The following is a 141,481-nucleotide window of genomic DNA, read 5'->3' as shown; positions in this document are numbered from 1 at the left end:
AGGCAAATTGTATGCAAAATAAATCCATTTGGAATAACACTGTACGCTTGCATTACAGCCATAAATTCAAAGTATGGGCAAAGGCCTGGCTGTACAAGACTAACAATGTGGCAATATAGTGTATTCAAAGAACTGGGAGTGTTCTGGTCTGGAGAGCTCATATTTAGTGTGAATGAATACTCTGTTTCCTTTCCTCCATTGCCCAGTTCGTTTCTTCCTCTGCCTTACTATCTCTGAATGTTGAATTAATTAATGAATGTCATGACACTACATTTTGGATTGTGGTATTTTCCCCTTTGCACTATTTGTTGTCTTAATCAGAGATATTGAATGATTAACACGTAAAAGCTGTAGCTTTTCGTCTTGGGAACAGTGATAAGAGGTGAGTCAACCTTTACTGCGTGCCTGTGTGAGCCTTGCAGCATAAACACCCCACACATTTTTGACACTGCACTGACCTGCCCTAGTTTATGAGAACTGGAAAGTGGATGAATCAAATCTTAAAGCAGTAATGATTTCAGACTGAGGAAACTTCTACAACTGCATAATCAAATAATGTAAAGGAGATGTCTTTTTAAAATGGAACAATCTTTGGCATACTGCCCATACCTCTCATTATTAACAGACTATGGGCTTAATGCGGTCTGATGATTCTTCAGAATTAATTAACTGAACTTAATTGCACTCAAATGTCCTATAATCTGAGGCTTTTTCACACCGCTGTTGGATCATGTAATTGTATAAGACCTGGTTTGGTGTTGAAGGTGCGATCTAGTAGACAAACCTTCTAATTATTGGGAATGATTTGACTGATCCACTGAAGGGTTCATACAGTGCAGTGCTGCATTCCTTACAGTATTACTCATTTCTAGAGAGATAGTGTTGGTCAGTAATGAAGAACACTTCCTACATCCTCCCTAAAATAGGCTATGCTTACCTGGAAGAGGAGGGAACCAAGTGTTGATTAACTACTGCAAGACAGAGTTTGCGAGAATAGGGTGAGGGACACAGTGCCACCCAGTGTTTTATGCGATGTTCTTACAAAATGGACAGAAAAAAAATCATGCAAATTCAACAAACCTGTTTTCTCTTGAACGCTGCATTTTCCCAGTTTAGACTCTGAACCACATTCACATAAAGATTCAAGGACAGAAACTGTTTCACTGAAATGAGATTCGACCCTATAACTCACAAACCCCTGCAACTCTACCGGTTGAGCCACCGGGGTGACACGTGTGGATTTCATCACTAAGTAAATTCTGATGTTAAGCAAGAGGATATTGTGAGATCGGGGTGTGTGAGATTAATTTACTAAACAGCAGGACAACATCCTGCTCTGGACTCAGTTGTTTATAAAGGGGATAGTTACTATTGAAACTTACAGTACATTGAAATCAGACATGGGGAACACTTCTATTTCCTACTGGAGGCATCTCTACTCTGTTTTGGTGCTGGCACTGATGGGTAAAAAGACCAAATATTTTTCCAGTATACAGTTGACCTATGCAAATGCCATATCCCATGTACAAAAGCCAGGATAAACTCATATCTTGGTAGTTGGTTTGTTGGCTAAGGTGTTGCAATATTTATAAACAGTTCAGCTAGAATAAGACCTTATAGGGGGATAAACTATTAGCTGGTAAATTGTGTCCATGTAAACACTTTCACTGATACTGTAGTCAAAGCATTTTGATTAGATATACTTTGCATGCCATTTACATATATACTTATATTTATACTTTGGTGCTGAACATGAATTTCATGGTGTTGTAAGTTTTAATAAAGTCTCTCTCAACAGGATACAACAGTCAATCCACTGTTTTAGCAGCAAGTGAGTATCCATCACTGGTCAAATAAATACCACTGACTAATCCTGCTTATCCCAAACCAAAGCACTAAATACCTCCGTTGTATCCATGATAAGAAAACAGAGGTCATTGCAAAATGCTAAATCGCACGTAGAGATATCTTGTCTGTGTGGCAGGGTGGCGATATAAGCAAACAGAATATAACTAACCCAACAACGCCACCTGGGGAATTTCACCTCAGGAAGTATGTTGAGGAACCTGGACTAATACCTCGGTCATACACAAGCTACACAAGTTCGATAACTGAAGGAAGACAGAGAGACGTGATTCCAAAAGAAATACAAATTTATTGAATAATTAATGACTGGAAGGGTCTGTGGAGAGGATGGGTTAAACACAAATGAAAAATGAATCAAACCTATGTGAAAGGAAGTAACAAAATGTTTATTACAGTAATTTAATCAATATCTAACAAATGCAATTATTTTACTAAAACACTTCCAGTACTTACAAAGGGGAGCGTGGGCTGAGGCCAGCAATGGAGAGGCAGACTAACTGAGGGCGTGTCCAGGGGTGCAACCACTTACCTACCACACGTGTATTCACTGCAAAACAGCAATCACGGCAAACAGGTGAAAAACAGTGTCCCAGTGCTCTTTTACCATTACAAGCTTGTGAAGGGAACCGCACCAGGGTGTCTAGCCTCCCCAACCAGCCAGCACTCTGCTCCACTACAGGGAGATAACAGAAATATTAAATTACTCGAGCAAAATATGAAAAGGTCATTAGTAACAAACCAGTTGGCTCACACTAAAAGTACCAGACACAACTGGCAACAAGATAAAACAAGCAAGTCAACACACATACACAGTAAATACAAAACTATCTATAGAGGCAAAACAGCAGCTGATAGAGACCTTGACAAAATGTCCGTTGGCTAAGCAGACTCAGGGTGGTAAGAATCCACGGCACCCAAGGGCAGGCAGGAACTTAAGTCACAAATCTCAGCCAGCAGACACCAGTACGACCAGGTAGACAGGAGACTCAGAGTCACAAAGAGGGGCCAATATGGCAACCAACAGGCAGAGAAAAGGAAAAGCAGCCATGATGCCACAGCTGCCTTAAATACCCTGACAAGCTAATTGGAGGGCTGGACCAGGGAGGAGTCAATCTAATGCTGTGGGGGTGTGTCGAGAACTAAGAGGGAGTACTGCATTAATATTGAAACAAGTGTTCCCACTACATCTGTTACAGCCACACTGACACATCCTCTTTCCCAGGTGGACCAGATCATTTTGGAATCATCTCGGGGGAACCGGTGATAGCTGGTTTCAGCACCACTTTTGAATGTTCTGCTTCTTGCATCCCACAATGCACCTACACCTGGTCTCTGATGGGTTTCAGTGTCAATGGGAGCAGTCTAACCTGGACCCCAGATGGACTGAACAGTTTTGAGGAACTACAGTGCACTGCCCTTAATCCAGAAACTGGGGCATCCTTGAGTTACAATTTCATTGTGAAGATTGAGCGTATGTACTGCGAAGGAGCTGCCCATTTGTTTGCTGGTTAAATGCCATGCTATCTCCATCAGAAATTAATTTAATGACTGCATTAGGATTCAAGTTCAACATAATTAAGATGTCTCAGGGTCTTAACAGCTTAACAGCAATTTAGTTATCCTCTCTATCTTGGGTCCTGTGTTGCAGATGAAGTGTCTGTGCGAACCAGTCCGCAGCTCTCTCTCCCATCTCTCAACCAGTCACAGAGTCTGGTCTGCCAGGGTGCCGCTCCTGGTCTGCCAGTGGTCTGGTACAAAGATGGACAGAAGATGAGCCCACATGAAAGAATAAGCCTGCTGAAATTCAACACCACGCTTCACTTTGACTCGCTGCTGCCCTCTGATGCTGGATTCTACCAGTGTAAGGCTACGATGCCCACGTTTCAAAAGAATACTGTCTTCAGCCTGGGCTATCTGCTGATCTGTAAGTATCTAGAGATGGACGGATGGATGGATGGATGGATGAAGAAAGAAAGAAAGAAAGAAAGAAAGCAAGAAAGCAAGAAAGAAAGAAAGAAAGAAAGAAAGTTGTTTTGTTGTCTATCTGCTAAGCTGTAAGTATCTAGAGATGGACAGATGGATGGATGTTTTAAGAAAGAAAGAAAGAAAGAAAGAAAGAAAGAGAGAAAGATGTTTTGTTGCTGTCTATCTGCTACACTGTAAGTATCTAGAGATGGACAGATGGATGGATGGTTTAAGAAAGAAAGAAAGAAAGAAAGACAGAAAGAAAGAAAGAAAGAAAGAAAGAAAGAAAGAAAGAGAGAAAGATGTTTTGTTGCTGTCTATCTGCTACACTGTAAGTATCTAGAGATGGACAGATGGATGGATGGTTTAAGAAAGAAAGAAAGAAAGAAAGAAAGAAAGAAAGAAAGCAAGAAAGAAAGAAAGAAAGAAAGATGTTTTGTTGTCTATCTGCTAAGCTGTAAGTATCTAGAGATGGACAGATGGATGGATGTTTTAAGAAAGAAAGAAAGAAAGAAAGAGAGAAAGAGAGAAAGATGTTTTGTTGTTGTCTATCTGCTACACTGTAAGTATCTAGAGATGGACAGATGGATGGATGGTTTAAGAAAGAAAGAAAGAAAGAAAGACAGAAAGAAAGAAAGAAAGAAAGAAAGAAAGAAAGAAAGAGAGAAAGATGTTTTGTTGCTGTCTATCTGCTACACTGTAAGTATCTAGAGATGGACAGATGGATGGATGGTTTAAGAAAGAAAGAAAGAAAGAAAGAAAGAAAGAAAGAAAGCAAGAAAGAAAGAAAGAAAGAAAGATGTTTTGTTGTCTATCTGCTAAGCTGTAAGTATCTAGAGATGGACAGATGGATGGATGTTTTAAGAAAGAAAGAAAGAAAGAAAGAGAGAAAGAGAGAAAGATGTTTTGTTGTTGTCTATCTGCTACACTGTAAGTATCTAGAGATGGACAGATGAATGGCTGGTTTAAGAAAGAAAGAAAGAAAGAAAGAAAGAAAGAAAGAAAGAAAGAAAGCAAGAAAGAAAGAAAGAAAGAAAGAAAGCAAGAAAGAAAGATGTTTTGTTGTCTATCTGCTACACTGTAAGTATCTAGAGATGGACAGATGAATGGCTGGTTTAAGAAAGAAAGAAAGAAAGAAAGAAAGAAAGAAAGAAAGAAAGAAAGAAAGAAAGAAAGAAAGAAAGCAAGAAAGAAAGATGTTTTGTTGTCTATCTGCTAAGCTGTAAGTATCTAGAGATAGACAGATGGATGGATGGTTTAAGAAAGAAAGAAAGAAAGAAAGAAAGAAAGAAAGAAAGAAAGAAAGAAAGCAAGAAAGAAAGAAAGAAAGATGTTTTGTTGTCTATCTGCTAAGCTGTAAGTATCTAGAGATGGACAGATGGATGGATGTTTTAAGAAAGAAAGAAAGAAAGAAAGAGAGAAAGAGAGAAAGATGTTTTGTTGTTGTCTATCTGCTACACTGTAAGTATCTAGAGATGGACAGATGAATGGCTGGTTTAAGAAAGAAAGAAAGAAAGAAAGAAAGAAAGAAAGAAAGAAAGAAAGAAAGAAAGAAAGAAAGCAAGAAAGAAAGATGTTTTGTTGTCTATCTGCTAAGCTGTAAGTATCTAGAGATAGACAGATGGATGGATGGATGGATGGTGAAAGAAAGAAAGAAAGAAAGAAAGAAAGAAAGCAAGAAAGAAAGAAAGAAAGAAAGATGTTTTGTTGTCTATCTGCTAAGCTGTAAGTATCTAGAGATAGACAGATGGATGGATGGATGGATGGTGAAAGAAAGAAAGAAAGAAAGAAAGAAAGAAAGAAAGAAAGAAAGAAAGATGTTTTGTTGTTGTCTATCTATTTAGACATACTGTAGAGAACTTGTGCATCTTTTCTAGTTGGTCCATGGAACGTCAGCATCAGTGGGCCTGACACTGTGCATCCAGGAAGGCTGAGCAAGTTCACCTGCTTGACGAGCTGTACCAGAAACATGGGCTGTACCATCAAATGGCAGTTCAGGGCGGGTTTCCCCACTGGACACTATTACTCTACAAATGACGATGTGCTCAGATGGTTCCCTTCCACGTCTGGCACCTCCCATAACCTCACCTGTGTTGTAGAAAATGCAGCCGCTCGACTCTCCGCTGAGGCCACCAAGACGGTGGCAGTAGGTAGGGACAGCAGCCACCCTCCTTGAAGAGCTGTAAAGTACAAATTGTTTGATCTCATCACATCTATCACACTATCACGTCATATTCAAAATCCAGGCTAATGATCTGTTCTGTTCTGTTCTTCTTTTTCCTCTTTATCTTTGACGTTGTACAGACTCTGGATCGGAGACGGTGCAGCTCAGTGGAATATTTACAATGATCCTGAGCCTGGGACTGCTGTTCCTCTTTGATTCTTAGTGCTGTTGTTTTTTTTGTTTTTGTTTTTTTGTCTTTTTGATTCTGTGAGCCTCCATGAGTGTATTTGCTCTGTATCTTTTGTACTGTGTTATCTCTCTGTCTAATCTATAAAACTTATCTGTGAAATAAAATTTTGTTGTGTCAAAATTAACTTGAACAAGAGGGTATTATCTTGTTCTGTCCTCATCAATGGGATTATTTGTTGTGTATAAAAGACACACAAATACAATTAATAAACACGTGCAGTACAACTGAGCTTAGTCCCATTTGACCATGAGGGCTAGCTAATGCATGAAGGTACGTGTGTGTGTGTGTGTGTGTGTGTGAGAGAGAGAGAGAGAGAGAGTACAAAACACCTGAATCCCAAATCCCTGCCAAAACCACTTTATAGTTTTCCTGTTTAACATTATCTATTTTATTGTTATGATCCCATTACTGCCATTACATTACAATTATTTACTATGTGGTTATTGTTATTAATCGTACTGTTTATTCATATTATCACACAAAAGCCACACCACATAAGGCAATGCAGAGCTACAGTACTTCTACTACAGTGGAATTAGTCCATTTTCAAATCTTCATCTTCGTATCAGAATAAATCACAAAATGCTGGAATGAATGAAATATATTTTAAAAAATATATATCGCTTATGATTAACAGACAATGTTCCTCGTTAATTCTACTGAGCTGTATGTCAATCCTGTATATTCTTGGTATTTTCTCCTCACAACTGTGGATTCAGCATCATTAGATTTTGTTTGATTTGTTGTGTTACTGATTCACTTGAATAGAGGTCACAATGAAGTGAACCTCCTTCTGGAAAATGAAATGAGTGCACCACTGATTCATTTATATGGATGTTTCTTTATCTTTGAAATGCCTGTGGTGAATAATGTACTCCAATATCTCTTACTACTTACTGAAACTGAACAGGGAAGAAAGATAACAGAATGATAGAGAGCAAAATGACAAGGAAGAGCCCTCTGGTTTATTATGCTTTTACAATTACTTTGTGTAACACAGCAATAAAACCTGTCTTCTTTATCATTTCAGTTTCTATTTTCTGTACTCTCACCTATATAATTTCATTTTTAGACCTTTGGTTTCATCATTTGGTTTAGTTGAAGCGGAGAACCAAATATTCAATACTGGCAAACTGATTAAAATGACTTCCCATTCCATATCAGACCAGAGTGACTTATATCACATATTGATCACATGTTGGAGTGATTGCGGCAAATCAGGGTGGTGGTGTTAAGTTTTAAAAAAAAAACAATAAGGGCAGTAGGCTAACAACCTGCTATGCTGTTTGAAGAACTGTGTGTGTGGCTCTGATGGGGATTCTCAGAAACTGTGCAATAAGAGTAAAAGAAGGCTTGCAGTAGGAAGACTCTATGTACAGGCACAGACAGGTAAGAAGAGCATACAATAGCTACTAAACTCCATAACTGTTTATATGCATGTGACCCGGCCCAGTAGGAATAGGAGATTGTCCTGTACCACCCATGGCGTAACACTCAAGGAGCCAACCAAATACTTGGGCCTTCAATGTTAAATTTCAAAGGTTACACACAGAGCGGGAGACATGCATTCAGTTCACACAAAATGTTTATTTGATTTACTGCAAAGAAACCAGATGGAAAATAGATTAGTCCAAACAATACTCTTTTTATTATAAATAATAAATACAGATGAAATGTTGACTGTAGCCTGATACAGATTGTAGCAGCAAATACAGCGGTAATTTAAGGGAACCACCACTAGGTGGCAGAGTGAGGGTAGGGTGCGTACTGCAGGGAGATACTACAACCCCAATAAAGACACACCATGTGTGCACAATACACCAATACAAACTAGTACACTGCAGATCCAATGAACGCTATGTGAAGAGTAACTGCAAAGTTTAAAGCTTAAACCACACCGCATGCAGAGAAGACAAACTAGGACCCAGTCTACTCCCCACAGCGCTGTTTCTCTGCTCATGGGAAAGAAAGGGATAGAAATGAAGCCTCTAGCATGAGGTTATGAACAACACAGTTAGTTCATAGGCAAACATATTTGTTTACAATGCATACAGTCACAGTATTCAACCATATAAATATATGGTTGAATAATATAATATCAAGCACTTAAGCAGGAATTGGTTTACAAAATAGTCAATGGCACAGCCTGGCACTGGATCCTGCACAAAGCGTAGGCTATGCTTTGTGTGAGACAGAAGAAAAGGGTGACTGGCATATCCCTGCACTGCCTGGAACATCCATCATAGGCCTACAGCACAGGACCAAGCCTGGATCCTCAGTCACCGTAGCAGCACACCTCATAACCACTGGGCTACAGCACAGACCACACAGGACTCACCAAGGGAAAAGCCACAGAGGAATCTGCATCAATTGTACTGCAGGAACAAGGCGAGGTAGATGCCAAACTTTTGTCAGGCTCAAACAAAGGAAGACTGACTGACACACACACACCTGTCTTTATAAAGGGGAGTGGACTGCTCATCAGTTCCAATGACCCTCCAACTAAAGGCGGTGCCCTCTACCCAGAGTAACAGCCATCACATGTAGTCACACCTAAAATTCTGTTTCTATAAATAAATAATCATTACAGCAGGTCTTCCTCAGCAGAATGCACGGGTCCCTCTAGTTTCAGCAGCAAATAGTCAGTATTCATCCTCAACCCTAAACCAGGACTGAGACCATTATCCTACTAATCACATCAACTGTAGGCTATCTGTTATAATTGCTGCTGCACTGATTGAATTGTATTTGCAGGATCAGTGAACTATTGCTGCTTGCCTTCAGTGTGGGTGTGCTGTTCTTTGTTTGTCCTAAAGGAGGTGCCGTGCTCTCGGTTAAGAAGCAAACAAAATCAACGCCTTCATTGCACCACTTATTTTACTGTACTGTATGTGTTTTAGAGTATCTGCCTCATGATGTGAGTCATGAAATATCTGAGGAAAAGAATGCTGTGACTGCTGTAAGAAGTATGAATATAAAGATTAGATTAGGGTCATTGTCACTTTCATGTTATTGGCTTCACCGCTGCAGGGCCAAGTATGATGTTGAAGATGTTAGGAATAGTACACACACACACACACACACACACACATACAAACACACACACACACACACACACACACACACACACACACACACAAACAAACTAGATTCATATTCATATACACAACCAGTCAAAAGTTTGGACACACCTGATTGAATGTACTATGTTTTTCATTATCTTAAAGCCATTTTGATCTAAAGGCTTTTGCTTAAATGCTTGAAATTTGTTTCTTAGACAAATATAAATAGTGAAGTTGATGCCTATGTATGAATTTCTTTCCAAAGCCTTTGCCTTTTCATCAAGTCAAAGGGTGGCTACTTTAAAGAATCTACAGTATAAGATAGTTTTGATTTGTTTAAGACTATTTGGTCACTGCATAATTCTATTTGTTTCTTTACTATTATTCTAAAATGTGACAAATATGAACATGTTGTGTTGTTGAATTGGTATTACTGTTTATGCCTCAGATTGTCTGGTGTAATGAAAGCAACCATGCTGCCCTTAAACTCAAAATTAAACTAGTATTCTGCAAGCATGTGTGTTACAGCAGTTAACGTCTTCAAATACCATTTAAAATACAGTTTCGCTCAGATCTTGCCAGGACAAACTAAAGCGACACATCAAACAGGTGCATTTCAACCTCAGGCTCACTGCCAAACATACCAGCGTGCTGATTCTGCTCTCTTATAGGGAAATGTGGTGCCACTAGTTCCTCTGGTCAGGGTGTTGTATTTCAGGCTGATAGAGAAATGACTTTTGTCATGATGAGTCATCATAATGAGCTGGAGAACAGCCTGAGGGCCTCAAGCAGGGCTCAGCCTCACAGCCAGTCTGGACCAGAGGAGACTGGGACCTTGGTTGACAAATCTGTGTCATCTTTTATTGTATTTGCCTGTTTCATTCTTATGTAGCCCAGCTTTATGTCTGACATTTTAATCTAATCTTTACATCATTATCTTTTATTTATTATTTTTAAAACACATTTTGAATCACTAACTTGAAAGTGAACTTTGAACTTAAATTAAGTTTCTTCTTATTATTATTATTATTATTATGATTATTATTATTATTATTATTATAACAGAAGCCACTTTCAATTTAATTTAAAACATCGCACTCTGGTGCCCAGAACACCTTGGATCAATTCCAAGTGTGATGAGGTTTCATCTGCCACCTCTCCAATTTGCCTACACTGTAGTTTGTTTATATGAAGAATGAGAGTGAGAGTGAGTTTGCATAATACGTGACACATGCATTCAAAACAGTACACAATACACTTATGACAGGCTTCCATTAGGCCACATAATATAACAATGGAAAGACTGACTACTTGAGGTTACAGACCTCAGACCTCATGCACACCAGCTAATATAGTCTATATGACCAAACAGCTGCCATTGGCACTGGTTTTACCTAATAACATAACATATTGCCATTTGTTACTAACATAACAATGCCATTTGGTGGACACTTTCATACAAAGTGCCTTAAAGTCGAGATGAAACTGTCACGGTTGTGACTTTCAGTCCCTTTGTTCTTTGTCTAGGTTTTGTATTTCTTTGTGTCTTGTTTCCCTGTCTGGTTCTTTTAGTTCTATGTGTACCTGCCTGCCCCAGCTGTGTCTGATTTGTAATCACCTCCCCATGTGTATATTAGTCTTGTTCCCCACTCAGTCTTTGTCGGTTCATTATTTTCTGTTAGGTGTCTGTTAAGTGCTCCCGTCTCTGTTTACCTGGTGTTTCCGGCACCCGTTATATTAAACACCCAGTCTTGGGGTTTGATCACTACCTGCCTCGCTGTCCTGCATTTGGGTCCTCACCACACCTCACCGTGACAGAAACGGCATTTCGAGAGTATGTAACTTCTGTATCGTGACGTATTTCCGAGTGAAACAGGAAAGACAGGCGGGACATAACGTTGGGAGGAATTTGATTTGAACGTTGAAAAGTGGGTGTGTCATAACACCCGAAGACACACCGAAGTACCGTGCTGTTGCTAGCTAGCTAACTAATGAATCTTAGCCTCTTAGCTCTGTGAGCTAAAAGTTGAAGATTGATTGATGGGTGGCTGTCATGATATTATTGGTTGAAATTAGTTACAGGCATGCTTACGCAAGCACACGGCATATTTTGTTTTACAGGAAGAAAACATGATTGAATTTTGATATAAGAATACAATGAAATTGATTTTTGGTATTTTTTTTTTGCATATATTGTTAAATAGGTGCACAGTATGACCGGGGATGTGATCTAAAAGGGTTAAAAAGGCATTTTTCATTTCATCTCGTCTTTAAATGCTAACGTGATCTATGAATGTCGGTCGACGTGAAAAGCATTATTCAAACTATATCCGTTCGGTAGTGTGAAGTTTTCAAACAGGCAGACACTCTGCAGGTGCATGAGATCCATGACTGCCCTATCAGGTGGACTAAGTCAGACTTCATCTGATAAAAACTGCAAAACAAACTAAATCGAATATCCCAGCGCAAATGCAAGGGTACCGTTTTCTGAAAAAGTAATACATGAATAAATATGTGTGTGTGTGTGTGTACAATGTGAGGTTTTAGCTCAAACCAGTCTGAATTCAAAAGTCAAGAACATCTGGCCTGTAATGCTATGAGTAATCTGTGTGCTATGCTGCATACAGATACTCAACACTTCAGAGGTGAGGTGGTACAAGCCCTCTTACTCATATACACATGCTCTACAAATAACCCAGCCTGGTCATCAATCTCAGCCAATGTGTCAGGGACATACATAGGTGCACTGATAAGAACTTTGCTCCATAACTCAGACAATGCCTCAGGTGTTAACTTGGGAGAATTGTGAAAGGTGTATGGTTGGTCTACACAGATGTACTGCCAGGAAAGACGGCACATTTCCCAATACTTGAAACAGTAGATCGGAGGTGTAAAATGTGTTTCATGCATTGGTTGAAGTACGAAAATACCAATATAATGTGCTGACCCAGCATATAATGACAGCATATCTTGTCTTCTCTGTCTCATGAGTGCCAGTGTGTGCAGTACATTAAACAAGAAGGTTGTCAATGGTCACAATATTGCCATTTGCAGGATTAAGTACACTGAAATTAACTTGCATTGAAGACATGCTCAGTCAATATTTACAACATACAGTCACAGGTATGGAAGTCTTCAAGAGTAAAGTTCACTTGTAACCACTGAAAACATACAGAGCATTACGTTAAATCTTTGTGTTTGTAAGATGCTGGAAAGAAAGGAGGAAATTTGTCCCTCAGACGTGCCACACATACCTCATGTCATAATTTGTCATTTTGCAGGACTTCACCCAGGGCAGTAAATGATAAACGTAATACACCCATTGTACCTCAAATAATAACCAGGGACACCCACAGATAAGAAATTATGTTGTTGTCTGACATTTATGGGTAGGGGGCTGGACGTTCAAAATAGGTATAATAGAGCAAAAACAGCAAGAAAGTTGTCAGACAACCAATACGACATGGACAGGACAAGTGAAGGAACCTCAGTGAATCTACTGTTGGCTTTGATTCTGTTGGCTTTGACACAAGGTAGGCTCTACTGCTTGTAAATTTGGTATCCAATTGTACTAGAAAAGTGTTAAAAATCAGCCGAGAATGTGATGAAACATCACATTTATGAAACATCAACATTTCAAACCTACTCATAAATAACCAACCTGATTGCGAGATAACAGTTAAAATTGATGTATGATATGTCATGCTCCAAAATGACGCGTCATCACAGTCTTCATAATGATCACTTTTGTATTTTTTATTTTTTTTATTGAACCTTTATTTAACCAGGAAGTCCCATTGAGATTAAAAACCTATTTTTCAAGGGAGACCTGTCCAAGATCGGCAGCAGCAGCACAGATTAAAAACAAATGGTTTCAGACAGACTACAATAAAAACAAATATATAATTATGCTTAAATCCAGCACTGGTGGCCTCCTCAGTCCGTATGCCTGTTCTCCTCCTCAGGTGTTCTGGCCTCCAGTGCGGTGGAGGTCCTTCCCTCCATCAACCCAGCCAAGGTGGGAGACACGGTGACCCTGGACCTGTCTCCTGTGTCGACCCTGAAGAGCGGGAGCTGGGCAGTGGGCGACTCCCTCATCCTCACCTGGCTGGGGGACCAGCAGGCCGTCTTCCCCAGCCACAGCGGCAGGGTGTCGGTCAACCTCACCACCGGCTCCCTCACTCTGAGCTCAGTCACCGTGGCCGACTCAGGGCGCTACGTCGTGCAGAGCAGTGACCCCCTGCTCAAGGCCAACGCCACCATCACTGTTCAGGGTGAGACGAGACAGATCACTGCCTGTATTCAAGGGTGCAAGTGACTAATTACAATGGATCTTGTTTCTGTAATTGAGTAGCTTTTTTGTGTAATTTTACTTTTTTGAGTATTTTTTTTAAATCAGGTAGTTTTTAGTTCAGGTAACTTTTTACATTAATTTAGTAGATTTTTATACCAGTAATCTTACCGCTACTTATGTAAATATTTCAGGAAAGTAACAATACTTTTTCCACCCTTGCCTACATTATTATTATTATCATTAGTAGTGGCTGGTAGGGATTCAGTGTCTTTCTCAATGACACTTCAGCAGGATGGGTGCTTTCTGTCACGGAGGCTTGAATCGCAGCCTTCCGGGACAGTCTCTCCATTCACATCCTGCAGCCCATTTGTTTTTAGTCCTGAAGGCTTCGAAGAAACTGGGCATTGTTGAGTAAATATGACATGAGATTAGCTGTATGTGGGTTTTCCTGCGTTTTGTGGGGATGTTAGGAAATGAAAATGAAATGAAAAAACAAAAAGGAAATGAGACAAAGTTTGAGCAAACCTAAAAGAGTAAAGTAAAAGTAAACTAGCCTAAGTAAAAGAGTAAAAGAAAGGTCTGCTTTCAGTGTCCATATTACTTCTCATGTTGTCCAACAGAATTCTAGGGTTTATTTATTTAGGGTTTATTTCATTTAACCAGGCAGGTCAATTAAGGACAAATTCTCATTTACAATGACAGAAAGAGAGAGAGAGAGAGAGAGAGAGAGAGAGAGAGAGAGAGAGAAAGAGAAATTTGTTTATGTTTTTGCATTTTACAAGAACAGGTATCTGATTAACTGGCAACCAACATCTGATAAAAAGCAGACGTCATAAAAAATATTTATACAAAACTAATATCTAAAGGTAGTGGCCAAACAGATCGTGATGTTCAAGGAGGATCACAGAGCATCAACCAATAAGGACTGAACTGAATTGGGATTTTGGATTGACAGCCAACCAAACCTGCCAAGAAAACCTGCATGTGTTGTGGTTTTGCTGCCCTTTTCCTCGCACGACGTGCCCTTTGGATAGTTTCTGTCACTCTCTGTCTCTGTGTTAACCCCCTCCTCTCCTGCCCTTTTCAATGTGTTCACACTCTTCTGTTCCTTATCTATTGCAAAGAGCCTGTTTCTGCTGTGTCAACACCTCCCAACGCCCCTCTGGCTCCTCCCCTCCTCTGTTGCTTACCCACTACAGGGACTCATGTGTCAGATCAGGCAACAGCTTGATTTACAGCAGTATTCCACTTCGTTTTAACATGGGGGTTATTCAGCACTTGACCACCATAATATAAACTAATCACCAAGATCGGATGCAGCTGGGACGAGTTTGTAGCGTTCAGACTTTTACTTCCCAGGGTTAGGGTTTTTGAATGGGTCATTTAGGGTCATTTGAATGAGTCCACGAAAATACCTTACATTTAACACCTTCGTGAACATATTCAACAACAGATCCCCCTACTGTGATTTTCAATTGACTGTGGGTCCAACATTTTAGAACATAATTTCGCCATATAGCATTTCCATTGATAAGAAGATGGTGGAGGGGATACCATATAGGAGAGATAGTTCCTGCATGTTTGGGAGACCGGATCTACTTCTATTTTTAAATACTAATTTTAGTGTAAACCAAGAATAGAAATGCAAAATGACGATGGACTAATGACTGCCTTGTTGTCTTAAAAGCGGGATCTGTTGTTGAATCTGTTCACAAACGTGTTAAATGTAAATTTTCAGGCTATTTTCATGGCCTCATTCAAACGCTACAAACTCGTCCCAGTTGCATCCGATCTTGGTGGAGTTTATATTCGGATTTTCATGGCTTTAAAGTACCAAATAACCCCCATGTTAAAACTAAGTGGATTATTGCTTTAAACACAGTGATAAATGTCTTACTCTCTGTCATCCACAGAGCTGTTGGTGCTTTTCAAGACACCTTTACAAAGAATAGAGCAGGGTGTGAGTCTATACGATCACCTTTTGTTGTTAATCAGTCACACAAACAACTTGATAAATGTCTTATTCTCTCTTCATCCACAGAGCCTGTTTCAAACGTGACCCTGAGGGCCGATGGCACCAACCTGATGGAGTTAAATGATTCAGCAGTTCTTACCTGCTCTGTCTCCTCTGGCTCCTCCCTCTCTTTCCTCTGGTTGAATAGCAGCTCCGAGGTTTCAGCCAGTGAGCGAGTTCAGCTCAGTGACGGAGGCTCCACTCTCACTATAGTCAATGTGACCCGCTATGACCAGGGACCGTTCACATGCAATGTGTCCAATGGTGTCAGTGATGGAATCAGCCAGTCTGTAAACCTTACCATCATCTGTGAGTTGGATTATATCAACTTAATCATCATTCGCTATAATAACTCACCTGTAATCGGTTAATTAAGAAGCGAACCAACCACTGTACACTGCAAAAAAAGTCCATCTTAACAAGTCATTTAGTCTCACACTCAACCTTCAAATCTTATTTTTGTTAAACCAAGAGAAAAATTCTGCCAATGTGGTGACATAATTCCTCTTGTTTCTAATGCATTTTCACTACAGGAATTTTCTAGAAATGAGTGTCGATATCTTGCAAACAAGTCAGAATAAGGCAGATTAGTGCACTAACTATCAACAAAATGACAACAACAAGTTGATTTGCATTGGAAACTAGTGAAATTCTTTAACCCCAGTGGCAGATTTTAAGAAAATTAAAATTTTAGGACTCAATAATAGACTAAATGACTTGTTAAAATGCTGATTTTTTGCAGTGTAGCTCTCCAGTGTAGCACCAAAGCAGCTCTTCATGGAAAACCACAGATCCTTCTCTTGTTCAGGTCAAGCTTTTAGTAAGTTTGTTTAACTTTCTGTCTGCCTCCACTCTTCTCTCTCTCTCTCCCTCCCTCTCTCAGACGGCCCAGATAGTCTGTCCCTTACAGTGAATGGGCAGAACTCTACTTCCTTCATTACTGGATCCAATCTGACCATGTTCTGTTCAGCCCAGTCCAGTCCTCCAGCTCAGCTTCAGTGGGCTTTCAGAGGGGAGGTTCTGAATGGGACGGGTCCGGAGTTGGAGCTGTACAATGTCAGCAAGGAGCAAAGTGGTCCATACTCCTGCCTGGCCTTCAACAACAGGACCAACATGAACAGCAACATCACCAAACACATCACCGTAGCCAGTGAGTTTCTTAGTAACCTCCCTGTTTCTCCATCCACGCATCCACAAGCTCATCCTTCCTTTGTTTTGTCTCTACAGAGTCTCCACTCTCAGGAGCAGAACAACAGGCAGTCAATGTGTGGCTCCTTCCCTTCCTGTCATTGGTTGGATTCTTCCTCTCCTTTACAGGTAAGTCCTACAGTGACTTTGTTGAGATCTTTTCTGAACATGATATAATAAGTGAGACAGCTCATGTGTGACAGGGTGACACCCATATGGTGAAAAGCTGCTTCCAGTTGAGATTTAACGTATATTTGTCCAGTAACCTTTGCTATGTTTGAAAGCCAATAGCAGTGCAGCCGACATGGTGCATCAAAAAGGAATGTATGGAAGAATAACACTGCAACATTCAACCACAGTTAAATATTAACAGAAGGAGAGTGGGAAAATGGAGAAATATGTTTGACCACTATGGTATCATACAGTACACTATGGTGTAAAGATTAGCACATTGTGACTAATGACTTTATTTCACTGCTTTTCCTTCACAGACTTTGGTGGCCCGTGGATGACTCCGACGCATTAGTCAGATGTGATGAAGCTGTAAACAGTGTACCATATTCAAAACCACATTTCTTAGCTTGGTAGAAAAGAGGAAAAGAAAATACCACATTGCTTACTATCAAACATTGCACGCTATTCTAGGTTTTGGTTCTAGGTTTCCTGTACAAAACACATGTAAAAATAACTTTTACAGCTTAGACCTAAACTCCATAATCAGGTTGTTTTTTGTTTGTTTGTTTATCTGTTGTTATTTGTAATAAAGGGGAATCCTATTACTTAATAAAATGCATTCATTTCATACAGATTCATAGACATACTGCAGAATTCAGTGATGAATAGTAAACTGTTATTGCAAGCAAATTTTGATTAATATTAAGTATTTCTGTCCTTGAAAAATTTTTCCCTTATCAAACAATGACTTTTGGTAGATAAACAGTACTTAAAGTGGGCAGAAACTACTAAACTACAAACATCAAACACAGAAAGTAAGTGTGGGCATATCAAGTGTAAAATAAACACCTCCCTGACAGAAAAAAAATGGTTTCTTTTCATTCTCAATTGAAAATCTCAATGTATTTCACAAAGTACAAAGTACAGTTAAGGGGTTGTATGCCTTGAGTAGCGCTCATAATATTTTCCCTGAATTATGTCATTATTTAAATAAGATAAGGACATATTCAATGGAAAGGTGATAAAAAAAGTCCCTTGATGTTGTAATACTGTAGCTGGTCTGTATGTTAACCTTAAAGTGCGGCTGTAACGATGATGAAATGTCCTTTTTGTTGTGGTGCAACACACAGTAGATGTATCAAAATCCTCAATCAGTGCCCAATGTGTGTCCGCTGACTTTGGACTGAATCCCGCCAGAGCTTTCTCTCCTGTATCTCCCCCACTGTCTCACTCACACCTCTCCTGCTGTTTATTCATTCATTTGTGCTGTCTAAATTAAGTATAAAAATAGTAAAGCAGAGTCACTTTCCTATAATAATATTAGATTAAACAGAAAAGACTTCACTGAAAATTCATACAACCTCATAAAAGACACCTTTAGTATACCCTTTAGCTATTTGGTACCAATTAACTTTTCTAAGGCCAGTCTTAGATCTTTGTGATCTCCTTTGTTCTTGGACAGATAAAATATTCACTCTGTCTTGGCCTTAATGTTTAACCGGCAGCAAACAATCGGCATCACAGACATGTACAAAGTGTTTGTGTGTGTGTGTGTGTGTGTGTGAGAGAGAGAGAGATAGATAGAGAAAGAGAGAGAGAGAGAGAGAGAGAGAGAGAGAGAGAGAGAGAGAGAGAGAGAGAGAGAGAGAGAGAGATGTCCAGTGGAAACAAAGATACAGAATCTTGTCAATACTGTTGGTGGGGAAGCACCCCATTAGCAAATACAGTGAGACAAAGCTCTGCTGATAGACAGAGACTCTGTGATTGGTATGGATGTAGAAGTGATAACACACACATTTAAAAAAAAAAAAAAAAAAAAGTTTCGTTCCAAAATGTGCTAAATAAACCTAGAAGACCTCAATATATAGGTCTCTTTTCATACTATCAGTCTTTTCCTGAGTAGGTGTATCAATTTTCCAGTGTTGGATATCAATGTTTACAGCAACTGTATTCGTTTTGGGAAGTCGTGTCAAGTGAGCCTACATTTTGCATCAAAGAACACTGTTGCACATAGAGTTGTACATAGAGTATTATTCCACAGCTCTTGCGTTACACTTCCCAGTCATATTCCTGGCAGTAAATGGCAGAAAGATGCAGGTTTACAGTAAATCCTCATGGACACTCCCTGTTGTGTGTACAAGTAACATATCGAAGTGGGCCATGGCAAAACAAGGTGTGGCCAGGAGGACCGAGAGGCATATGGCAGACTGGGTGTAAGCATTTACATCATGAGAACAGAAAGCCATGGTATGATGCAGAACAAATATTTGCTGATCGGAAGGCGACTGTGACCATACAACATCTACAGATCTGAACTTATCAAAGGCAGAGTGAAGTCCTTTTAGCTGACAGGAAAGTCCAGCTCATTTCTGATCAAAAGGGCTCCAACTGAAGCAGTATGGAGCCTCCACTGGTGTCTGTCCTAATCCTGGCAATTATAACCTTTGCAACAGGTAAGGCTGAATTAGTCACAGTTTTTTGTTTTTTTTTTTCTGAAAAATGTTATTAATTCAGTTGTATTAATTCAGACAATGTTCACTTTAATTTGTCAGTTTATTAAACTGAATTGTAAAATCAAGCAGTTTCAAAATTGCGGTGCGGATATATTTCAGTGTATTCTAAAACATTTCAGCTAATATATCAGCAATGTTTGTGTGGGGATAATAATTACGCTTGTGGGTAAAATTGAACTGATCTTGACTCAGTGTATTCTCCTGTCTTTCCAGATTATGTTTGCAGCCAGGAGATATATGCCTCTGAGAACCCCTTACCTGTAGGCAGCACCGTCACGCTTTCCAGCCAAACCAGAGTCACTTTGGGGACATGGCAGCACGATACAGATATCATTGTATTGATAATACCAGGAAGGATTACTCTAAATAATGCTTGGAGGGACAGGATCACATTCAATTCTACCTCCTCAGAATTGTCCATAAGGTCACTACAGCTGTCAGACTCTGGACTCTGGAAATTAGAGGAATTTAATTCTTTTAGTGCTGATTTAACACTGTCAGTCCAAGGTAAGCGACCCAAGACCACCTCGCTCTCACTTTTTATACTCCAACTTGCTCACTCACTCATATACTTCCTTGCATTCTACATGTACATGCCAAGTACTGTACATACTCACACACACACACACACACACACATACACACACACTCACAGACCCACGCAACCTCTCTCTCTGTCTCTGTTTCTCTGTTTCTCTCTATATTCCTGCACTGTTATTGTGAAGTTTGCCAACATTCATTACACCACAATGAAAAGCTAACATGAACTTATGCCAGTGTTTACTGACATCTTTACAAAGTTGACCTTTTGTGCTTTTCAAGACACCTTTGCAAAGAATAGCGTAGGGTGTGAGTCTACAAAACTGTAGCATTACGATCACCTTTTTGTTGACTGTTGTTGATCAGTCACACAAACAAACTTGATAAATATTCTCTCTTCATCCACAGAGCCTGTTTCAAACGTGACCCTGAGGGCAAATGCAACCAACCTGGTGGAGTTCAATGATACAGCAGTTCTCATCTGCTCTGTGTCCAATGGCTCCTCCCTCTCTTACGTCTGGGTGAATGGCAGCTCCGAGGTTTCAGCCAGTGAGGGGGTTCAGCTCAGTGACGGAGGCTCCACTCTCACTATAGTCAGCGTGACCCGCTATGACCAGGGACCGTTCACATGCAACGTGTCCAATGGTGTCAGCGATGAAATCAGTCAGCCTGTACATCTGAACATTAGCTGTAAGTTTGCACTGAAAAAGTATAGACAAGGATATATAACATCTCCCCTATCCTAACATCAATCCCTAAATCAACTTTCCTCCTGTTCCTTGCCAGATGGCCCCAGTGACCCGACCATGACGATCATGCCCATGAAGGGGGCCTACAAAACGGGATCGAACATCACACTGTCATGCTCGGCGGAGTCCAACCCTCCAGCGAAGATCCAGTGGCTCTTTGACGGGATGTACCTCGACCAGTTTGACTCACAGCTTCAACTGGAGAAGGTCAAAGCAAACCAAACAGGGAGTTACAAATGCCTAGTTCACAACACCGTCACATCCAGGTTCAGCAGTGTGAGTGCAATGGTCAGGATTGTAGGTAAGGGTCTGATGTATTTTAGACGGTGAATCTATAATGTGTACATTGTTAGTTGGAAGGTTTTTAAGTTTAGTAGGATATACCATATTCATTCAATTAAAAGTATTAAGTGTGTTTGAAATTAAATCACTCCTCCATTTCCTCCCATAGAGCCAATATCAGCAGTTGTGGTGAATCGTATTGGCGGCCCACCAATACTGAATGAGTCTTTCACTCTGCACTGTGAAGTGACTGGACCTGCAGACTATATTCATTGGTGGATGAATGGTCAAGTCGTTTCCACTAACAACGCAATAGTCCTTGATATGGACAACAAGACCTTGACTCTCAACTCGGTCCAGCATTCAGATAATGGATATTATCTATGTCAGGCTTTAAATGCTGTGAGCAACAAGACAAGCAGTCCATACAGAGTTCATGTAAACTGTAAGTATCCTTAACTATCTATCTATCGATCTATCAATCTATCGATATATTTATCCTTTATAACCATATGCATATACATACAAAGGGTTGGGTAGGTTACTTTATAAATGTAGCCTATCCCATTACAGCGACTAGCTACCTCATCAAAACTATAATCACTAACATAATCCGGAGATAAGGGATAATGTATTCACATTAGTTTTAGTCAGATTATATTGTCATATTCAAGTTCAGGAAATTTACTTCAGGTTTGCATACACACACAAATTTTCTTCTCTGCTACATTTTATGAAGACGTAGAACACCTGACACTATTTAATTAAATGGCTTTCTGAGTTTCCCAGAACAAATTTTTCGCAAGTATTTGTAATCAGAATACATTATTTTTTAGGTAACGTAATGGATTTTTTTTTTGCATTTAGTTTACGTAATGCCATGCAAAGTATTCCATTAGACAAACATTTACAAAAACATAACCTATTTACTCAACTGTTTGTTAAAAGATGGACCAGGGAAACCAATGATCATGGGACCGTCCATGTCCCTGACAGGACAACATGTGACCTTCAACTGTTCAGCATCATCATATCCTCCCAGCCACTTCAGCTGGTTTCTCAATGGCTCCCTGGTGGCTAACACCTGGGAGTTTGTGATCGGACCTCTGACCTTAAACATGAGTGGGAAGTACGTCTGCAAGGCCTACAACAACATCACCGGCCAAAACAGCACTGCATACAAGATGCTCACTGTTCTCGGTAACTCATAGTGCATTTGCCATTAAACGAAGAATCATTGCAATATAATTAATGGAGTTGCTCTGCTTAATTGCCGCAATCCTCTTATTCTGAATCATTCCACAGCTCCAGTGACCATGGCGTCGGTAAAAATGCTTGGTGCTCAGCCAATACTGAACCACACTTTCACTCTGACGTGTGAGACTGCTGGAGGGGTTGAGTCTATCTACTGGATGAGGGATGGCTGGCCTCTGCATGCTGACAGCCGACAAAACTTCTCAATGGACAACGCCACTCTCACCTTTGACCCTGTCCTGCTCTATGACAATGGATACTACCAGTGTGTGGCTTACAACCCGCTCAGCAAGTTGGCCAGTAGAAACTTCACAGTGCACGTTATACGTAAGTACCAACCTTGAGCCCTTATGCTATTGGTATCAACATGGAAGACTTTTTAAAACTTGCTTATGAAAGAGAAAAGTTTGGAATTTGACCAAATACCATTAAAGGAAAAAAACACCCTCAAACACTTTAACACTGTTAAAAAAAAATACAGCTATTGGAGATGTACCTTGCAATTCAGGTCCATTTTGTTTTTGGTGGTGCTAGTGGTGGAGTTTAATAGCAGAAAAAATTGCAACTATCTAAAACAGCAATTAATTATTGATTTGCATTGGAAACAAGTGAAATTTTCTAACACCATTGGCAGATTTTTTTTAGCTGATTTTTTTTCACTTATTTTAAGAAAATTATGATTTTAGGACTCAATAATACGACTTGTTAAGATGGAGATTTTTTGCAGTGCAGTATCAAAGACAAAGGGCTTCTTTCCAAATCCACTATTTTGCATCAACATTCAACAATCATACAGGGAGAAATCCGTCAATAGAAAAGGGTAGAGATACCAATTTCTCCACCGACAGTAGCCTCAACAGACCGCAATGCAATGCAGCCACAAGATGTTGCGTTTTGAGTAAGCAGCGTAACTCTTGCTTTTTCTGGACCGCTATCACTATCGCTATCGCTCTCTCCACCTACGCATATAGCCCACAGCTGAAAGCAACAAGTTCACGCCCATTCTCTCAGGGATTTCAAAAGTTATTCTGGCAAGCGTAGGAAATCACTAACTGAAGAACAAGTAGACAAGGCAGGTTGTGCAAGTGGGCACACCCAAAAAGTAAATTACAAAATCACAAAAACTCCTGGAATGCATTGAACATCACAGATTGATGATATATAACAGTGTAAGAATATCCGAGGGTGGAATTTTCCTTTAATGCTCAGTATTGCACTATAAAAATGGCTTGACAGTTGTGTGAGCAAGTTTTCTGTGATGGTTATCTTAACATTTATGTGTTTAGATGGACCGGAGAAGCCGAATATTGCAGGACCAGAATTAGCGATGGCAGGACACAGTGTCACTTTCAGCTGTTCAGCATCATCATATCCTCCCAGCCACTTCTACTGGTTCTACAACGGTTCAATGGTGGCCAATACTTCTGAGTATATGACCAGTCCTCTTACCTTAAACATGAGTGGGAAGTACATCTGCATGGCCTACAACGTTATCACTGGCAAAAACAGCACTGCCTACCACATGCTCACTGTAATCGGTGAGTATTGGATGACCTTTGTTATGTTTCTGTATAAATGCTTTTTTTTTTTTTCATTTTCAACCAGGAAAAATAGCTCAGCAAACAGCCAATTAACTATTTCTGTTGTCTTACAGCACAAATAACAGATGTACAAATAGAGACACCTTTGAGGCTCGCCATAAACGGTTACTCATACATGCTAAGCTGCAATGTGACTGGACCTACTGAGCACGTTTATTGGATGAAGAATGGTGAGCCGCTGTATGCAGAATACAACAGAACTGTCCTCTCTATGGATAACAAGACAGTCACATTCAACCCAGTGGAACGTAATGACACTGGATACTACAGCTGTATGGCTGTCAATGCTGTGGGCAACATGACCAGCCCTCCATATAAACTCCTTGTGAACTGTGAGTATTAAAATTCATGGATTTATGCTAGGTGGCAAATTTTCAATTGACGGGATAGTTTTATAGTGCATTGTCCTGAGCTATTTAAAGGTGATGATTTTGTATGTAGGAGCCTGTGCCCATAATCTCCTTTGTTATCACAGTCGGACCGGAAAAACCCATAATTTATGGACCAGCTGTTGCTGAGACAGGACATCATGTGGTCCTCAGCTGTCACGCCTCCTCAGTGCCTCCCAGCCAATTCAGCTGGTTCTTCAATGGTTCCCTGGTGGCTAATACTTCCATGTTTAAAACTGGCCCTCTGTATTCAAACATGAGTGGAGAATACACCTGCATGGCCTACAACAATGTGACTGAGAAAAACAGCACAAACTCCATGATGCTCACAGTCATTGGTAAGACAACCCTTGTTTGCTTGACTGTATGCTTTCGGTGATGTTTTGAGATTATTCCACATAGCTATGTAAAACAAATATAGTGATCTAATTAATTGATAAATCGTTTACCTTCCTAAGTAACTGTGCTTTGTGTCTACAGAGGGCATTAAGTCAGTGATGGTCAAGCCCAACACAATTCCAATAGATACCAAAAACCTAACTCTGACCTGTGAGGTTACTGGGCCCTTTGACTCTATCTATTGGATGAAGGACAACATGCACCTCAACATGACCAATTCCACCATCAACTCAAACATGTCCTATTACATTAAAAACAACTCACTGCACTTCAGTCCAGTGACAGTGTACAATGACGGGACCTATCAGTGTGTCGCTACCAATGTCGTCGGTCCGCATAAAAGCCCTGAATACGAGCTACTGGTGAACTGTGAGTATTTCAGATCTGCTATGTCGATGCAGAGAATAAATGCTGATGAGAATAAATTAGATTTTAGACTTTTCTTAAAAACGTTTTTCACCAGTTTTGCACCAAAACACAGTAACATTCATCATTTTACTGTACATTTTACTGACTGAACGTGTCTCTGCAGATGGCCCTCTGAGAGTGGATATCAGTGGCCCAGACTCAGTACAACTGGGTTCAGTCCTCACTGTGTCACTGAAGTGCTATGCCGACTCTCGGCCAATCAGTGAGTACCAGTGGTTCTTCAACTACCAAACATCAGTGCTTCAGACTGGCTCTGTCATCACTATATGGGCCACAGAACGAAACGAGGGGAACTACACGTGCAAGGCCAAGAACCCTGTGACCAATATCACAATGTACCACACTAAAGCCTTTACCATCACCGGTGAGTCTTTGTTTTGATGTAGTTACTGCAGTATCCCCCTAATTAGTTCAGTATTGGTTTGTACAGTTTGGACAGTCATATTGTAATATCTGATGGGCTCGAGAACGAAACATGAAATACAGATGAAAACATTTGATGGTGATGATCATTCTAAAATGTAATATTTGTAAAATCTTAAGCTAACTCAAAACTTCAATAATATTCAACAGTGAGTTTTACATTTTATGCTAGCAATCATTTTTTCATAGTAGGTTCCACATAATGGTGAATATCCCCTAATGAAACTTCTCTTCACTTTCTTCTCCTCCATTCCCTACCACATGTCCTCTGTCCCCGTCCCTCCCAGGCCACGCAGCCGCCCTCCCACTCCAGTCCCAAGGTGGTTTGATGCTGCTGGCTCTGTTTGCCTTGTCTCTCCCTGCCGTCAGCGACTGGCTGTCCCACTGAGACTTCCACAGCGAGAGATCCAGTAGGACGGAAAGGCCTCTTGCTCCCTCTACAGTCCTTTTAAGAAACTTAAAAAAGAACGGGTAGGCATAGTCAATGTTGTTAGATCTGATGTTTTTGTCGAGGGAGGCCATATTGCCAGTTCTTGTAAATTTTGCTGGAAAAACAATCTATCTTTTTTTTTCAATGAAACTACGTTGTTACTATTGACATTCTCATGACAATCATGTTCGCTTTCATCAGATTAAACATTATCGTTCTCATTGACAGTGAAAGGGCAAAACCTACTTCTTACTATTGCACTGCCTAAGTCTGTTTTTATCCTTTTTGTTCTATAAATATTTATTATTATTGATGCCCTGGAGTCAGTTTGATAAAGTCTTTAATTTGTTTGCATAATTTTACAGACTGGACAGAAAGTACAGATGAATTCTTCTAAAATACCTTCATACCTCAACAGTTTTGGTACTTGCTGAAAACCTTTTAACTTAACACCTGCAGCTTATGTGTGTGATGCCTAATAATCTTGAAAATGTAAAAGGCCGTGATGATATTATGTTTTAATTCCCTACAATTATTTTCATTAATTAAACATGAACGCACTCATTTTCTTTGTGACTTTATTGAGGAGTACAACTCTTTGTGGTGATTCAACAAGTTTATGACATGCAATCTTGAGTCTTTTGGTGATAAAGAAAAAATATAAAGTGAATACAGCAATGAAATATGGTTATAGTGATGATTGCAAAATGGTGGTTACAGAACAAAGGATTTGGTGCACTATTCAGATTGGGACACTAGGGGACTTTCTAACTCCCTTGTTTAATCCAGGAGGCTTGCAGGATGTCCTCTGATTCCCTGGTTTCCTCCTCAGGCACTTTTTTGCCACTTCCGGATTGAGTAAATTCCAGACATGCAGCAGTGGGATTAGAAAAAAAAACACAGATTAAGTAGACTGGCTCAACTATGATTAAAATTATAAATAACTCTTTAGAAGAAACTTTAAGTTTCTAATCACATTTCAGGTTGTCAAGCCAAGAAACAACTAAATACTATACTAATACTAAATATGTAGTTATACTTAGGCTGTTTTAATTTTCAAGTAAATTAGCATTTCACTTGATTATTGCTTTAATCTCTAAATCTATGCATAACTCACATTTTCCAGGCCTGCGGTAGCGTTTGGCAGAGTTCTGACAAACGAAGCTTGCATTCATCCCCTCTCTTCTTCTCCCTGAGTCACACAAAGATTTCAAGTCACAAGGATAAAAGGGCAAGACTGGCAAGCCATGCAGTAAAAGGTTCTGTCTAGTTACTTGTTTTTTTTAACTGCCCCTCAAGATAATGCGATGCACACTGCTAATACTGAGACATATGCTAAAAAGAAGCTACAAGCTAGATGTATTGTCTTTACTATACGCCCTGGATAGCATTGCTTTCACCTTTAGAGTCACACAGTCTCTCATGCTGTCTGGGGCTGCTGATCGAATCCTCAGTTGTCAATGACTCTCCATTGGCAGAGGCTGCAACAGAAACAACCTTATTAAACTTATTGACAAAAATCAAAACAGATAACTAGTACAATCATAAAAACTCAGCAATTATTAATGCATCAGTCCTGTGCAAAATTTGTTATCCCCACTCCTCAGATAATGTAATCACATACCATTAGTGACTGTGCTGACACTCAAAGGCTGTTCATCTGTCTCAGGAATACCTTTGAAAAATTACAATAAAAAAAATTATATGTATATAAAGTTACTTTTAAAACCTTAAGTATTGTCTCATTCTGAGGAAGTACACAATACCTTGGCTTTGGTCAATGAATGCTACCAGTACCAGAATGTACAGCGAAAACATCTTTGATCCCATGCTGTGGTAAGATCAGTACAGTAGCCTATATCCAGGTAAATATCCGTGTAAATGTGCGCTAACTTCAGGTCCCTCTGAAGGAATGAAATGGTTGCTATTGTGGCACCTTATAAAGTTTGGGGGCTCACAGTGCAGCAATGAGCTGTTCATTGATTGCCACAATTCTATGAAGCATGTCTTTCCCTTCCCGCACCTTTCCAGTGGTTTGCTGTGAATAAGATTCAGCGGAAAGATGTACCTTTGCCAAAACAACGGCTCACACTGTTGAGTAATGGCTTGTAGGCATGACAGTGTGAGAGTGTGGGACCCACATGATACTGACCTACAGTATGAAAGAATAAAATGAGCATTCAAATACCAAATGTGCCCTTGTTCTCTGACTCTCAAGAGAAACTTTTCATCGCAAACCCTCAGTACCCGTTAATATGAACTTCATGTGAAAAGAGTGTCAAGTATACATTTACGCTTAAGTATTTTCAAAGTGATTAACAATAACACTCGTCTTTCACCACTCCAGGCTGAAGAGATTCTGTCAACAGGACACAGCTGTCCTACTCTTTACTCAACAAGTTACGAAAGAAGTCAAAAGGAGCGTTTATCTGCCCATCTAATTTGAGGTTCTGTTTGTTCTGAGTTGCAGTGTACAACCCATATCATGGATCATTTACATTCTTTCATGGCATAACCATTTCGTGCTGCGTGGATATTCTTATTATCAGTCACAGTTGGGTACTTCAGTTGTCAGCATTGTCAACACCGCTGCCCTGGAAACATCAGCGGCGTATTTCACAAAGCAGGATTAGAAAGTTAGCCAGATATCTGTGAAAAATATTATGCCATAACCCGGTGATACTGATTTGAATCTGTAAAACAAAACTTGTGACCTGTTCACCCTGATATAAAGTTTCAGAATGAGACAGCTCTTGATTTGTATTTCTCTGCTTTGAGCTTAAATCAACACTCACAGATTCCTACAAACTGCTCACACTATTGTATGTTTTAGGAATAAAACCAGTCAACCAAAAGCAATAAATCTTTAGTTAACCTACTCTGAGTATGTGCACTCTTGATGAACCTGGTGGTTAGTGAGCAATGTTGAAACCTGACGATATAGCATTGCATTAGTGACAATGAATGCATCTCACTCAGTAGTGTCACAATAATTAGACTTAATATTAGCAAGCAATAAGCGATACCAAAACCATCTTAATTTCATGTTTAATGCATTCTTACATCACAGAATCAGCCATCCCTGAAGCATAATTCAAGTTCAGTAACACAATCCTTATCCAAGAGGCTCATAAGCTATTTAGTGTGAAGTAAAGCCTTTTAAAGGGTCTAATAGGCTATCAGGGCTTAGAAGAGATTGAACTTGAAGCACAAGCTATAGATACACCCATACAACAGCTTAACAACCTACTCAAATACATATAATATCTTGGCAGCAAAACAAAGCTTCTCACATCAAAATCCGTACTCCAATCATAAGCATGTGTGATAACTGAAATAGGGAGCCAAAGGTAAAAGGACAATAATAAGATAACATGTGACATAATCAAAAAGTGGAGAATAATGGTCAATTGACTACCATGTTTGGACAGACAAAATCAAAACATTTGGTCGTTTGAATGCACATAAACAAATGAGTCCACATCAGAGTAAATAAAACTGATGCCAAATAAATGTAACTCATGGAACCGAATGGAACTGAGAAGGCAAAACTGTTGATTATAGCAATTTCCTTACTATAGTGAGGGCAGTTCTCATATCTTTTCTTTTCTTTTACCAGACATATCCCGGCATATAGTGCAGCACATTTAACTTGTGGTTGCAGCATAAACACAAAATAGTCTATGGTCCCATTAATAGCAACAGTGGTCACAAACCCTGGCCATGGAGAGGACTTGCACGAATAATTCTTGCAGCCCCTAACACTTAATCTTTGATTCCCTCCATCATTCAAGGTTTTAATAAGCTAATAACACAGTGTGACGCTCTCCAGAAACAGGGACAAGGACCACTGCAGTAGTGTTAGTCTGTGCCCTGGACAGTCTGTGGATGGTTAGTTGTTCCTCAGTTCTCAGCAGGCTTCTCTAGCATGGACTTGAGATGGGCATGCAGGGGTTGGCACACAGCCTGGTAGGCCTGAGGGGTCAGGTGGAGGTAGTCATACATGTCCTGGTGGGAGATGCTACCATCGGAGTGGACAAAGCCAGGGTCCACATTCAGGAAAGAGGCATGGGGCAGAGAGGACACCGCCTCCTGGACCAGATTGTTGACCTGGGCATTGCGCTCCCGCAGAGGGTTGGGCATCTTTCCCCTGGGCAAAACCCCCTGGGAAACAGATGCACAGATACAGCAAAGTCTACTGTTAAGGTTGTCAACAACTGTAACACTCCCTGTTCAATTTTCATTTATAATTATTTTAGGATTATGTGCAGCAATGTAAAAACTGTTGAATTAAGGAATAGATCACCCCAAAATGAAAATTCAGCCTTTATCTACTTGCCCCCATGTCAGCTGAAACTGCACTGAAGTTCGTAGGATCATCAAACACACAGTAATTTAGTCCCCATAATTCCACCTCATCTTTTGACAGCTCCAAAAAAATTAAAATGTCCATCAAATTTCTCCAAACGGCTTGTATAGCATAATGTTTTGTAGCCAGAATATTACACTGTTAGTCCAATATTTACCTCAGACTGAGCTGGAACTAAATTGCTGTGTGTTCGGTGATCCTACAAACTTCGACTGACATGGGGGTGAGTAGATAATGACTGAATTTTCATTTTGCAGTTAACTACTCCTTTAAGGAATGCATCAGGAAAACCTACGAGTACAAGGGTGTGAGCATGGGGCAGCTTGTTCTTGATGACTTGGACAATGGCTATGATGCCTCCGCAGACCTGTTCAGCAGTGTGACCATGATTGTTGGTGCCTACCCACAGCACTACAACCTGGACAAAGGAGAAAGGAACACATAAATAAATAAGTTCACTTCATTGATCATTTTGGTTCAGCATGGTTCAGTCTATGGTGTAACTTTTGCTAAAACAGGCATAGCTATTTTCTCTTGTTTTGGCAGCGATTTTGACCTTTGGGCTGATGTTATCCAATTCCCCGTTGCTCATTCTCCATAGTACGTGTTGTGTGGCATCACCTCCCACCCCAAAGTTGAGGGCATGGAGAGGAGAGAACAGCTCCCGCCATACCTGCAGACAAAGCATGACAACAACGAGCCTACAGTATGTCCACATGTTGTTAATGAATACTGAATAAACAGTCACAATCAACTAACTCAGAGTGTTATTACGTCCAGATTTGTATGACTACATGGCAAATTCCCTACTACTGTATATATATAACACTAGACACACAAAAGTATTGTTACCCCAAACTGGTGCAAGAGCTGAACAAGAGAGTCTCCAACAAACACCACATCAGGCTCCTTGTCTTTGCTGTCAGACACAAAACGGTTGTGCTATACAGAGTAAAAGAGTAAAAAGACAACAAATATATAGATTTATTTTCAATACCAAGTAGTTACAAGGTACAGTATCTACTTCAATCATCAAGCATGCTATGAAGTCACTCCCAACACGATAGCGACAATACAGACTGGTGAATTCTGACATTCAATATGACTGCAGTTTAGTTGTGGGTATGCATTGTAATATCTAAAACACTAGTGGAGCAAGTCAGAAATACGTTACACACACCAAAGACATCCATCGTCCATCTCCCTGTGTGTCTTCACAAGGAGTGGGTGTGGCGGCTGGGTTTGGGTCTCCTGCACTCATCACTTCGCTATTTTTGTGGGGAAAACAGTCACGTTAGCATCTTTGCTACCATGCGATGGAATCAAACCAATAAATCAATACGCTAATACGCCACCAGATATATAAACAGTGAGATAACTGTCACGCAGTAACAAAGTAAGTAATTTGATCATGTAAGAGCGTATTATGCACATTAAAAGGCCAAAGTTTCATATAGCGGTTAAATTCAATAGCATAATAGTGAATATACCATAATAAAAACGCCAACAAAATACCGTAATTTTATGGTTGGTCTCCCAATTCAGTTCCTGGAAGTAAAATTTCACTACAGCTGAATGTACCATCGACCACCATGGGTGAGTACAAGTATATGTTTTATATGTATTTCAAATTGTGTCCATTATATTATCATTATTTCACGTTTTCTTAAAATAAACTCTTTAAAAGAATGATATGAGATAAATAAATAATAAGTAGACCATTCTTCAAACGTTTAAAAATGTAAGAGATAAGACAGGTTTACCTCCTCGTCGATGCAAGTGGAGTCGCCCGATACTTGGTGTTCGTGGGAGTTCTTGCTGCGCGGAGAATCCCCATCGGCGGCATGTTGCCGAGCAACGTGAGATTTAAATATAGCAACAAACGACTATGTGACATTTGGGTAAGCAACGTTTTTATTTACTAATGATACTGGATAATACAAAAATCGTTTGCTGACCGCTTTACTTTTCCCCTTTTTTGCCACATTTTGTAAGTTAACGTTGGGTATTTGTAGGCAGCTTCAATTGCATACTTTTTTCCACGTGTGCTTCAAGTTAAAGTGCACCTGTTGGCTAACGTTATCGTTATTTATTTGCTAACCACCTAACGCTAACTGTTAGCTAGCGTTAAATCAGTTGTCATTAATGCTCAAGTGGCTTGGTGAATGATCTAACGTTAGTTAGTTAACCTCACCGAGGTGCAACATCCTAGATATCCTGTGTCATCCTGTATGTCTGCATTTCCCTTTAAGTTAACGTTAGCTCCAGCAACTCTTTTACCAGCTGCCACGTTACTAAACCTAATTGCTTATATTTATCTGTTTCTAGCCATCCAGGTCAGCATGAGTTATTGTTCTGACAGAGCCTTGTCAGACAAACAAAATGTTTTCCAACAAGCAATTGAAGACAACAGATAAAAATTGTAGCCCAGTCAACACATCCACCTCATACCATTATAATAAGACAGATGGACAGCACAGCTGCAAGCACAAAATGAAAAGACTGAAGTCAAGCAAGGAGAGGAGTCAGGTGAGAGGCAGTGGAGAAAGGGCATCAAAGAGCAAATCACATCACCATTGCCAAAGCAGTAAGGACGAGGCACATCTCCATTACTGCTGCCAAAGTAACTCTCATTGTCCTCCAAGGAGAGATGCACAGTTTGCGAAGATTGTTGCTGCTGCACAGGAGCCCAGTATCATCACAGACAGCCGCCTCATAGGGCACCATGGCCTGTTCAACCATGAGGTGAAGTCTATTGACATTGAACGCTTGCTAAGCGAGCAGAGGAAGGTGGAAAAATTTGGACAGCATGGAGTACAGGAAAAGAACATGGCTGCTTCACGTCCTTTTCTAACATCTTACCTTCCTTCTCCTTGCTGCAGTAGTGATGTGGTGGTTGCTGATATGAATGAGGGTGCACTAACTGAAAAGAAAGCAGACCCGGCTACAAAGGCCCTTAAAGTTTGCCCGGAGAGAGAGAAAACAACCTTTCAATCTAATAGTCAGCGATCAGATATCACACCAGGGCAGAGACCACAACACCAACTCGATCTTTCATTTGAAAGTGATAATGGCACCTTCTCCTCTACAAACAGCCCCCCTGATGTATCGACAGCCAGCAAAGACAAAGAAAATGCGAGGCCACTGAACAAGAAGGTAAAGAGCCAGTTGAATCCCCAAACTCTGGAGCACACCCCTAAGAACCAGGAGCCTCCTCACCACCAAATACAGAGTTGTGGTTTCAGCCCAAACCCACTTCAGTTCTCCAGCTCACCCATAGCCGGAACCAGTGACAGCTTTGACACCCAGCACCGGGGTGGTGGTCTGGATCACATATCTAACTCTGTCAGCGCAGTGGCAGCGAATTTGTGTCACTGTCTACAGCTCCCGCTTCTGAGAAGGAGAGACTTGGTGGCAGAAAGCAGGGAGGTGCTGGTGCAGACCCTGCGGGAGCGGCATGGGCCCCTGCTACAGGAGAACCTCGTCAAGGTGCAGCGACGCCTCAGCTTTGGCACTGGACCCATAAGGGCAGTCCAGCTTCAGGATAAGGGACCATCCATGATAGGTACAGATGGGTTCTGGCCTACAGGTGAGGACTGTAGTGCTCAGTGGCCTTGAGATTCTCATATTCAGAATGAAATATGGTGATTTACTAAATGTTATTAAATTATATTATGGTAACTTAAAGTGACCATTGTAGATAGATGAATGAATAGGCTATGTGTGATTTACTGTAATGGGGCATCACAATATACAATAAACAATACAATAAACAAGTATCACAATATTTTAGATCAAATGCCTCAATATCGATAATGTGATGATATTTTGGGAAACGAGTATCCATGCTTTCATAAGATATTTACACACAAGAAAAGTTTGAAAATTAGTAATGATCATTAGTAATCAGTAATGTGTAGCCTAATCAGTAATATGTAATATGGATATGATGAGCAGGTAAAGCCAATCATTGTTCATTTTACTCAGCCAGAACAGGATAATAAATTCAGAAAATTGTATCGCTTTACTGTAATGCAGCCTTTAAGACCAGGAAGAAATTACATTTAAGTTATTTCACAATATTACGATAACCAAAATCCCGGACGATATCTAGTCTCATATCACAATGTCGATATTATACGATATATCGCCCTAATTTCACCCTTCCTATGAGATTTTAAATAGGTGAACAGTATTGATTGATATTAATATGCTTTTTGTATTTTTGTTGCATTAAATGGCTGCTGTAGTGAGCACTGTACACATTATAGTTTGTTCATGGGCAATTTTTTCTCTCCTACTTTCAGATGTATTCAATACAGCGTTTCAAGGTGGCAATGGAGATCAGTCACATTTCGACGCCCAGAGAACAGGATCTTTCAAAAGGAGGAGGAAACAAAAACATTCCAGCGGGATGTCGCCCCGCCTGAGCCTGGACCAGGTGAGAGCTTAGGGTTTAGACCAGTTAAGCTATATTGACACCTTCCCTTATTAATGTTGCCACTATGATCAGATAATTTCAAGGTTCTCATACTTAACATTTTATTTCAATAAATTGTTTTCTAATGTCTCTTGTGAAGACTGCGGAATGGATGACAGGCCCCAGTGTGGAGAAGGTTAGCGATCTGTTGTATGAGATTCTCAGACCTTGTTCCTCCTCTCGATTCTGCAAGGACTTTCAGCTTTCCTCTCGGGCTTCATCACCCAATCAGTTGTTTACTCCCTCTCCCACCTCACGTTGGGGAGTTAAAGCCTCACCACCTCAGCACTGGGATGATGGATTCAATAGGGCAACGAGGAGAGAGTCAGCTGGGTTGGACTGTTATGAAAACGGCTTTTTGAACCAGACCAGAGCAGTGAGAGAAAGGAGCAGTGGGCCTGGATACAGTGAGAGCAGCAGGCAGCCGTTCCTTCATTACCCAGCAGGTCTGCCAGAAGGACATCCAGCAGAGCCAAGGCACTTCCCCCAGGAGCAAGATCCATTTGAAATTGACAGCCATTCTTTTGTTCCTTCTTCCTATGCTCAAGTTCGCTATCCTCAGGAGAGAAACCAGCTCCACCCTTTCTACCATTTCAATCAGCCTGCGACCAGGCCTTCCCTCCTGTCCCACCACACTGACATGATGCATTACCCCCCATCTCACATGCTCGAGAGAGGCCCTTCACCTCCCCGTCCTTCCTTCCCTAGCCCCGAGCACTGGTCCTTCCCTCCTATGAGACTTTACTAATATATGATGAGGCTTTGCATAGAGACATGCCTATGCACACTGCTTAGACAATCCTTTGTCAGAATAAATACTCTATGACTTCATACCATCAAGACTTTTTTTTCGCAGTCAATGGAATATTCTGTTATGGTTATGTGTTGAGAAATACCCAAGCTTTATTAACAAACACAGAGTGTTAAATGTAATGGCTAACATCCCTTACCTCTTTTATTTTTTGCTTACATTCAAGCTGGGACAAAGAAACACACAATTATGTATTGTTTGAATCATTAGAGCACTTTTTAATATACATAACTAACAAACACAACTGTATGTAAACACATATATGTCTTTATAACAGTGCTACTATAATGGGAAATTCATTGCACAGCAAAAGTTCTAGCCAAAAATATGCTACTGTGAGAGCCCTCTGATATTATTTTGTGTCTGGACCACATTGCAGGAAAAATGCAGGAAACATTTCTGCAGCTTTGCTTTGTAAGCTTATATAGTGAAATGCCATGTTAAGCAAATGCTCAATGTAGAATTAAACTGAGTACAGGATATTTGATTGAGATTGCTGTTTCATGCTTGGATAATTGATATTTTTGTTGATCTTGGGATGTCATTTTGAAAGTCTTTTCCTGCCATCACACCATATTTCTATTATGACCACTTCACTCCATACTATAAGCCCCTGTTTTCTTTAAGAAAAAAATGAATGCAAAAAAGACATGTCATAAATATTCACTACAGTATAACAAACACACACAGAGAAATTGGAATTATTCATTTAACATACTGGAGGGGTTACCACAACTAAAATTACAATTGAATGTTCAAGTCTCATGTTTTTTGTTAAGGTAACAAGTAATAATTTTCATCTGATGTTTGATTCACAAAATATTCTGTGTCTGCCCTGTCGGCAATCGCACAACCTTCGTTTCTGTAATTTTCTTCTTCATTGTCGAGTCTGCTTGCCTTCCTCAGTGCCCTCCGCAGCTGATTCCAAAACAGGTCCTGGGCCTGGGCAGGGTCAGTGCAGTCTGAGCCAGGCCACTGCAGATAAGTCTTCTTTAACATGATCTTCCTCATGCGGTGGTAGGATGATAGCTGCCTCTCAGGGATGGGCTCCAGAAACACAAGCAGGAGAACGTCCCGGTGCTCATCGAAGAGTCTGTAGCTGGCCAACTGGATTTCCAGAGAACACCACTCACTTCGTAGAAAATTCCTGCTCACCACGCAAATGGTTTTGCGGCTGCCATATACAGCAGAGACGATGTTGCTCACAATATCGCGGCCCAGCTCAAAGTCCCTGTGATGCAGGCAAAGTTTAAAAGAAGATCCATTTCCCTCCAGGTTGGGCAGCAACTGGTCCAGGATCCAGTGTTCATCAGAGGAGTTATAGGAGACAAATGCATCATATTTGCAGTTTTCCTCCTCTTCCCTTAGTCTACGCCACTGCTCACTAAACCAGGCGCGGAACACGTAATAGCTGTACTTCATTTTCCAGTAGAGTTTGACATAAAGCAAAGGAATGACTGTGAACAGAAAGATCACAGCAGCTGTGGTGAAAAACAGGTACTCTCCTAGGTCTATGTAGCAAACTTTAGTATCGAAGTTGTGGAATTTGAATTTTTTGTTGTCTTGGCATGGCAGATTGTAGAGCTGTATTAACTGGACTTTCTGGTTGTTTACTGTCCAGTTCTGCAGTATACTGTTCTGGCAGGTGCAGCTTAGAGGAATATTACGTATGTCAAGGTACCGGAGATTAGAGAGCATCTCTAGGACATCTACATCAATGCTCTGCATCACATTGTGGTTGAGCTGCAAGATGTGTAACTTTGTAAGATTCCCAAAAACTTCCTTTGAGAAGTTCTGAATGCCCATGTTTTCCACAATCAATTTAGTCAAGTTCCTCAGATTTTTAAAGACTCCTGGCTGTAGCTGTACCACCCCAGCACAGGAGTTGTCCAATGTGAGGAAACGTAACTGACTCAGGTCATCAAAGGCGTCAGGTGCAAGATGAGTGATGCGATTGTTAGTGAGGTACAGAGATTTCAGTGAGCGGAGGCCACGGAAGAAAGCCCGAGGTAAAAGGGTGATCCCATAGGGCATTTGCCCATCCAATTTTAGATCACGGAGTTTGCTGAGATTCATAAATGGAGAACCAGAGATATTTTCAGAGAGGAAGCGAATCTGATTCCTTTGTAGATCCAGCACTTGAAGTGTATCTTGGAATACACGATAGTGTTCACTGTCGATCTGTTTGAGATAGTTTCCATCTAGATAGAGTTTGGACAGATTTTTCAGTCCATCAAGGCCTGACGGCTGAAAATAAGTGATCTTATTCCCTCCCAGGTCCAAGGTAGTCAGGCTGCTGAGACTGAGGAACGTCCCATTGAAAATAACAGAGATACGGTTGTTACGTAGGTTAAGGATTTGCAGGTTATATAGATCTTCAAAGCTGACATTGAACAAATCTGTTAAGAGGTTATTGTCCAAACGGAGTGTTTCAAGACTTTTTAGCCCTTTGAGAGCTTTACGATGGAGAAAAGCAATTGTGTTTATGTTGAGTTTTAGAGTCTTGATATTTGGCGTATGTTGGAAAGCAAAAGAGCTGACTGAGAGGATGCGGTTGTAACGAAAGCTCAGCTCTTCCATATATTGGAAAGAAAGCATATTTTCTTTTTTACAAGACTGGAGGGAGGTGAGGTGGTTGTGCTCTGCAGTAAAGCTTTGTATGTGTTTCTGTCCTTTGAGGAAGTCAAGACAACTTATGTTTTTCAGTTGGTTCCGGGAGAGATCCAAGGCTCCTTTGATGTGAGGACAACCGGACAGTGTGTAGTTCTTTAGATCCTCAATCCCATTACTTCCCAGTCTCAAATCTTTAATACAATTCACCCTTCCCCTCAACAATTTGCACAGCTCTATGAGCAGACTGTCATTTTTTAGACCCATGCCAGAGAAATCTACATGACCAACTTTGACATTGCTTACATTAAAAAGCTCAGATACCCTGACATTGGTTGCACGCAAATGCAGATAATTTATTTGACTCAAATCCACTCCTTTAAAAGCTATCGAGGGGAGTTGATAATTGTATGATAAATCAAGCAGCTCGATCCGCCTGAGAAAGGAAGGCTCGCAAGCTAATGTGGTCAGATAATTTCTACATAGAAATAATATGGTGAGGGATTTGGGTAATGAAACATTTGAGTGACTGAGGGACTTAAATTGGTTAAAGCAAAGATCTAGTTTGCTCAGATTCATTAGCTGTGACACAGATTCGGCCACCCCTGAGAAATTAGTCAGAGAGTTTTGCCGTAAGAATAAAGTGTCTAGATTGAAGACACGGGAGAAAATGTTCACAGGGAGCTGCTTTAATTTGTTACCTGTCAGCGAGAGAAAGGTGAGCTTGTTAAGGTCCTTAAACAGAGAAGGGTTGAGTTCTGATATGTAGTTAAAGGACAAATTTAGACTCTTAAGCTGATGCAAGTTTTGGAAAGCCAGTTCATCAATGGTCGTCAAGATGTTATGATCCATTTTAAGGTATTCAAGGTTTGGAAGGTGAACAAAGCTCTTGTTGGGTATGTACGAGATAGGATTAATTGAGATGGTGAGATTGATGGCAGAGGGTGGAAGGTCATGTATGATGGCATACATGCTCCTTTCTTTTCGACGGATGCAATTGAATTTTGTATGCATGTCTGTTTTGCTTGTATTCCAGTATGGGTCTTCAATGCAGTTTTTAAAGCTGTAGCCATCAATACATTGGACAACACTAAGCACAGTTGCCACTGACACCAACAGCTGATGAGTTAGACTTGCCATTTTGTCTTCTTATTGTAGCAAAAATTTGAAAAGGTCTCCCCAGAGAAAAAAAATCCTTTAAATTTCTTTCAGCAATGCTAATCTTTGTCCTTGTTTTGTTGGTTTGGATGTGTGTTGGATACGTCTGTATACAAGGCTTGTGGAGTGTTCATCAGTTGAGCTTAGTTGTGGCACAGGAACCTGAGGTTAGAAGAACATATTAAGACATATTACATGAGTGTAACATGGTCAGTACTGCATAACAAAGTCTTGGTCATGTGCTGGTGAGTTGAAGGTACCATTTCAAATCAGGCCAAGGGAAATTCTAAATGTGAAATTCTTGTCGGTTACCATTAGTTGCATAATGCATCATTTGCATGTAGGACAATACACATTACATCTGCACTCTGAGACAGAACTACTTTATCAATCATTCATACATGAGAGACCTGTTTTCTTACCTTTACAGGAGATATACAGTAAATTGGAAAAAAAAAATGATAACTGATATGAGGTATCTCTCCTCAAATGTTTAGATCTTTGGTGTTAATTTGTGCATATTTATCACTGTATACCTCTCCAGTGTATCTGAAAATGTACCTTAGATATTGTGGAAGCCCATGACAATCAATTTATCAAAATGGCGTCTCAGGTCTCACTCTCCTGAAAAGATTTTCCATTGTGCCTTTTAGAGATTCTGAAAAGGAGAAAGAGGAGGATATTCCTCAAAACCTGTATTATGGCATACAAGGTAACAATACTGGAGAGAAAAAAGTGACACTTTACAGCACTGCATTTTTTATTAAAAGTGGTCATGTTTTGAGAATAACAGGTATGACGTTCTAATTAAATTCTTTCAAGGTAAGACTGACATAGAGCCCTAAAGTAAAAAAAAAAAATGCTTTAACTTTTATAGTGGTGTTGTAATAGCAGCATATATCCACACACTAAAATCCATACATTTTTGCTGATGGTTATTTGCTACTTCCCAAAGAACCAAATTCCAGTTTCACCATTATACTTCAGGTCAAAAAAAACCATCTGATCCTAATCTATAAAATTATCCTTTATGTACAGGTATGTAAAATAGCATCTACAGTATATAAGAAGGCACGTGTTTAGTTGTTATCCAAGGAATGTGAACTTTGCCATGATGAGGATCACTCTGTTCCTCTTTGTGATGTTTTCAGATCCCTTTTCAATCTGCTGCTATTTTCCTCTTCTGCTTCCATTTGTTTCACTTCATTGTAACACTACTTGATACTGTAAAAATGCACCATGTAAGGGTTGACAGAGTCAGCTGTCCAGGAGCTAAATCTTTTGGGTGCCACTGAGTCTAAGTTTACCATCTAATCATTCCTCTCTTCATAGGTCCCTCAAAAGGTGCTGGTGGTGCTATTAACATGATAGAAATTGCTTATATAAACCTAATTTACAGAAATATACTGAGATAAGTGTGAGACATTGTGACTTAGTTACCTCATGGGACCTTATCCTTATCCATATTATCCTTATCCTTATCTGAGTTATGGTAGCAGTAATCCAGATGGGGAGACCTATGAAATACTGTTAAATCCTCCTTAAATTCTTTTTAAATAAAATCCCCCATTACTCATCTTATTTAAATTTGAGTTTCAACTTCTTGAAAGAGGACATTTTTTAATATAAAAAAACGGCTAAGAATACTTTCAAATCCTCTTGCGTTTTACATCACTTGCAAATAAGAATAAAGATAACATGAATACTCAAATATGCTAGCACATTTGAATTAAATTTTGGTCACTGTTTAGTTTCCATGGCAGCCTTACCTGTTCGAGTAGTTCACTTCATCCTGCCCCGTCAGAAAGCTTCTCCTTCTACCATGGCTATCTTAAATATACAGTGGAATACAGAAAGAGGAAGATAGGTGGAGAACTGCAATTCACACTATTAGTGAAGTGGCTCCTATAAATCATGAAACCACAACATGATTATACCAAAACAGGTTTTATTGAAATAGCTTTGTTTAAATGACTATAGTTCAGGTAATTAAAAGTATATATATAAGTATATATATAAAAAAAAACTAAGCTTTTTTTTTTTACACAATTTTATAAAGAAAATAACATGAATACATGATCACATACATTATTGAATAAAAGTATATTGTATGCATGAAAAACAGTATTCTTTAAGTATAATTACAGTCCAAAATAAATAACGTTCTTAAATGCACTAACAACTTGAAGTAAGGGCAAAGAAGAAAGGGTTAAGTTAGTTATAATATCTAAATCGCAATTAGCATTTCCTTCTCCACGTCTCCGCTGATTTGCTGCTCAAATACAATTTTATCACAGTGAGTCACTGGTTATCTACATCACATAAAAGATATTAGGGTTATTTCTTAGAAAACAGAAATGGGGACTGAGGAATGTAACCACAAGTGCTTTCGATTTGTAACTAAATATAAGATTCAACATCATCCTCTCATCTTCTGCTCTCGTGCCATCTGACACAGTCCGCAGAGAGGCAGGCAGGCCATGACTACCCAGTCGTCACACACAGAGCCCTGGGGAGAAGCAGAGGCATGCTTACTAGTGACAAACCACCATGCACAAATCACAATCTCATCAAAATCAGTTTTCAAAGATTAGAGAAAGGAGGTTGGGTTTTCTTGAGAACAGTATCAGTGACTGCAACTGTTATCTTTTTATATACACCCATGTAGAGTGACCGGACCTGCTTGTTTCAACACTCAGGTCCATTGTATTGGTGTAATTTCATGGCCCAATCAGCTGTTAGACAACTTGAGCTCACTCACATTGATGCGGTATCTGCTGCGGATGCTTGTCCTCAGAGCGATCATGGCCCCAGGGAGGAAGGGCAAGCAGCAGCTGTCACCGCTGTCCTGAGACACTTTGCAGGCCAGGATACAGGGGACGAATGTTGCACAAAGACCTGACGGGGACAGATGAAGCCATATATTACATTGGAATTAATTTTGCTGTGTTGTTTTATTTCTGCTTGCTGTAGACCAGAGGTGGAAAGTAACTGAGTACATTTACTCAAAGTACAATTTTGAGGTACTGGATCCTTACTTGAGTATTTCCATTTTGTGAGACTTTATACTTTTACTCCACTACATTTCAGAGGGAGATATTGTACTTTTTACTCCACTACATTTATCTGACAGCTGTAGTTACTAGTTACTTTGCAGAATAAGGTTTTACATGCAAAGCATCTAATAAGCTCATAAACTATGTTACATTGTTAGAGTTTAAACTCTCCAGCAGTATATGGAGCAGTTAGACCTACAACATTAAAATACTTCTCACAGGTTAATGCATCAGAAATTTAACACTCTGAAAGGGTTCTTCAGAATGAGTACTTTTACTTTTGGTACTTAAGTACATTTTACTGCTAATACTTCTATACTTTTACTTAAGTAAACTTTTGAATGCAGAACTATTACTTTTAATGAAGTATTTTTACATTATGGTATTGCTACTTTTACTTAAGTAAAGGATTTGAGGACTTTTTCCACCACTGCACACACACACACACACACACACACACGTACAAATGCCGCAGTCTTCACAGCAGTCGCACACATTTGAACTCCAGTCTGATAGGCCGGAGGACACAGTGTAGCTTGTGACAGAGACCTGAGGCTGGGAGCTGATCACATTTGACTGGAATGCCATGGCTGTGAACAGAAGAGGAGGAACAGGAGGACGAGGAGGGGGGGGGGGGGGGGGGGGTGTAGTCAAAGAGCAACAGGGGAAGAAGAGACAGGAAAAGCTGAGAAACACAGATCAGATTTGTTCTAATGACTTGCGAATACATAACACATGACTCATACAGTATTCAAGATTAGTAGTAATATTCACGTAGTAGTAGTAAGTCACAAGAATGTTGGAAATGAAGATTCGCTTCATTCCTGTTAACATTTTTATCCCCCAGTGTTTCCTCTAAGCCAGCGGTGTCCAGTCCAGCATCATAGAAGAGTCTGCAGATTTTCATTCCAACCAAACTCTACAGCAGCTGATTTCACTAATTTGCACACTTTCAACCAGAGAAATCAGCTGGTGTAGTGTTTGGTTGGAATGAAAACCTGCAGACTCTTCCATGGCCCAGGACGGGACGCCGCTGGCTCGGAGAGAACGTTGCTTCACAGTTGCACCGATCTCACCTGCTGAGGTTTGTCTATGCTTCCCAAAGGTAGTCAGATGTTTCAGATGGCCTTGGGGTAAATCCACAAACAGGAGGGCACGGCCGAAGAGCTCCCCTCTTATACCCAGCGTGACGTCACTCGTACACTCAGTTTCTGGCGTGCCAAACAATGTCCATTTAGCCTTGTAAAGACAAATCTCAAATGTTTGGTTTTGGGGCGTAGAGGTTTTCAGGCATTTCAAAAGGGTGCACACCTACCATGACGTGGTCCGTTATCAGCACACAGTAATTGAAGAACAAAGTAGGTATATAGTGCATATTTGTGTTTCTGCAACTCGTGAAGCAGGCTTCACTCTTATGGCAGGTGTGGTGTGTGTACGCACTGTGGGCCCTCACTGTGAATAGGCAAATAAGAATAAAAAATCCACAGGGACCCTCAAGCACAAACATGAGTTGACTTTGAAGAAGATTTGTACTCTTGTGCTACAATCCATCATTTTGTGTCTGTGTGTAGCCTATATGTATGTATATCTATTTGTGTGTATGTGTGTGTGTGTGTATGTACATGTGTCTGTATAGGTGATTTGCTGGGATAAAATCGTATGGCGCATGCATGCTGGGGCGCCAGTGGGAGAATAGGGGTACTGTGACTACCAAGGGCCCCAAGCTGAAGGAGGCCCCCTAAAGTGTCTGGACTAAAATGCCTTTTATAGTCCTCAAGTGTATATTTATAAATATTTTATACTTTTATTTCACACTGCATGGTTTTGAAATAGGGTTTGGTTGAAATCGACAAAACTGCAAGCAAAAAAAACTTAAACAAAAATATGATACAGCAGCTGTTGTGTTGTTTGAGACAAACTGGAAAAAACAGGAATAATATTTCGATAGGTCTGTCCAGTGCAGACTAAAACAAAAAAAAATGTCCTCCCTACACAGATTGTGAACTGGGGACTACTGCTGAAAGCACGGTTACGACTGCTGATTAGTGCTATCAGGGTCGCGCCCAAAACCTATAACTTCAGTTAGGGATGTGAGTCACCTGCTGTGCATAGAGCCAAACATTCCTAGCTACACTCCCGCATGCATGTGTATGAATTTCTATTATAGCTATACTGGGCAGGGTTACTCTGTGAGATTAATGACAGAGTGATTGTATTTACTGTTAAAAAATAAAGGGCCACACCTGTTACGAACACAAACATAATGGGGGTGCGGAGACAGCATGAGGGATTTTTAAAATTTTAGTCTCTCAACATTACTTGACTTGCCATATAGGAACCAACCATGACCCAGTTGGGTGCCTGACCCATAATAATAAACCTCAGTCCCCGTCACTGAATCTTATCTGGTGTAGGAATGAAGGAAGGTCAATTTAGTTACATGTGCAAATGCTAAAATATATATATTTTATGTTATTATATTATTATTATCGTCAATTTTGGCACCTATGTATCTTGTGGCTTGGTGATACAGAACCAATGTAAAGGCCCACTTACACTCTGCTAAAGGCCTATTTCAACATAGTATTCAATTAAAAGTGAAAACCATGGATTGCAAATAGGTGATATGAAGCTGAACATCCTGCTCTACGCTGATGACATAGCACTCCTAGCAGGAACAGAGGAGGAGTTGCAGAACATGCTCAAATACTATTCATCTCTGGGGTAGGAAATGGAGATTATCGATTAATCAGGAAAAAACACAAATCATGCACTTCAGAAAAACAGGAGTAGGTAGAAGCACCTTTAATTTTCATTCTGGAGTTATGTCCTTAGCATATACCAGCTCATATAAATACCTTGGATTTTTTTTGGATGAACATTTAACGTTTGAAGAGGGCATCAGTGTTTTGGCTGACACTGCGGGTAGAGTGAGGATTCAGTAATAAATAAATTGAAAGCCTGTAAAGAACTTGGTTATGCTACATTTTCAAAGCTCTATGATGCATGTGTATCCTCAGTTTTATTTTATGCAGCTGGAGTCTGGGGTAGTTAGGAATTTTCCAAGGTTAATGCCATTCACAACCGGGCAGTTCGCTGCTTTCTGGACGTCCATAAATTTGCACCTGTGTTGGCGATCGAAGGGGACATGGGTTGGGAGCCATGTGTGATTAGTCAAAAAGGGGAAATACTTGGACTTTGAAACTGCCGATCTAATATGCCAGAGGGTAGAGTAGCAAAACAAGTTTTTAACTTGGATAAAGCACATACCATGGTGTAATGATATGAATGTTGTATTCGGTGAAGCTGACCAGCAATATATATTTAGAAATGATTTAGGATGTAGCATTCACTATATTAAGCACAGGTTATTGCTCGACTATAAAGAAAAATGGGCTACTGACATCTGGCTCTAACCAAAACGTACAACATTAAGAACATGTATAGTCCAGAACCTTATGTTATGTGACCCTTGGAAAGATCCAGAAGATCTCTGTGTGCCCAGTTGAGAACTGGGACCCTCCGTCTGGCAATTGAGGCGGGCAGGTTCAATTCTATTGTTGAGGAAGAGAGATTATGTACTACATGTCCACTGGGTTTTGTCGAAGATGAATTTCACCTTTTGTTTTATTGTATGCTGTATGAGGAACTAAGCCTTTATTTGAGAAAATGCAAAACAAGAAGCCTGAGGTGTTTTGGTTGGGAGATGAGGTTAAGATGGAATGGTTATTCAGAGAGGAAGTATTTGGCACGACTAGTTTCATTTGGAAAGCATGGAAACTGAGAAGGGAGAAGCTGTTTATTTGAATGTATGACTTTTTGATTTGTATGTTGTACATTTTGATTATTATTTGTTTCTGGTTCTTTTTGTTTGGTGGAACGTGATGCCTCTGTGTCTTGTAAGCCCATTCGGGCTGGGCACCATGTGGTGCACGACACCACATAAATAAAAATCAAATCAAATCAAAGCACATTCAATTAATTAATCTGAAGGAATGAATTATTTTTGCTATTTGCTAATAATTTAATAAGCCTGTGTTTCTGAAGTCTGCAGTGGCATCAAAGGCCCTGGTGTAGAACAAATGAGATTGATTGCCTCTTACAACAAAGTTTTATTGTCATTTTGTTCATGTCAACCTTGCATTCGCACCAAAGTAATCGCTATATAGCATGTTAACCTCATAGTATGGTAACAACAGGTAGATAGTGTTCATTTTGTGCATGAGCCTTTCCCAGGTGTGTCCTCACCATGGATTGTACTCATGCTTTTCTTTTTACAGACAATGTCAATTTACATTCCATCTTCTGACACAGATACACTTGCTAGTACGAAGCCTGAGTGAATGGGATGATTAATAATTATTGGTAAACATTTAAATTGCCATTTGTGTCCTAATCCTAATCCAAGTGCTTGTGCAGTCCCTCATGTGTGGGCACTGTAAAGCACAGGGTGGTTTCTATTTCTGTATGATTGAGGTGAATAAAATTGCCAGCAGCAGAGATAGGAAATGGTAAATGGAACAAAATCAATGTCAATAACATCAGGCCCCATCCAAGCTAAATGTCCCCCTCCCTTCTCTATGTTTGATTATATAAATACAGTGCAGCACAATTCCCAATTACAAAGTATACTTAGCTTTTAAAGCCAAATATGTTTCAGGAGAAAGGTTTTCTTCTTTCCTCATCCTGACAATATTTACTTTTCTTTCGTTAATGTTGCACTCTTCTCATACAGACCAGTGCAAGACTTTGGATATTAGAGGGAAGCATCTTAAGTTGCACAATAAAATAATTTCCCAGGCGACCCTTAGTCGAGACATAAGTAACCACAAGAGACTCGTTCCTCACACTTTTAAAACTTTTTTTTTTTTTTTGCAGAAGAAATCAAATAGTAATAGTGAAACAGAATTCTGGTAATTCTGCCCAGCCAGTCTCTGTCTGGTCTAGTTTGTGGAAGTAGTACAAGTGCTTAGTGTCTTATCAGAGTGGACATACTGTGGCTCACCAGACTCACACTACCAGATGATACTGCATTTGAGTTCCCCTGTGCTGAGCCTCCAGCTTGGCTGAGGTCATCAACCACAGCATACAATAAGTGGTTTTAGATACTTTGCTTAACTGATTTGCTGGTTTTGAATATTAAGAACCTTTAACTCAGTTTAAAAGTTGTAGCATGGACAGAATCTTACTTTCAATGGAGCTAACCTACTGAACACATTTCTCTATTGTATCTCAAAGAGTGACTATAGTGTATGTTGAAGAAAAGTTCTGGAGTCAGAGGTTCGTCTTACTTGAATATATATTTTATTAAAGGGGAAGTCTTGCAAGAGGAAGAGATGCACACAGCATGATGTTACATACACTTCTTCGAAGGAGAATAGATTTGAACTGGTCTTTATGTATCTTCCAAGGACGTTACAGAATGTGCTGACATTGGAACAGGTCACAGAAGCAGAGTTAAGGCAACACCGGTTATGTCTTATTTTAGAGATTCCACAGATATTCTGGGACATACAGGAGCCACTGTGACAATGAGACCTCTGGCCTAGTAAATTATGGCTCAAAGGTTACAGTGAGGTGACCATTCATCATGAAACAGTACATTCCCAGAGAGGGACCCCAGTTCAGCTGTTAGTACATGTATGTTAAATTTTCTTCCACAGTGTCTCTATAGTGCCTCAAATAGTATCTAACTTGCATCAACTCTTAAAGACTGGTGTGTTATCACACCTCGTCAATCTTGCAGGAAGTGTGTGACCATATGGGACATGAGGTGTGAAAATATTTTCACAACATGATTTCTGATAATAAGATAATCAGTGGTTTTAGATCTGTGAAATTAAGATAACATATTTAGTTGCAACAGTCACCATAGGTTTACTGGCACTGGCATGGTGTCTAATCACAATCAAAAGCAAATGTCTTCTAATGTAATTACACCAGTGTGGAGAGTATAATCATCACCATGTTCCAAAAACATGATGAGGATAGGAAAGAAAAGACTTAATTGCTTCTACAACTTGTAAACGATGGATATAATCAATATTAAGAATGTAAGATGCTACACAAATTTAGTGCATTTTATTTTTAGCTGTTTGGTAGTCCAAAGTACACATCCTCCCTATTACCATGAATACACACTGATATCAGCGATTCTCTGAAACTGTCATGTTTACCCTTGATGAGGATGAGGTGAATTACTTCATTTCCTGAGATGTTCTGGTTAAGTGCATCTTAACACCCTCATGCTCTGCTCCAGCCCTTTAGTTTGTGCCCCCTCTGCTCTGCAAGATCACAGAAAGTAAGTGAATCTTAGCAAACTTGTTTATTTTGTTTCATTTAGAAACATAGAAATTAGCTTTTAGCTTTTAGATTCTTTTATAATCCTATTCTGTTTTCAACAATATTATATTTTGATATATCCTTCTTAATTTTTGTTACGTAATAGATATCAAACTGATTCTATAGTATTGTAGTAAATGAATCAAAAGAATAAAACAAAAAAATAAAACATTCACTTAAAAGTTAAAAGCTAGTGCTGTGAAATACAAAGTATCTGGGTCAAAAATCACCCCAAGCTACCCACGATGTTCCCATAATCTAGGTGTAATGGCCAGTATCTCAAAGCAAGGGCTGAACAAGGGAAAAACAACACAGTGAACACTTCAAATGTAATTCCTGCAAACCACGCACTTTCACTTCTCCGTAAGACTCTGTACGGGAATGTTTTATAAAACAAGGGTGTGCTTCTTGATGGTAACGTTTAGTCAAACCTCCTTTGGAAGTTATGATATGTAAGCATTTTATGCATCGCCTCTAAAATGACATGAATGAGATCTGCAGTAGAAGATATTGACACATAATCCAGAAGAAAAACATATTTTTGAGTTTTCCATGTTAAGTATATTAGTCATGCACTGTCTGTCTGTCTGGTTTTAAGTCGCTAGCTACAGCCATTTTTTTTAATAATATGTCACAATTTCCTTCAAACAGTCACCCATTCCTACTATAGCTATGTTTGTATGTCTAAAATATGAGAGGATTCGGTTCCTGAAATAATAAGTTCTCCTTTCTGATTCTCCCCTATCTGGACAAAATGTGGTGAGGATAGAGACTGTGAAAAGGGATGTTTGTGAAAAGTCGACGTGTGTGAGCAGAGTGTATTGTCTTAACTCTTGGATGGTTTCAGGTGTTCTGGTACCTGCTTGTTTACTACAGTATGGATCAGGTCAATCCAACCACAGAAGATTACTGGGTGAGTGGCTTTTCTTTATCATCATTCTTTATCATGTGGTTCTGTGAGCATCAAATGACATGAAATGCACAGGGGACCCTCTCTAACTAGAAAAGTGCAAATAAATTAGTATAATTAGTATATTGTAATTAGTATTTTTCCATAACATGAGCAAATGAAAATGTACTGAAGATAATACATCTCTCCACTCAGATATTTTCATATTACAGTCTGAGTCTACAACTGATATCATGCAATATCAGCAGACATTAGCAAACAAATCAATGATCTCTCAAAGTTTTGTATAAATTAAAATGGTGAAACCAAAATGATGAACCAACTGCTGTTAGTGAGGTCCAAGTAAAGCTGACATAAAGCTTAGCAAATAGAAAATGTGATTATTTCCATGTTATAATCTTGTTCAAATGTTTAGCACATTATAATTATACTAACGTGTGTGAAGAAAATCACAATAAACCCTCAACTATCTTATTACATGAGGCATTTGTGAAAACACTGAACTGTGTTCACATTGCCACTGTTGGATAAAAACTTAGCAGTGAGGTTAGCTTTTTTTCAAATATTTGACAAAACTCTTTTCCTCTCTCCTGACTGCAGGGTTTTGAGTATGAGGAGAATTATAGCTCCTTTCCTCCTAACACGAGGAAGGTTGCAAACCCGTGCCACCAAGAGGACATCTACGACTTTGCACGGAGCTACTCCCCTGTGGTGTATAGCCTGGTGTGCATCCTGGCTGTGGTGGGTAACGTGTTAGTGCTGTGTGTGGTCCGGCGCTACCGAAACTCTCAGAGCGGTGGAGCCTGTGCCTTCTCTCTGACTGACACCTTCCTCCTTCACCTGGCCATTTCTGACCTTCTGCTGGCCTTCACCCTGCCCCTGTTTGCCGTTCAGTGGGCCCACCAGTGGGTATTTGGCTTGGCTGCTTGCAAGATCTCCGGTGCCCTCTTCTCCCTGAACCGCTACAGCGGCATTCTGTTCCTGGCCTGCATCAGCTTCGACCGCTACCTGGCCATCGTCCACGCTGTCAGCTCCGGGTGGAAGCGCAACACCTGCCACGCCCAGATTGCGTGCACCCTCATCTGGGTGGGGTGCCTAGGCCTGAGTGGGGTGGACATCGCCTTTAAGGAGGTGAAGCCGGTGGGCTCCTCGGACCAGTTTGTGTGCCAGGTGTGGTTCCACAAGAACTCCATGCAGTGGCAGGTGGGGCTGCAGCTGGTCAGCATGGTTCTGGGCTTTGGGCTCCCCCTGCTGATCATGCTCTACTGCTACATCCGGATCTTCAGGTCGCTGTGCAATGCCACTCGCCGCCAAAAACGCAAGTCCCTCCGCCTCATCATCTCCTTGGTGTCTGTATTCATTGTCTGCTGGGCACCCTACAACTGCTTCCAACTGGCAGACAGTCTTCAGAAGCTGGGTGTGATTACTGGTGGTTGCCGGTTTGGCCGCACAGTGGACATTGGAACTCTGGTTACTGAAAGTCTGGGGCTGTCGCACTGCGCCCTCAACCCTCTGCTGTATGGCTTTGTGGGGGTGAAGTTCAGGAGGGAGCTGGCCAGGATGTGCAAGGAGCTGCTGGGACAGAGAGGCTGGAGGGGGATGGAGAGATGGGGACAGAGGAAGGCAAGAAGAACCACTGGATCTTTCAGCTCCGCAGAGAGCGAGAACACCTCCTACTCTGTCATGGTATGAAATCTGATGCAGAGTCAGGGAGAAAGAGAGATGAGCGGGGGAAGTGTGTGAGTGTGTGTGTGTGTGTGTGTGTGTGTGTGTGTTGGGGAGGGTTGGGGGGTGAGTCTGAGATGAAGAGAGACAGTCTGATTAAAAAAAAAAATGTCCAGATTTCTGTATGTTGATGTGTTTACTCCTCTAGTGCTTTGCCATCATACCTTGCTGGAAGTATTGTTCAAATTTACTGTGGTTGTCAGTACAGTGCAGCTTACAACAATTTGCTTTGTTGGTTCTGATCGTCCCATATCATAATAATTGTGATAAATCTCACTATTGACTCAAGTTGCACAAACTCACATAAAAGTCTGGGTATCTACAGTAGACAAGCGCCACATTCCATTTATTAATGTTCTCACAGAACTTCTTTAGGAGAAGTTCTTGACTGTCGTTTTCTATATGGCCACATCTTGTGTAACTTTTAAATTTCAACACATCCGTATAGAAAAGCTTGTTCAGCACTTAAGAGTTAGGCTGTGGTTTTAATGTCAGAGATTCACATCATATCTCACATCTTTTCACTATGTAGCTTTTTTTTTTTGTCAGCTGGTTTCTGCACTTGAATATTTTGATTTTGAAATACAACAGTTGCAGCTATTAAAAAGAAGAAAAGGATGGTGTAAAGTTGTATGTGTTGAAATTGTCGTTCAATAGCCAGTATGATCTTTTTTTCTTCATGAAATGGCTTGTTCCCTGACGGTTCAGTTCAGAAAAAAGCTGTAAAGAAAGTAAGCTGTCTACATCAAAATTGTTGTTTGTGCTGCAAAAAGAGGAAATGAACATCACTTATTAATAATTGATGCATTTCGTATGTTACATTGAAGCAAAACCTGATGATGTATAAATACTTTTATAATAAACATTTTATACGGAAAAGAAAGTCAGTTGTTACCTACTATTGTTGTGTACTGGCCATAGGGTACCGGCCTTAAAAACTGAATTTCCTGGAGTTGCTGCAAAGAGAATGAATTGGGAAACTGAGGGGGAGGGGGAGCGTTAGGGCACACTGTTGAGAATGATGCGTCATGAACTGGTAACACTATTAGTACTAGAATAAATTATGTATGGGTCTGAAAACTCAAACATTCTGTGGATTAATAAAATCAGCCTCACATTCATCCCACGGAGCAGCTCCAAATTTTATATTTTAAATTCAAGTTCAGGCCCTTGGAACAGAGTACTACGTGTTAACTAATACTGAGTGGACAGTCTATGAACGATACATGTGTTGCTGTTGTGTGTTTAGCTGTAGTTCAAACACTTTATTTTGTCGTTCAGTTTCTACGCTGCAGAGGAGGACGAGGCCACGTGAAACATTCTTTGAGTTCTGAGATTAAACTCAGAATTCTGACATAATTTTCAGAATTCTGAGATTAATCTCAGAAGTCAAATTGTTCACATGACCACAATCCTCTTCTGTACTATCCCACCATCTTGTGTTTCTGTGGCCCATCTGAGCGTTTCCATCCCCCACGACGTCAAAATAGTGCCATCTAGTGGACAAAGACTCTTTGTGCGGCGCATTGTTTCACATTGCTTTGTTTCGAACTCCACGTATGGGTGAAGTTAAAGCTACGTCAAGTCAGTCAGAGATAACGAGAACAACACAGGAAGTTAAGTGATTCTACCTTCAAAATAAAAGCATAGAATCAGGCAGCGGGTACGCAGGTCTCGGCAGGGTACGGCCGCGGCCACACTGATCCGTTGTGTCTGTCCGTCTCCGTTCATTTCAATTCATTTTCAAAATACAATGATTTTCAATACATTGATTTTTTATTATCGGTTTGATACTTCGGTACTGCAATAAAACAGTCGTCATTAAGGGTTTTATTTTGAAAAAAGAATCACCGGAAGAGTCATGTTTTTTATTTGACTTGACAAGGCAAGCAGGCTGTCTGCAAGCAGGCTGTCAGGCATATTTAAAATAGTTTGAAAGATGTGATACATCTCGATGAACACTGATATTTTCCTTCATACTTCCATGAAAGGAAAGAATCCTACCGGGGAAGAAAACATTGTGCTTGTGAGTCTATTCCGTAGCCTACATGTAGGCTAATATAAACAAGTCAAGTAAACGTAATGTATGAGCAGAGCGGGTCATCAAAGTGAAACTTCCAGCTTGCTCCCGGACACTTCTTCTTCTGACGGTGTTGTTTTTAGGGTTCATCCTAAATCCTCTAACATGGGATTCCCCTCTGGATCAGATTCGGGGATCCCTCAAGTCTGACGAGCGCGCGCAACCACGGAGCTTTTTACGCGTAAACAGGCTGGATTTGATGGGCACTCGACAGCTGCAGTAGCTGATCGTCCTCCCTCCAAAATAACGACGGTATAAAGTATCTGAATGTCAAAAAGCGGAGAATTATAGACTATTTTGAGTGAGTGTAATTCTTTCTGCAAAGCCCACTGACCCTGTATGAAGAAAGGGGTTGAGGTCGCTGTGTCTTCCCGGCTTATTTGTATAGGCTAGTGTCATCAGTTCACAGCACACAGAGAGGTTATTGTCCTGAGTATCTCCAATGATAAAAGCAAGCGGGAGACAGTCAACAGTTAAGGTCCCATAAAACCTAATTGGTCCCATATGGTAAGTGAGATAATATTATTTGCAAACCATACTCGGTAAAGACAGGTCTATATCCATTTCTCTCCTCTAAAGTCTTTGACCTGGTAAATAATTAACTTGTAGCTGTTTTTTCCCCTAATAATATTCGCGTTTGCTCTCTCTCTCTCTGTGTCTTGACCTGACTCTTGCAGATAAATCAAATAGGAAGTAGCTCTGGTAGTTCCCTGCTGCGACTGTATCATAATGTTGACTACTTTAGAAATGTCCCATACCTCAGTGTCACCTGCCAAGTATTTCTGGTTTTGTAGCTTTATATTTACATTCACCTCACCTTGTGATTAAAGTGGCAGTAGATTGCAGCCACTGTAGATATTTGTTTCATGGGTTCGAACTGTGTGTAACCACACTAAGGGGAACTGTACTTTCCGGTCTAAGCCTACTCCAGTATTGCCTCATCTGGTGACATCGAAACCATGTGAGTTCTGTGTGGGTCTGAGTGTGTTTAAAACCCTCAGCTGGCCTTCTTGAGAAGACAGTTTCAAGTGTTACAACCGAGGAACCACAGAGAGAAGCAGACCAGTGTATAAGCTGGTATTTGTTTTTTTGGCATCTGACTCGACTTCTGAGGCACCCTAACATTTTGAATTCACATTTTTGTCTGTGTTAAACCTTTGAATCCACAGTAGACAAACATGGATCTGTACCTCGGTGGGATATTTGTCCAAAACAGCACCTACGATTACGGCGACTATGTGTATGAAGGGGACTGCAAGCCAGAGAGCCGTGGGTATTTGGAGGCAGTTCTGTACTCCTTGGCGTTGGTCGTGGGTCTTCTGGGGAACGGGCTTCTCCTGGTGGTTCTGGCTCAGAGGAGGCGGACCTGGAGTGTGACAGATACCTTCATCCTCCACCTGGGTGTGGCAGATTGCCTGCTGCTGATCACACTGCCCTTCTGGGCCGCGGAGGGCACTCAGGATCAGGGATGGAGCTTCGGGACGCCCTTCTGCAAGACCGCTGGAGCCATATTCAATGTAGGTACCTGGTGGTGTATATAGAACAGGCAGGGACAGAAAGAGAGTGAAAGTTCATTTTAGTTTAGCTCTGAGTGTGGGGGAGTTTTTGGATGAAATGTGCTTAGGCTGTTTCCTGCCAAGTGAAGCGACACTCAGCAGACCAGGGTCAATGTAATTCATACTGCTGTTGAGCAAGTATATTCCCCTCTGGACACACATATTTTCCCAGCCAGTTCAACATTTCTGAGAAGAGGAAGGGGAGGGGACCAGAGAAGGGGATGGGAATACAGATGTGTTGGTTAACTTAAGTGTAAAAAAGATGATGGCTGATGGCCATTTGATTTATACTGGATAACTTATAGCTTATTTCTCTGTCTCCCTCTCTCTCTGTCCTCCAAGATCAACTTCTACTGTGGGATCTTCCTGCTGGCCTTCATCAGTCTGGACCGCTACCTGTCCATCGTCCACGCTGTCCAGCTGTACTCCCGCAGGAAGCCCTGGTTAGTCCACATCAGCTGCCTGTCGGTCTGGCTCTTCTCCCTGCTCCTCATCATCCCTGACTACATCTTTTTGGAGGCTGTGAAGCATGCAAGACAAGGACAAACGGTGTGCACTCACAACTACCCGCGTGCCTCTCAGTCAGTATTTGACTGGCGGCTGGCATCACGCCTGCTGTACCACATAGTGGGCTTTCTCCTGCCTTCGGCCGTCCTGCTCTTCTGCTACTCCTGCATCCTGCTACGGCTGCAGCGCGGCTCCCAGGGCCTCCAGAAGCAGAGGGCCGTCAGGGTCATCCTGGCCCTGGTGGTGGTCTTCTTTCTCTGCTGGACACCGTACAACATCACCCTCATGGTGGACACCTTCCAGAGCAACTATAAGGCACCAGAGGAATCTACTGATGGCGTCTGTGGAAAGACTTCCCTGGAAACCGGTCTGATGGTCACTTCTGCTCTGGGCTGCTTTCACGCCTGCCTCAACCCTCTGCTGTATCTCGGCCTGTGCAGAAACTTCAGGAAACGGGTGCTGGAGATGCTGAGGTGTGTGAGAGGGGCGCAGGCTGACTCTAGGTGCTCTCTGTGGGAGTTGGGTGTCGGGGAGGAAGCGTTGCCTAACCAGGCTCACGAGAAGGTAGTGCTGAATCAGATGACAAACCCAGAGCACCAGGTGCAGTCCAGTCAGAGCTGATGAGTGGAAAAAAAACACCCATCTGTGACTCAGAATTTAGTGTGAGGTCATGTCATGGGGTGAAGAGGTGGAGGACCATATTCTGTGTAATGATGAGACATAGACACACACAAAAAAAATGCTTTTTGAGAGGGATTGCCTCAAACTGCACTTTAATGGGAAGGTTTTAGAGCCACGTCATGGTGACGTGGTTGTGCTTTTATTTTGTAGTTGTCACTGTGGCACAGCTTTGTTTGACTAGTCACCCTAAATCATGAATTATTTTTATTCAATTGTAAAGGTATTTGTGTATTATTATTATTTTTATTGTTACTATTATTATTATTACTGTTGTATTTTATTGTTAATATATTAGGAAAACACTGAATAAAAAGCTTCTATTTTATTATAAATATTGAACTGTTGGATTAGTGAATGTGCTTTCCAGCTGTTACACATTCATCATAAAGCTAATGCCATAACTTTGGGAATTTTAAGGAATATAAGCTCTTACTCCTGTCAATGTTGTTGCAATTTTGCATTTAACAAACTGATGCATTTCTTCATACTTCATGTTTCACTTTTCATTCCAGTTGTTGCCCTGGTACAACGCTGGAAGTTTGAGCATTGAGGGGAAATCCCATGAGTCTGTAGATGTCATGTGTATGAGAACAGCAGATGGAGTACGGGTTTTTTTTCCCTGTCTGTTAGGTTTCATTGTTGCAGCAATGTGTTTGGCCCGTGGCAGACAGGATGACACAAACAGGCTGTGATGTCATCAATCAGGTGACAGAGAGGGGGAGAGAAAAGTAAAGAGAGAGAGAAAGAGAGGGAGGGAGGAGGAAAAAAGCATTCACTGTTGGTGCTGTGCCCTTTTCACAGCTCTTTGTTTACAGGGTACCCATCTAAAGACTCCTCTGTTTGTTTGGTGGAGACAGAACTGTGGCATGCTTTGTGTGCAAGTGCAGTGGAGAGGAAAGACGAGAGTAGGTGGTGAAAAGAGGGAGGGGAGTTGTAGAAAATTCGAAATTTGTTTGAAGATTACAGTGCATGGTGTGCTTAGCATTAGTCCTTAGGTTTCATTTCCACACTACCGTGCAAGTTCTGTCATGTGAGGCAAACCTGTTTTTGGGTTCAGTGTTTGAATGTATGCAAAGTACAAAACAATCATGTTGATGGGAATAAATGTGACATGAAATAGAACGAAGTGTACATTCAGAACTGGGAGTTTTCTTGGAAGCTCAATGTTGTCTACATTCTCAAAAGTTTGTTACATTATTTAGCAATGTTATTTTTCCTCAAACCAAAACAGACAGACGGCACCTAACCTAACACATCTCAGAACGCTTTCTTTCCTTCCTCTTTCTGTCGCAACCAGCATGGTGTTTCAATTGTTTTACACTTCCATCTAGAGCCGAGGCCTTATGAGAATGTGCTCTATGAAATGCTGGGCGCCTGTAACAGCAGCAACACATCAAGTTCATGGCATAACCGGTTATAACTTAGTCTTAAGTATCAGATTAAAGTGAATGCTTATTTCCTGCTACAGCCAACGCTTATCTATTCACTGAGACAGATAGAGCCAAGCTGCTAATCAGGCCTGGTCTTTCATGCATGAGCGTCTGTTACCAGCAGAAATACAAACCTCTTTTTATTTGAATGAGCTTGCAGCAAAGCTCGTATCTCAAAAAAAAAAAATAGGTGTAGAGTATGGTATTCATATTACTCACTTGGCTCTTATCCACAGTGACGTACAGTGAGTGAGCCTGTAGGGGTTCAGTGTCTTGCTTGAGGACACTTCAATAGTTAACTGCTTATTGGCTGTTGCTGGGATCTAACATGGTCTCTAATGACTTTCCCACCCTGCTGCATTTAGATTTTTGCTTCTCACATATATCTTGAGTAAGAGGTGCTGCAGCTAGAGTCTCATGCTTATTTGGGTCCTGGCCAAAATGCTAAATGGGAGAGCAGTGATGGTCATTTTTATCATCCTCGTGCATATTAGTGAAGCTTGAAGACCACTCATAGCATTCTGGAGGCACAATGTCACTTATCACACTTTGCTGCATGAACCACGTGTTTGAGGTTGCATCATATTTTATTTGAACCCTATCTTGATTTCCTGTCAAAGAGATGGAAGATGTATTTCCACTGAAACCACTAAGTGTGGGTGTGCATTTTTCGGTGGTGCTGTGGTGTATTCACCTGATCCAACCTATATCACATACCTATATACAAACTTTGAAAATGCTTTACAAATTCAAATTCAATTAATTAGATTCAAATGTTAATGAATGTGAAAATAGTGATGCTGCACTGTATAAATTCAGAGGTTACATGGCTGTAAACATGGTCCTCTTACACATTTATCTATGATTCTTTATAATCTGTCACAACATTCAAACATTGTCTATTTCATGTCCATCTGGTTGCTTTTATATCCTTTTACCTAAATGTATAGGGAAAATTATATGCAAGTCAATGTTTCCTATTTTATATAACCAATAAAGATTCAGAAAACTTAAATATATTGTGAGTCAAACTTAAATTGTCTCAGTGTCCATGAAAAAGTTCATGAACAAAACTTAAAACTGTGTTTACACAAACACAAATATGCTATACATGCTATACATAATTAAAAAGAAACGCAGGAGAGCGTCTGAGGGCCTTATTTGGCCCGGACACTGGGGAAAAGACACTGATCTATGGTAAAGAAATATAAAACTTTATTCAGTATTTCAATGCTCCATATATATAATGCAATATGTAATTAATAAAAAATTGTCACTTGTATGTTACGGTATAAAATACTTCATAGCATCATAGCAATACTCACTGCAGCATTATGTACACCTGATATTGCTGCACAAACTAACAACTTAACCACATAAAGGGAAACCTCGTTTCTAGCTTTCCAGAGAAACAGGACTCAGGCTCCAAACTAAATTTAGTTTTGTGCTTATGATGTTCAGCTAGACAGAAGCAATGCATACTCAAGAGGAACTTGACAGAAAGCCTAGCCTGTGAGGACAGGATTTACAGTTCATTACCTTAAAAATATTGCAAGAATTAAAGAATTCATGTCCAAGCAGGACCTTGAAAAACTTGTTCATGCATTTATTTTTAGTAGGCTTGACTACTGTAACAGTGTCTTTACAGGTCTCTCTAAAAAAGCTATTAGACAACTGCAGCTCATCCAGAATGCTGCTGCCAGGGTTCTAACCAGGACTGAGAAAATGGACCACATCAGTCCAGTGCTGAGATCACTGCAATGGCTTCCTGTGTGCCAAAGAACTGAGTTTAAAATTCTGTTGCATGTTTATAAAGCACTTAATGGTTTAGGACCAAAATACATTTCTGATCTCCTTCAATGTTATGAACCCGCCAGACCCCTCAGGTCTTCGGGTGCTGGTCTGCTTACTGTTCCCAGGGTCAGAACAAAGCATGGAGAAGCAGCTTTTCGTTTTTATGCTCCTCATGCCTGGAACAAACTTCCAGAAAATCTGAGGTCTGCCTCCACTTTACAATCTTTTAAATCAGGGCTTAAAACATTTCTTTTCACCAGGGCTTTTTAAGAAATCTAGGGCAACACTCATCTGCACTGTAATATTTATTTATTTCTATCTTTTTTATTTTCTTTTAAATGTGATTTTAATGCACTTTTCACTTTTCTAATCCTCTTGCACTGTCTTTTTATCTATGTCTTTATTTTTATTTTATTTATGTTTATTATTTTTTTTTATTACTCTGTAAAGCACTTTGAATTGCCTCAGTGTATGAAATGTGCTATACAAATAAAGCTGCCTTGAATTGCCTTGCCTAAATACAACAAATGAATTATACAGTGACACAAAAACATTACAGAGGACTAGCCGGGTTGATGTGTTGTTGTGGATGTCTTTTTGTAAGTTTGCTGTAAGAGTTGGTCAGTTTTTTGTGTGCCTGCTCGTCGATCTGTCTTTCTCTCTATCAGATAGCAATGGAGTTGGAGGTGTCTGCAGACTCAGACCAAGTGGAGCTTCTCCTAGACTGGAATCTGACACCCATCTTCACCTTGCACCCAAGAGACCTCAGGATGTCCAGGAACTGACGCCGGAACTTCACACCCACAAAGGCATAAAGCACGGGATTGAGGCTGCAGTGGAGGTAACCCAGAGAGGAGGTGACTATCATGGCTCTGTCCAGATGTGTTCTGATATCACAGGCCTGACTGGTGGTGTTGGAGTGAAGTGTGTCCACCATGAGGGTGACGTTATACGGCGTCCAGCAGAGAAAGAAGACCACCACCAGGGCCAGGATGACCCTGACGGCCCTCTGCTTCTGAAGGCCCCGGGAGCCGTGCAGCAGACGGAGCAGGATGCAGGAGTAGCAGAAGAGCAGGACGGCTGAAGGCAGCAGGAAGCCCACTATGTGGTAGAGCAGGCGTGATGCCAGCCGCCAGTCAGATACTGACTGAGAGAAAAACAAGTAGTTGTGAGCGCATTCCGTTTTGCCTCGTCTGTCATCCTTCACAGCCTCAAGGAAGACCCAGTCAGGGATGGTGAGGAGCAGGGAGAAGAGCCAGACCGACAGGCAGCTGATGTGGACTAACCAGGGCTTCCTGCGGGAGTACATCTGGGTAGCGTGGACGATGCACAGGTAGCGGTCCAGACTGATGCAGGCCAGCAGGAAGATCCCACAGTAGAAGTTGATCTGGGGGCACAAAGAAATCAGCAGAGAGAGGTGAAATTTGATTGTATAACCATATTATCCAAAGCATTGTAGATGGTAACATCAAAAGTTTAACAAGCCTTCAGTCAGTTTTAGTCCCTCTTTCCTGCTGTAGGCCAAGCTCTTACCGTGAACATGGCTCCAGTGATCTTGCAGAGGGGCGTCCCGAAGCTCCATCCCTCATTCTGAGCGGCCTGTGCAGCCCAGAAGGGCAGTGTGATCAGCAGCAGGCAATCTGCCACACCCAGGTGGAGGATGAAGGTATCTGTCACACTCCAGGTCTGCCTCCTCTGAGCCAGAACACCCAGGAGCAGCCCGTTCCCCAGAAGACCCACAACGAGCGCCACGGAGTACAGAACTGGGATGAACACTGCCTCAAAATGCATGCCCTCGTTAGGGTCGCATACGTCACCCAGAGTACTGGAGCAACAAATGTTTCCATCGGTGCCATCGGGATAAGTGTAGTTGTCAAAAAAGTCAGCCAACTCGGAAGCGAAGTCTGGATTATCTTCCAATGAAAACTTCATGAGATCCTGCATATGATAAAAAAAAACAGTCAAAGCTGCACATTTTCTTTGAGCGTTTCACTTGTATAATTTCTTTCAACCACATGGTGGCAATCCTGTAACAAGATGGCTTTTATGCAGAGAGGAACTAGGGAAAATTTGGCCTCCGCTCTTCTTCTCTGCATTGGTTATAAACCACAACCTAGATTGTGGGATAGTGGTGATGTTTGAGTTCTGAGAATTATGACAAGATGTGTAGAGTTTGAATCGCAGAATCCATGCAATGATAAATCATTTTTAGGACAGTTAAGAAGTGAATATACAGAAGTATATACATTTATATAGAAGTGCACATACGAAATGCATCAGTACACTCACACAGACATGAGCTGCACCCTCCGCCCTCCTGGCTCAAGGTGACACTCATTATGAGTAAGTTTATCAAGGTATACATGTGGTTAAAAGCAGATTTTTTTTTTAAGTCGGCCTACAACAAACGGCAAACAGTTTCTGATATAGCAATTTCTTGAGCAATGACATGTGGCTGGCTACTTCAGCCTCTGGTCACGATGCAAGTGCAGTTACTGCAGGTACTTTCAGGTTATTAACATGTAATTAATAAAATGAGAATCACTATTTTGACCAGCTTAAAAGGACACCTGGTTATTGAAAAATATATGTAAGAAGGTTAAAGTTTTACACCTCATTACACTACACTTGAATAAGAAATAATTACAGTTGAGATGGTTAACGTATAAATGAATTCATCCTGCGGGTAAAACGTATGATATGCAGGCAAATTGTTACATACTGTAACTCATCTGAGTTGTTTTTCCAGTGTACCTTAGTATAATGGATCACTTGATCATGTTTATTGATTGGAAAGACATTCCGAGCCCCATTCCTATCCACTATCACACAAAGTTGCTTGTAGCCCCTCAATTCTGAGTGCTAAAATTATTTACTGAATGACTGACATAGTTCAAATATTCATTTTCAACAAGACAAAAACCACATTATAGCACAATACACTGTGGTCTCTCAAGCGTTGCACCTCTGCACTAAAGGTGTGCCTTTCATGGGTGGACTGCCAACAAAGAAAAAAACTAAATAGCAGAGATTCTGCATCATCGTTTCATTCAACATGTCTGTCAACAGTCAACTGGCATATGAAAAACACACAAAAAAGACACGAAATAGATTTACAGAAAAAAGGACCAAATCAATTGAAATCTAATCTGAATTTATATAATTCCAATATACAGTATAATCCTTTTAGTGATGGATTATATACAGTACATCAGATGAACTAAATCTTAAAGTAATCACTCACCCAATTCAACATTGTCTTCTCAATTGTCAGTTTCTACAGGCTACACAGTACAGAGAGGAGCTGCAGCTTGTGAAGTGGTGCTGCCAGTAACATAGCATCTATAGAGGAAGACTAACAGGAAATAGCCTGTCATTCATAAAATGGCCACAATATAGTTTTGGCCTTAACAGAACAAAGCAGAGAACTTGCTTTTTTCAGGGGAACTGAAAGAAAAATCTGCCATACAACCAAAGTTGTGTAATGATTTAATATCCTGCTCAGTCTCTCAGAACACCAGACCGGCTTGATAATTTGAAGTTTGGTATTTACAAGGCAGTTTTGAAAATTCATTTGGGATACTATGGTACATCTAAAAGACAAAATGAAAACAATATAAATGGCATGTTTAGAAATCCTTAATGAAATAACATTTTTTAAATAAATTTGATTTCCCGTTATCTATCTTGCCTTCTTCAAATAAGTTAATGGAGGGACTTTACACCAAGGTAATGATATGATTTGGTGAGAAACATGCAAGGTGTCATGGTGGTTGAGTGTGGGCTGGTGCACTTTCCTAGGAAACTCTCTATGAACAAAACATCATTTGAATTTACGCCAACTAACTCTATGCTCTTACAGCTCTCTCCTCTCTTTCTTGCATATTTATTGTCCATTATCTTAAAAAAAAAAATACAACGCTGTAAGAAAGGACTTTCATATAAACTGAAAGGCCTGAGTGACAATTCCTGCTTCCTCCATGTACAAATGTACTGCTTCTAATGTAAAGTATTACACCAGCTGAGTGGCCTTTTATTTAAACTATCATTTTAGAAATTATGAGTTTATCGGCTGGATTCTCAGCTGGCTCACAGTAAGATGCTCAACATCATAACTCATCAACACTTCAGAAGGAAAATGTGATAGATAAGAGCTCTGACTGGTGATAAGAGATACAATCTCTGAGTATTTGACATGCTGAATGTTATGTTGTGCTACAAATGATATGTAGAGTGTCATTGATTGCCATCTCAAAAACATTCACTGAGGAGTGTATCCACATTTTCTGTAAACATGAACTTGAAGAAAGTGTTACTCAGTTGGGGGGCAGCTGAAGCAGGCAGCACTTTGTGAGTTTCAGAACATTCAGAACTGTATTTTCAGCCTCATTTGAAAACCAAATCAGGAACCTAGCAGTATCACACGTTTGACCAGATTAATTAAATCAATTATCTCTTGGTTTTTAATTTAATACAAGTCAGTTGCATTTTCCTGTATTCTTCATATGTGCCCGTGCAGGATTTCATTAGATTTAGGATTTCATAAGACTAATCTAAAAGAGATGTTGAATTCATTATTTAGCCTATATGTCTGAATTCCACATTTCATTTTTTTCCCACATTTTCCCCCCACATTTATTAACATTCCCAGCAAGAAAGCGATATACCAGACAGTGTATTCATCAAAGACAAATGATAAAGTACTCCTGTCGATGTGTTTTTGACAGCTCAGGGTTTTGCTTCAACACCTAGAAAAAGTGCAGGATAAGTTACAACTGCAAGGTTGCAAGTCTGTGTGTTTGTGAAAACAGACAAGTGAAAGGAATATCCTTGTTTTGGTCATACTGGGAGGGCTTGGAGCCAAAGGGGCGTAAGTGCGTTATAGTAAATTTTACAGGAGAGCCAAAACAAATTTTGATCAAACTTGGATCAGCTGCCGTTACCACATACTAAGCACAATATTTTAACTTTTTGTGTTATCAGATTGAGTATTACTATAAAAACAATACTGCTACAGTTTAAGTTGAATTATATTTGTTAACTTTTTTAAAAATGGCAAAAGTGTGAAATACGCCTTTTTGGCACAAACATTGTCCCAATACAGCCATGCAGAATATGGGCGTATGTAAGTAAACAATTGTAAAACACATTCATTTTAATACAAATCTAGCAATTACAATTCAATCAACACTGAAATATAAAACAAGATCAGAATGAATATCTTTATCTTGAAGTAATGCTCAGCAACTTTCACCAAGGCCTTTAAAATTGTAGGCTACATGGAACATATCAAATTGATTGATACATTTTTTCTGTTAAAAACTTTTAATAAACCTTTTTAATAAACCTCTATAGACATAATAAACTACTTTTGATTCTAAACTACTATTTTCTTTTGCTAGTATAATACATGTTTGTATGTGTCCCAGGACACATCACTTATTGATGTGTCCTGGGACACATTCAAAGACCTGTAAAACTCCTCATAACACTGAGGGATAACTTCAGCTACCAGCAGTCTTACTATCAGAGCTCATCTTGACCAGTTCACACTCCGAACATTATAAAATAACATTTTGAATCTATAGGCCTAAGTATTTAGTGGGAATCTTAACATATTTACATTCATCTAATATTGACCTAGAATATTAATTAGGATATGAATAGGATATTAAAAATGATGTGATCATGCTGCCATGCTAGCATTACTTACGTCAGCATGCATTTTGAGTTGACCTAAGTACTGTTAGAATCCTCTACCCACAATGCTTGTTCAGTGTCAAAACTGGGGTTTTGCCAGGTGTCAAAAGGGCGTAAGTGCAATTACACCCTTTTGGCAGCAAACAAAACCTTACTTTTACTGTTACGGCTTTCAGTTTTTGTTTAATTAATACTTATGGGTCATGATTTCAGTTGTGTCCTTTTGGCACTGAAAAGATCTCACTGAGACCTTTCAATTGATATATAATAGGCTACTCATATTCACCCAAAATCGCACTTACGCCCCTTTGGCACCAAGCCCTCGTTTTGAACTCAATAAATCAAAGATTATTTTTAATAGTGAGAGTGCCACACCTCTGTCTCCTCAGAATGCGATCAGTCTTATCTGTGGCTTCCCACTAATCTCTACGACTTCCTCATTTTGATTCAGAATTGTAATCAATTTAAATTCAGTAAATGTACAGTCATTTGTCCTGGTGACATTAGTGCAGAGACGTACTGACACACATGGCACAAACACAACACCTCCTCACATCCAGATAAATAAAATGGACAGCAGACTATACTGTCCTAATAGAGACAGGTTTCACCATCAGACAATTTAGAGTGCACTTTAAATGTATCAGCTTTAAGTGATTCCCCTTAATCCCCCTAACACTATTTGCTATTTATATATCACATCATATCACAGTCTATAATCTCACCATAAATCAGTTTTCAAAATCATCATTTAGAAGATCTCTGACACCTATGAAACCTAATCTTAAGATGTTTATCACACCTCTCGGTTTCTCTGTATTGCTCACTGGTTTTCCCTGCCTGTCAGTCTCTCTCATACACATACTCACACCCAGACACACACACACACACATGCAAACATCACACCTGTCTCAAGCACATTTTTCAGAGTGTCTGACTCTGTTCCTCCTGTGTCTATCTCCAGTGCAAAAGGTTCAGAGTGTCTTTTCCTGTTTTTTTCACACCTTTTTTTTCTTTCTTTTTTTACTTTTCTGCCATGCAGTGCAGATGCAGTGTTTGTGGTGAGGGACTAATGGAAGATCATGGTCTTGAAACTCTACTTATGAAAGCTGTGACTTTAAAGACTGACACATTGTATTTCATGGCCCAACATACTGTAGAAAAGGCAGACGTGCATGATGTTTTTATTTTATGTAAAAAAAAAAAAAAAAGAAAAAAAAAAAAGGTCAGCACAAATGGAAATTAAATCATTGTCGCATTATGTTTGTCTCTGGATGTGGGTTGTGGGTCTTTGCAGTTAGCGTAATACATATTAACACGACAGCTGCACACCCAGTCCAAAGAGAAAAACAAAAAGTACTTCAGCTGTGTACATAAGCACTGAAACAACCTTAGTTCAGTCATGTGACATTACGGGTTTCAGGTACAGGTTGTTTGGAGAAGAGGTATTTAGCTTTTGAAAAAAAAAAGGGGATATGATAATGCCGGTAGCCTACTCTCTGCATACGCATGATTTAATTCAAAAGGAAGCGTATTGTTTTAGGTTGGATCTCCATAAAAATACAATCGGTCTTTCTCCACAACTCCTGTAACCTAAATAACCAACTGTCAGATTCTACAGCATCCTCACCTGACACCACACTATAATATATATTATATTATATATTATATTATAGAATAGTGTTTGGGAGGTTTCATGGATCCTTGGGTGATAAGATGTATTCTATATTAAATGTATTAAAGTAAAACAATGAAAAAGGGCAGAATTAGTTTTATGTATTTTCACAGGGCAATGGCATAATGTTCCAGGCATCTTTGATCAGTCTGATTATCTCCATAGCAACTGAGACTTTGAAATCAACTCAGTGTAGCCTGATGCACGTTAGGTTGTGAGTATGTTGCTACCCCTATATTTGTATTTTCTTATAGAAGCATGACTGTGAAACCACGGAAATGTGACACATGTTACAGGAACTGAAAGAACCAAAACATAGAAAGAGGCTTTTTTTTGCAATGTGTGGTTGTTCTTCCTATAAGCGTGTCCTGCTGTTCTTTGCCACGTTGCTAAGTTTGAATAACAACCAACAACCCTTTTTAAAAGTCAATGCAATGTTGGAATCGCTTTGTTGATTGCAACAGTTACAATCCCAATCCATAACTACACTCCATCACCCTAATCCATCCATGTTGCATTTTCTCCACAACTGCTTCTAATGATGGAAATGCTGGTTATATAAGATAATGCATACAATAAGTTATTTTTGTATAGGGATTTCATTCTAAACTATTGATAAATATTGTTTCTAAATAGGTAAATTATTAATGCACCTTGAGAAGATTTTCGCTTTTGGTTTACCAGTGTTTGAACATCTGCAGAAATGACTTTGCATACCCTCCAGTTTAAAGCCCTGCTTCCTATCTGAGCCCTTTGACTGAGTGGAAAATGGGTTAGCAATACCACACCACATTACTGGGTTAGTGTGACACAGTGACACAATGGATAACAACTGAAACCGAAAAGATGTGCCATGTAGAAATGATAGCAATTAAACGATTACATCATCTGAATGACACATTGGTGTTTGAAACGTTTCATGCTTAAATCCTCTGCTTCTTCTCGTTTTGTTACAAGCTTCGTGATAAACTGAAAACACAGCTGAAAACACCAACAACTCTCCAAGCAAACAGCTCTTCTAAATTCCCTTTGATAATATGTCGCATCCAGTGTGCAGAAGACGATTCAATCAGTGTGAAGGAGAAGCAGTCTTGTGCACACAGGTGATCTCCAGTCCAGAAAGACATTTTTACCATGAAAAACGTCATTTGAATGGTGATGCATCATCAGTATCAAGTCAAGTATATTTGCATAGCCCTTCATCAGGGCTTCATAACACCCACATTACGAAAACGACAGCCGCCAACCTTAGAACTGAGGACTAGGAAAAACTCCCACGAAAACCTCATGAGGAAAAAAAAACGGAGGCAAATGAACCAATCAAATCAAACTTATATATTTCATATTTCTTCAAAAAATGATGCAACATCACAAATTACCTGTACAAAGGACAGCTGTACAACCCACAGCACCTCTGTGGATTTCCTGTGTTGTGGCATGTGCTGCCAATACCGTGACATTTTCATATACCATACTTTTAACCCTTTACATATTTTAGCAGCACTCCACATAAACATAGGGCAGTTTAGCAGAAATAATAGTAAAAATATTAGTCTGACCAAATTGCACTGCTAAATGTCTAAATGAGCTCATAAACTTCACATCTATTCAAAAATGTTTAGTGTAGTGTTTAGTGTTTAGTGTTGCTATGCATATAGCCGCACCATTGCAGACTGCTATCCTACATCCTACATGGTCTCTATTTACTCATCTGTGTGTAAAAGAAGCACATAGCAACCCTTATATATGACACTGGAAATGTTGCTGAGGCGCCCTCTGTAGGATGTTAATTAAATACAACCAATGACACGTATCTTTGTTACTCATTAGAGTGACTGCTGGGAAAAAATACACAGCCCCTTAGACTATATAAACATATAAATGAGGTGGAGGGTTAGTTGCTGTGCAGTGCAGGGGTTGTTCCTATGGGTAAAGAAGGATATCTTTTTTCTATTTCTTCTATCCCTTTTCAGTGTTTTTGTGTAATTTGTACATAATAATAACAAGACAGCATGAGTGTGCCCACCAACATAAGAGTCATAATGTAAGGTTTGTGAGTCATAATGGCCTCAGTCATGATACTTAATCCAAGGTAGGATCAGGTTTTGCTTCAGCCCCTCTGAGCTATCTGGGTTTTGTTTCCATCTTGAATAGCTGCAAAGGTTTCCTGAAGAAAAGACACACAGAAAAACTCACACAAACAAACACCTCCAAAACAGTACATCTCTTTCGACACAGGATGTAACATTGAGCTTAAATGTGATGTGTGCAGCGGCCAAGTAGGTACCGCGATTTCACGCGCCAGTCGCAGTTGGGTTGTTCACACAGAAAGCGCATCTCTCCGCGCCGGCCAGCAGCTCTCCTGGTCTACAGGGGGAGAAAACCCTGTGGAAACAGCTGTAGGCTGCTTACATTGTGTTCCAATAGCCACCAAAGCTTCATCTGTTCACTGCTGTCCTTGTAGAAACAATGCTGACAGCTCACTGTACTTTTCCACATCAGGGATGAACTTTAGGTTATATCTTCCATCTTCTTCACTTTCTCCCTTTCTTCACAAACTCCCTCATATCAAAGCTGTCACGTTTATTTGTTTTCTCAGCAAGAGTCGTGACTTGTGATCAGGCAATAATTAGGAAAGCCTAGGGGACCTAGATATCTCTCTCCCTCTCTCTCCCTCTTCCTCTCTCTCTCTCTTTCTCTCTCTCTCCCTCCCTCTCTCTATCTCTATCTCTATCTCTTTAAATAATGACATATAGGCCTACATAAATTAAGTAGCCTATAAATAAACAAACCTAAACATGTATCCTTGTTTACTTTTGTGGTAATTCAATAACAGACGCAATTTTCAAAAGGCAAGTGATAATGTCACAGGGTGATGGTATGGCAGACGTCGTGACGGGGCAGGAGAGACGAGACTTGGTGTGCACGGAACGCAACCTAGGTGTTTGTTATTTTCTTTCGCTTTTTGTTTGATACATTTGGTTTGTTTTGGTTGCAGTGTATTTAGTTAATTATTTTGGCTCACCCCTATTAGTTAATATAGCTGGACTATTCCACCTTACATCTTATGAACTCTTGATGCAGTAGGAGACTGACACATAAGTCTGTTTTGTTTTCAGCCTCTGTATTCGCCAGTTGGAGACGCCACGAGGCAGCGAGGGACTGGAGACCACCCGCGTGCTGAAGCCAAAGCTAAAACAGGACTGCTCTAAACTGGATTGGACACTGGACTCTTAACACTGAGACATTTTATTTTTCTAAAGTGATGTTCTATTTCTTCTAAGGGACTTAGACTGTGAACCTACGTTTTGAATCTGTTCTTAACTTGTGTTTTAGCTTATAATAAATCAATTTGTTTTAAACTTAATTTCTGTCTGCATGCTGTTTTGGGTCAGCACCACTCCCCAGCAGAAATTGGATTTTTCACACTCAACACCCGTGACAAATTTAATTCAAAACCAGATAGATCATCATCCTACAATGTATTGCATTTAAAACTTGCATCAGTGCAGGGGCCCATTCCAGAAAGCAGGTTCAACAAACTCTGAGATTAACCCCGAGATAGGAAACTCCGCGTTTTCGGTTTCTGAACAGCTGATCTGAGTTAGTTCAATCAACTCTGAGTTAAGCGCGTGCGTGACGACAATAAAAAAACATCAGTGGAGCTCCGGTACTACGATTCACCATGGCAACAGGTAAATAAAAGGCAGAGCCTCCATTTTAATCCAGTGGACGTAGAGATATTAATGCATGTGTATGCGAACGGTGCACATTTATCTTTTAAAAAAGAGCCTGAGTCAGAGTGGGGATAAGTGTCAATAAGTTAACACTAAGTTTTATTCAGTGTTGTTCATTTTTTGCCAGACTTACATTTCCTTAATGGATGATAAAGTGGTGGAATCTGACTGTGTATTAGACTATAGCCTACATCACATTTTAAATATTTGTTCAGCTTTAATCTGACGGGGACAAAACACAGGGGTCAGCAACTGAAGATGAAAAATATAGTTAAAGATTTTTTTAAAAATATATATAGATCAAAGACATAGAGACATGATTGTAAGATCACTGGATCACAATCTGATCCAGTAATAATGTTTGGTGATTTGCACTTGAAAAGGCGTCGAGGTTAAAATGCAGGAGATTTTAAATTTTTAGACATCCATTTGTATCTTGGCTCAACAGCATTCAGTGACTTTATTTCAGCTACTTAAACAAACGTAGTAAATTTAAACATTGCCACTGAAATGCTGTTAAAACACGTTAAGACTATGCACCCTATTTAAAAAAACTCACTTTCAAACTACATTCTGCAGCTGCACCACGATCCTGCTCACTCAGAAATATTAACATAATCTCCAATATTATAGGAATGATATTCCATCAGTGCGACCAATCACATCAGGAGTGATAGAGATAATTAGGCCTACTATTCATTTATCCTACGTGTCTAAAGCTTCATACCGATTTTGTCAATTTAAACTGAGATTACACATTATGTGCAATAAACATTTCAGTGCAGGAACTGCTCTAACAAACTGCAGATACGGATTGAATGAATGAATGAGGAAATGAAATCGCGTGTCTGGCTCTGTAAGAGAGAGGAGACACAGAGAAACTCAGGGTTTGTTGAAGAAAACCTGCCAGCGAGCAGGTTAGGTTCGCAGAGTCAGTTACCGTGGTAAGAAAATAGACCAGACGCCGAAACTGGCGGCCAGTGTGAACGACCTGACTCATTAACATGGGCGCCGAAAGGAAGCGGCCTCCGCTTCGGGGCCTTTATGCATCCTGTGTGAACCAGGTTTAGTCATCTGTTGTGCACTTGTGTGTGTGCAGTGTCACAAAATGTTGCTGTGTCTCCATCTGTTGGATATACTTAGAAATTATTTTGGCACACAGAATACATGTGCCATTGATGAAAGGTCCTCTTTCTAACATGATTACATTTAATCATTAACAGTATGTGCACTCTGGGTGCTATAAGAAATATTTACCGGTCACTGACATGCTTGGGAATTCATCCTCTTCATAAACGACAGTTTCACATATTGAATACATGACCATGGCTAAAAGATCAGGGCGAACCACAGTGCAAAGCCCACTGAGTCAGAGAGTGGGGTTATTTAATGGGAAAATCTGGCTCTGGTACTGTAGCAAGAGGGCTTCAGATGGTTATGTGCCAATAATACTGGGAGGTTTAAACTTTCTTATTTTAATATAATTTAGCATCACTGTGTAGAGCAGTTTAACTCATTCTGGTTTCTCATTTGGTTCATACACTATGAGGAGAAATAGAGGCGATGCTGAGGTAAGAGGAGACTGGTGGTGAAATAAAGTAGTCAACATGTGCCTGGTCTCACCTGGTGAACGCTACATGTCACAGTCATGGGTTTAGACATTTACTGGGGTGTTGACAACTAGAACCTCTTAAAAATAAATACCCTTGTATCGGGATTTCACATGGGATTTCACCCATCAGAAAAGCACCTGAGGTTGACATGAGGATATCAGTCATGTTAGTCAACTATCCACACTTTCAACCACATGCGTCCATGGGTTTGACATTGTGTGGGACTGTCAGAAGCCTCGCAACTGGTCTCAAGACAGTCACTGGACAAAAGCACTGCTCTTTGGCTGAGCCTGCAGTCTTACTCTCGGTCCTAAAGCCCAATGAAGCACTGATACAGGCCCCTACTGGACAGTATGAGCAGCACTTACAAAGCAGGGCCGACTGGGAGAGGCAAGAGAGGATAAGAAATGTTGATGCAGGATGATTCACAGGATAATCACCTCAGTTTCGGAATTCAAATGAGAATGAGCGCAGCATACAGCTACAAATGTAAACGAGAAACCAAATGTGGTGCCTCGCAGCAGAAAGGACCGGGGTAAAGAAGGTTGTATTATATTTCTGCACATTTCAGTGAGAAAACAACCTGTAGAAAGGCGTTCTATGTTTGTAATTGATCTGGTAGAGAGACACTGGATTTACTGCAGTCCTCCTCTTTTGTCCTTGCTCCAACAGAGAGCATGGTGTCTTAGACCATGGAAGGAACAGGGCAGGGAGTTGGAGATAAAGAGTGGCAGAATAGAGAGAAAATAGATGAGAAACTTGTGCTGTATCTTATTCCTGACTGGACTAATTCAGACCAGTTTGGGCTTCCTACAGTATTGAGTGCGGCCTGCCAGTGGGAGCAGCACTGAGCTGTGTGGGAGGAAGGAGACACAAGTGAAGTTGTTACAGTGAATGTTAAATGGCTTCACATCCCGCTAATACTATCGCGTTTCGACAAACTAATTCTAACCGTGTAGGCTATTCTCCCTAGAGTGAACTACTGAGGTGGAGACTCCAGGTATCCATGGCGACCAGCATGAAGTTGTGACTGGCTCAGAGAGAGGCTCGTGATAGGTCAGTAGGGCTGAAGCGTGGTGATATCGAGATCTCGGGAGCAGAGTGCACTTCCACTGAACTTATCAACATTCAACACAGCAATGACTGAGTGAATATCCAAACCAAGCAGCAGCAGCAGCAAACAGGAGTGAGATACTGATACTAGAAAGCTTTCACTTGCTAGTAAAAAATTGAAAAAATTGAAAAAAAAATTCTAAAAAGCAGTGATCCAAAAAGAAAACCAAGGCACTCAACCAAGGTGACAAAAATTTTAAAAAAAAAAAAGTCATCAGAGATCACCGACCTGTAGACATTTTCCAAGAAGCCCTCTGAGAGAGAGAGAGAGAGAGAGAGAGAGAGACCTCCATATGGCCCTTCCTGTTGAAGCCTTCTACTTGGCTTGAAAGAGGAAGACGAGGTTCTCTCTTTCTCTCTCTCACTTTTACTGACCTTTGACATCCCTATTTCTTATGTTGTCTCTCTTTCACTCTCATTCTTAATTCAATTCACTGTGCTTTATTGCCATGGTAGGATCTGTCAGTAATGACCACAAATAGCAGGCCAAAAAGGCAATTACATACATATCAATTAGCAACTGACAGCTAAAATTTGAAGTTCTACAATAAAATAAAATAAACTTCATTTCTATAGCCCTTCATCACAAAAGCCTGTCTCAAAGGACTTTACAGAAAATGAGCCTAACTAAATCGAATTAATCCAGAACCAATCACAAAACGAAATGATGCAATACAGCGTGAAACAAAATAAAACACAAGGGAATGAAACAAAGCACCGAACAAAACAGACAAGATACAAAACAGCAAGTTGGAAAGACATAACAGGAGACATAACTGGAGGGGGTGTGTGTGTGTGTGTGTGTGTGTGTGTGTGTGTGTGTGTGTGTGTGTGTGTGTGTAGGACCCGTAGTTCCTACCTACGGCCTCTGCTGTATCTCTTGGGGGGAAAGAGGAAGAGAGAACAGAACAGCTGCAGAGCATGAAAGTCCTTTTGGAAGCGTATTGAGTTTCGCTTACAAGAGCGATGTATACAGTACTTATTCAATTGTATCTTTGTGATGAGATGTAACTATCTGGATCAATATGATAGTTTCCCTTCTGGTTCCCTGTGGTGATGGATACCTAGTGATGGATGTGTTTTTTAAAATTATTATTATTATCATTACTATTTTTTTTATCTGTTTTATTTATTATACATTTATCTTTTTATCTTTTTTATTATTTATCTTCTTTTTTCTACCCTTTTTATGTTTACTTCTTTAACGACAAAGCTTAGCAATGTTTTACAATGTTGACTACTTCTCTATAAATTATTGTTAATTAATTTTTGGACTTTTACATTCAAAAGTTGAAAAAAAAAGAATGAAAGTGTGCTTCTCTTCTTCCCAGGTGTGCAGATTAGTTTATTTTTGCTACACCAGCTGTCTGTGCACTGCAAGGCTGAAAACAGAGCATGTTTTATTTGATCTCAGGCTGTAATTTCTATTACCTTATAGGATCAATAATGAGTTTAAATATGAAGGTAGCTCACCCAAGATGGCCTTATACACAAACAAATAAAAATTAAGCTGTTGTCTTACAGTTAAGGATGGCCATCCAGCTAAGACCACATCACGCCAGTGCTGATCACTGCATTGGTTTGTACCAAAGAATTGAGTTTAAAATTCTGTTGCATGTTTATAAAGCACTAAATGGTTTAGGACCAAAAAACATTTCTGATCTCCTTCAATGTTATGAACCCGCCAGACCCCTCAGGTCTTCAGGTGCTGGTCTGCTTACTGTTCCCAGGGTCACAACAAAGCATGGAGAAGCAGCTTTTAGTTTTTATGTTCCTCATGCCTGGAACAAACTTCCAGAAAATCTGCCTGCACTTCAGAATCCTGTAAATCAGAGTTTAACCTTTTCTGTTCGCCAGGGCTTTTTAAGAAATTTAGGGCAACGCTCATCTGCACTGGAATATTTTTTTTATTTTTTTTATCTTTATCTTTTATATTTTCTTTTAATTCACTTTCACTTTTCTTTATCTTTTTAATCTTCTTGCACTGTCTTTTTACCTATGTCTTTATTTTTCTTTTATTTATGTAAAGCACTTTGAATTGCCGTTGTGTATGAAATGTGCTATGTAAATAAACTTGCCTTGCCTTGCCTAAGTGGTACAAAGTACAATGATGTATAAGGGATATTGTGTTAGTTATGAACTCATGATATAATGCATCTAGGTTCTGCAGATAGGAATTTGTGGCATACAATATATCGCCATGGTCTACCAACAGCAAAAAGGTGACTGCAACAAGAATTTTTTTCTGGCCTGAGCTGTTGAATGTGAGACTTAAAAGACAAAGTCTCATCAAGATTAAACTCTAAATATCTGATGACACTATAACTGCTGTTCAGCTCCCGCTCCACTAGAGGGAGCTGTGCACCAACTCAGTCTGGTCTGCTCAGACACGGAAACGAAACTCACACAGCAGAGAGACGCAAACTTGGTCGATCCGTACATCTGTCTAGGTGAGACAGCCAGCTCAACTTTGTTAGTGGCAAACGCGGAAGCCTTGACATATTAAACAGAACCAAGGTGAGTGTGTTTTTGTCAGTTTGTAGTTTATCCTCGGTGAGCTGCTCTGTTAAAAGTGAAAGTAAAAACTGTGCACTTCCTGAAAAGGCCTCGTAGTGAACCCATGGCGGAGTGTATGGATGAAGACATGGACGAGGGGCCCTTCCCCCTCCAGGAGGACCTGACCTGCCCCGTCTGTCAGGGGATCTACCGGGACCCGGTGCTGCTGCCCTGCTCTCACAGCTTCTGCCGGGAATGCCTGGAGAGGAGCTGGGAGACGAACAGAAAGTGTCCGGTGTGCAGGGTGGTGTGCGAGGGCGACCAAGCCATCACCAACCGGGCGCTCAACAGCGCGTGCGAGTCCTTCCTGAAGGAGAACTGGCGGCCGCACCAGAAGCGGGTCAGTGAGGAGCACTGCTACCTGCACCAGCTGGAGCTGCAGCTGTACTGTGTGAAGGACGAGGAGCCTGTGTGTGTGGACTGTGTCACACTGCACGGCGCGCACCAGTTGCTGCCTATTAACAAGGGAGCGCCCCTCTGTAAGGTAAAGTGCCCTGATCACATTGTGAGAAGCCTAAATGTTGTGTTATAGTGTTTGCTTTAGGTCACCTTGTTGTCCCACTTTTCACACCGCAGGAGGAGCTCAACGACAGAACAAAGATATTTGAAAAAAAAGTGGAATCCTTCAAGAAAATTAAGCATAAATTCATCAGCACAGTGGAATTCATCAAGGTAAAATCACTACAGTGTTGATATTCATTATCTATCCTCAGTTTATCATTAGACAAGCTACACACTGGTCCCACACCTTCAGACACCAATAAGGGTGTAATATAATACTACCATGGTGCTGCTCTGTACCTGACCCTGACCTCTGACCTCTCTGGAGGGGGCAAGTCAAAAGAGCTCCCCACAGGGATCAGTAAAGTCATTTACTACTGACATTGGCTCTAGGTACAAGAAGATGATCATTTAGAGTAGAATATAAATTAAATAAATATAAATAAAAACAACTATCAATTCACATAAATATAACTCCTAAAAAGAACTCTTTTAAAGATTTCCCAAAGTACGGACTGAAGAATCCGCACACTGCTGGATATTAGGAAAGAATCCTTATCACTAATGCAGTTCTTCAGGATTTACTAATTTTACAGTGTATTTAGAATCGACACACCTGCAGGTCAACATTATTCATATTAATTCTTAGGCACAACAGCCTTTTCCTACTTTTTCCATTCAAATCCGAATCATTTAAATAGCCAAACACAGTGCAGTGTGGGATATGTACAGGAATATTCCTTGGTGCCGCTGCTGAAGAGACATTTTGTCAACTTGTCAACTTTCACAAGACCTACTGACACACGATACACAAGCAACAGGACCTCATATATAGTGCAAAGAGACATAGCACAGACAGTAGACTACACATGTCTCTTTTCATAGACTCTACTGCTGATTCTGTCGGACTCTAGAGCGTTATTTATTTGTTTCATTATATCAAAGGAGACCTAGAGGCTGAAAACTATTAAGTATTTCACAAGAAAAAAAGCAAACATTTGAGAAAAATCTGAAAAAATACACGATTATAAATTTGTACAGCAGAAATATGCTTTTTTCCCTATCGCATGTTCTCAACCTTCCTCCTCTCTGGTTCCTCCTGACGCAGTACCAGGCCGGCCAGGCGGAGAAACGGATCAAGACGGAGTTTGAGCGGCTCCACAAGGTGCTCGTCACTGAGGAAGCGCTGCGTCTGAAAGCCCTGGCCACTGAGGAGGAGCAGAAGATCGCCATCATCGAGGAGCTGATAGCCAAGACGGGCAGAGACATCGCCTCTCTGACTGAGCTGATTAAGACTCTGCAGAAAGAGATGGGGAACGAGGATCTACCCTTCCTGCGGGTACGAGGACTAGGATGCCATCATAACTCGTCAGACATGTTGTTTGGCATACGATACACTGTTTTTTCTCTCTGGTGTTAAAGTGTTTTTGGAGTTGACTAGACTTATTTTTGAAATTGCAATGTAAAATCTTATTCATTTACATTCCTACAAAAAACTAACCACAAATCATGTCTTTTTCTTTCAGAATTTCCAAAATTTAAAAAGAAAGTAAGTAGCTGCTAAATGTACCATAACAATCACACATACCCTGTACTGTAAAACCTCTCTCTAAACCTCAGATTTGCCAGTCTTTCTGGATGTCATCTACTGAGCAGCGACAATGAATGAATAAATGAATGTCCTTATTGATAAATTTAAATTTCAAAAATCCACTGCAAATTAGACTGTGCAGTACTAGCGCACATGTGCATCCATGTTTCATTTTTGATACATTTTTGTCACAGTATTTTAATGTATTTTCGTCATCTAAGAATGAAGAAATCCCTGCACACTGCTCCATACTCTGATGAAGGACTGTGTGGACTGAAACATTAGCAAATGAAATAATTGGTGTATATAGCAGCAGCAGTGTGCAGGGATTTCGTCATTCTTAGACGCCTTCTCCGCACCTGCACAAAGAAGACTGGATGTGGAAGTTCTCCAATATATTAAAACTTTTCACTTGCCACAGCAGCCTCTATTCCCACAGCTTTGATGATTAGGCTTCTGCTGTATCTTTTAAATGTGAAAGTGTCTCTGGTAAAGCTTCACAATCTCTCCATGTTGCCATCTTTGTCTAGAGCCCACTGGCCACATGATGACCCGGAGCTCCCTTACAACTGTCTCCTGAACATGGGCAAGCATGTCGGCTCTTTGAGCTACAACATCTGGAAGAACATGCAGGCCCATGTCAAATACAGTGAGTAAATTACACTGTGAGAGTCGGGGTTGGAGCTAAGCTTGTAGTTGCTAAGAGCTCGGAGTCGATACCGGGTTAGATCAATATATCAGTTTGTTAAATATCTGATATTGTCCAGTCAATTCAATTTCAATTGAGTACGTGTATTGTCACCGAAGGGAAATTTTCTTTGCAAGCAGGTTTACAAAAGTTAAAAGAACACAGTACACAAATCACACGCAACACAACTCAACAGTCAACAAGTAGTCATGAGATTAAAAACGGGACACCTAAACAGGAGACACCTAACCATAAAAGTGTGTAATCTTGGTCTGGGGCAATAGCCTATATACATGTAAGTATACCAAACATCATACACATTTCAACATCAGTGAGTTGAAACAATATTAATAGATAAATAAAGGTTATTTACGCATATTCAGCAAATTAATGGCAGTAGGGATAAATTAATTCAGTGTTGTCTTCTACCAGTATGAATACAGCTCCATAAAAACTGCAAATGGAAAACCTGCAATTAACTTTTATTTTCACATTTTATTTATTCATTTAATTGTTCAATAATGTTTTTCTGAATTAATTCTTCATTTAAAGGCAGTAATGTGTCCCAGAGGTTCCCCTTCCTTTAAATAGATGCAGTGGGTCACCTAAAAGAATTTAATTAGTCTGAGTTTTAGTGTCACATGATGGTCGAAATGCTTTTCCAGCCTGCCAAGAATAAAATTCTGGGGGAAACACTGAATCCTCGTAATTTTTGGCATGAAGATATTCACATTTAAAGATGTTGAATATTGGCGCAACATATCGGCTTCAGTCTAAAAATATTGGTGTCAAAAACCCATATCAATACTTTAAGCTTATAATTTTAAGAACATGTATGACACATTGTGTTTGCACCCCGCCCCTCCCTCTGTCTGTGCAGACCCAGTGGTGCTGAACCCGAACACGGCCTCTCCCTGGCTGTCCTTGAATCCTGAGCTGACCAGTGTGAAAGAGAGCTCCGAGCGGCAGATGGCCCCCGACAACCCGGAGCGCTTTGACCCCTGTGTCTTTGTCATGGGCGCCGAAGGTTTCACCTCCGGCAAACACCGATGGGACGTCATCGTCGGTGACAACCCCAAGTGGATCATGGGAGTGTGCAGAGAGTCGGTGGCCCGTAAGAAGAAGTTCACGGTGTCCACGGACCGCGGCGTGTGGTCCATAGGGCTGAGCAAAGGCGTGTACAACGCCATGACCCCGAAGCGCACGGTGCTGGTGGTGGAGCAGCGTCCAGAGAGGATCCGCGTCAAGCTGAACATGGATAAGGGAGAGGTGTCATTTTGGGATGGCGGAACAGCGAAGCACCTGTGTACATTTACCAACAAGTTTAATGAGAAGGTGTTTCCGCTGTTTGGCCCTGGGCTCCATAGCACGCCAATGATTATGGCCATGGGAAAGATGGCTGTTCACACCTCATGAAGGGGCAGCATAGTGCAGAGTGTTGGTTGTAGACCTAAGGCTACACATTAATGACTTAATTGGAATATAACACTATTGTGTAATAATCTTGGGGCTACTTATGGTAATAGATTACACTTTATTATCTCTTTGCATACATTTGGAGTGATGTGTATGCTATTTTAATCAAGAATCAGATCAGAATATCTTTATGCTTGGAGAAATAGGCCTATGTTTTATTGAATATTTTTATTACTTTTATATGATTTTGTTGATTCTGTTCATCTATTATGTTGTAAAATGTTTGTTTAGTAATTCATTTATATGTTCTACTGCTGATTGTGCTTGTGTTTGTGCTGATTTGTTGGTTTGAGGACACTTGGATAGGTATACTTTGCATCATCCAGCCTTTCTTTTCCACACACTGGAGACTACACAAAGTGTGGCCAGCAAGTAGTGAAAAATATGGAGGTACAAAAAACTTGAATCTTGTTCTAGTGAGGTAACTGATTGGTGAACCTAAGATATTTCACACACTCTGGCCATAGCATTGCAACTAATCGCAATGAATATTTGTAAACTGACTGTACAGTATGATCATCCAGGATCCCTGGGAGGATGGACACAGTAATCTGCTTGCTTGTAACATTATTCTAGCAAATACTTTGAAGTGTACAGCACTGTATCTGATCATTACACAGAGAAAAACTTGTGCAACGTAATGTGCAAGGGACTTGCATTGAACCGTCTCCATGTGAACATTTATTCAATAAAGATAACTGAAAGTCAAATTTGAGTTATGTTTAAAAAAATTAGAGGCATAAAAGGAAATGCTACAATGGTGAGTACGCTTACAGGCAGGATCATTGTAACTTATCTATCTCCCTAGACTGACCAAATAACAGATGAACTGTTGCACTGGAATAAATTTATCTGATCATTTCATTTAGAAAAAGGTCCTACTAACACAGCATGTAAATGATATATCAAAATTCTTAATTCTTTCTATCAAATCTTACTCTAATTTATTTTGATTATGTATTAGTAATTCTTACCCAGTGCAGGATATGCAGCTGTGCGGTTTCTATCCAGATGTTTAAAACAGTGTTTCACTCCTCCGCTGGAGGGCAGTGTAGAGACAGGATAGAAACCAGCGCTGTCTTTTGTGTTGGCAACGACCGGTTACTGCTAGCCAGCTACAAACACCAAAACAACAGGCATCTATCCCCAAGATGGACTGCAGGAATTGTCTCGATAACGCTAACTAGCTTGCTTGATAGCTGGCTGCATTTCATTGTGCAATGCCCGAGATTAATTAACACATGATTCCGTAATTATATTATGGAGAATTAGCATTATTCGTAAGAATGACTTATCGTGATGGTTTTTGCTGCCGATTGACGATTGCGCATCTGGATTTGGCAAAGCTGGCTAATACCAGAGCCAATGGCTCTGGCTAATACTAGCTAGCTAGCGAACAAGCTAGTCGAGTAGTGTGTGGTAGATCCTGCCAGTCCTGTGCCGTGATTCAGAATCACTAGTGACGCTAGCTAATTCAGCTAGCTATCTGCTTTAGCCACTAGCTAACGACAAGTTAGCTTCTGTGCTAAGCTGGTCACTGAAAATGTAAATTACAATGGGGCCGAAGAGACGGGAACTGGTGAGTATGGTAATACAAGATTGCTAACTAACCAGCTAACGGCCCTTGGCGTTTAACGTTATTCAGCTGGCTAACGTTAGCTAACCTTTCGCACTAACGTTAGCCTTGTTTTGATAGCCTGCGGAGACGTAACGTTACTGGTTGCCAATGTTATTAGCTGATCAGTTAGCTAGCTAGATATAAGGAATGCAATAAATACATATTATTTGGGTATAGAACATTGTTTATACAATGCGTTACAGTGTTACCTACTTAACCAGCTACCTATGCAACCTAACTGAGCTGTCACCAGGCATTGGTGGTGGTGGACAACGTTAATAGGGCTAACAGTTAGATGTAGCTGGTAGTGGCATTGCAGTTCGTACAAGGCAGGGGTCCAGCTTTACTAACCACACAAGTTCACAGTGGTAAATCACTGCGGCACAACACTAAGTGCTTCTGAATCTAGCTGCATATTCGATGTTGCTCTTGACTGACGTTCGGTTGATCCTCAATGATGAGATTCAGAAACGTGCGTCTTGTCAAAGATGTCAAAGTAAAAATTTCATCTAGGCCTGTTAGCTGGAATTTTAGCAAAATGCAGTCAGGCCTCTATTCCTGCAGTTTACTGTTGTCAGATCAGCTGATTCTTGGATTACCATGAAACATTACATTTCTGTCACTGATCCACAATCACAGAAGAAAGAAGCCCCTTTATGCTGTTGCTGGCACAGTTCATCTGCCCTGTTTGGTAGATTTGTGACCAGACAGTAGTTCCTGTCTGCCACTGTTTTCACAGATTTTAACAGATCCTTGACAGATTGAAATTGTGTATTGTTTCTGTGTTGGCCCATATCTTTGTTGCATGGCATGGCTGCAATATCCTTATATATAATAAGATATATAATAATATCTTCCACTTTTTGTCTCCCCTCTTCCAGGTGGTGGGAAGGATGGCCTCTCTCCTCCCTGTCTCCCTGGTGCTGGTGGTTCTCCTGCTGGCTGAGGCCCCTGGGTGCCAGGCAGGGGACTGTAAGGGCCACAGGCAGGTGTTGAGGGGACCACCAGGCTACGTCACAGATGGACCAGGGAACTACTCAGTCAATGGGAACTGCGAGTGGCTCATCAAAGGTATAATGAGTGAATATATTGTCTTGTGTACAATATAATTGATGGTTAAATCAGATACCTTGCAACCCACATGCTATTTGCCAGTTTGCCTGTAGAGTGAATGCAAAACTGATGTGGCTTAGCGCTCCAGCTCGAGCCTAATCACATTGCTATTTCCCTCTCATTCTTTATCTCCCAGCTCCCAGCAACAATCACCGCATTGTCCTGAATTTCACCTTTATGGACACAGAGTGTACCTATGATTACCTGTTTGTGTATGATGGAGACTCCTACCAGAGCCCCCTCCTAGCCAGTCTGAGTGGCAACACTCTGCCGCAACCCATGGAAGCCAAGTCTGGAAAGGTAACAACTGACCCATGATTCATTATATAAATGAAACCAATAAACATTTTTACTATGTGAAATGTTGACTTCATCTTGCTCCTTTCTTCCACTCTTTGTCCCAGATGCTGCTCCATCTCTTTAGTGATGCCAATTACAACCTCCTGGGCTTCAATGCCACCTACACCTTCTCCCTGTGCCCTGGAGCCTGCGGGGGCCATGGGCGCTGTGATTCATCTACATACCAGTGCCACTGCCACCTGGGTTGGGGAGGTGTGGACTGTACGACTCCTCTGTGCTCCCAGGCGTGCTCCGCACATGGCCAGTGTGACAAGGTAAGAAGAGGGGAGACAGATGCTAAGGGGATAACGAACACAGCCTGCAGACAGTAATCATCTCACTGAATGATCCTTGGTTATGCCTCCTCAGTAGTGCAGCGATTTATTTGAAACACTGATTGTTGAATTTACTCTTAATATTTGCTTGTCATTGGAAATCGGCTCTTACTCTCCTTTTCACATGTTCTCTCTCAGAAAGGAGAGCGCTGTCTGTGTAACTCAGGCTTCCTGGGTCAGAGCTGCCAACTCGGTCTCCGTGACGATAGCGGGGCGGGGCAGTGGTGGCGCGTGAGTGAGGGAAACCCATACACCCCTCCCAGGACGGGTTCTGCTGGGGCTTACCTGTCCTCCACTGGCGCCATGTACCTGTTTGGAGGTGAGGGCAACGCACCATTCACTTCCATTTATTTGTAATATTCAGTGAGCAAACCCACCTTCAGCTCCAACTTATCAACACATGGTAGGTAGTGCAGTTGCAAGCACAAGGACATGTAATAAAGATAATAAAGAATTCACCAGTGCTATGGTTATTAAATTCTAACTTGTCCCACTAACACTTGGAACACCTGTTTAATATTTAGATGTCAACCAATCTAAACAACAACAGGTGTTTCTTCTGCCTGTAGATCATCCTTTTACTTGCGAATACATAGTTTCACTGTGATCCTTGCTCAGATGATTGAATTTCGATACCGTTGCAAATATAATCTAGTAGAACACATGGAAGACTTGACTAAATTAAAGTTATTTTTGTTGTCTCTGGTATGTGATAGTGTTTAGGCTGTTTAATGACAAAGATGCATGTTTGATTATTGTTTTTCCCACCAGGCTTTGACCTGAACAGAGCTCTAGGTGACCTGGTCAAATACAACTTCACGTCCAACCAATGGGAGAACAGGTCTTATGGTCACTCCCCTGTAAGTGCCTCGGATATAAACACACAGTCTACTGAATATATGTATCATGTAGCTGTAACAAAAGTTTGTCCTTTTTAAAGTATTGTTCCAGAAATTATATATCCTTTACTTTTTCCTCTTAGACTGATCTCTGTACTGATCTCTTTCTCAATTTCATCCATGTCTTGCATCTTTTCCTGCCTTTTCTCATTTTTGCTTCTTCCTACTCTGTTTTTGCATCTCATTTTGAACACAATTGCTCTTATTCATTGTTATATACTTCCCATAATTCCCCTCCCCTTTTGTCTTACACTCTTTGTTTCCCTTCTCCTTATCAGACGGCCCGTCATTCCCACACAGCAGTAGAGTGGAAGGGTAATATGGTTATCTTTGGAGGAGAGCTAGCCAACGGCGCTCTGGCCAGTGATGTCTGGATGTACCGCCCAGTCCAGGACGACTGGCAGCAGCTTGGCTCATCAAATTCACCCGGAGCTCCTAAACTGGCCAATCACGCGGCAGCTGTAGTGGACAGTTATCTCTATGTATTTGGAGGTGGGTTTCACATAATATTGTCACCCAGCAGCCTATTTAGGTTATTTGTCTGTATAATGAAAAAGTTTGGTAGATTGGCTCAAGTTAATCCCTTGAGAGATAAACAGTACCCAAGCAGCATCTTTCCTCTTCCTCCCTACTTCCTTGTTTCCTAGGTCGCACTGAGGAGGATATGTTTTCCTCCTCTCTGTATCGGTTCGGCTTGCAGGGCTCTGGGCTGTGGGAGACTGTTCAATTCACCGGGGGGAAGCCGCCGGCCACCGCCGGCCACTCCATGGTGTTCCACAGCCCTTCCAGGATGCTGCTGGTCTACGGGGGCCACAGGCCGACCACTGCCAGGTACACACCCACACTCATGCATGAGCATACACACTCACGCACACATAGCCAGGTCCAGGTAGGGGGAGCGTGAGAAAATTAGGTCTGTGTGTCAGAATTTGGCATTAGTGTAAGAGGGTGTTTTTCTATTGCTTGTTGTTAATGATGGAGGGAACAGCTTGCTGGCTATTTATGGGGCATGTCTATATTTGTTTGTTTGAGGAGTGCATATGTGATATTGCCATGTATCACTGTATACGTAAAGTGAATTGCAAAAAAAAATATTGCAATTAGATCAGATAAAACTTGAATGAAGTAATTGCAGCAGCCCAGAACAAGATATAGATAAAAATAGAATGGGTAGAGAGTATTGAAGATAATACAAGCAGCTACCAACATATTGAGAATATTGCAACAAATAAAGATACAGCATCTTCACTGACAGATTTGACTAAAAGCGCACCTGCTGTTCTCACTTACTTTGTCCCTCCACTTCATCTAAGGTTCAGTGTGAGGGTGAACAACACTGACGTATTCCATGTGGACCGGCGGTTCTGGACGTCCTTCCGCTCCCGTTTCCCAGCCACCGGCCCCAGAGAGAGAGCCTTCCACTCGGCCACCGTCATTGGAAATTACATGGTGGTCTACGGTGAGCAGAGCGACCCTAGAGAAATTAGCGGACATGATGGGTCTCGATCCAGCTCTGTTTACATTTCTCTGTTTCTCTCCGTCTCTTTCCTTCCTGCCTCTCTCTCCCAGGGGGGAATGTACATATTCACTACCAAGAGGAGAAGTGCTATGATGAGGAGATCTTCTTTTACCATCTGGGCTGTCACCAATGGGTATCTGCTGGGGAGAGCTTGTCACACAGTGAGTTCCTGTAGACAGTGACTTCTATAGCCACTCTGTGTCACATACACAATCTCTCACACACCCACACAGTCCATTTTCATCAACTTGTCCATTCTCTTGCACTTTGTCACTTGCTCGCACACATACACTTCATCCAAAATTGTCTACATTTTTCTCAGGAGGGGAGGCTGTGAGGGGCCGTTACTCGCACGTTGCTGCTGTGATGGAGGGTCGAGTGCTGCTGGTTGCTGGGGGTTACAGTGGCGTTGCCCGTGGAGACTTGGTGGCTTACAAAGTTCCGCTGTTCGTCAGCAGCGACCCAGGAGACCGGGTGAGTGAAGAAAGAGTCACGGAGCGAGGGCACAGGAAGTCCTGTCACCGGGGAGTTTGGCAAAATGGTCCACAGTGTGTAAGGACTCATGGGAGAGGGGATAACGAAATGTGGTTGGGAAGAATAAACAAGGACTAGAGATAAGTTGAAGTGCACATTGCAATAGTGTGTGTATGTGTGTGTGATGCTTTTGTCAGGATGCTGTTTGCGCTGAGGCGCCAGATGAAAGCATGTGCCTAAAGAACCCAGAATGCAGCTGGTGTGAAGGCCGTTGTCGGGAATACCAGCCCACTAATCCGGTAACACTCCCCCCAGCTCAGTCTCACTTTATACAGATGCACAATATATAATTGTTTGTAAAATTTAAAATGTGCTATTAATATATCCATTCCCATAATGCCATGCGCCCAAAACATTTTTCTACTCTGTGTCAGTATGAATGTCTGTGTGTAGAGATTACCGTTGCCATTGGTAACCACAGTTGTGTGTCCACAGTGTGGCAGCACCGGGTGCCTGGGCCTGGCACGCTTCCTGTCTGACTGTCAGTCCTGTCTCGTGTTCAGTGGCACTCCAGCCTCTCTGGTGCGCGCCCCCGGTGACTTCGGCTGGTGTGTCCAGAACGAGTCTTGCCTACCGGTGTCAGGTGAGACCCAGGGAGGAAGAAAGGAGGGCAGAAAAGAGAGGGGCTGTGCTGCAAACTTAAAAACAAAAGAAGTTGGGAGTTGACATGGGAGGGACTAGACCCATTTTGGGCGCTTTTCAGAGGTGAAACACGATGACTTGACTGCGCTCAGCTGAAATCGGACTGGCTGCTCAGACCACGATTTGAGTCACCTCTCCAATTGCATACGTTCTCGGGTGCAATCAGGTCATCTTGTTTCACTCCTTTTGAATGCACCCCAAACAAGATGCATTGATTGCACTGGTTCCAGTACAGTAGTGCATTGTAGGAAACTGCTGTATTATGAGATTATAAGAGGTCAGGTGTGTTCTTTGTGTACTGACCTCTCCCTCTCGGTCTCGCAGAGCGAAGTGCGTGCCGTGTGGACCAGATCTCAGGGGCGTACGGCTGGTGGGGGGAGCGTACCCGTTTCCTAACCTCCCTCCACTCCTGTCGCACCGAGAACTATGTCCCGGGACTGCACCTGCTCACCTTCCAGCACCCCCGCAACGACTCCCAGCCTGACAAGGTACGGAGTCCAAATCTCAAGCTGTAACTGTACTCTGTTACTACTACACCCCCTCTGCATATACTTACCCCTCCTTCCTTCCTCCTACCCTGCTTTGGCACTTAGACTCCACTGCAGGTCTCAAACTCGAATATTATGATTGATTCTCTTTTATTGATCATTTCTATCTTATGCTCTTGCCCTCTTGACGCCTTGACTTTGTTGCTCACTTCTCATTTTGTTGTTTCTGTTTCTCTTCTTGTTTTGCAATGCGCTCATAGAGAGGCTTCCTTTTCAAATAGTTTGTCAAACTTGTAGAGCAGTTTGTAGAGAATAGTGCTTCTGTTGATGTGTTTCCACTTCCATCCATCCTCCACAATCCTCCATCCTCCATCCTCCTCATCCCCTCGCCAGGTGTCCATCCTCCGCAGCACCACCATCATCCTTAGCCCCACCACAGAAATGGACGTAGCCCTGCAGTTCAGGGGCTTCATCCACCCACTGTGGGGGGCCCCTCCGCCTGTGCCCCCTCCCAGTGAGACCGTCTCCATGTGGGCTCGCATCCAGAGGCTCCACTTTGAGGCCCGCATGGCACCAGGACCCAATTCCAGCCAACTGGTGAGAGAGAGGAGTGCATGCACTGTAAATTGTGTCCAATTGTGTATCCAATAAAAGCTGTTTTAAAGCAAATTGCTTATCTGGAACTAGGGGGGGGGGGGTTATACTGGAGGAGGTCAGGTAATATCATTTTCACTGCCATAATTCAGTGATTTTTATCCCATGTGGAATAACATTATTTGTGATTATTACAGAGCCTGCCTCCCCGCAGGGGTAATTGTTTCAGGATAAATAACCCACTGTTTATCAGCAAGCTCCCACATTCTCTGTAATTCTAGTACAGTCTAGATTCACAGTCTGTGTTTGATTCAGATTACCACCACCTTTAGTGGTGTATACTTGCCAGCAAGGCAACATCCATGTTGGTTGTGCCTTTTGATACATTTTCTGTTCATTGGATAGATTTTTTAATTTAGTTAGCAGTAGTTGTTCATTGCTATTTTACTGAGCTCCACTTTGTACTGGTATTTCTTTCTTTGCTCTGTCTCATTCTCTGTCCATCTTTCCCCTGTCGGATGATAGGAGGTGGTGGGTCGCTGGGCGGCACAGCAGGAGAAGGAGCTGAAGCTGCTGGCTCGCACAGATGGGAGTAGACTGTTCCCCAACCTGACCAGGGGCAACCATTACCTGGTTCAGGCTGAGGGCTACCTGAACAACTCAGGCTCAGGACAGACCAGTGAGATGGCCCTGATCTGGAACAGAACTGCTCTGCCTGGAGGGAGCGTGAGTACTGGCACAGTTAAACCTACAGTATACTGAGAAAATGTTCATCTCCTGTCAAGGACAAATGCACTGTCAGTAGAGAAGTGAATGCATATCATTCAACATCATTTATGGCTGTATTTAGGTTCATATGAAATATAAACCTTTATAAATAAAACACATAAAAAGTGTGTTCTTTGCATTAACATTTTTTCCACAATGAATTTCACTCACAGCAGAATTTCCTTTCCTCTCTTTTTCCCTCAATTTGCTTTTGTTTTTTTCTATGTAGGAGATCTCCTTCCTGTTCTTGGAGCCGTACCGCTCAGGTTCCTGCTCGGGGTACATGTCTTGCCTGGCCTGTCTGTCGGACCAGTCCTGTGGCTGGTGCCCGTCCCTGTCCCGCTGCCTGCTGCGTGCCAGTCCTGACCTGGAGCCCTGTCCTGAGGAGCAGGGAGGGGGACAGCGCCATCTGCTGTTGGCTCCACAGCACTGCACCTTGTGTGAAGAGTACAGGGACTGCTCCGCTTGCACTCAGGTACATCACAGATAACACCCAGGAAAACTATTAACATCGTCTAGCATTATGCTGCTATGTACTATTATGCACTATACATTTGTATCTTAAGTTAACTTTGTCCTGCAGGACCCATACTGCGAGTGGCAGATAAACTCCAGCAAGAAAGGTGACTACCAGTGCAGCCGACGGGGAAGGCTAGATGGATCCATTCGTGACCCAGGAGGCTGTCCTAAAGTCTGCAACCAGTGAGTAGTAAAACTGTACTTTTTAATGCAGTGGTTAACAGTTAATTACAGCTAATATAACATGCTCTCAATAAGAAACTACAGCTCCTGACACCCTCATTGTTGTCCTTTCTCTTCCTTAATCTCTCTGTCTTGTAAAGGAGGAAGACATGTGGTGAGTGCCTGTCTAACTCCAGCCAGTGCGCATGGTGCGAGTCGGCCCAGGCCTGCTTCTACTTTGCTGCCTACCTCACAAAGTACCCCTATGGAGAGTGCAGGGACTGGTATGACAGGTAAAAACTGTTTCTTTTGGTGACTTTAGCTTGAACACATCTTACATTCACAGTACTTAAACACAATTAAATAACGAGACAAAGAACAGACAATATTAAAAAGTAAAAGTTAAACATTTGGTGGTATACTTTATATTTTTGGTTGGTCAGAGGGATAAAACTCACCTCATGTCAATAATCTAATAATCTGTCTCTTAATTCTCCTACCTTCCAGTGTCCATTCAGTTCCCCAGTGTAAGCAGTGCTCGGCTTTAAACACTTGTACAGACTGCCTGCGCACGTTCCAGTGTGGCTGGTGCGGTGACTACAACAATCCCACCATTGGAAAGTAAGAGATGACAAACACACAACCATAGTTTGACAGCCACAGCGCACAGAAATCAGACATTGTGCCAGAGAGCCACTGATTAAATTACTGATGAATCAATCCTTATGTTTGTGTTTTATTTATTTATTTCCCCCTTTCTACCCAGATGTCTGCAGTAATTTGATTTTTTTGGACACAAACTCCTATTCATTCCTAATGGCAATTACTGCTTTCTTGGTTTGTTGTGTTCCTGATCACATCGTAGAATTACTGATGTGTGAATACTCGTATGAATACTAATTTTTTTTCTCTTCCCAGATGTCTGAGAGGAGACTGGGCAGGAATGGATGACCCCTCTGTGTATAACTGCAGTGTGGCTGTGGCTGAAGTACGGGCTGCAAAGTAAGATACCACTCATGACACCGTCCAGTAAACTCTTACCACTCTGCTCTAGTGAAACTGCAGCAATGTAAATATATGGCTTTTTTCCCAAACTAGGGCTATTGTTGTATGTTATGTGGATAATGTAATATTTTATATGTTAAATTAATCTTGGGGGTGGTGTAAACTGGGAGTAGGGAGACTGTCCTTCAACCAGAAAGCCCATTTTCAAGCTGCTGTGTCAGTAAGCATCTGTCCTGCTGAATCCAGGGTATAAAACACATTTGGACATCATGTCCCTAAACAGTTAATTTATAGTTTCAAAACATTCATTAGCTGTATTCAATTGAAAATAAATCATTTGGACAGCTTTTTGTTTCTTCATTGTGGTTGCTAAATTAGTCTTAAATTCAATCCCAGGTAGTGTTTAAAAAGGTTCTTAAAAAGTCTTTTAAGTTTTGCTTTCTGAAACTGGCAGATACCCTGGAATCACTACCAAATCTAGAGGACAAACTAAAAGAGAACTTCTCCATCGGATCAGCAGATTATCGCAAAAAAAAAAAAAAAGCTGTTTTAAATTTACATTAATGCCCATAATCTACAGACCATGTCAAGTCAAGTCAACCACAACTCCACAAACAGGACAACTATACATCAAAGTCCAGTTATTCCAATTTACAATTACAATTTACAGTGAGTGTTCCCTCTGTCACCCGTTCACCTTACATGTGGCACATGGTGATTTCCCTCCTGTGTGGCCTCCACCTTTCATCTCTCTCCTTGTCCTGCTCCTCCAGCCCTGAGCCCCAGACCTCAGCTCCCCCTCGGCCCATGGAAATGGAGATGGAGATGGAGCACCTGGACGACGGGGAGCAAGACGCCGTCTGGTCCTACCCCACCTGCCCTGATGTGGAGGAGTGCAGGCTGGGCCTCCACAACTGCCACCTCTTCGCCACCTGCGTCAACACCCCCACCTCCTACGAGTGCCACTGTGAGAGAGGATACACAGGGGACGGCACTCTGCACTGCAACCAGACGTAAGAGTCCTGTCTTAAGATGTGTTCCTCTTTTGATTCAACCCTCCACTCTAGCTCTCTTAATCTGTCTTCTTCACTCTTTCCCTATCTGTCTGTCTGGATTGCATTTTTAGGCCTAGGAGAATGAAAGGTGACATTTTGAATTAACACATTAATTTTGTTTTTTTCCCTCCCGCAGCTGTTACAATGAGTGTCGTGAGGGCCAGTGTAGCGGCAGCCCGCGTTTTGAGTGTGAATGTTCCCTGGGCTGGACGTCCGACCCAGCCACTCTGGTTCTGAGTGGTGTGGAGTGTGATGTGGACTGTGGCTGCAACTTTCACTCCACCTGTATTACTGCTCCAGGGATCTGTGACCAATGCCAGGGTGAGATATAAATAGATGGATTCGGATGGCCTGGTTTCAATAGCTCGTTCTCAGTCATATTGTATTCTATCATTTTTTGCTGCAGCTACAGTTTACATTTACATTACAAATGTATTTTGAAGTTACATTAAGGATAACATTGATAAACAATTTTATAACCTAATTTGGAATTGCATACTAACGTGGACTGATCCAGGCACAAAGCCATTTTATACCATTTTATATGAGATTCATTCATCCAAATAAAATTGTATCGCAACTTATGTTGCGGAACAAGTGGAGTTGGGAATATTACTGATGTAAACTATATATGTAAGTTGGAGTTGTTGTTAAAAGTGACTTCTCTTCTGGTTCATTCACTTAAAATCCCATTGGCTGTTCCCAGGTTCAGTGTCAGATTTCAGACTTGGAGAGCCTTGGGACGCTTCACACCACATGAGCCCAGCCAGATGAAATCAAACACATTTGAAAAAATATTGTTGGCCTCTGACTGGTCTAGATGTTGTTTAGCCCATTCTTTTTTTTGAATCCTGAAGAAGGCATTACGTGCCGAACATCGATTAAATTAAAACTTTTGCATTGGAGTTGCGCATGTGCGGCTTCTCCCTTCTTTTGATGTTGAGCCCATTCACACCACAGGATAATCAGCGCTGACTGTTTGGCCTGAGTGCCGCCCCCCTCCCCAGCCCCAACTCACCCTGATGGTCTAGTATGACCTAGCCTTTAGATTAAAACACATGTTCACAACTGGGAGCTACACAATACAACCACAGTCCTAGAGCTCCATTTAAGGAGTTGAGAGTTAAGTTATATGCATTGATAAATTCTATAGCTCCCTAATGCTTCCTTTGCCCATCTTGCTCTGTCTTCTTCACCCTCTCAGACTGGACCACAGGCCCCCACTGTGAGCACTGCCGTCCAGGCAGCTTTGGTTCAGCCCTGGCTGGCGGTGGTGGCTGTGTGCCCTGCGAGTGTAACGGACACGGGGACCCGCTCCAGGGCTACTGTCACAATCAGACAGGCCAGTGCTACTGCACACACAACACGCAGGGACCACACTGCGAGTCCTGCCTGCCCGGTTACTACGGAGACCCCAGGTAAGGATAGAACTCATGTCTATTGATGCACCCTTTTCAGTTTTTTGTCTTTATGTGTACTGATCGAAAGTAATCTTAGATTAAGGAGTGGAGATTAGAGTGAGATGTTGACGAAAGTAGGGTTTAAAAATGGTGGAATCATCTTTCGTTGATTTATATTCGGATCCGTTATCACAACTTGTCTATCATGACATCTTTTTCTTTTCCTCAGCAACAATGGCACGTGCTTCCGCCAGTGCCAGGGTCGTTCTGTGCTGCTCTCCTCCACCTCCTCCTCCCCCCTGCCCCTCTCCTCTTCTCTGGGGTGGCGAGGTGGCACTGGGGGGAAAGGAGGCCTCTCTCATTGCCTGTGGGTCCTGTCTGTGACTGAGAACCTGGCACCCTGTCTGCCCAGACAGCTGTGTCCCCCTGTGGCTCTCACTCTACACCCAGACTCCCACACACAGTGTACTGTGAGTACTAATTTGACATAATCATTCACACGCATGCACACACACATATGAGCATATACATGTTTGCTTTGCTATAGCATCAAAACTGCATCAGTATTCCCATAACACTTCCCCTTACCTTCTTTACGGTTTGTTCTCCAGAGCTCCTATGTCTATGTGTTTGACGGCCTTCCTCGTTTCCTGGGCAACGGAGTTGTACATTCAGACCACAACCTGATTGGAGCATTTTGTGGCACCACAAGGGCTCAGCCTATCACTGTGGAGGCCACCTCAGGTATCCCTTGATGCCTTACACTTAAATCTGTGGCACTGGCTCATCTTGTTTATTCACTAATAAACATTTTGACAGAAGAACAACATAAAATAAAACAAATCATTTTACAACACTCTGTTCTCCTTTCTTACCACCAGGTGTGATCTCGGTCTACTTTGAAGCCAACGTCTCCTCAAACAGACCCCAGGGCTTCAATGCTTCTTTCTGGGTGCGGCGGTGTCGGCAGAGCACAGACGGGGGTGAAGAGGGGTCACCAGTGTGCCAGGGTGGGGCCCAGTGCCACGGAGGGCTGTGCCAGTGCCCCCAGGGTTACGGAGGGCCCCACTGCGACCGGCCCATCTGTCCCCAGGACTGTGGGCTAGCAGAGGGAAGAGGATCTTGTAATATAGTAAGTGGTGACAATTTATAATGAAGTTTTCATTTTCCAACTTTACCTAAGTTCCTCTTAGGGCACGGGGTTCCTTGTCTGGTAAATTTATTTCATAATGTCCAGGCCTGGAAGTTTTTGGGAATTCCACTGAAAGTCTGGAAAATTGTGAGAAAATATTGTTCAGTGTCAATACACAAATAACTACAGATTTTCTGTAGTTGTAGACCGCCTGTCATTTGGCATATTGTGATATGTGTTCAGAATAATCTTCAGCTATAAAATAATGTTCAGCTGTAGAATGATGGGTGTTGCTGATCGTCATATTACCCAGCCATTATAAGCACATATCATATTGAACTAGAACTGAACAATTAATTTTAAAAAATCGGAATCAGAATTTGAATTTCTGCAAATGGCAGAGGCTGCAATTAATTAAAGAGAGAGGGGCGTCCAAACTGGATTTCTAAACAAGGTGTTTTAGAGCTCCGGGTAATCTTTGGTCCATGAATCAAGTACAATATTGGTGAAAAGAAATTGGTTTTAACAAAATCACTTTTCTTTAAACAGTTTTAAAGTTCAAAAAATTTAGGACAAGAAAAACAAATCTAAAAATCTTAAAGCAATATTCTGTCAAATTATTAATAATAATAATAATAAATAATCGCAATTCGATTTTTTTGTCAATATCGTTCAGCCTTATATTGAACACTGACCAGATTCTTCCAATTCAAGAAATTCAGGTCTGGAAGTCAAGTATGGACTTTTGAAAAAAAATGTATAAGAGCACTGAGGGTACCTTTTCCCAATGTCTAGATCGCTAATCCATATGTTTTGTTTGTCGCAGTCTCTGGGAGTTTGTGTGTGCTCAGACGGCTGGGCCGGCTCAGACTGCTCTGCTGCTCTGGACTCCAGCAGCCTGGTCTGGGAAACACTGCTGGACACACAGCTTACAGTGGTAGGAGCAGAACGTAGCTACACATACACATGGAAAAAATCACACATTGAAAAAGTTTCACAACCACAGAATACATACCATAGTTTCACAACCACAGAATACATAACATAACACAGACACACTTCATATGAATGTTGTTTTGAACCTTTAATATGTGAACTCCAACATTAGAGTAACTTTTACTCTTGCTCCACAGAACCAGGCCCACAGGTTCCTCCACAGGATGGGCCACTCTCTGGTGTCTGGACCACAGGGGAACCTCTGGATGTATGGAGGACTCTCTCTGTCAGAGGGCATCCTGGGAAATGTCTACAGGTAGGAGAGTGTGACCTGGATTGTCCAGGACACGGTAAAAGTCCAGTTCTGAATAGTATTGTGGCTGTGAAACGTATATATTTTTGTAATAACGTCTCTCCTTCTGGTGATTGGTTGGTTTAGATATTCTGTGTCAGAGGGGCGTTGGACCCAAATGTTGACAAGCTCAGTGGAAGAGGGCTCTGCTCCCAGCCCTCGCTATCACCACGCTTCTGCCCTGTTGACCAGTCATGAGTCTCAAGGAGCCAGTCACAACTTCATGCTGGTGGTGGGCGGGGTCACTCAAAATGGTGTTGCCATGGATACCTGGAGTCTCAATCTCAGTAGTTTAGTCTGGAGAGAATACAAGGTTTGCATTAATTCTATCATGGAAATAAAAAACATTGGCAGTATCTATTGAACTGAAATTGAACTATCTCTAACCAATTTAATTGTCTTCTTCCTCTGACAGAGTTCAGTGCTGCCCCCGGTGGCAGGCCACACTCTGACAGTGCGTCGAGACTCTTCTGTGCTGCTGATAGGAGGTTACTCTCCAGAGAACGGCTTCAACCATCACCTGCTGGAGTTCAGCCCTCAGACTGGAAACTGGACCATTGCCCCCCACACCGGCACTCCACCTACAGGTCTTGAAGAACCATGTGGCCCTTTGCTTGCTAAGAGTTGTAACATAGTTTTTACTTGGTGGAAAACTGACTGGCTAATGAACCACCTAAGTTTGGGCTACATATAAGTACTAATGCCAGCTTAATTGTAGACTATGGTGTTTTGATGGATGGATGGATGGGCAGATAGATAGATGGACAGATACACACATACATACGACAGATACATACATACCTACTTACTTACTTACTTACTTAGACATGCTGTAGTGTTTGATCCATAGCAAACTCTGACTTGTTGTTGTTGCACTCCAAACTGACTACTGTCCATTTTTGTTCTCCATTCAGGTTTATATGGCCATTCAGCAGTGTACCATGAGCAGACTGATGCTGTCTATATCTTCGGAGGCTACCGTTTCCATGTGGAGACTGTGGAGCCTTCAGGAGAGCTCTACAGTCTGTATTACCCTAACCTCACCTGGTCTCTGCTGGTTCCCTCACAGGGTAATAAGGTATGAGCCCAGCCTCACCTGGCCTGTCAGCCCTTTCACAGGGCAATACATTAGACAAGCCAACCAGTTCTATATTGGTCTACTGCATAAAGATAACATATCTATTCTTGCTGTATCATCATCTTTTCTCCCCAGCCCCTATCACGTTTCTTCCACACTGCAGCCCTGATCAAAGATACCATGGTCATTGTTGGAGGGAGGACAGAAGAGGAGGACTACAGTAACTCGGTGTCTCTCTACCAGATCAACTGTAACACCTGGATACAACCAGGTGGCTGTCTTAATGTCTCTCTGCGGCTCCAATTAATGTGAAGTCATTTTGGCTCAATAACTTAACTACTCATTTCTTTCTTTTCTCTTCCTCTCTCTCAGCTTCAGCTGTGGGCGAACCAGTTAACCGTTCGGTGTGTCTTGCCATGACAAGCTGGGGCGGCCATCTCTTCCTGTCAGGAGGCTTCAACGGAGTCACGCTGGGCCGACTTCTGACCCTGACCGTGCCCTCTGACCCCTGCGCCCTGCTGCCCACACCAGAGGCCTGCAACACCACCACAGGCAGCTGCGTCTGGTGTAGAGGCACCTGTGCTTCCTCCGATACTGCTGAGAGGTACCACATCTGGATTAAACCATCTCAGTAACTGCATACTATGTTCCAGAGCTGGAGATCATATACATCTACTCAATATAATAACTACTCTCTCCCTCCGTCTCCGTCAGAATGGGCTGTTCCACTGGGCTGTCTCCCTGCTCCCCTACCCCTCGTCAGCCAGATCAGTGTCGCAGACTGAAGACCTGCAGCGAATGCTTGGCCCGACACCCTCGGACATTCTCCAGCCCATCACAGGTAACGTACAACGCACATACTCCAACACCGCCACCAGCTCAAAGAGAGACAGATACGAGCTGTTTCTAAAATCTACTCTTGATTGAATCTTCCAGCCTGCCCTGCAGTGTAAGTGGTGCACCAACTGTCCAGAGGGGGCCTGTATCAGCAGCTCCGTCAGCTGCACGTCTGAACACGACTGCAGGATCAACCAGAGAGAGATCTTCCTGTCCAGCAACTGCACTGAGACCAGCTGTGAGGCTTCTGACTGCCCCAAATGCACCGCCTCGGGGAAATGCATGTGGACCCGCCAGTTCAAACGCACAGGTACGGGCGATGGTGTTGAAGAGACAGACAAAAGAAATTCTGAATTCACTACGAAACAAAAAGGCTCTCTTAATTGTCAACCTAGTTATATGTACTGTATGTGTATGTATTTTTTATTTTTCAAAATTAATAATTGTTGAATATTGGAACATTGGCAAGACTGAAACATGTAATTTAATTTAGAACATTCACTGTAGTTGAAAATAATCAAGATGTTGAAAAACTGAGGTAAAATAATGTGGTTCCTCAGATCATTAAGACTAATAATCGTGTTTAATAATTGTGATCACATCATCTAGCAAAAATACCTGGATTATCATTAAAATCAAGTGTCTTATAAATTGCAGCTGAGTTTTGGTTTTGATTTCTCATGAGGGGTTTTTCTCATGAGGGTTTTTTTCTCATGAGGGGTTTTTCTCATGAGGGTTTTTTTCTCATGAGGGGTTTTTCTTATGACTGATTAACAACCCTGGCCTGTTTTTAACCGCTTGACTGTGTTGCGATTCCTGCAGGCGAGACCAGGCGCATCTTGAGTGTGAACCCCACCTACGACTGGACGTGTTTCAGCTATGCCCTGCTCAACGTCTCCCCCATGCAGGTGGAGTCGTCTCCCCCTCTGCCGTGCCCTCCCCCCTGCCACACCCTCCATAACTGCAGCCTCTGTCTGGGCTCCCGAGGCTCTGATGGGGGCTGGCAGCACTGTGTGTGGAGCATGGCTCTACAGCAGGTAAGGCTGGTATCCTTGAGCTTTACAGATTATTTGGTGTTTTCAAAATAAAAGCATCTCGCTGAAACGTCAACCTCTCTCACTTTCCCCTAGTGCATGAGTCCGTCTTTTGTGCCCCTGCGGTGCGAGGCGGGCCAGTGCGGTCGTCTGCTCTCCGGAGGGGACTCCTGCTCCCCCCAGTGCTCCCAGCTCACCCAGTGCTCCCAGTGCATCGCCAGGCCTCAGTGTGGCTGGTGTGCTGCCCGAGGGGGGAATGGGGCTGGACGCTGCCTGCAGGGTGGACTCGATGGTGAGAAATGGCTCTGAATCACTGTCACTGAATGGACTAAGGAGGTGTTGAGGAACGTGGGGTGTAAATAGTCCAATGTTGAATTCACATAATTGTCGCTTTCGCTCGCCTCCCTCCATCCTTGTCTCTCCCAGGTGTGAGCGAGGGGGTTTGCCCGCTGAGGAACAGCAGCTGGTCTTTCCTCCACTGTCCCGAGGAGGACGAGTGCGCTAACGGCCATCACCACTGCAACAGCACCCAGGACTGCCATGACCTGCCCCAGGGCTACCACTGCACCTGCAAACACGGTTACATACTCAGCAGGTGAGGTCACCGGTCCGCTCCTTCAAAAGGCTAAGATCGATATTTCCATTCAGTTATCGTGACATAGGCACTGAATACATCAGGATCGTTGAAAAAATATGGCTGAAGACATGTGAAGGGAATCACTTATTTGAAGGATTTGTCGTCTATCACAATACCTGGAGAAGTTTTAAGTTTTACCTATGCTCCGCTTTCTGTTTGTTTTTTCTTTCCAGTGTTTCTGGCCAGTGTGAGCCGGTGTGCGCACAAGGCTGTGTGAACGGGACGTGTGTGTCTCCAGGAGTGTGTCAGTGTCACTTTGGCTTTGTGGGGGAAAACTGCTCTTCTCAGTGCAGCTGCAACAAACACAGCAACTGTGCTGGTGTTAACAAACCGGACGTTTGCATAGAGTGCCACAATAACACCATAGTGAGTCGTTACACACACTGGGGCTGGGCGATATATCGTATAATATCGATATTGTGATATGAGACTAGATATCGTCTGGGATCTTGGTTATTGTTATATTGTGAAACAACTTAAATGTTACTTCTTCCTGGTCTAAAAAGCTGCGTTACAGTAAAGCGATACAATTTTCTGAACTTATTAGCCTGTTCTGGCTGAGTAAAATGAACAATGATTGGCTTTACCTGCTCATCATATCCATATTACTATTACTGATTACACATTACTCATTACTAATGCTCATTACTAATTATCAAATTTTTCTTGTGTAAATATTGTATGATTCCCCCAAAATATCGTCACATTATTGATATCAAGGTATTTGGTCTAAAATATTGTGATATTTGATTTTGTCAATATCGCCCAGCCCCAACACACACTCAGAGACATACACACATACTTACATTCTTAGACATTTTTGATTCATTCACTGGTGTATAATCTGATGTACAGACTGTAATTTCCTTCCCACAATTCCAGGGCAAGCATTGCGAGAAGTGCAAGCCTCTGTTTGTGGGCTCTGCCAAGGGTGGGGGGACTTGTCGTCCATGTCGAGAGTTTTGCAGAGGTAACAGCGCTGTGTGTCTGTCCCGGGATGAACATAAGAAAGCCCTTGAGAATCTACGGCTCTACCCTCTGGACTCCATCAGCGTAAGTGCTTGGCATCTTAGATAGTGTGTACTTTGAGTAGGGGCCTGTAGTTTGACTCCCATAAACTTTTCCTGATTATAAGTGAATACGAATATGCAAGTCTTCTTGGTCTTGTAAAGATGGCAATTATTAGAGCGCAACCTCTGTTCTGTTTGGCTCCTTTATTGAATTTTGCTTGTCCGTGTTTCTTTTTCCCATCATCAGATTCAGAACTGGGTATCGGAGGGTCCCACAGAAGAGAATGCGGTGTGTGTGAGTTGCCAGAACAATAGTGTTGGAGACAAGTGTGAAAGCTGCCTCAGCGGCTACTTCCTACTGCAGGGGAAGTGTGAGAAGTGAGTGATGTTTGCGCTGAATTTCCATGCTATGAAACTGTCAGTTGAGTTGATGAGCAATGTGTAGAAGTGCTACTATTGATATACTGTAGTTTAGCTTGGGATGCACCGAAACTGATACTGGTATTGGATTATGGGTCAGTATCAGTCAGTAATAGGGTACTGTTATTGGACAATTTCCCTACTGAAAAAAATCTGATACCAAGAGGCATGTGAAACGGCAGAAAAGCAAAGATTTTCTGCCTTTTTGACACTTGAATGTTAGATCTCTACAATTGAGAAATCACGATTAGATCTATGTTATATTAGATCAGATCAGATCAGATTATGTTATATCCTAAACTACTTTAAGTTTAACTTTAATGATCGCTGTGGGAAATTGGGTCAATGGAGCAGCATTATGAAAATGTATAAAGAATATGAAGTATATACAGCATGAAAAGAAATTAAAATTCTAAAAAAAATAATAATAAATATGACGATATATGCAATATAAATCAAATGAGAAAATATGAAGATAAATAAATGTATATTATACATGACAGGATTTCCAAAATGTGCATCGTATTCACATTAACAGGTCTACAGAAGACCATACACATACAGTATACAGAAAGGTTTGCAGATGTGCGATGTAAATAACTGCTCACAATGTATCAAATACATTACATTTACAGACATAGATAAGAATGCACAGATTTGCATACATGCATTACTAGCTGTTTACCAGTCTGTTTTTTTTTAAGTAAAAGATCATTACTCGGAGCATTACTGAGTAGAATCAGATCATTGCTCAGCAACAGCCAAAGCGTTTAGTGCTCAGTTTTGCCCCTCTGTCCTGCAGGTGTCAGTGTAATGGCCATGCAGATACCTGTAATGAACACGATGGGACAGGTTGCCCCTGCCAGAACAACACGGAGACCTCCTCCTGCCTCAGCAGCCCTCAGAGTGACCGGAAAGACTGCTACAGACAACAGGTATGCACATCCTGGAACTAATTTATTCCATCAAGCCTGGCATAAGAATTTTGAGAATATCTTAATGTGCTGTTTGCCTGCACACACAAAGTGGCCTGTGTGGCCAAACATTTTTGCATGTCCTTTTTCTGCATATACAGACAAGAATTGAAAATAGAGAAAAGGTTCAAAATTAAGTAAGCTTAAATGTTGTTTTGCTGCGTTCATATCTTCCTGTGTTGTTCTAGCGTAGCGTCATCCGCAACTCAATCTCCCACCCCCAGAACAACGTACCAGTGTGGTCGCTCTGACAGGAGTCACAGAACTTGACAAACATGGAGGAAAGCTTGGTACTCGCCATGTTGCATTTGCGAAGTTTAGCCCAAAAAAGCCTTTTTTTGGGCTGGCTTTTAATAAGACTTTTTATGTCCAAATTAGCAGAAAGACACCCTTCATTCTGGAGGGAAAATTTTTTATTCCTACTTTCTCATGATTGAAAAATGAAAATAGAAAAAAAATAATAACATTACCACTGTCAACCAATATGATAAACATTTTGTTATGAAAACATATTAAAAATACTTTTCTGTTGACTTATATTATATACTGGAGAGATTTTCTGTAACATGCACCAGTGCTTATCTTTATGTTACTACCAGCTATTGTGATGCTCCATTAACAATACAGAGTTTGTAAAAATCTGTATAGGGCACCAATCTGTTACTGTCCGTCCTCTATCTAACATCCTCTATTGGAATGAATAACTTCCCGTCTCCATCAAACCAGTGAAGCATGAAGATGTGAACGCAGTTATTTTCTATTTTCTATTTGGGTTTCACAGCTTTTTCACACCCAAGTAGCCTTTTGACCTGTGAGCATGTTGTTGTTTTTCACTCACATGTGGTATTTGCTCAAACTATATTCATGTTTTGCTCTGTTACTATCAAATTCCCTTTTAGTGTGCCAAGTGCAAAGACTCCTTCAATGGCACACCGGTGAACGGGCGTCAGTGCTACCGCCAGTTCAATGTGGATAGCGAGTGCTGCTTTGACCCCACATCCCAGACCAACTGCTTCCATGACCCCACCATCCGCAATCTGCCCAAGGGGCGCACTGTCTTCTTCGCTGCCCAGCCAAAGTTCACCAACGTGGACATCCGTGTCACCATTGATGTGACCTTTGGTGAGGTGGAAGTGTATGTGTCCAACTCTCATGACACCTTCATTGTGGATGTGGACCGCCAAACGGGCATTCACACCATCAAGATCGAGGAGGAGTCGGCGGCTCGGGGAACGGCGACTGGGACAGACAAGGAGTCGCCTCCTTCCCCAATAAAGGTCTTTGCCAACGCCTCGTCCGGTCTTGGGGGTCCCATGCTCTCCAGCAACCCTTTGCAGCTGCAGGCCAAACCCCCAGGGGCAGAGAGAGAAGTTAGGGAGGAGCGGGCTGAGGGACTCATCTCCTACATCACTGTGTGGAAACCCCAGACGGTTCTGATCGTCCGTGGCGTTCGGGATCGTGTGGTGATCACCTTCCCCCATGAGGTGCACTCCCTGAAATCCAGCCGCTTCTATATCGCCCTGAGAGGGGTGGGAACCGTGGAGAGACTGGGCGAGTCCCAGGGCCTGCTGTTTCTGCGCCAGGACCAAGCCCATATCGATCTCTTCGTCTTCTTCTCTGTTTTCTTCTCCTGCTTCTTCCTCTTCCTGTCTGTCTGCGTCCTCCTCTGGAAGGTTAAGCAGTTCCTGGATTTCCGTCGGGAGCAGCGCCGGCACATCCAGGAGATGACCAAGATGGCGTCTCGGCCCTTCGCCAAACTCACCGTCTACCTGGAGCCCGAGGAGCCTCAGCTCATCTACCTGCCAACAGCTGGTGGAGGGGTGGGAGGCAGCACCGTGTCGCTTGCCCACGCCCGCACAAGCAAGCTAGGCGGTGTGGTGGTGGGCCAGAGGGGCAGAGCGGGCGCTGTCTCCTACAAACACGACCCTGGATCCGGACCCACCGCCCACCACCACCATCACCTGACCCTGGGTGGAGGAGGCAACAGCGGCCAGCACCTGCCCCTGCACTACCTGAACACCCACCACTACGCCAGCACCACTGCTGGCACCCCAGCCTCGCACCATCACCACCCATCGACACACAGTGGCTACCAGCACTTCTGCCGCTCCGACCCATTCCTCTCGCAGCTCATGGGCTTCTCCTATTCCTCCTTCAAGGTGGGGCCCATCACCCTGGAGCCCACGGACGACGGCATGGCAGGGGTGGCCACCGTCCTCATCCAGCTGCCTGGGGGCATCTTGGCCCCAAACCGTGCCTGTCTGGGCTCTGCACTCGTTACGTTGCGCCAGAACCTGCAGGAATATTGTGGCCACGGCAATGGAGGAGGGCACCCAGGGGGCGGTGCAGGGCGCAAGGGGCTGCTAGGTCATCAACACCTCACCACTATGGCTATGTAGAGGAACAAACTAACGACGCAAATGGAAGAAGAGAAGGCTGATAGACAGTAAATGAATTTTTTGAAAGAAGCATAGCTGCAAGTCAAAGAAAAACTCATGTCATAGCCAGTTACAGTCAGCATTATGAACAGTCAGATCAGCATTACGAACAGAGTTGTACATACACTGTATAATTAATTACTGAGTGTCGTTTATTGTATTATGTATTGCTATACTGTATTTCAATGCTTCACATGACCAAGCCAGCTGTCTCTAGAATGCACTACAACCGCTATACGTATCAACTAAACAATGTGGCATCCCGTCTGTGATCACTACAAGAGGTATGAGCACTCCTGACAGCCAGTCACACACAAAGACTTCAGCTGGACTGTCTTTTTTTGCATTGACCAATGGAGGTGGAGAGGAAGAAATCTGCTTACTTTGGAACCAACATGTGCTTTATACCCCAGAAAGTGACAATCAAAATTGCCGTTGAGAACAAGAGACGTTGAAATCGGTTCAGCCTAATGTGCAAGATTTTGATTGTCAGCGTAGGAAAAAAAAAGTCAAAGTTGCTTGTGAGATGGTTTTTATATCATAGTAGATATGAGTGATTATAATTGTGACTCAGTATATGGCAGGCTTCTAAGCTACATGTTTATGTTAAACTGACTCAAAGCCCTGAGTATATTTTTGCATATTCACCTGCCCTGTTACATGGTTGATGTTGTATTTGTTTTTCTGCTCATTTGCCTTCACTACTTCTTGCCTTGTCTGTGAGTCAACAGGCTCACACTTAACACTTGTGTTACGGAATTGTGTGGTGCAGCTTATGAAAGACTGAATAAGAAGAATAACACATTTTACATTTTGCTTTATGAATTGTCAACAAATGAAGGATAACATCTTCAATATCTGTTTTCAATTCCTGACAGTATTTTGATTTAATAACATAACAGGCTCAGTGCTTTTCCATAGAACCCATCAGCGGAATGAAGGACTGATCTATAATTTTGGAACATTTAATTACATTTTCTTGATATGAAATGTATGTTTATGTTTGGCTAGTTTTGCTGGACTGCTATTTTCAGGCAACTTGCCTGCTTGGATGATTGTATCAGCTAATCAGATCTACAGTTTGATAAAAAAAATAATAATAATTGGTCATGTGACAGTCAGTTGGACAAAAAACAATATGGAAATTGTTACTCTATTGAACGATAATGAAATGAACGATTTTGTATGGAACGAGACAGTTGAAGCTGAAAGTTGTATTCTCCTGGTGAGAGACGTATGAAAGAAAAAGACTCTCAAGCATTTTCATTTTCAAGGAGCCTAAATTACTGTTTAGTATTTTTTTCTTTTTTTTTTTATTTCTCTTTGTTTTCTTTTTTTGCACTGAATGGAGGCAATGGGCTCCATTATTCGTGTATGGATGGCATACAGTGTCATGGAGAAACTCAGAATGGTGCTACTGGATTCTTATCACAGAAAAAAATAAATCATGACAAATGTTCTCTTGAACTGTATATTCACAGCTTAGTCAAGCAAAATAAAGTTCAAATTAATACTGTCACTATTTATAGCAGCCCTCCACGAATACGCGTTAATTTTGTTTTGTTTTGTCTCGTATCTTTTTTTTGTTTTGTTTTTGTTTTTGTACATAACTTTCTTTTGCTGTTTGTTTTTGTCTTCAAAGAAGGGAACAGTGTTGTACAGAAGATTGTTTATGCCTGAAGATTCTCTGTCCTGGTGATGAGTTGGCGAAAATAAAGTCTGTGGAACATGGCATTTCTTGTTATCTTCCAGAGGAATAAATCATGTGCAGTAATCATGTGAATGCATTTATACATTGCATGACCATTACTTTGCTGCTTCCAACACTATTATTGAACCCAGTTATTAAAAGAGTGCTGTATAGCAAGTCAGTCAGCTATCTCAGGTGGTATTGCCTGGTCAGTGTGTATTTCTTAAAAACGCACAATTTAATGTCATAATTTTGTACCAAGGTGTGATAAACCTTGTTGGACTGAAGGTGGATTGGTTGTCAGTATATTTCTGATGCTTTGGGTCGTAACAGCTCAGCTGGTTGGCCAGAGCCACGGGAAGTGCATTGCTCTTCCGGTGTTATTATCTTATCCATGCAAGCTATGTAGCTAGCCGCCTAGCATCTAGATCCAGTCAAAAGGCGCTTCACTCACAAAGGTAGGTCCTGTCTTCTTTACCGATAAAAACTGAATGAGTGACAGTGACAGCTGCATGTAAGAAAGCTGCAGCAAAGGATCCACGGTGACAGCATTGCTGCCAATATGTTAATACTAGCGTTAGTAACGTACAGCTAGCTAGCCACTGTTGTGTTTAGCTATGTTGCTAGCTGTGAGCAAGATCACCAACACCGATATCATTAATGCTTGTTTTGGTTTCTTGCTGAATTTGCGTGTAGCTTCCAACTTCGTACCCACCTCACCAGTGTGTCCCTTTGGTCCACAGCATACAGTAGAGAAGAAAGCCTAATGGTGGCAACATGAAGATCAAGTCTGTTAAAAAGAAATCTTTGCTCAGCAAAGCAAAGGGAGTTAAAAAACGCGATGACCTGATCATAATTAAGACTGAATCTGAATTACAGCTGGATGGTAAAGAAGAGGAAGTCGCCAATGAAGGTCACACTAATGGATTTGATCCTAACATCCAAATCAAAGAGGAACCAGATTCACATGCCATCAGTGAGGAACACAATGGTGGCACATCAAGCTTTTTAGACACTAACACTGGCACTGACACATCCAAGTCAGAGGTTCACCTTGAACCAGGAAATCTAAACATTAAGGATGAGCCTGAGTCTGACCATGAACCAGAATATGAATTCAGTAAGGCGGCGGTCAAGAAGGAATCAGAGTCATCATGTGTTAAGGAGGAGAGCGGCAGTGAAGAGGTCCAGGAGGAGGGGGAGGACGCAGACAACCTCCAGGAAGACACTGATGGTGAAGGAGGAGAACAGGGCTGTAAAGGTAGGTGCAGTAGTTCACGCACTGGTCTAAACAAAGTCAACACACTGGGTATGGTTTAGATTTTGTCAATTCCAATTCTGTTTATTATTTCCTTTTCTATTCTAGGTACCAAATTACATTTTATGTGTAACATGTAGGTCCAAAAATCATTCATAATCTCTTTCTATTTCTAATGCTCTCTCTTCTTTCTGTGTCCTCCTCCGGGTCCCTGACCTACTTAGAGTCTTCATCTGAGTTCTTCCCCTGTCCGCACTGCACCGTCTCCTTCACCAACTGGGATTTCTTGGAGAAGCACGTCAAGTGGGTCCACCAGAAACAGTATCTCGCCACGCTGAAAAAATGCCTCTCGAGCCGCAAACTCAACCTCATCTCCAAACACGCCTGCACCGTCTGCAGTAGCACCTTTAACTCTAAAGTCCACCTTCGGGTCCATGTGCGTGAAGCCCATCCTTCTGCCCCGCCCCGGAGACTCCACCCCTGCCCAACCTGCGCCCGCAGTTTCCAGTACCTGAAGAACTTGAAGAATCACTGCCAGCGTTGGCACAGCATGTCTGTGGTTACGAAAGGTGGACATCTCAGTTGCGCCGACTGTGGGAAGAGCTTTAAAACCACCTGGGGTCAAGGGCCTCACGTGTGTCACGAGCCTGAGGACTCAAAACCTCACGATACGCCGGTCTGTCTGGACACTTCTGTGCAATGTTCAGAGTGTGGCAAGAAGGTACGCACACCTCAAAGCTTGGAGGATCACATGCGGATCCACACAGGAGATAGGCCCTTCGTCTGCAAGGAATGTGGCAGGAGGTTCTCGGAGCGCAGCGGGTGGCGCCAACACATGAAGATTCACACGGGGGAAAAGCCGTACAAATGCCAGGTCTGCGGGAAGGCCTTTTTACGGTCGCACCACCTCAAATGTCACTTAACCACTCACTCGGGCAAGAAGGAATACTCATGCTCTGAATGTGGAAAGGAGTTTGGATTCAAGTCGAGTCTGGATCTCCACCTGAGGTCTCACTCCAGCGAGAAACCCTTTCACTGCAACGTGTGCGGGAAGAACTTTAACACCAGGAGAAACCTGCGCGTTCACACTAAGCTCCACACCAATGAGAAAGCCCACCAGTGCGGGGACTGCGGACTGAAAATCGGAGATCTTGGGGCTTTGAAAATACACTTGCGGACGCACACCGGGGAAAGGCCGTACCACTGCACGGTGTGTGGCAATAGGTTCATTCGCCTCGCACATCTGAGGAACCACCAGCGCACCCACACCGGCGAGAGGCCCTACAAATGTACTGAATGTGACAAGAGCTTCACCCAGTCTGGTGACCTGGTGAAGCATAAGAGGATACACTCGGGAGAAAAACCCTTCGAATGCCCGGACTGCCATCGCCGTTACACTTCCTCCGGAGATCTGGGCAAGCACATGAGGAGTCACACTAACCTGCGTCCCTACACGTGTCAAGAATGCGAAAAAAGCTTTCGTTTGTCAGGACATTTAAAGACCCACATGCTAACCCACACGGGGGAGAAGCCGTACTCCTGCCCCAAATGTCTGCGCAGGTTCGCTCGCTCCCACCACCTTTCTGGTCATGTGGCCAAATGTCGCTGAGTCTTTTTGGGAGGAGTGTAAACAAGCTAGGTCGGCGCTTATATCGGAGCTGTATACAGTAGATGATAGCCTTTGCCCGTGTCATATTTTAAACAGTTTGATGAATGAATGTGTATAAATCAACAAAACTCATAGCTGTAAATACTGAATTATTTATATGAATTGGCTGCAACTCTCTTGACTCAAACAACTGTTTTAATTTATTTTGAAAAGTAAGTTGAATATATGAATTATGTTTATTTATGCATGGAACTTTTTTAATGTACTAGCCCATGACTAGTATTAATTTGTTACAGGATAGTTCTGAATTGTTCTTGCAATACGCAATTTTAATGGAGGCGTAAGGAGACGATAATGCAGATGGAAGTGCACTGGACATGCCGGGATGGTTTCACCCCTGCATAGACTGCTGTATTATTTGCAGAAATGTAATAAATTATTTAAGTAATGCATGAACACAACATAATGTGTGATGTTACTGTGTGTCACCAGAAGAGGTCTGATTATTGTAACCATGGTATTTTGTTTTTGAATTATTGCTTTTTAGTACATCTCTGCCATAAAGGAAAATGCAGGCATTGCATCGGTGTGTCAGAAGTGTTAAGGCCCATAATGGGGATGGTAATTTCATCAGCAGCTAATCTCTAATTAACACATTAACTGGCATGTCTAAAAATAACAAGACACCTATGAAAGATGTTATTGACAGCTCTTTTTTGTCAAAACAACCCAGGTGACAGATGATGACATTTTTTCCTACAGTAAATGAAATATCAAGTATGTCAATTTCTCATTTTATACTGGTGAGGCATGCAGTGTTTTGTTCTTTCAACTCTGAATTTAGTTTTATATTCTATACTATATTCTATAGTCATGTAATTGTTTCATCCCCTATCCTATAATTAGTATACTACTACATATATACGATATGTGTTATTCTGTAGCACTATCTAAACATCCTATTCATGTGTTACTGAAGTTATGAATGTATACATACTGCTCTGTTTGTTTACACTTCAGATAATTGATCATAGATGTTCATTTTATTTTCGTACAGTCTCTTAAGGTACAAAGGGTTCCTAAGCTCTGGAAACAGTCTGTAATAGTCCCAGTAGCTAAGATCAGTACTCCAAAAGTTTTAAATGATTTCAGACATGTTGCTCTAACTTCATTGGTCATGAAATCCTTTGAGAAATTAATTAAGAGTGTGATCTTACAGCAGCTAGGGGACAGCCTGGACCCCCTACAGTTTGCCTACAGGGCGGGCAGAGGGGTAGAGGATGCCACCCTGACCTTGCTTAACCTTTTGTTTAAGCATCTTGAGACCCCTAATGCCCACGCCAGACTTTTATTCATTGATTTTTCCTCCGCGTTTAATACTATTCAGCCGCATCTACTTGCAGAGAAACTTATTTCTCTTTTTAAACTTGATCTTATCATTACTGGCTGGATAGTAGACTTTTTAACTAATAGATCGCAATGTGTCAGGGTCAATGGTGCGTATTCTAATTGGCTGTGCTCTTCCGGTTCTCCTCAAGGTTGTTGTTTGTCTCCCCTTCTCTACATTATGTACACTAATGATTGTCTGAGTACTCATGAAAACAGGCACATCATTAAATTTGCTGACGACTCTGTTATTGTTAGCCTTCTTCAGGGGCAGGACCAAGACCATGGACCTGTGGTGGATGACTTTGTGTCATGGTGTGATCAGTCTTTCCTTCACCTAAATGTTACAAAAACCAAGGATATGATTGTTGACCTTAGAAAGTCATCACCCAGCCCCACTTTGACGGTCATTAAAGGCTCTGATATTGAACTGGTGGAAAACTACAAATATCTCGGCACTATTATTGACAGAAAGCTGTGTTTTGAACCCAATGCGGATGGTATTTTAAAAAAAAAATACAACAGCGTCTTTTCTTTTTAAGGAAAATGAATTCTTTTAATGTTTGCAATACCATGACGACTCTTTTTTATCGGAGTTTTATTGAGTCTGTCTTAACTTTCTGCATTGTAGCATGGTATGGCAATCTCAACTTGTTGAACAGGAAGAGACTTAATAGCCTTACCAGAGTGGCAAGCAAAATTATTGGAGTGAGTCAGGCCCAGCTCACTGACATTTATCATGAACGGGTTCTTGGGAAGACCAGAGTCATTCTGGACTGTTCTGATCACCCCCTACATGGGGAATTTATGTTGTTGCCATCAGGCCGCCGTTTTAGGGTGCCGGGTGGAAGGACTAAGAGAATCAAGGCATCTTTTGTTTCTGTAGCCATTAGTCTGCTGAACTCCAAATAATCATTGAACTATAGGGACTATGATTATATGGAGATTCCTTTTACACTAGCTTAATCTATTGTTTTGATCTTTATTGTACAATGGTACTTGTGAGGAGCCCCTCTGTCACGATCTTGTATTGTGTTGCGTTGTGTTGTGTTGTTGTGTTGTGTTTTGTTGATTGATGTTGTGGACCGCTTGGTTTACCATGGCTGCAAACCCAATTTCCCTAGTGACAATAAAGTTGAGTTGAGTTGAGTTGGGCGCGGGGTGTCCCGGCGGGGCGGATTATCGTTTTAACAGCATTGTCCCAAACGTAGAAGCTCCGCCCACGGGGGGCAGCCGGAGAAACAAAACGTGTGCCGACCTTCTCATTTGAGCGGGCAGAACACGTGGAAAATCGCTGGAGATTCATTCATCTTGCAGGGTTGTTGTAGTCTGCAGCCGTAAAGCCTGGTAAGCAATGCATGATTCATCACTTAAGAGAGGCAGTTTTTTTCCGAATATGAATCGGTTTGTTTAAGATAGACACTCACACGTAGCCTGGCAGACAGACAAAAACAGGCTGGCTCACACTAGCTGTTATCTCGACCCAAGTGTGTTAGTGAGCTAACACTGCTGCCCAGGCACTGCAAACACAAGCTACAGCTAACGCAGCTAATAGCAAAGCTAAGTGTGTTTGGATGCAGAAAACTTTAGTCAAACTAACGCTATGTCAGGATTGTGAACATCTACCTACCTGCTACGCTAACATGACTCCCATGTTCAATTACATTAAGACTGATAACATGCATTCGTGCTTATGGGTAAACTGCCATCTAAGCTGTGAATCTAATAGGTTGTGTATGATAGAAGTTAGCTAGCACACAAGTCAAATAGTTGCAAATAACTGCATTACCTTGCTGACCTGTTGGCATAGTGGCAAGTGCTTTTGGCAAGCTTTCACTGACTTCTGACAGCTTTGTCTACAGAACATTTCCTGTTAACTGAAGAAGGAAGGCACCAGCCAAGTAAGATGATCCAGTCTGCCAAGAGGGGCCGTGGGCGTCCTAAAAAGATTGTACAGGCTGAGGAGAAAAATCCCCTGGTCTGTAACAGGCAGATTCAGTTAGTTAAAAGGGGACCGGGACGCCCTAAAAAGACCTTAGGCCCAGCAGCGGAAGAGTTCTCTTTGGTAAACAAAATCATTAGTCCCACCAAGGGACCCAGTTGGCCCAGAAAGCAGAGTCGACACACTGAGATAGACTATCCCCCAATTAAAGCTACCAAAGAGGGACCAGGGCGCCCTAAAAAGAAAACACTACAAACTGAGGAGGGATGCCCCCTGACAAACAAGGTAATGAAATCTACCAAAAGGGGACCTGGGCGCCCCAAAAATAATTGTTTACAAACTGGGGGGGAGCTCCACCTAGGCAACAAGATTATCAAATCTGCAAAAAGGGGACGTGGACGCCCTAAAAAGTGCACTGTACAAAGTAGAGAAGAGTTGGACAATAACCAGGAGAATGTAAACAGAAATAGTGTCAACTCTAAACAAATCAAAGGGGAACCAGAAGACCCAGAGTTGCATGAAATCTGCCATGTAACAAAGTTTGGGAATTGGGAATTTGAAGGCCTGGAGGCATTTGCTAAGGAAGAGAGTGAGCCGAGCTTAAATGGACACCATGAGGAGACACCAGAGGCCGAGGCAGTGGAAAACAATGAAGGTAAGGCAACACACAGCTAATCTTTTGCTAATCCTCCTCCTGCTCCAATAGGGAGTTTTTTTAGTTGTTTTTTTTCTCTTTAGATTATTCATTACTCATCTAATACAGATTTTTTTTTAAAGCATGCAGTGTTTCTGATTTTTCTATTATTGAATTTTGAATAAATTGTGTATATTTTGTTAACCTCACAAAGATGTCTTTTCTGCACAATTTGTGGTTCTGTTCAAACACTAAATAACTAAATGCTTTAATGAAACGTAACACAAGCCTATGGTAGTGACCATGATTCATGAATAGACAAGTAACGCTGCTTCATGGCTAACAGATGTGCAAACTGCTTGCCCTTTTGCCCTACAAAAATGAGATTTAGCTGAACACTGGTAGGCCAATAAGCAATTTCATATTTAGATTTAATTACTGCTGTAACAAGCGGCCAGTTTAGAGCCTATATAGCCTTGGCCATAGCTCCCAGGATATATAGGCATGAGGTGAGCCACTATAGGTCAGCAGCAGACTGAGATGAGACCAAAGAACATTTTCCAACCTGGTTTGGACAACAAAATTAAGTAAACTTCCCTTTACAGTCACTAGGCATTTACCAGGTAAATGCATGGTAAATATATTAAAATACTATTACAGCTGTAACTAAGTAGGTAAATACTTTGTCAGGTTGTCAGGTGTAGGATGGTAACCGTTTCATGACATAATTCCTAGGGAATTGGGCTACAGTTTATGAGAGACACCTTCTCTATTATCCATAAATTCAAGGAATAATCTAGTACTGAAGGTTTATATTAGCAATAGCCCAAATTTAATTGTGTACTTTTCTTTTTAATCTTTTATTTTTCTCTTTTCAATTTCAATTTTCTATTTCACTGCATTTTTAAAATGCCATTTCATTTTCAGTTTTTCTTTTTCTATTTCCATTTTCACTTTTTATTTTGTTATGATCATTCCTGATGCTACAGTAAAAAAATCAAGCAGTTATTTAATGATTACATTTGGATTCTGACAAAAAACTAAACTAAACTTTAGGTATGAGGCTAAACATAAAACTTAATTGTCCTATTCCATTTTTAGTAAGTATTTACAAAGTAAAATATATTTGGCTTGGCCGGTCAGTGCATGTAGCCTACAGTGGACAGCACTTATAATACCTATGTTCAGCAAAGGCAGATTCATAGCAGAGCTTCTTATATTAGAATAATTCACATTAGGTCTACATGCACTGGACCACTTGGCACCAGAATTTGGGCTACTTGACAAATACATACTTTTATATACTTTATAACAGTCTAGAATGGCTGACACTTCTTGTGAAGAATTCAAAATCATTTTACATCTCCCCACAGAAGTTTAAAAAAAAAAAATTAGACAATCCGTTTTAGTATGCTGTCAGTATTTAACACCTCAACTTCACAATGGCGTTGTTAATTCAGGAAACAATTTTGTCGGTTAGAGAATGTTTTTGATTCAACTGTTGCATTGCTGTCCTCTTGGAAAATGAACCAAATACTATAAGGGCATTCCGTGTAGAATCAGCATCTGTGTTATAGTAATAGTTGAATGAAAATGTTAATGGCATTGTTAAAGAAAGAGTAAGAGAGCAGAACACAGGATTAGAAAATAAAGTTTAATTTATTACACAACTCTCAGCCTTTTTGAAAGAAACTAAAGAGTCCTAAAGTCATAGTATTGATAGAATTGTGTGATTAAAATTATCATTTTATAATTTTTTTTTAGGATTTTGAATAAATAGTATTCAAGACTCTGGTACTGGTAATTCTGGTGACCATTTTGCCACGAACAGGCAAGATGGAGCACTATTTTGTGAACTCATGTGGGAAGCCTCTCTTCTGATCTACGACAGCTATATTCATAGCAAGGAGCAAAGAACAAGTCATTCTGGAAATGCACCAAGTACGCCAGACACTGCTACGGGCGTAACACACCAACTGATGGAAAGATGTCCAAGGTTACTGGCACCCACATACACAAGCCTGCAGAGTTGGACAGCCAGTTAAGGCAAGCTGTGAATAAGATTAAAGAACGCAGCACAGATACTCTGTACTGTTCTGGCTGAGGTTCTAACCAACCTGCCAGAGTCTGTTGCTATGGAAATGGCCTGTACAACTGCACCGAAGAAGCAAATACATTGTTATCGCAAGAGACACAGTCACACCCCTCCAGAGGCAGCAAGTTTCGTCAATTTGATGATACCAGAGTCTTACGATAAGATGACACTTAGAAAAGATGACCAAGGAAAGGAGGCAGCCACTGAACCATTTCTCCTCCACAACAGTTTTTAGTGGGAAGAACATGGTTTACAGACGGCACTTTCAAGACTTCACCAATGTTGTTTGCTCAAACGTACACCATCCATGGTTCTCGCGCTGCTTCCAAATAAAACACAGGTAAGCGATCTTGCCCAGCTCCCCCCAGTAGTGTAGCTACTTTGAAAATTAGACCATAGCTTTATTTTTTGCGTGACTGAATAGCCTAGGCTACTTGAACTGGTATTTAACACATGCTTTTGTTGTTGTTTTTTGTTTTGTAGGTCACATATGAATGTGTTTTCATGGCAGTTTAAAGTCTCTGCGTCAACTTGAATTCAGAGATAATCATGACGGATTTCGAGCGGTCCACTATCAATGCCAGTTCTGCTTCTTCCATCTCTGTCATGCATATTGGAAATGCATTCCAGATGCCCCAGGAGTCGCCAACTGCTACAAGAAAGATCCCGGTTTCACGCTTCGTCTCAGGATGGTGCCAGCTTTGGCCTTCGTCACCCAGTGGATGTGACAGAGTGCTACAGACAAATTTCTGCACATTCCCTGTTTCAGGATGAGTGTGTGACAACTTTGGAGACAATGTTCCTTTCTTGCAGGGGGGAGCACCGCTGTATCCCATTGGTAAGTTAATAATGATAATAATAACAATAACAATATACTATCGGCCAATTAATAATAGTAATGCATTATTAATTAAAACAAATGTTTTCTCTCCAGAGTTGTTGAATTTTCCACACTGAAGCATGAGAAGGCCGCCCCAAAACCAACAGTTCTGTAGAGGGATGGCATCGGTCATTCTCCAGTCTATTGACTGCTGCACACTCATCACTGTGGACTTTAATTCATAACTTGCAGATGCAGCACAATCTCATCAAGTTCAACATCACCAGCTGACGGCTGGACAGTTGGTGACCACCAAGTGGCTGCGAACCAGAACTAAGCAGAAGCGTCTTGTCCCTTGTGGGGAAACACAAGGGACACACTGAGAATTGGATTTGTGTTTTCTGAAGAGCGTCATGCACACATTCCTCCAACTGTAGCCTAAGGTGGCTATTTTAAGCACAAACTCATGTCAGAAGTAGAGCCAAAACAATTCAGCGTTGGATTTTTAAAACACTTCATTAATAATTGTACATAAGAACTACTTTTTAATTGCATCATTGGACTATTTCTAATTTGAAATATGCTCAGATTTTTTAGCCTTTATGCATATACTCTGACACTGTCTCTTATATATTGTGTACCTTTCATACAAAGTGTAGTGTCCTTATGCACATACTAAATAAAAATTCACTGTTGGCTCATGTTGCACTAATTAGGCTAAGTCGGCTATAGGTTATTCTTAGTGTGTGGTGAAGTGGTTTAGAAATTAGCATAATCACTAACCATCATAACCATCAAGTGGGGCGATTGGGGGGAAAAAAGCATGTCAAAATTAACGACACAGATTCTTAAATACCAACTGTCAAGTTTGAGTGGATAATCAACTGAGGGGCGATTGACCCAAAAACAAAAAAAGATTTGTTCTGAACAAATTAAAATGTTTATCCTAAATATTTCTAAGCTACATTTCTTGTGATTTCTTTAGAGACACGATGGAAGCTAATTATTCAGCTAGTGTTAGGTCTATCAAGTCAGAGTAGAAATTAATCGAGAGGGGCAAAGGAAGGGGCAAATGAAAAGGAAAACAAAAGATTTGTTATGAACAACTTTTTTTAAACTTCTAAACATCATGAAGGAAGCTATTAAAATTGAGGTGCTCCCTGTATCAACAATGACCTTGCACAAATTCTGACAGACCAAATATGTAACCTCTAGTTTCAAAGATCATTTTCTCAAATACTGGGTAGATTCTTGCATGTCTCTGTAAATTTGGTACTATGAGCTTCATCTCTGCGAATGGCTACCATGTATGGATCAGTGCAATACTAACTAACACCTTCTTGTTTTCTCAGAGACTAAAGTGAAACTGGACTGTAAAAGTAAGTGATGTTTGTTCCCACAGCATGACCATGTTCTTACCACATACTCTATAATTGGTTATTTTCTTTTCATTTCAATTAAGACCAGTGTATACCATGTATGTTAATTTGTGCACTGTTCCCCTCTCTAGCTCCGCCTCTGCAGGAGACACCTGAGTTCCACCCTTGTCCATACTGTACTACCTCCTTCACTGAGCCTAGCTTCCTGCAGCAGCATGTCAAGTATCGTCACCGTGACGAGTACAATGACACAGTGAGACGAATCTCCTCCAGGCACCAGTTCTCACAGGACTCCACAGTATACAGCTGTCCTCAGTGTAGTAGTACTTTCCATTCTTCGATGCAGCTAACAATCCATAAAAACCAGGCCCATCCCTCTGCTCCGCCCAAGAAGCTCTACACGTGTCCAGTCTGTGCCCGCAGCTTTGATTACCTGGGGAACTTAAAGAATCACTGCCGGAGTTGGCACAGCATGTCTGTCCACACCCACAAGGGACATCTCCGATGCTCGGACTGTAGGAGGAGTTTCATTAAGTCCTGGGGACAGGGGCCTCACCAATGCATTGGCAGGAAAACCAAAACCAGGTTTGCTCATCCTGAATATACAAAGCCTTTGTCCCTTGTAATAGGTGTCACTTGTGAAAAGTGTGGCAAGACAGTGCAAAACCTTACAAGTCTGCGTAAGCACATGCTTCTACATACTGGGGAGAAGCCTCATGCCTGTGAAGAGTGCGGCTCAACCTTTGCAGATAGCAGTACCCTCCGTAAACATATGAATATACACTCACGAGCCCAGCCATACGAGTGTGAGCTGTGCAAGAAAAAATTCTCAGAGGCAGCCCTTCTGCGTAAACACAAGATCATGCATACAGGCGAGAAACCATACTCCTGCTCCGAGTGTGGGAAGGCCTTTGCCTACAAGCAGTCTTTACTCAAACACAAACAGACCCATTTCCCATCAGGGGAATGCTTTGATTGTTCAGAATGTGGCAAGAGCTTCAGTAGCAAGGACAAAGTGAAATATCACATGAGGATCCACAAAAAGACGCACCAGTGTGGTGAATGCGGCCATAAGGTGGCCAGCTTGCAGATACTGAAGGTACATATGCGACGACACACGGGAGAAAGGCCTTACCACTGCAAGGTGTGCGACAAGCGTTTCAAGCGTCTGGAGCACTTGCATAACCACCGGCGCACTCACACCGGTGACAGGCCGTACAAATGTGACCAGTGTGAGGCGAGCTTCGCTCAATCTGGGGATCTCACCAAGCACAAGAGGAGACACACAGGGGAAAAACCCTACGTGTGCACTGTTTGTAATCGGGGATTCACCTGTAAAGGGTCACTGAGCGTACACAGCGCGATCCACTCCGATGCACGTCCGTACAAATGTGAGGTGTGTGCAAAAACCTTTCGCCAGAGGTCACAGCTCACTGCTCACAAGAAGATCCATTCAGGGAAGAGGCCATACCTGTGCCTTTACTGTGACGGCCGCTTCAAACGCAATGAACATTTGAAGATTCATCTTAGCAGATGTTTTCAAAGAAAATCATCAGACAAACAGGGATCTGAATGATTGATACCAGTGGCTGTATGACTAATGGAGAGAGATCAGATTAACTGTTATTAACTGTAACTCGGGGTACATTCCATCTTAAACACACTTTATTGGCTTACTGACAAAAATTAAACCTTATTGGACAATCACGTTTGTTGTTTAAAAGGAGACATAGTGGCTGCTATAGCTGTAGGCAATTTTTATATTTTTATTTTGTTAACCAGTGTTTATGAATACAGTTGAACCCAGTACTGGACACAGCGGTCAGTTGTTAATCAAGGTGATGATGTGTCGATTTGTGTCGATTTAATTGTCCCTTTTTCCTTCATCCCCCTTTTTTTTTTTTTTTTACCCCCTTGTGAAAGTGGAGATAATTGGCCGTGGGTTAGAACTGTAAGGAGAGTTTTTATCTGGTAGTAGTAAAATGTTGTTTGTTTTTAAATGCCAAAAAGAAATATCATAGGTTTTCTGCAGCCATTTTTTTTAACCTCCCATGAAGTTACATAATTTTTATAGTATAATTTAAATAGTTGACACACAAATGAATTTTATTTTGCGGTTGTGCTAACATCCTACTCTACCTCCTTTATGGTGTTTGCTGTTTACCCTGCTGTCTCATATTTTAATAACATACTAGCATATAGCTTATATGAAAAAGATTGTACTGTTTTAATTGTTGATTCCTTGAAGAAGAGTTTTCATAATTTGTATGGGGTTTTCTTTAGATAGTAACACTATTTTTTCAGATATGGTGGGAAAAAAAGGTTTAAGTTGGCAGGATAAATCTAACCTAAGGCATGACATTTATATGATCCTTTACTATAACCTATTTAGTTTTGGAAAATTGTGTTATGACAAGCAAAGTATATCAATAAAATGATGTAAGCGCATATGTATGTGTGTAAGTGTATTTGTACAAGTGTATATGAGAGCTACAGGGCAATACCAGGGAAATCTGCAAAAGGATTCAATGACAGACTAGCAAGAGGAGCTGAAAGGCCCATTAAGCAGGGAACAAGTTCGGTTTAGTTTAATGGCACATATAAAAATGATATAACACAAAAAGAAGATTAAAAAAAAAAAACTTGGATTTTGCAGGTGAGATAAAAGAAACCCCAAGGGGCTTAGAAAAACAACTCACAAAGAAATGACAAAAAAATATCAAGATGACAAAAACAGAACTTGCTACGAGGAGGAAAACAGTATTTCCAAAATAAAATGCACCAAAAACAATAATGGAAAAAAGATAAATAAAAATGCCAATATTTCAGATAACCTTTGAAAACGAAATGTACTGCTGTATAATTTTATTTATGTGTTTCTGTCCTGCATTTTAACTTATTTTTGGACCAGAACATATATGTTTGCCTCTAGTAGGGCAGTCGTCAGAGGCAAACCTTCCTCACACATTCATTTACACCAAGGATATGCATCACTAGGACAAGGGCCCCAAACAAACCTGTCTGGGTCAATTCAGTGGGAATTGGTCTATTATTTTTATGTCCGCGATTACGAGGACAGAGCAGTAACTACGACTCCTGCACAGATAACAAAGATGTATTTAGGGGTAAATAATATTGAGTGTACCTTTGTTTAAAGCTGGAATCAATACTTCTTAAAGCGTGTCCATTTTTCATTTAGCCGCGTCATGTCTGTGCGGAGGAGGGGCAGAGAGATGAATGGGTGGATCCTCTAATTCCCCCTGTTGCAGTTATCATAATTGTTGAACAACCACGGTTTTTAAAGATCGGGCTTGAGGAGAGGCAGGCCACACAAAGAAAGTTAATAGATTTGGAAAATTGAGATAGATTGCACAGCAGCCGTTTTTTGGAATGATCCATTGGCTTGGCAGGCAGATGGACAAATATGATGAGGAGGGAGGGGGGACGAGCACAGCGCTCAAACACAGGGCAGCAGAGAATGCATCCTGACAGATAAAGGTGTTGTTGTTTAGCCTTTTGCGTTTTCTCTCATCGTCTGGTGGGTGATAGCCGGATATGTCACAGTTTGAGGCCTGCATCGGTTTTAATGCAGATGAGTCGGCCAGTGGATTCTCCCTGAAAGGCCGTAATGAAACAGCAGTAGTTCCTCTCTTGAGGCACCAGGGGGAAACGGATAGCTGTGGAAAGGATGCTTCAGGGAATAGGCGAGATCAGGAAATCTCTCTCTCCCTCTGAAGTTCCACACCATTCGTTAGAGCCGGGATATGGAATAGGCCTGTGGTCAGTGTTGCATGCCGAGATTGAGAACCTAAGAGTCTTTTTTTTTTCACTCTAAAGGAGCATCATACATTCTCCTCCATCAGAAATATTTGGCAGTGTTGTTCCAGCTGATAGTGCTCCCTGTGCAGCACCCCTGACCCCGTCATTTGTCTGGTGCAGGTAGCTTTTAGAACCTCTAAAGGATATATACAACACCATGTGATACAGTATATCCAGATGGGCCTATATTTGTTTCCATCCGTTTTGATATCGGTCATTGTTTTCGCATTTGATGCATTCAGGCCTTTCTCTGCTCCTCAGAAATCTTTCCCATGTCCAATTTTCCCCTTTCCCGTGTCCAATTTTCCCTAATATTCAGATGATTATGGCATGATGCTTTCCTTCCCTCCTTTCAGTATTCTACTCTTTTCCTCCCCTGCTCCTATTTTCCCCTGATTCTCTCCGACTCCGTACCCTCAGATGTATTTGTGACATTCTGCCACATGGTATGAATGTCTAAAATGACATTATGTTTCATCAGTGCAGATATAGATACACTACGATGGCTGAGAGTCTACTGCAAATCATCAACAAATCGAAACATAAAACCTTACATTTATTTAGCCTTCCCTGTCCCAATGCCAAATGGCAAAAGCATTTTCAATCTGCCCCCCTTGACAGACAGTTGGTAGTCTTTTAGGTTGCAGTCTGAGAATTGAATTACCCCATATTGGATCTTATAAAAGTCCAGTTGGGGGGATTTTCTTTTTGTGATGTAATTTGAGCTATCCAATTTTCCTTGTATTTACTGTCTATATTTTTGTCAATTTGGCAGAGGAACACATTGTGTGCGTTGGCGCTGGGTGTCATTGGTGTCGTCACGCTACGGTGGTTTTGGTGTTGGCTGGCCTCGGAGGTCAGTGTGTGGGAAGAGATGGTGGCTCTGCAGGGCTTTGGGGCGGCTCTTGGCCTGTCCCTTTGGGCTCCAGCAGGCCCACATCCACTCCTCTCATTCATGAAGGGGTCAACACACGGGTCAAAACACCCCGTTTGACTCCCCGCAACACACTGGTGTGTGTGGGCGTAGATGAAACTGGGTATTTTGTCGGCCTTTGGTAAGCTGCAGCTGGTAGCAGCTCTTACTTCTCCCTCTCAAGTCCAAATGTGCCTAAAAGCATGGCTTACACAAAGGAAGGGGAAAGAAAACACCATTAAATTGCGTTGCATCGAGTGTTAAGAGTGGGCTGCTGAGGCTGCCGAGTTACACATAAAGGGATGAAAAAGACCCTGTTTATTCCCTATTAGTATCACTGCATTGACAGGTGGGTATCAAGAACTCCTTACTTTTCTCTCCCTCTACTACCTATAATGCTAAGAATGCTGATAAGCTGTGCCGGTCCGGGCCGAAGTGTTATCCGCCGAGCCGGCTGGTATCGTGGTAACTGCTGGAGTGGATCTCTTGACCACGGCCTCCCTCCTCCTCTCATCCCACTGTAACCTTTTGCTCTCTCTGTCTGTTTAGCAGAGGGATAGAGATGTGGAGGGCGAGAGAGACTGACAGTGTGCGCTCCCCTGCTCAGTAAATATGAACTGCACCCAGCAGACAGACTCATTCATCACAGGGGAAAGAGGGGGAAAGGGGAGGGAGGGAGAAAGAAAGAGAGAAAGGGGGTGGCGGTGGTGATGGGGGGTGGGGGGGGCAGAGAAAGGACTAAGAGAAATGTCCAAGAGGAGAGGGAGGATGAGGAGGAAGAAGAGAGGTGGGAGGAATAGGAAGCAGATGGAGAGAGGATGAAAGAAAGGAAAGTGTTCTGGGTGAAATGAGTGGGAGAAAGGGATAACAGGCTGAAGAGGTGGAGAGAGACTGAGATGATTGAAGGATAAATAAAGGATAGTGGATGTGCATGGGGAAGAGAAACCTCAAGCATGGGAGAGCTGATGAAATATCGGAGGACATTTTATAGCTCATCACCAAGAGTGGCCTTTTGTTATGTCTCATTAGAGATCTTGCGGTGTGATCGCCGCCTTTAAGCATCATGTTATGAGAGCGATAGTATTTTCGCTAGCCTGCAGTCAGGAAGCTCAGATCTCACTCTGACTTGTTGCACCTCACTTTGACCATGAATATACAACTATAGGATGTCCGTGCCAATGTGGAGAAGGTCATGTTGCATCACTGCACCGGAGCTCGTATTTTTTCATGTATATCCGAGTTTGCGTACCAGTCAAATCAATTTCGGGGCTTAGCGAAAGAGGTGGATCAAAGAGGATCTGGACCTTCAAACAGCACTTTGTATTATAAGAGAACATGATATACTTCACACCGCCATTGTGTTGCTCCAGCGCTCTCATATCCACTCACACACAAATGCACACACACAAACATGCTCTGGCCTCATGTTACAAATTTGTGATGTTTGTTTTCTTGATTTTATCTCTATTTATGTCCGTTGTTGCTCTCTAAAGTAAATAAAATAGGACAAAAGCCAAAAAGGCAGATACTGAGAAAGAAATATAACCCTGCACACTGTCTACACTTGCATAATACTTTATTGCGACGTTTTGGTCAGGCAAAGATGTTTGCCTGATGAAGGTCCTATGACGGTAACATCGCAATAAAGTATTATGCAAGTGCAGACAGTGTGCCGGATGCTCTGTAAAGTACTGTTTTGTTAAAAGTGCTTTATAAATACCATCAAGAACAACTGACCTACAAGTTCAGTTTTATTTTACTATTGGATGAAACATTTCAAATGCATCCACGCCAAATGCAAGTGGGGAAAAAACATCATTTGTTGAAAATCCCAGAGTCCTTTGCCCTTTCCTGTCCATGTCCTCAATTTCCAACAACTTCCCCCTTTTCACTCCCACCAAAACCTCCTCCTCTCTCCATCTTTTTCCACTCCACAGAAAAGACAGGAGAGAGGGAAGATGATGTGTGACAGATGCCATATTTCGACTTTCTGTCAGGGAGATTAATATTGACACAGTGTGTTTCTTACCAGGGGCTTGTTGACTGTGTGTGTTGGGCTTTGATTTCATTATCCTCTGCTCAGCCACTTTTTTCTTAAGAATCAGACAATAACAGATGTGGCGACTGAAATGGAGACACTGATATTGGAGGGGCTGAGTGAACAAGTAATATTGCTGGGTGGAGTTGGCCATCAGTCCTGTTTGCCGTGGAAGTATAAACCCCCGAGGGTCCCCAAAGCACAGAGACCTATCAATTTTCTCACCCCCTTACCTCAACAATGTCATGGGGAGTAAGCTATGGTACAGTATCATAATTATTGCTGTTCAATCATGGCTAACTGTATTTGTTTATGTAAATGCAGAGGTTATGTCCTGTGTGGTTTGTACTTGGGAGTGAAGAGGAAACTGATGATGAGGATCATTCAGGATTCAACCTTCAGCCAAGACTTCCTCAGTGCTCATGTGGTATGATCCTTCCTTCCTTCATTCTCTTTACCTGCTTATTCATGGTCATGGAGGGCTGGAGTCTATCCCACCATGCACTGGGTGGAATGCGTTATTGGTAGCACTTTACATTATAGTACATATATTACAGGGTAATTACTGTGTAAATACATAGAAATGCTCAGAAAGTAACTGGTAATTTCTTGTAATAACAAGTAACTAATTATAATGTATAATTTCTCAGTTAAATGCTGCTAATTTCTGGTAATAATGAGTAGTTATTAGCATGATAACAGTACTAAATTAATGTAGTAAGTTGTGCAATCATTACAGAATAATTACAATGTAATACTTTGCTTACCGGCCTTTCAAATACCTAATATGGAAGTACTAGATAACACCATGGGAACTGTGCTGCCAATTTAAGTCAGGCTTGATAGCTCAATATTACACTGATTTTACTCTGTAGATACTTTATTCCTTGGTTCAATAGGGTGATGAGGTAGTTTACATCCACAGTGTTGGTATATGAAAATCAAATTTCATTCATCACTGATATGAACAATTCACAATTCATTCATTCATTCAATTCATTATGACCCTGGGCCAAAAGCTCAGCAGCCTCTGCCATCAACTTGTGAGAACTGAGAACTTTCTGACGGTTATCGAAACATTTCTGGAGCGGATACACAGAGATGGATTCTACAGCTTCCTGATTTTGTAATTTCAAAGCATAGGCTTGCTGTTAGTGGGAGAATAAAATCAATAGGCCTCTCTGGAGAGTAGGTATAGGCCTATAGTCCTATGATATGAGAGAGCCTCCAAAACAGGAAATCTAGCTGAAAGAGAAGGAAATAAGGAGGAGCAAAGCAACTTCAGCGAATAAACAAATAGAAAGCAAAGCAGGAGAGATAATGCAAGTGGGAGACAAGAGGCCGACGGGGGAAACAGTTGTCGCCGGAGACTTTTATTGACTTTTTTTTCCCTCCTCGCTCCACGTGACTACCAGATAAATTCACACAGGGAGGGAGAGAGAGAGAGGGAGAGGGACTGAGGGGAGAGAGAGAAATGAGAAAATAAATTACTCTGGAAAGATATGACGATAGGCTACACGCGGCTTTAAATCTAAAAGGGAATTCGCGACACACTCGACCAATTTGTCACTGTGCTTTTTGCCTCTTTTCATTTCTTTTTTGGTACTTTTCCCCCCTATTATTTTTCACCCCTTCAATACCCCGATGCCCCTAATTTACCCCACTTTTCCCGTGTAGGCCCGTCCAATTCTTCTTCACTCTTGTGTTCTCCAAATCTATCCTCTGTAGGATCTACACATTGTATGTAGGAGCTGTCATGGGGTTGTCATGTTAGGATGGACAATATGATTTATTCATTTATTTTCTTTCTTTCTTTCTTTCTTTGGCACAACATAAGGTCCTGTTAACCTACCTGGTCGAGTCATGTAAGGTGCTTCCTCCACGTCCAACTCGAGCCTTGATCTTTATATGTGTCTGTTTATAATTTATGACAAATCCATAAATCCATCCACCCCAGCTTGTCTTTCAATAGGTCTCCCTTCATCTGTAACTACACTCAGATCTGTGCCTCCTCGCCCTCCTCCTCCTCCTCCTCCTCTCCAAACATAGGCCTATCAAAATCTGAGAGAAAGGAGGAAATGAGATGCATCGAAAAAAAAGAATGAGGGGGCCCACAGTAAAGGATGGCTGGAAAAGAGGTGGAAGAATGGAATGGAAAAGAGAAAAGAAAGAAAACGCAGACTTAAAGTATACCCCCCTCTCTTTTATTTAATTTAGACGCCAGGCGAAAATCGATCCTGCCATTCGATACGCAATCCGAATCAAGGCGAATTAAGCGGGCGGAAATTAACTCTGAAAATATTTTTGATGGAGTGGCTTGTAGTCTCTCGGCCAAATGGACTGCAAAGTGGAACAAATGACAGGGGCCTAGTGGTGGAGACAGCGCCGCTCCATCTTCCATTAGGCCGTAATGGGATAGGTCCAGCCCCCTAGCTCGACTCGGCTGCATTAATCAAAACAGCCGCTATATGAAGATTTATGGTTCTCCACTCCAGCGAAGCCGGAGCCGGAGCCAGTTCTCGGTGTGTATGTTTGAAGGAGGGGGTTGAGACTCACTCACTCACTCCCGCTCTCTCTCTCTCTCTCGCTCTCTCTCTCTCTCTCTCTCTCTCTCTCTCTCTCTCTCGCTCTCTCTCTCTCTGTCTGTCTCTCTCTCTCTCTCTCTCTCTCTCTCTCTCTCTCTCTCTCTCTCTCTCTCTCTCTCTCCCCATCCATCCTATAGACTTTGCCCGGCCTACCTGTGGGCCTATACACAACATGCGTGTCGTGCCTGTACGCACACACACACACACACCTTTAATCTGGAGACTGTGTAATCGCATCTTGTCAGTTTTGTCTACAGGCGTGTCAAGTCCTGATTCTTTTGTTGACTCGGTCAATGGGTAATATACCTGTAATAGCAGGGCTGTATATATAGTCTTTTAATTTAATCAGATATTATGTGCAGTGATTTAGTGGTAAATAAAAAGGTGGGTAAACACTGACCTTCAGATGGTGTTTATCATAAGGCAAACAGCCAGTAAACCAAAATCAATTACATTTTCGGAAATGCACCAACTTATGTTTTTGTTTTCCCCTTAAAAGATCTGCTCTTTATATAACTTTACTTGTAATTTATAACTGACTTACCATGATGTGTAGTTTACTATAAATGAATGCCCAGCATAAAGATTTAACCCATGGCAGCCTATAAAGGTGGGAAAAATCTGCAAATAAAAAGGTGACCAAAGGTCTGGGTTTAGGTGGGTTTATCCTCCACTACAACCCTGATCATGTGTTTTGATTTGTTTCAGTATCTTTTACCCTTTGTAGCTTTTTCCTTAGGGCTTTCCTGGGCAACTTTCAACTCTGAATCAGGCTTATAGTTTGGCTTTTGCCACCAATACGCCACCTCTTACCTCTCCAACGTAACAAACACAAGACAAATAAATGGGCATCCTCTGGCGTTCAGCAGTGAGACTTTAGATTACAGCCTATTGCTGCAGCTCCCCTCTCCATGGCAGCCTATTAGGAGTGAACCCCGGTGAGCGGGCCACTGCTGTGACGAGCCAAAGGGACAGACAGGGGGAGACAGTGTGACGGAGAAGACTGTGGCGGCTCTATATTGGAGCTGGGATCCGTCCAAAAAACTTCAGCCAAGTTTTGATGAGATGAGACTGATCGGACCCACTGCCGAGAGCCGCTGTCTTACTTTCTTTTTCTGTGTGTGTGTGTGTGTGTTTTCAGGAGAGTGAGCACGGATGAAGGCCTCCCAATAGGTGGATCCAGGTCCTACCTATTCACACGCACACACACAAACACACGCACTTCTCTATTACCCAACTTTCACAGCTCTTTCCTATTCTCCCCTCCCTTAACCCCAGTATCTTGTCAGTGTTTTTTCCCATTATTTCTGTCCCCTCTCTTTCTCCTCCATCTAACTCCCTATCTTATTCCACTTCAGCCTATTCCCCCATTCCCCGTCCTCCGGCCCTAACTCTCCCATGCGGATAACCAAACCAGCATGGAGACATCTCTATATCCATCTATCTATCTCTCCTTTCCTTTTGCCCTGCCTCTTTTCCCCTTTCCTTTCTTCTCCCTCTTTTCCTGGCGAGCGGAGGGGAAGCTTGCTGCCAGTTTCAGTCTGCCGAAGGGTTTATTTAAATTAGAAACGCTTCAATCTCCTCATCCTCCCCCCTTTTTTTTTCTCTCTCTCTCTCTCTCTCCCTCATTCACTTTCTACCTCTTTTTCTGGGCCGGGGTGACTCCCACCTTCCTGCTGACAGCCTCTTGGGTCCAGTCAATGCCAGGCAACTTTGTTTTGTAGATGGAAGTGGCATAGAGGGGCGGAGGGGGTTGGAACAGGGAAGAAGAGAGGAAACGAGGGAGGGAAAGTAGAGGTGGGAGAGTGGGAGTTAGAGAGGGGTCAGGGGAGACCTGTTAGTCAGTGTACTTTAGTTCCTCCTTCCTCTCATGGCTCATTCCACCCAGATTAGGACCTGTAAATGGCTATAGGCTACCACACCTGGCTGTGGATCTGCCTGTCTCATAGGAACAGCGGCAAACTATTTCCTTTTACTCTCTCATTATCACGCTCTCACAATCTTGTCTTGTCCTAACGCTCTCTCTCTCTCTCCCTCCGTCGCCTTTGCCTGTTTTGCGTTTTCTTGTTTTTCGGGAAGTGCCTTTTCTTCCTCTATCGCTCCCTCTCTGTCCATCACGGTGAGCGAGACGCATGGCAGGGGGTCAGTCATCGCACCTAATCATCCCCTCTGTTAACAGCGACCCATCTCCCTGATAATCCCTCTATCCTCCCTCGCCCCGCTCCCCTCCCTAGTCTCTACTCCCCCCCCACCCCCCACCCCTCCTCACCCATTAACACACAATTATTTTGGGGGGCCGACACGGGCGCGGGGAGGAAACGAGGTGTGGAGAACACAGAGAGACTGTCTCTCTAATGGCTGAGTGACACCAGACGAGCTCATAGATCATGGAGATTATTAATACCACTGTTAAACGCCCCAGTCAGGACCACCACCATCCACACACACACACACACTCTTAGACCCCATCATATCTCATTCCCAGCACACATCTTTATATGAGCTGTCATTCATGCTCGGCGAATCGGCATCAATTTCATTTGACTCGTTTAAACAATGCCGGGTGCTCATTACAGCATGTGGTTGAGGGGTAGAATCAGATTTACAATTACAACTCTCATTGGCAGCGTATTATTCACGAGGTCGTTTCCTTATGATTCGCCTCCCGCCCCATATTTCTAATGACGGTAATTCCAGGTTTGATCTGATTATCATGTATACAGTGAGGTGAGAGATTCCCTGTGACTTGCTGGTAATGACCAGGGAAATGTGGCCTTTATACGGCAGCGGGGGCCCATCTAGGGAGAGGAGATTGAAAGGCAGGGAGGTGGGGAGGAGGAGGTGGAGGGTTGGGTGGGGAGCATGTGTGTTTGTGTGTGTGTGTGTGCGTGTGTGTGAATGACCTGTCCGTTTAACCGGTGGGGTTCGGGGAGATGGCAGGGGGAGCCAGGCGTCCCTGGAGAGCAGGGTCTGGGGAAATCACACTCTCACTTCCACCAAACAACCTGGAGGCTGCATGGCAGCTGGCAGCAGCCAATACACACTCTCTCACTCTCCATATCCTAGTTTATATGCAAAGAGACTCCTAAACACTGCTTCTGCAGTGTATGGCCCATGTGAAAATGTAAAAGAGCTGTGTAAAGAGGACAAATATTTACTCCTGCTTTCCATTTCATTATAGTTGGCGATACATTATGCTTATTTGTTTCTTTCTGTTTGTTATTTGTGTTTCAGTCAAATAATCTAAGAGAAAGGAATCATGTCTTAAAGGAATTTTGAATTTCATACATTATTGCTAATGTTTACTTGTTGTTTGTCTGGGCAGTTGAATGACTTTGTACAACGTACCTCTAAGTGACTGAATTTGAAGGTTACCCATGCAGGACCCAGCCAATAACAGGGGGAGCTCGAGTAAAAGCCGTGGATTGGGCTTTACTTTTTGTACCCGATGTAAAAGCCTACTTAGTGTGTTGCTGCTCCATTAGTTGATCTCGGGCCTCCCTGTGAGCTCCGCTAGTGCCAGCTCATTGATTCCTTAACTAATCACTCTAATTAAAATGCCTTTTATGCATTCAGTGGTTTACACGGCAGCCTACTACTTGCTATTAAAGGGTCTGTTGCCACACAAATATACAGAAATCTCCTCAACACCTTCAATGGATTGGCTGCTGTTGTGGTACAGTGGATTATAGATGGACCTTTGACTTGTACGCCTGAATTCAACTGACCCTTCAAAAAGAGGAAGTTAAACATCAACGCACTGGCCAATGATCATGCATCTTGTTTGATTAATCAAGATGATACCGGTTTGAGCAAGTTCAAGGCCTTCACATAGTACAAGACAGACTGTTCATTAAATTACTTTGTCACCTGAGGAAATTGGTTTTGAGGCTTATAGTTCAAGTCCTATTCATGCTTTTTAAATTGGTCTGTGTGTCTGAAGTATTCAGACTAATACACAAAGCGTTTATACCCTCATTATTTGTGTTTATGAAATTAGAATGGTATAGCTATGAAATAATTAAATAATATTCTCAAAGAATTATACGTTGTCTCAAGCTGTCTTATTTTGATGGATGTCTGTTTATGACTCGTTCCGCCAAGAAATTCCTACAACATTTCTTTCCTGATAATATATCAATTTATCAGCCTAGATTTTTATGTTAATTTCCTCCCCTCCCCCCAAAATAAAGTGTCTCACTCCCAAACGATCTCGAACTAATTAAGCAAGCGTTAATTAAAAATTCGAGAGAGGATAAACGTGGAGAATTGTTATGGAAACGTTGAAGTTAATCAAGCTTTCAAATTATTGATAACATCCTTAGAACAGTGATCGATCGGGAAGACATTAAGTGGCAAAATAAAGCAGCAGCATTGCGATTTGATGGGTGTGTGTGTATGTGTGTGTAAAGCAATGTGCAAAAAACAATTAGGTCCATAATACATAATATTAGTCTATAAGACAAATAGGATATCTTTTGTGTCATTGCAAACTTGCTCGTGCACGCATGTACTAGGATTGCGCGTGGTGCGTGCGTGCGCGTGTGTGCGTCGTCTGTTGATATGAATATTTCCCCTCTTTGCGTTATTTTGCTCCTATTTTAAAAGCAGCGTGCTTCCCTGTGTTTACATGTTTCTCCCCTGCCTGCATGTCTGTTTACGCCTGTGTCAGAGCCTGTGTGGCATGTACTTACAAGGCGCTTCATCATCCCACCAGCGATAGGAGCAATTCACCCATAAAGTGGGTCTTTCGCCCATAAATAATATTCAAGTCGCTCTATTGTTAAGTGAAAAGTTGACTGGTGTTTGATTTTTTTCTTATTTTTTTTTCTTCTTCTTCTTTTCCGCGGCGACCTCGGGTTAGGACTCATACATCACGGGATGACAGCTATAGAAAGGCCCTAAATTAGCAACTAAATCGAATATTGATCAGCTATGTGCGGCCCTGCGAGTCGCGGCTCCTCGCCGTTTTTTTCCACAGAGAAAGAGGAGGAGGAGGAGGGGGTGAAAACGAGAGATAGAGGGGGGAAGGGGGGCGGTGAAAGGTGCTGCTGTGTGGATCTCTCTCTCTCTCTCTCTCTCTCTCTCCCTCTCTCTTTGAGTTTAAGTGTTGGTGAGTGTGTATTTTGTTGTCCATTGCTTTGGATTTCGAGTAAATACATCTGTCCTGATAGTTTGGATGTTTTTTTCTTTCATATTTGCATTTTTTTTTCTTTCATAAGCAAATGATGCTGGAAAAATACCAGTCAGTAATTTTTTGTATCTGTTTGCGCGTAAACAAACTTCAGATTCATTCATTTCATGCTTTAGCTGTCCATCCATCTACATATCTGCTCTATTCCCCAAGTAGCCAAGTATATCCTCCTTATTGTTTACATAAGGTTCAAATGAAGTCCCTCATTACCCACTCGCCTATTGGCTCCTGTTTATGGATCATTGACTGTGTTGGCGCTGTTGCATCGACTTTCCCCTATCCCGCTGCTGGGATGAGTGGGAGGTCGGCGGCGCGCACATACACACGCAGCGGGGACGCGTTTGATGAAACGATCAAGGGCTTTCTCCCGGGAAGCGTTGTGTGTCCGGGGCGGTGATGAACCAAACCCAAGGCCGGGGAGTGGGTGGTCAAGGTTATGCCGGGTCAGTGAGATTAGCCCCGGCGTGCTCTTTAACAAAGGGCCGGAGCGTCAGGGCCGCTGAGTCCAGATCAAAGTATCGGGTGTAGGACAAGTGGGGCGTAAGACAGGGATGAGCCGCGGATTACAGCGGGCTAATTGGAAACGATGCTTCCAGTCCATTAATGGCTGCTCAAATAGGCTGCTGACTCTGGCAGTTGTTGTTTTGTCTCTTTTCATAAGACCTCAGTTATACACTTAGTCACATCACTGGCACGAGCTTGATATGGGCTATGTTCATTCATAATATCTGCTACAATATTAACGTGTCCAGAGGAGTCACAACTTCAGCACCGAGGCTCGTTCAGCACCATGGACAGCACACACACACACACACAGATTCAGCACTTTGTTCTGGCCAGCGCCCCTTCCGTGTTCAGTGTGTCAAAAGCTTACAAACCTCACACTCTTTCTGCACTTTTTTTTTTTTTGCCTCTTTATTGGCCTAGTAAGGTACGACAGGATTTAACTATCGCCCATTTTTTGCCGGTTTGGATTGGCTGAGTCAAGTTCGAGTCCGTGAAAATACCCAATAAACGCCCACCTGGGAACGCGCTAACCAAAAAACACCACTCATATACTAATGTGTCGCTTAGCAACCACGTCGTTTAGCTCAGGGCTTCTCAAGCTTTTTCATACCAATGACCAACAAATAGATGCACATTAGACTCGTTTGACAAGAGTTTATCACAGCCTCCCATCCTAGAAGAATTTTGTGGCTAGACATGATTTAGTAAAGAATTGTATCACAGTTCATAGTGATACCAGTGGAAAAAGTCAATCAAAATATCATCATTAGGCTAGGCTGTGCACGTTCTCATTGTGTTAACATCTAGGGAGTGAAATAATAGTCAAATTAAACTAGTTTAGCTGCCGGTCAAGAGCTTTATTGTTCGGCAGAATAATAATATTTATTAAGTAGTCTAATCGAGGAGGAACGGAGAGAGAGAGGCAGAAGAAGTTGAGTTTGTCAGAGAGGCAGCGCGCGCCCCCCTCCCTCCTCCTCCCCCCCTCTTCCCTCACGCGCCTCTCGGCTAGCAGTTCTGCAGAACTTTGCTCGAGGACATTCCGGGAACCATCTGTTTCCGGCAGAACACCGGGCGCGGGGCAGGAAGCGAAGCTCACAAATTTGCGAGGAAAGGTGGTTGTCTGCCAATATGCTTGTTGTGAAATATCATCCCCCCCCGTTTGAATTATCCTCTGCCGTGGTTTCATTCGATACCTAACAGGAGAAATTAAGTGTTACCGAGCAGAAAGAGGACCGACTCAACTCTTACCGAGAACACAGTTTTAAAGTAGTGTAGGCCTACTGTATATTCCCTGTACTTTATAGATTGCGAAACATGTAGTGTCACAGTTCACTACAGTTAACTGTGCTGATATATTAGATAAATGCATTATAAACAAGCTTATAAATCGGAGGTGGGGAAAGACAAAACAGGTAGGGTAGCATCACTATGCTTATTCAGGCATGAGGCGTGTGTGTGTGTGTGTGTGTGTGTGTGTGTGTGTGATGGAGAGAGGTGGTGTCAAGGTAAACTGGCAGAGAGACAAACCAATCTCCACCTCTCTGATGAGAAGTGCCCTGGGCATGTGCTGAAGACATCCAGCAAATGCTGCAATAATATACAGTGGAGACAATCTGATCTTCCCTTTCTTTCTTCTATCAGGTACAGTTTGCAACACTTTCCTCTTCCATTCTTCACCTAGTAATTTGGATCAGATAATTCCTCCACAGTGGCCTGTTCATGACTTGAGATTAAAATGCATGAAAGTAAAGGGAGAGATGTCAAGCTTCGTGGTTTAATGCAAAGATGCTGTCAGGGTAACGGTGTTGGTGGATTTGGGACAGATCCAGCAGATGGGTGTCATGTTTTCTCATACCTCTGCAGAGGTGAGACCAGACGGACCACCTGAGACCAAAGGAGCAGACACGTACTTCATAACGAGTGGAAAGTGTTAACAGAATGTACGCCCGAGGCCGGGGAGAAGAGGATCCCATTTCTCTCAGATCAGATGTGAACAGGACACCATCCTTCTCCTTTGTATATATTGCTTACATTATTGTATTTTCTGCTGTTTTGCACTGCATATTCCCACATGTGTAATGGAGGATCTTTGGGAACAAGCATTTATTGTAAAAGGTATTTTTAACTTTTGCAGAAGTTAAAAATATCTTTTGCAGCATTGTGTGTTTGAATCTGGCACCTGACCTTGTTCCCTTTTCTGAAACTTTCCTGTCACTTTGTTCAGAATACCATCCGATAAAGCAGAAACACCTTAAAAAAATCAGCAAAATTGTTGATATATAAATGAAGGATGGATAAATATTTTACTGCTATATAAGCATAGAGGACGCTTGCTGCAGTAGCTCATGTCCAATTAGTAGGCCTATGACTTTTCTCTGAGCCAACAAAAGTATTTGTTAACAAGTATTATGCATGTTTCTCTTTGCCATATTGCAGAGGCTCGGAGAAGAATGTTATCACATTTGGAGAGCGAAATTGATTAATGAGCACCTTTTTGTCACACACCGAGGATACGGGAGACTGATCACTAAAGATCAAAACAAAGGAGAGAGCCAGGTAAGAGCAAACAACGAGGAACAATAAGTGCAACCGACAATGGGAGACAGAGCATCATTAGCAAGAACAAGACCGGAGAGGGAAAGAGAGAGAGGAGGGAGAAGCTACAAAATCTTATGGAGTAAAACAGAAAAGTACTACCAGGAAGAGGGGGATGAAGCAAGCAGAAAAAAGGAGAGATAGAGAGGGAAGGAGGGATGAAAGGATGAATGAGGGATAATTGCATTAGAAAGAAGAGAGGGCCAGAAGGAAGGAAATGATTAGAGGAGAAGGGACTGATATCCGATAGAGAGAGGGAGAGAGGGAGGAGGGGATGGGCGGGAGAGGAGGGCTCGCTTACCGCCCGCCGTTCAATACATACTGACACTCTCTCTCTGTGTCAATACACAAACACACTGTGTGTGTGTGTGTGTGTGTGTGTGTGCTGGTACAGGTCTGTTAATCCTAGTCCAGTGGCCGATCTCTCTCGTCCCCCCCGAGGTCTCTGAGGTACGTTCACGTCAATCTCACTCATTCCCTGCGTCTCGCTGCGAGCTTGAACTTCCACAATGTTTTCCTCCAATTTCCAGCCGCAGTGGTTAGAATTGAGCTGATCATCCGCAACGCTCTCTTCCTTTTATATATCAAAAACTATTTCTAATGACCCGATATATGTGTTTTTCAACCATTATTAATTCAGAGTAGTTCCGTTGAGATCAAGGATCTCTTTCACGAGGAAGACCTCATCATTAGCTGGTTGCCCTTAACTTTACGAAAGAGAATCCACAATCAAAATGTTGTCTTGTTTGTTCCCTCAGATGCCATCTTTGAAATAATAAACCCGCTTTTCATAATTTCACTCTCTTTTATCATTCTCCACTCCCTTTGTTCCTCTCTCTGTTGTTTCCCTCTGTATTCTCTCACCTCCGTTCACCTTGTATTTTTCGTTGCCTCAAAGTTATACTATCTTGCCGCATATCTCATTCCTTCCCCGTCTGCCCACCCCCTTCTCCCCCCCCCCTCTCTCTCTCTCGCTCTCTCTCTCTCTCAATTCAATGAGCTTTTATTGGCATGACATACATGTGTATATATTGCCAAAGCATACAACAACAAATACAAGAAAATATGATAGCATAAATTATACAACAGCTCAGTGTCTCTCTCTTTCTCTCTCTCTCTCTATCTCTCTCTCTCTCTCTCTCCCTCTCTCTGTCTCTGGCTCAGTCTTTCCAGGCGGCCTACCTTTTGTCATTGACCCCTGCCCTGGGTGTCTGGGCATTGACTGGCTCTCTCCATGTCACTGGAGCTCCCTGTCAATACTTACCAGGTTTGGCCACCCTCTGCGCTGTGGTCAGAGAGTGGGGGAGAGAGAGAGACACACGAGCTGCTCCACAGCACCGGGAGATGAAATAAAAATGAATGAGAGGGGGAGAGTAAAAGAAAAGAAAGAGGGATAGAGAAAAAATCTGATAGAAGGCGGCGGCGTGCGAGATAACTGGTCAACATCCTTAAAGGGATGTTTCGCTTGGGTAGAATATCTTCACCTTTTAGCATGCAAACCCCCATAGGAGTTCATGAACAGTGTAGCATCAACATTAGCCGCCCCAGGCATCTGTACCTATCACTTACAATTCCTTCTTTTTAACAATTCGAACTTTTATCTGTCCCTCCTTTCACTTGCATATCTTTTGAGAAGCAAGACAAGGCAAGTTTATTTACATAGCACATTTCGTACACAAAGGCAATTCAGGCAGTGCTTTTCACAAGGTATATAAGACATTAGATAATAATACAGAATAAGATAGATACAAAGAGATAATGTAAGAAGTGTAAGTGTATAAGAAGAGAGAATAAAGAATTAAAATGCATAAAAAGAGGTTAAGAATAAGGTTAACTATCGCAATGCAAACCCTGTTAATCAGTTCTCACACCAAGCGTGGAAATCAGAAATCAAATTGTCCATCTGTTGCTACAAGGTGACAGTAACACAGTCTATTGTTTATGTTCAGTGAATTACCACAGAAACTAACACATTATCTCCTATCTCTTACAATTCCAGACCATAACTTATCAAACTAGATCTACAGGACATCTAGTCGTGGATCTAGGGAAAATTGCTTTTAGCCATTACTGCACCATACAAATTAAACAAACTTCAGAAAAACTTTCATATTAAACACTGCTATCTTCACCACGTCTCAGTTTAGATCACTGGTTCATGCAAAGCCTCTTGATGAATCAACATGTTTTGTTGCGTCTTTGTTATTGTCCCTGTAATGTCCTTTTATGTCAGCTATATGTTTGTAAATATACTGTATATTTTGAAGTTATTGTTACTGACCATATTATCATGGTCAGTTGGAGTAGTTTATACGTTACTCTTTTATTTATGTTTTTGCCTTTTTCAGATCTTTTAAATTGATTTATTTATATCACTTTGTACTGATAAGTATTTGTAAAGTATACATTTAGCTTGCTCTCGGCCTGTCACTCCACTATGAATGAATTAATATTAATGACTTTAGGTCGTTTTTTGCAGTTTACAGAACCCTTGATCTTGTTTATACTTTGTAAATTGTGTCAGGACTGATGAAACCTATTGGTCATGCTCAAACCACGGTTAGTAATTAGCTACAAGTATTGTCCTAATGCCATTTAGTCTAAAAATAATGACCTTGGGAACAGAAAAAATATGCCAAGGTCCAGTTTGCAGTACTTATGCTTTAGTTGTATGATTTTAAGGTTAGATTTTCAACATGTATACAAGTGAATGGAGAGTGAGAAAAAGCATAAATCTTGGAGGGGACTAGGGATGCCTGGGGCAGCTGATATTGGTGATTGATCATTTTTGAACTCTTGTAGAAGTGTGCATGCTAAAGGTTGATAATATTCTGAGAAATGTTGCTGTTAAGAAACCTTTAGCAAGAGGAAGTCAGAGAGAGGGGTGACAGATTAAGGAAGTGATGGTGACATTACAGGTATACCATGCTGTTCATACTAATATGCTATATCCTGCTTACAAGCATGTTTTGGACATATCTTCATCAATGTCATTCTGTACATCCTCATCCAGAATGCATACAATATCATTTATAAACTCTCTGTGAGCATCACTCCCTGTTTTACAGTCTACTCCATCTCCAGCATGCTCGGCCTCCCATTCCCTCTCTCCCTCTTTCCTCTTTACTCTTTTCATTTCCTCTAATCTCTCACTCCCCCTTGCTCTACCTCCGTGTCACTTTGATTTCCCTATCCACTGGCCTGTGGGATGCCTGCGTGCGTATGTGTGTGTGTGTATGTGTGCGTGTGTATGTGCGTATGTGTATGTGCGTATGTGTATGTGCATTGTCTGTTAAGAGAGCGTGACTTAATTGTGTAAAGCAGTTTCACAATCATTGTAAGTGAATCAGTGGATGTGTCCTTTAGCACATCAGTATATGTGGCATTGGAATTCCATGGAATGTCTGATGTAATCCATGTACCTTAGAAACACACACACACACATTTTTTATTTTGGTTGCAGGTGTCTCAATGCATTTTCTGCTTTGTTTAAACTATATTTATATGGATATCAGTGTGAGGTTTTCCATGCATGTTCATGCATAATATGGCTGTCTAAGTATGCATATGTGTACATGAGTGAGTGTGTGTCCATGCATGCATGTATGTGTGCTTGCCTGTGTATGTGGCGTTTGTATCTGTGTGTTTGTGCACGCTTGTGTGCATGTGTGTGCATGAGTAAATGTATGTGTGTTCCTACTTGTGTGCATGTGTGTGTGCGTGTGTGTGTGCACAGACGCCTCTGTGTCTGGGCTCGAGCCTGGATGGGCCTGCCTATATGAGAGTAGACAGTGTGCGCGTAGAGAGCAGGGGAGTGAGAAGGACGTAGCGGGAGCGGGGGGGGGAGGCAGCGCCAGGCCGAGGGGCCCCCCTCTCGTAGACAGTTTGACTGATGACATGCATTAAACAGTTAATCTGTCTGATTGAATGTTTGCTTCCTCCAAATTGAAACATTAAACAACAAGGCGAGAGAGAGAGGGAGGGGAGAGCCCGAGGAGGAGAGAGGGATATGGCTTCATCTATTGCCCAAATCATGCAAAGCATGAGACTGGAATATATAATACTGTCCTGTGAGCTAGAGAGAGGGGGAGCGAGAGGAGGAGAGAGATTGGAAGGGACAGAAGGAGGAGTGTGAATGAGGGAAAGAGAAAACGGGTGAGGGAGAGAGATGAGAATGGAAAGGCTCTGGGTAGGTGGAGGGGGTGAGAGGAGAGAGGGGTTAGGGAGAGGAGAGAGGAAAAGAGAGAAAGGGATCAGTGAGATGGAGAGGATGCAGCAGAATAGGCCCATAGAGAGAAGCCCTGCAGAGCCAAAGTTCTCCTTGGCTGACAATTCAACTGAGACAAAAGCAAAGATTAAACAGCATCAGTTTAAAAGACTTTCATTGGAATTATAAACAGGGAAACACTTTAACAATTAAAGCAAATACTGGCTCTTTTGAACTTCTAACACATGCCCTTTCAGAGCATTTAGTAACAACCTCACAAATAATCACATCAATGCCAAGAATTGTAACAATATCATCAAACCCTATGTAAGAGGAAATCTGTGATGGGGAAATGACTTGATTGTATTTGCTTGTTGCATTGGTTATCGCTTGAGGCTGTAACAACCATTTAACTAACACACAGCCACCCATTCCCTGTAGGCCTAAAACAAACTTCTGTACCCAGGTCTAAAGCATTTATGATGCTGGTGTCCTTCCAAAAAAGCCTTGTGTGCCTCAGTGTTCCAGACAGGGACAGGAAGAGTGGAGGAAGAGTGGAGGCAGTTGTCACTATTTCCTAACCTGGTTTCACTTCCTGGGGTCACGACCCCTCTCACAGAGTCTGGAACCTCCTCATGTTGTCAGCTCGCTCCCCCTGGGACTGACACAGAGAGCGAGGCTCACCCTCTCTGTCCACATCATTATGTGCTGTGGACAATGCGCAGCTACTGATAAATTCATTGATATGTCTTCACAGTAGTAAATCCTCAGCCAGAGAGAACAAATCCTGGCATATCTAAAATATTTTTTCCCAAAAAACACAGACAATAATTGACTATAATATTAACACTCTCAAAGCCTGACAATTTTTGTTAGTGGCTGTTTGGTGCTGAAATATCAACATATATATATCAATATCAATCAGATTTTGCTATCTGAGGTCCTAAAGTGTTAAATGCATCAAATAGCTTCGTCTGCTGATTTTAATTTTTACAGTCCATTAGATAAATGCATGACCAGAAGGAAAGGAAGACATTGATAGGATGTGTGGACAGACAGACAGACAGACAGATAAAAGATGGGTTAGGTTTTAACAGTGCTGTTGCCACAGAAATGCTGGTAGTAGATTGGGAGAAATTGGGTGACCCCTAGCTGGTAATGTGATATGTCATTTAGCCTTACCCCGACCCTTTCGCCTTCCCAGGTTCCGCCATCACAATGCTCAAAATGGGTTTCCCTCTGTCTCAAGTGCATATTCTTCTCAATCAAAATGGCCATCATTTTCTCCGCGGACTGATTTTGGCTCAGCTCTAAGACCGGGGTATAATTGCACAAACAGACAGCCACTAAGTCTTGATGAACACATGAGCTTAAAGCCACTTTACCGCCCAACAGTCGCCAGCCAGGGAGGAGAAAAAAAAAAACAACAGGGGAAGATGAAAACATTAATGGATAGGTTGCAGGATGGACGGATAAATTGATAGATCTTTTAGAGAAGGTCAAACTTCTGTGCCCACACGCGGGACCATCATGAAGAGAAGAGAAATTGATTGCCGCTCACAAAGGCGCTGAAATGACTAGAGAAATTATTTTCTGGGCAATGAACATTCTAGGAGGAATAGTGGGAGGGAGTGGGGGGGGGGAGGGGAGCAGAGGGAAAGTGCAAACCTTTCTCCGAGCGTATGAAATGGCTCAAGCAAACTGCTGTCAAGTGGAGTTGTTGGTGAAAAAGCTCATTGAGTGGATCTTCAAGTAGATCCCCGCCAAGCCGGTTGAGGGATTGTTTGTGCTGCATGTGTATGTGTGTGTGTGTGTGTGTGTGTGTACATGTGTGTGTGTACATGTGTGTGCACAGTGTGTAGAAATTGGTGTCTGGTCTAAAAATTACTTTTCGTGGGATCTCCAGTGAAGATCCTGTTCATTCCAATACTGTTTGATGTATGATACTGATTGATTTAGATTTAACAAACCGGTGCTTTTTAATTCCAAATCTGCAGGCCCTATTTGTTTTCTGCAGTGCTCTCTCTCTACTTTCCATTGCCTGTGGTTCCAGTTCCAGTCATAACGGCCTCTGCTGTTATCACTAGCTTTGCTCTTACTATGTCTCCAGCACTGGTGCATTACACACCACCCTCGCGGGGGCATAAGTAAATGCAAAACAATAAACAAACTACCCCCCGGAGACTTCAGCTAAATGAGTCTCCATCACATTACAAGAGTCACACTACCCACCCCAAAAAACATTACAGTGATAATGAATTAATCTCCTCCACTGTGGTTTGTGCTATAAGCCCCCATCAACATCCTCCGTTTGATGAGTGATAATGAGCGATCCTTTGACACATGAAGCTTTCCTTATACTCTCAACTCGCGCCAACTTGTCCCCACGCTGGGTAAGACCTATCAATTTCCTCTCAAATAAATGAGCCCTTCGCTTTGGGCGTCTATCCCATCACTAAAATGAGCGATCCTTCCCCTCTTATGACAATTGTACCCCCGTTTCTGATGACTGCGTAGCCCCTTCCTCCTCCTCAGCTTGCCTAATGGCACTCAGATGGATAGAGCGAGACACCGGGCCTCCACCAGCAGCCCAACAAATGGCCCCGCGTCAGGAGCAGAGGGATGGAGTACAGTGGCGGATATGTAGATTGGGGAGGAGATGAGCGTGTGCGGAGACAGAGACGGATCGGGGGCCTCATGTGTGGATAAACAGAGTGAGGTTGATTGCTAGCACAGAGAGGGGCCATTACGGCGAATCCGCACGCTAATCATAATGAATCACTTACTTATTAAGCGTTAATTATGGCGCGCAAATACATCCCAGGCA

At 41.9% G+C, this 141,481-nt stretch overlaps 12 protein-coding genes across 15 annotated transcripts; 7 read left to right on the top strand and 5 right to left on the bottom strand.

Annotated features, from left to right (window-relative positions):
• Nucleotides 1–12,770: 12,770 nt before the first annotated feature.
• Nucleotides 12,771–26,511, top strand: LOC139918842 (hemicentin-1-like). The gene is made up of 17 exons (XM_071908376.2): nt 12,771–12,840; nt 13,273–13,581; nt 15,643–15,924; nt 16,499–16,765; nt 16,858–16,932; nt 19,704–19,997; nt 20,439–20,720; nt 20,817–21,080; nt 21,231–21,506; nt 22,010–22,261; nt 22,367–22,642; nt 23,602–23,853; nt 23,970–24,248; nt 24,392–24,643; nt 24,786–25,073; nt 25,237–25,497; nt 25,844–26,511. The coding sequence occupies exons 1-17, from the start codon at nt 12,771–12,773 to the stop codon at nt 25,942–25,944; spliced, it is 4,080 nt and encodes a 1,359-aa protein (XP_071764477.2). The 3' UTR covers nt 25,945–26,511.
• Nucleotides 26,512–26,544: 33 nt separating this feature from the next.
• Nucleotides 26,545–27,909, bottom strand: LOC144541921 (uncharacterized). Its single transcript, XM_078287070.1, has 5 exons — nt 27,753–27,909; nt 27,611–27,661; nt 27,387–27,467; nt 27,104–27,178; nt 26,545–26,832 (listed from the first exon to the last, which is right to left on the bottom strand). Exons 1-5 carry the CDS (start codon nt 27,814–27,816, stop codon nt 26,729–26,731), a joined length of 375 nt encoding a protein of 124 aa, XP_078143196.1. The 5' UTR covers nt 27,817–27,909; the 3' UTR covers nt 26,545–26,728.
• Nucleotides 27,910–29,022: 1,113 nt separating this feature from the next.
• Nucleotides 29,023–31,921, bottom strand: pafah1b3 (platelet-activating factor acetylhydrolase, isoform Ib, gamma subunit). Of its 2 annotated transcripts, none has more exons than XM_071909080.2 (6): nt 31,871–31,921; nt 31,536–31,623; nt 31,208–31,297; nt 30,912–31,028; nt 30,651–30,773; nt 29,023–30,150 (listed from the first exon to the last, which is right to left on the bottom strand). In XM_071909080.2, exons 2-6 carry the CDS (start codon nt 31,614–31,616, stop codon nt 29,890–29,892), a joined length of 672 nt encoding a protein of 223 aa, XP_071765181.2. In that variant the 5' UTR covers nt 31,617–31,623; nt 31,871–31,921; the 3' UTR covers nt 29,023–29,889. The 2 variants fall into 2 exon arrangements, with proteins under 2 accessions (XP_071765181.2, XP_071765188.2); XM_071909087.2 differs by having other exon boundaries at nt 31,846–31,910.
• Nucleotides 31,922–35,911: 3,990 nt separating this feature from the next.
• tlr21 (toll-like receptor 21) lies at nt 35,912–41,243 on the bottom strand. The gene is made up of 3 exons (XM_071908598.2): nt 41,184–41,243; nt 39,976–40,072; nt 35,912–39,576 (listed from the first exon to the last, which is right to left on the bottom strand). The coding sequence occupies exon 3, from the start codon at nt 39,394–39,396 to the stop codon at nt 36,421–36,423; it is 2,976 nt and encodes a 991-aa protein (XP_071764699.1). The 5' UTR covers nt 39,397–39,576; nt 39,976–40,072; nt 41,184–41,243; the 3' UTR covers nt 35,912–36,420.
• Nucleotides 41,244–41,566: 323 nt separating this feature from the next.
• cnfn (cornifelin) lies at nt 41,567–43,666 on the bottom strand. The gene is made up of 4 exons (XM_071909742.1): nt 43,547–43,666; nt 42,935–43,060; nt 42,176–42,312; nt 41,567–41,923 (listed from the first exon to the last, which is right to left on the bottom strand). Exons 2-4 carry the CDS (start codon nt 43,056–43,058, stop codon nt 41,834–41,836), a joined length of 351 nt encoding a protein of 116 aa, XP_071765843.1. The 5' UTR covers nt 43,059–43,060; nt 43,547–43,666; the 3' UTR covers nt 41,567–41,833.
• Nucleotides 43,667–49,579: 5,913 nt separating this feature from the next.
• cxcr3.2 (chemokine (C-X-C motif) receptor 3, tandem duplicate 2) lies at nt 49,580–52,330 on the top strand. Its single transcript, XM_071909396.2, has 3 exons — nt 49,580–49,725; nt 50,323–52,092; nt 52,168–52,330. Exons 1-2 carry the CDS (start codon nt 49,690–49,692, stop codon nt 51,412–51,414), a joined length of 1,128 nt encoding a protein of 375 aa, XP_071765497.1. The 5' UTR covers nt 49,580–49,689; the 3' UTR covers nt 51,415–52,092; nt 52,168–52,330.
• Nucleotides 52,331–53,322: 992 nt separating this feature from the next.
• On the top strand, nt 53,323–58,678 carry LOC139918986 (C-X-C chemokine receptor type 3-like). 3 transcript variants are annotated; one of them, XM_071908558.2, is made up of 3 exons: nt 53,323–53,473; nt 54,697–55,044; nt 55,426–58,678. In XM_071908558.2, the coding sequence occupies exons 2-3, from the start codon at nt 54,706–54,708 to the stop codon at nt 56,209–56,211; spliced, it is 1,125 nt and encodes a 374-aa protein (XP_071764659.2). In that variant the 5' UTR covers nt 53,323–53,473; nt 54,697–54,705; the 3' UTR covers nt 56,212–58,678. The 3 variants fall into 3 exon arrangements, with proteins under 3 accessions (XP_071764659.2, XP_071764643.2, XP_071764650.2); XM_071908542.2 differs by having other exon boundaries at nt 53,323–54,034; nt 54,700–55,044; XM_071908549.2 differs by having other exon boundaries at nt 53,323–54,034.
• A 608-nt stretch (nt 58,679–59,286) lies between these two features.
• On the bottom strand, nt 59,287–62,796 carry cxcr3.1 (chemokine (C-X-C motif) receptor 3, tandem duplicate 1). Its single transcript, XM_071908799.2, has 3 exons — nt 62,740–62,796; nt 61,029–61,433; nt 59,287–60,882 (listed from the first exon to the last, which is right to left on the bottom strand). Exons 1-3 carry the CDS (start codon nt 62,749–62,751, stop codon nt 60,160–60,162), a joined length of 1,140 nt encoding a protein of 379 aa, XP_071764900.2. The 5' UTR covers nt 62,752–62,796; the 3' UTR covers nt 59,287–60,159.
• A 12,886-nt stretch (nt 62,797–75,682) lies between these two features.
• Nucleotides 75,683–80,855, top strand: trim35-28 (tripartite motif containing 35-28). Its single transcript, XM_071909227.2, has 7 exons — nt 75,683–75,850; nt 75,938–76,373; nt 76,466–76,561; nt 77,499–77,729; nt 77,917–77,939; nt 78,512–78,630; nt 79,550–80,855. The coding sequence occupies exons 2-7, from the start codon at nt 75,954–75,956 to the stop codon at nt 80,083–80,085; spliced, it is 1,425 nt and encodes a 474-aa protein (XP_071765328.2). The 5' UTR covers nt 75,683–75,850; nt 75,938–75,953; the 3' UTR covers nt 80,086–80,855.
• Nucleotides 80,856–81,590: 735 nt separating this feature from the next.
• On the top strand, nt 81,591–105,714 carry megf8 (multiple EGF-like-domains 8). Its single transcript, XM_078287202.1, has 44 exons — nt 81,591–81,724; nt 82,645–82,834; nt 83,013–83,176; nt 83,281–83,490; nt 83,689–83,869; nt 84,322–84,410; nt 84,728–84,941; nt 85,097–85,280; nt 85,763–85,908; nt 86,019–86,129; nt 86,291–86,442; nt 86,640–86,741; nt 86,938–87,085; nt 87,469–87,632; nt 88,026–88,229; nt 88,752–88,952; nt 89,224–89,469; nt 89,578–89,696; nt 89,837–89,968; nt 90,183–90,296; nt 90,594–90,677; nt 91,454–91,693; nt 91,872–92,056; nt 92,940–93,153; nt 93,365–93,605; nt 93,747–93,879; nt 94,017–94,267; nt 95,094–95,204; nt 95,401–95,519; nt 95,643–95,868; nt 95,971–96,142; nt 96,470–96,633; nt 96,769–96,904; nt 97,006–97,237; nt 97,348–97,474; nt 97,570–97,780; nt 98,293–98,507; nt 98,601–98,796; nt 98,931–99,099; nt 99,315–99,507; nt 100,024–100,194; nt 100,399–100,529; nt 101,374–101,506; nt 102,445–105,714. The coding sequence occupies exons 1-44, from the start codon at nt 81,701–81,703 to the stop codon at nt 103,942–103,944; spliced, it is 8,649 nt and encodes a 2,882-aa protein (XP_078143328.1). The 5' UTR covers nt 81,591–81,700; the 3' UTR covers nt 103,945–105,714.
• A 360-nt stretch (nt 105,715–106,074) lies between these two features.
• LOC139919624 (uncharacterized) lies at nt 106,075–109,001 on the top strand. The gene is made up of 3 exons (XM_071909417.2): nt 106,075–106,131; nt 106,417–106,934; nt 107,156–109,001. The coding sequence occupies exons 2-3, from the start codon at nt 106,451–106,453 to the stop codon at nt 108,538–108,540; spliced, it is 1,869 nt and encodes a 622-aa protein (XP_071765518.2). The 5' UTR covers nt 106,075–106,131; nt 106,417–106,450; the 3' UTR covers nt 108,541–109,001.
• Nucleotides 109,002–111,961: 2,960 nt separating this feature from the next.
• On the top strand, nt 111,962–119,209 carry LOC139919735 (uncharacterized). Its single transcript, XM_071909565.2, has 3 exons — nt 111,962–112,523; nt 116,770–116,796; nt 116,928–119,209. The coding sequence occupies exons 1-3, from the start codon at nt 112,157–112,159 to the stop codon at nt 118,370–118,372; spliced, it is 1,839 nt and encodes a 612-aa protein (XP_071765666.2). The 5' UTR covers nt 111,962–112,156; the 3' UTR covers nt 118,373–119,209.
• The last annotated feature ends 22,272 nt before the right edge of the window (nt 119,210–141,481 follow it).

The sequence above is a fragment of the Centroberyx gerrardi genome, chromosome 12, assembly GCF_048128805.1.
Source record: "Centroberyx gerrardi isolate f3 chromosome 12, fCenGer3.hap1.cur.20231027, whole genome shotgun sequence".
Classification (NCBI taxonomy): Eukaryota; Metazoa; Chordata; class Actinopteri; order Beryciformes; family Berycidae; genus Centroberyx; species Centroberyx gerrardi.
This window is presented reverse-complemented; position numbering and strand designations above follow the sequence as displayed.

Excerpts from the sequence above, each read along its gene's own strand:
- pafah1b3 (XM_071909080.2), bottom strand. The coding sequence starts at position 31,616 with ATGAGTGCAGGAGACCCAAACCCAGCCGCCACACCCACTCCTTGTGAA. Across the intron at positions 31,298-31,535 it reads ATGGACGATGGATGTCTTTG|CACAACCGTTTTGTGTCTGA; the intron begins GTGTGTGTAACG and ends TACTCTGTATAG. Across the intron at positions 30,774-30,911 it reads TGGATAACATCAGCCCAAAG|GTTGTAGTGCTGTGGGTAGG; the intron begins GTCAAAATCGCT and ends TCCTTTGTCCAG.
- cxcr3.1 (XM_071908799.2), bottom strand. Across the intron at positions 60,883-61,028 it reads TCACTGGAGCCATGTTCACG|ATCAACTTCTACTGTGGGAT; the intron begins GTAAGAGCTTGG and ends TTGTGCCCCCAG.
- megf8 (XM_078287202.1), top strand. The coding sequence starts at position 81,701 with ATGGGGCCGAAGAGACGGGAACTG. Across the intron at positions 83,491-83,688 it reads CACATGGCCAGTGTGACAAG|AAAGGAGAGCGCTGTCTGTG; the intron begins GTAAGAAGAGGG and ends GTTCTCTCTCAG. Across the intron at positions 90,297-90,593 it reads AACAATCCCACCATTGGAAA|ATGTCTGAGAGGAGACTGGG; the intron begins GTAAGAGATGAC and ends TTCTCTTCCCAG.
- LOC144541921 (XM_078287070.1), bottom strand. The coding sequence starts at position 27,816 with ATGGGATCAAAGATGTTTTCGCTGTACATTCTGGTACTGGTAGCATTC. Across the intron at positions 27,662-27,752 it reads ATTCATTGACCAAAGCCAAG|GTATTCCTGAGACAGATGAA; the intron begins GTATTGTGTACT and ends AATTTTTCAAAG. Across the intron at positions 26,833-27,103 it reads CTACCGCAGGCCTGGAAAAT|TGGCAAAAAAGTGCCTGAGG; the intron begins GTGAGTTATGCA and ends TCAATCCGGAAG.
- LOC139918842 (XM_071908376.2), top strand. The coding sequence starts at position 12,771 with ATGGACAGGACAAGTGAAGGAACCTCAGTGAATCTACTGTTGGCTTTG. Across the intron at positions 13,582-15,642 it reads CGCCACCATCACTGTTCAGG|AGCCTGTTTCAAACGTGACC; the intron begins GTGAGACGAGAC and ends CTTCATCCACAG. Across the intron at positions 16,766-16,857 it reads CAAACACATCACCGTAGCCA|GAGCAGAACAACAGGCAGTC; the intron begins GTGAGTTTCTTA and ends CTCCACTCTCAG.
- tlr21 (XM_071908598.2), bottom strand. The coding sequence starts at position 39,396 with ATGGCAAGTCTAACTCATCAGCTGTTGGTGTCAGTGGCAACTGTGCTT.
- LOC139919735 (XM_071909565.2), top strand. The coding sequence starts at position 112,157 with ATGAAATCTACCAAAAGGGGACCTGGGCGCCCCAAAAATAATTGTTTA. Across the intron at positions 112,524-116,769 it reads GGCAGTGGAAAACAATGAAG|AGACTAAAGTGAAACTGGAC; the intron begins GTAAGGCAACAC and ends TTGTTTTCTCAG. Across the intron at positions 116,797-116,927 it reads AGTGAAACTGGACTGTAAAA|CTCCGCCTCTGCAGGAGACA; the intron begins GTAAGTGATGTT and ends TCCCCTCTCTAG.
- trim35-28 (XM_071909227.2), top strand. The coding sequence starts at position 75,954 with ATGGCGGAGTGTATGGATGAAGACATGGACGAGGGGCCCTTCCCCCTC. Across the intron at positions 76,374-76,465 it reads AGGGAGCGCCCCTCTGTAAG|GAGGAGCTCAACGACAGAAC; the intron begins GTAAAGTGCCCT and ends TTCACACCGCAG. Across the intron at positions 77,940-78,511 it reads TTCCAAAATTTAAAAAGAAA|AGCCCACTGGCCACATGATG; the intron begins GTAAGTAGCTGC and ends ATCTTTGTCTAG.
- cxcr3.2 (XM_071909396.2), top strand. The coding sequence starts at position 49,690 with ATGGATCAGGTCAATCCAACCACAGAAGATTACTGG. Across the intron at positions 49,726-50,322 it reads CAACCACAGAAGATTACTGG|GGTTTTGAGTATGAGGAGAA; the intron begins GTGAGTGGCTTT and ends TCCTGACTGCAG.
- LOC139918986 (XM_071908542.2), top strand. Across the intron at positions 55,045-55,425 it reads CCGCTGGAGCCATATTCAAT|ATCAACTTCTACTGTGGGAT; the intron begins GTAGGTACCTGG and ends CTGTCCTCCAAG.
- cnfn (XM_071909742.1), bottom strand. The coding sequence starts at position 43,058 with ATGGCATTCCAGTCAAATGTGATCAGCTCCCAGCCTCAGGTCTCTGTC. Across the intron at positions 42,313-42,934 it reads CTGTGAAGACTGCGGCATTT|GTCTTTGTGCAACATTCGTC; the intron begins GTACGTGTGTGT and ends TGTCCCCGTCAG. Across the intron at positions 41,924-42,175 it reads GCAGCAGATACCGCATCAAT|GGCTCTGTGTGTGACGACTG; the intron begins GTGAGTGAGCTC and ends GCTTCTCCCCAG.
- LOC139919624 (XM_071909417.2), top strand. The coding sequence starts at position 106,451 with ATGAAGATCAAGTCTGTTAAAAAGAAATCTTTGCTCAGCAAAGCAAAG. Across the intron at positions 106,935-107,155 it reads AGGAGAACAGGGCTGTAAAG|AGTCTTCATCTGAGTTCTTC; the intron begins GTAGGTGCAGTA and ends TGACCTACTTAG.